Source organism: Astatotilapia calliptera, chromosome 13 (assembly GCF_964374335.1).
Source record: "Astatotilapia calliptera chromosome 13, fAstCal68.1, whole genome shotgun sequence".
In the NCBI taxonomy this organism is placed as follows: Eukaryota; Metazoa; Chordata; class Actinopteri; order Cichliformes; family Cichlidae; genus Astatotilapia; species Astatotilapia calliptera.
In genome coordinates this window covers 25,735,246-25,879,424 of record NC_137434.1, presented here as the reverse complement: position 1 = coordinate 25,879,424, position 144,179 = coordinate 25,735,246, and the positions used below count along the sequence as shown (strand labels likewise).

General features: G+C 39.9%; 6 protein-coding genes and 2 long non-coding RNA genes across 16 annotated transcripts in view; 4 read left to right on the top strand and 4 right to left on the bottom strand.

The window, feature by feature from the left end:
- peli1b (pellino E3 ubiquitin protein ligase 1b) overlaps window positions 1–2,367 on the bottom strand; it is a 47,476-nt gene extending 45,109 nt beyond the window's left edge. The window contains exon 1 of the mRNA XM_026191019.2: window positions 1,939–2,367. The gene's annotated coding sequence lies outside the window, so the exon portion shown is untranslated. The remainder of the gene's footprint in view (window positions 1–1,938) is intronic.
- A 21,892-nt stretch (window positions 2,368–24,259) lies between these two features.
- Window positions 24,260–55,231, bottom strand: abch1 (ATP-binding cassette, sub-family H, member 1). Of its 4 annotated transcripts, none has more exons than XM_026189527.2 (20): window positions 54,787–55,231; window positions 51,821–51,969; window positions 50,131–50,290; window positions 49,127–49,281; window positions 45,650–45,757; window positions 44,075–44,168; window positions 40,982–41,056; window positions 40,554–40,734; window positions 40,172–40,268; window positions 39,919–40,087; window positions 39,351–39,451; window positions 35,344–35,414; window positions 33,948–33,997; window positions 33,540–33,596; window positions 33,347–33,417; window positions 32,805–32,893; window positions 31,755–31,858; window positions 28,087–28,246; window positions 26,789–26,893; window positions 24,260–24,988 (listed from the first exon to the last, which is right to left on the bottom strand). In XM_026189527.2, exons 1-20 carry the CDS (start codon window positions 54,856–54,858, stop codon window positions 24,882–24,884), a joined length of 2,175 nt encoding a protein of 724 aa, XP_026045312.1. In that variant the 5' UTR covers window positions 54,859–55,231; the 3' UTR covers window positions 24,260–24,881. The 4 variants fall into 4 exon arrangements, with proteins under 4 accessions (XP_026045312.1, XP_026045311.2, XP_026045314.1 ...); XM_026189526.2 differs by having other exon boundaries at window positions 54,793–54,978; XM_026189529.2 differs by lacking the exon at window positions 54,787–55,231 and adding an exon at window positions 54,337–54,476.
- On the top strand, window positions 24,613–25,687 carry LOC145419743 (uncharacterized). Its single transcript, XR_013901083.1, has 3 exons — window positions 24,613–24,676; window positions 24,781–25,173; window positions 25,265–25,687. It is a non-coding gene; the product is annotated as an uncharacterized LOC145419743 (long non-coding RNA).
- Window positions 55,232–58,573: 3,342 nt separating the features above from the next.
- Window positions 58,574–64,422, top strand: lgalslb (lectin, galactoside-binding-like b). Of its 2 annotated transcripts, none has more exons than XM_026189530.2 (5): window positions 58,574–58,751; window positions 59,302–59,385; window positions 59,475–59,563; window positions 60,363–60,549; window positions 63,018–64,422. In XM_026189530.2, exons 1-5 carry the CDS (start codon window positions 58,719–58,721, stop codon window positions 63,159–63,161), a joined length of 537 nt encoding a protein of 178 aa, XP_026045315.2. In that variant the 5' UTR covers window positions 58,574–58,718; the 3' UTR covers window positions 63,162–64,422. The 2 variants fall into 2 exon arrangements, with proteins under 2 accessions (XP_026045315.2, XP_080144259.1); XM_080288133.1 differs by having other exon boundaries at window positions 58,574–58,754; window positions 59,296–59,385.
- Window positions 64,423–68,919: 4,497 nt separating this feature from the next.
- Window positions 68,920–71,044, bottom strand: LOC145419744 (uncharacterized). The gene is made up of 3 exons (XR_013901084.1): window positions 70,934–71,044; window positions 69,191–69,225; window positions 68,920–69,098 (listed from the first exon to the last, which is right to left on the bottom strand). It is a non-coding gene; the product is annotated as an uncharacterized LOC145419744 (long non-coding RNA).
- A 3,344-nt stretch (window positions 71,045–74,388) lies between these two features.
- Window positions 74,389–86,946, top strand: aftphb (aftiphilin b). 5 transcript variants are annotated; one of them, XM_026189425.2, is made up of 11 exons: window positions 74,391–74,719; window positions 75,978–76,241; window positions 76,398–77,461; window positions 77,654–77,820; window positions 78,329–78,455; window positions 78,581–78,637; window positions 78,852–78,974; window positions 79,083–79,143; window positions 84,661–84,747; window positions 85,285–85,408; window positions 85,507–86,946. In XM_026189425.2, the coding sequence occupies exons 2-11, from the start codon at window positions 76,013–76,015 to the stop codon at window positions 85,643–85,645; spliced, it is 2,178 nt and encodes a 725-aa protein (XP_026045210.1). In that variant the 5' UTR covers window positions 74,391–74,719; window positions 75,978–76,012; the 3' UTR covers window positions 85,646–86,946. The 5 variants fall into 5 exon arrangements, with proteins under 5 accessions (XP_026045208.1, XP_026045210.1, XP_026045206.1 ...); XM_026189421.2 differs by adding an exon at window positions 74,843–74,900 and having other exon boundaries at window positions 75,978–77,461; XM_026189424.2 differs by having other exon boundaries at window positions 74,392–74,719; window positions 75,978–76,283.
- A 5,745-nt stretch (window positions 86,947–92,691) lies between these two features.
- actr2b (actin related protein 2b) lies at window positions 92,692–106,229 on the top strand. Its single transcript, XM_026189427.2, has 9 exons — window positions 92,692–92,825; window positions 94,944–95,054; window positions 96,700–96,915; window positions 97,137–97,209; window positions 97,869–98,005; window positions 98,390–98,539; window positions 100,460–100,605; window positions 101,073–101,205; window positions 104,581–106,229. The coding sequence occupies exons 1-9, from the start codon at window positions 92,778–92,780 to the stop codon at window positions 104,749–104,751; spliced, it is 1,185 nt and encodes a 394-aa protein (XP_026045212.1). The 5' UTR covers window positions 92,692–92,777; the 3' UTR covers window positions 104,752–106,229.
- A 5,109-nt stretch (window positions 106,230–111,338) lies between these two features.
- Window positions 111,339–136,064, bottom strand: LOC113034860 (sprouty-related, EVH1 domain-containing protein 2). The gene is made up of 6 exons (XM_026189977.2): window positions 135,464–136,064; window positions 120,217–120,409; window positions 119,946–120,114; window positions 118,806–118,870; window positions 112,978–113,127; window positions 111,339–112,871 (listed from the first exon to the last, which is right to left on the bottom strand). Exons 1-6 carry the CDS (start codon window positions 135,487–135,489, stop codon window positions 112,086–112,088), a joined length of 1,389 nt encoding a protein of 462 aa, XP_026045762.2. The 5' UTR covers window positions 135,490–136,064; the 3' UTR covers window positions 111,339–112,085.
- Window positions 136,065–144,179: the final 8,115 nt, after the last annotated feature.

The window sequence follows — 144,179 nt, the reverse complement described above, 5'->3', positions numbered from 1 at the left end:
ACGTGTATATGCAATACTTGCACTCTCCCCTCTGTTACACAACAAATCCTGGCCCAGTAGAAGCTGAAGGTTCCACAATTTATAGCAGTGATGAATTGCAGGATTCTTATGCAGGTCTGCACTGTGACGCAGGATTAGGGATTAGTGAGATAAGAAATCAGATTTAACTCTGGATTTTCAGCGTTACAAAGCAGTTCGCTCCTTTTCCTCTGTTATGTTCAGGGGATCGATAAGTATAAAATCACCACCTACTGACCAATCAATGCTCTTGGAAACAGAATCCCCATTCGTTGGAGATCACTCTGGCTTTGGTGCATGGATAGTTAAAAAGTCTTTAGTTCTATAAGTCATCAACAAATGACAGCAATTCTCAGCTGAGAGAACTTTAATTCTTGTTTCTTTTAATTCCATATATAATGTAATAATAATATATTTATATAATAAAGTTTACTAAAGATTTACAAATGATATTCACCAATATGAACCTTTTTTTTTTTAGTTTGTTCTTGTCTTGTCCCCCTACTGTCAGGTCACAGTTGAAAAAGCAAACATTACGCTAACATAAATTCAGTGGAGGACAAAATTTTAATTGTAGTCAGACTTTATTTGGCAATGACATTGAAAGCATATAAACTTACACGACTAACAGTCGACACTGTTCTTTAACAGCTTAATGCCTGCAGTAACTGTTTTGCTTTCAAATTCCTAATACTTGTTGAATATTTGTCATTCATCAGTGTTTCTACACACTTTATTGTGAACATGTCGAAAAACCTGTGCTGCTCTGCTTGGTCGGTTATCAGCATTGCTACAATATGAAGACATATTCTGAGAACTGTTTAAATCTTCTTCATAATACAGGGTCTGATTCTAGACACCAGATCTAGACGTGTTTGGTCACTGATACAAACCCATATTTCCCAATAACACTGTGCACAACTTATATGTTTGCAGAAAACTGATTGCAACAGAGCACGTTATATACGCAACACTTTTCGCACCATGCATCTGTAGCTAGAACTCTTTGAAAGCCTACTTTCCTGCTTTCTTTTTAAGCTTAAATTAAATAAAAATGTGATAGAACTATACAGTTTATAATTATTTGAATTTCCTATTCTGAAACAAATTTTAAAAAGCTGTGGGGTTGGTTCAGTGACAAAATTAAATGCACTGGCTGCTACAACTTGCCAACATTTCCTCATTAGAGTTCACAATAAAAGGCAGACAATGGAAGTAAGATCAGGGGCAGATGGTGTTAATGCACGTCCCTCTTCTCTGTGACATTTCCAGAAAGGGGAAGGGAAGTGGTGAGATCTACACCAGCTACCCAAACCAGACAGAAAGGAAAAAGAAAAAGAGATGAGGAGAAGGGGGGGGGAGACAGAGAGGTGAAATGAGATGGGAGACAGAGAAGGAGAGGAGGGGGGAAGTCATTAACTCGCAATCAAGCTCTGGGAATGGCAAAAGAGTCCGTGCATTTGCTTAAGCAATGTACCCTTTCTCACTCACCCCTCCCTGTGACAGGTCAGCACCCAGGATGGATGGGATGTAAACTAATACCTGCATCTCTGAAGCCTGCATTGCACACAAAGATACAGTCAGCCAATGCCAAGCAGAGAGCTGTATCTTAGCGAAGCTGCCTCTGATTTCCACTTAGATAAACACACAGTCAAAACAGGTGCATATGTGTGTGCGTCTGAGAGACAAAGATCAGCGCTCTGCAGCTGCAGCACTCCCTGTCATGACTTTACTCGCAGAGTAAGTGAGTGAGTGAGTGGACATTACCAAATGAGGTAAAGTAGCGTTAATGAAGGAGCAGTTCATTCCCGGAGCCGTTTGCAGAACAAAGACAGTTATTAGCGGGCAGCAGGATGGCTATTGTCGCACTACACCCGCTGTTTTAATTATCAAGCAAAGTCAGGTGGCCTGCGAACTCACTGCGATATAAATGATGAGGTCCTCTTATTGTCCCGAGCCTGCGGTCGGTCTCAGTTGCTTAGCCTTCCAACCAACTTGCAGAGGCTAAGGAGCTAGCTATCGTCCCACCGGCTCAGAAGGAAAAAAACAAAAACATGGAAAAAACGGCAGAAGATTTCGTCCTAATTTCTCCGCGTCTTAGCTGCTTAAAAAAATAAAATAATAATAAAAAAAATAATAAAGCGTATCACGTAGGAAAAATAAATAAAATGGAAGCAGATTAGGGTTTTTTGGTATTTGCTCTCCCCTTCCAGGAGTCGTGAATTGCAGACGCTCACCGTAAGAGAAAATATCCACGGTGCTTTCTCTTTATTTTAAATGACAGCCTCTCCGCGGTGCGCTGTCCTTTGTTGTGAGCATCTCAACGTAAACACGGAGCCGACCCGTTCTGCCCGTTCTCCGCCTGCGAGCGTGCGCTGTAGGCGGGGACAGTGAGAGTGACGCCGCCGCACAGCATCCTGGGACTTGAAGTTTTACCTCCCCCAACTTGTACGAGACCTGTCAGGCTTTTCAGTTTACACAATTATTAGCGTAAGTTAAAGATATGTATATATATATATAGCAATATTTCAGGTTTACAGATATTGGGAATGCAGATAATTTATTTCTTGTTAATTTATCCTGGGTTAATTTATCCAGTTATATGAACTGGACGGGCAACAAGGGCGATAGGGCGGCCTTTAGCTCAAGTAGCATTGCTTTTCCATTTTCTTTTTTTTTAAAAAAGGAAAGAGTATTTACTTTGTTACTCACACAAAGCTGAGGTTATAAATTATGATAAGCAGCAAGACCCGTTAAATTTACACATAGGAGTAAGGTTCAGTCCTATGATTAATAAACCTATACACTAGGTCAAAGTTAAACAAAAAATAATTACAACTGAACATGGATAGCAGACTTAGAGAGAAATCTAGTCTCAGTTACTAAAGTGCAGAAACCTCTGTCTTTGATTGCAAAGCAGGAGACAAGCAGGAGAGACATTATCTCTAGTTCCTGGTGTGAAAATATGAACTCACCACACACACAGACACAACAGTTGACTGTTAGCGCACAATATCGTCACCGCATTTCCATTTGTTTTGAAATTTTTAAGTGAAACTACATCATACGGACAAGCATACTGGGCCACCAACACTTTACATGTACAGGAGCTGCTTGGTCATGTAAACTCATGCCATCAAGGTCCTGGTGCACAATTTTTGTGCTGATGTTAATGCCAGAGGAGTTTTTGAACTGTGTGAAATATGTGCCCCAGCAGCTGGCAACCCCGCTCTTTAACTTTACATTGTCTTCCACTTGGTGCCTGAATTTCACGTTGCCATAATAACACATAATCGATCATGGAATATCTAGGAGGGAAGAAATTTCACCAAATTACTTGTTACAGTACCACACACGAATTCAGTGAGCTTTTTAAAATGGCCCATTCTTTCACTAATGTTTGAAAAGTTAGAATGCATGGCCAGGTGCTTGATTTTATACTGATTGCTGCAGAAGAACTAAACTACTATTAACCAAATAATTAAGTTAATCTCAAGATACAGTAGCTTATCTGCCTTGTGGGTCTTTTCATTACCAAACTAACATAATTTACCATGACCTTTAACTTTACCTTTATGGACAGGTTGGACCCCCAAGACCTGTCCATAACATTAATGCTGATATAGATACTGGCGGCTTAGACTGACAGATGTTCTGACAGGCCAGTGTTTGCTAGGCTCCCCTAATTCAAGACAGTGAACTGGACAACACCACTGTGTTTGTTCTGCTGGTGACTTTAAAGTATTTTAATGGACTACTTTCTAATCCAGATCTGCTAACTTCTGGCTTTTTTTTTTTTTCACTTTGCTTTCTTTACTTTATGTGTAAAAGCCAAAATTTTGGTGGCTAAATTGCTAACTGGCTAAATCGCTAATGGCTTCAAGATTAGGAATATAAAACCAGTGGCTCAAGCAATAGTGGCTGCATACATCTGTCATATACAAGCTATGGTCTAAGACTATACTCATATAGTATACTAACTCATACTAACTCTTTGTTATTTTTTGCCCGCTCTTCAACCTCTTCAACCTGAGCCTGAGGTTGGGAAGAGTCCCACAGCTCTGGAAAACCTCCTGTGTTGTACCAGTGCCAAAGACTTCACGCCCCAAGGACCTCAACAGCTACAGGCCGGTGGCTCTGACATCCCACCTGATGAAGACCCTGGAGCGGTTGGTCCTGGCTCAGCTTCGGCGCCTAATAAGCTCATCACTGGACCCACTTCAGTTTGCCTACCAGCCTGGCATTGGAGCGGATGATGCCGTCATTCACCTCCTACATCGTTCCCTCGCTCACCTGGAGACCGCTGGAAGCACTGTGAGAATCATGTTCTTTGATTTCTCCAGTGCCTTCAACACCATTCTTCCCTCGGTTCTAAAGGACAAGCTGGTGAACTCTGGAGTGGACCATCACCTCACTACCTGGATCCTGGACTACCTCACCGACCGACCACAGTATGTGAGGACTCAGGGCTGTGTGTCGGACAGGGTCGTCTGCAGTACGGGGGCCCCACAGGGAACGGTTCTGGCTCCGTTCCTCTTCACCATCTACACTGCAGACGTCTCCCACAATTCCACCCAGTGCTTCCTGCAGAAGTTCTCTGATGACTCTGCAATAGTCGGCCTCATCACTGATGGGGACGACAAGGAGTACAGAGGTCTGACCCAAGACTTTGTGGACTGGTGCCAGCTGAACTACCTCCAGATCAACGCCAGTAAAACCAAGGAACTGGTGGTAGACTTCCGCAGGCACAAGCATTCTCCACTGCAACCACTGAACATCCAAGGTATGGACATTGAGGCTGTGGACAGCTACAGGTACCTTGGTGTTCATCTGAACAATAGACTGGACTGGACTCATAACTCAGACGCCCTCTACAGGAAAGGGCAGAGCAGGTTGTACCTGCTGCGGAGACTCAGGTCGTTTGGGGTGGAGGGCCCACTCCTGAAGACCTTCTATGACTCTGTTGTGGCTTCTGCTATCTTTTATGGCGTGGTCTGCTGGGGCGGCAGCATCTCTGCTGGGGACAGGAAGAGACTGAACAGGGTGATCCGAAGGGCCAGCTCTGTTCTAGGATGCCCTCTGGACCCAGTGGAGGTGGTGAGTGACAGGAGAACGGCTGCTAAGCTGTCATCCCTGATGGACAACATCTCCCACCCCATGCAGCAGACTGTGACAGCACTGAGCAGCTCCTTCAGTGGGAGACTGCGGCACCCACGGTGTGGGACGGAGAGATTTCGCAGGTCTTTCCTCCCCACTGCTGTCAGACTCCATAATAAAGACTTTAACTGATCAAGCACACACATCCATACATATGCAATAATACTAAGTGCAATAATCCTTTCTGTCATCGTTGTATTTTTACTCAGTTGTATATAGTATTTGTATTTGTATTCTATTTTTATCTTATTGTATATTTATTTTATTTTATTCTACTGTATATAGTATTTTATTTTATTCTATTCTGTACAGTTGTGTACTGTATTTATTCTTATTGTATTCTAATTTTTGCCTCATAACTTTTGCACTGTCCACTTCCTGCTGTGACAAAACAAATTTCCCACGTGTGGGACTAATAAAGGTTATCTTATCTTATCTTATCTTATGAAGGGGAAACGACCATACACAGTTTGTAGGAAATTCAGAATAAGTATAGAATAATATATCAGTTAAAGGTGTGTCTAAAACGATATGTTTTATGAAATAATATAAAAAAGGGGGGGAAAAGTGAAACAATTTACATCTATCTATTTTTTAGCCACTTATTTATCTCTGCTGCCACGAGGACTGATACAGGACATCTCAATAACTCTTTAACACCAAGCAGGTATGCACGTATGCCTAGCAGAGAATCATCTGTTTTCTCATGTTAATGAGATCATGTTAAATTGTCATGTTAACCGTTTATTTCAACTGTTAACCAAGGAACAGTTGGCAACAGCGGCACCACCATGCCGTTTGACAATTACATGTAACTACTAAAGTTACTTCCCAGCATTGCTGCTGATACATTGGTACAGCTGGCCGTTAACACACACAAGGGTAACGACGGCTCGTATCTTTCACATTATGTACTTTTGCAAAGCCTTCTTAATATCTCTGCTTTTAAGAGTTTGGTAATGCTCCAAAGTAGAGTTTCAAAATAAAACCTTTATATTTCAAACATATGTGCGTGCACAAGACTCACGTAGTTCATGCAAAGTAGGATTATAAGTATGAGTTGTATGCATGAGTCAGTCAAGTAGTAGTAGATCTGGAAAGACTAGTTGACTTTCACGACACTGTATTTTAATTATGCACTCACTACAGATGTGGTAATAGATAATGGTAATAGACTGTCTTAGTAGGCATTTGCACTGTCTCTACTAGAATAAATGCACTGAAACTGAAATTATTTTTATTAAAAAAGTAAAATCTTCTTTTAATCCACATTTGGATGAAATAAATGCTCATATCTAATAAAAATAAAGTAAAATGATTTGATAAAGACCAAAACATTATGAGGTTCTTTTGAACACCAGCTATTCTGCTTTGCTGCCTCTCCCCTTTCACGTCAGTCTGTGAGATTCATGTGATAATAACTCTGTAGACATGCTGTACATGACTTCACTTTCAGTGAAAACACCTTACATACCATTTTTTAAAAGCTTTATCCTGGGTGGAGCTAACTGGAATGAAAGTTGTGTTACTGTCTGTCTTGCTGCCGCCGTCATTTTTGTCTTTATCTCCACCACGCTGCATGCCATCTTTTTCCTTTTTCCTCCAGTTCGTGAGTGTGTGAGCATGAGCGAGTCTGCGGGTGTTTTCCAGAAATCATCTTTTTGTTTTAGAAACCAACTTAACAGTTTTTAATGTGGTGAATTATCGGCTTTGTATTTGTTTTTGTTTGAGTCAAAATATTTCAGTATCCAGGACATGGACTCAGTCAGTGGAACGAAACTTTTCGGAGCTGTTTGCATAACGAGTCTGAGCTTTTTCAATGACAAAGCTGTCATTGCACACCTGAAGCATTAATACAAAGCTTGTGTTCCTGTCTAGTTTATATTAGAGCCAAGCCAGTATGTCTTGATTGGGGATAAAATAGTGCATACACAGCACCAGGTATGCTTATATAATATGTGGATCCAGAAACTTTAGCAGACCCATTGGTTTTTGTACAATGACACAATGTTTGTATAACCCCAGCCTAAAAAAAAGCTGGGACACAGTTTAAAGTTTAAATAGAACCAGAAAGCAACGATCTGCAAATAATATAAATCTATTGTGTATTAACAATAGAAAACATAAAATATATCAAATCTTTAATGTTGAAACAAGGAAAAAATTATCTCATTTTGAATTTAACGGCAGCAACAAGTTTCAAAACTAAAAGGACAGGGCAACAAAAGCCTAGAAGTAAATGTTACTGATAAGCAGCGCCTGGTGGATAATTTTGCAAATAAATAGGTTAATTGGCAACAGGTTAGTAACTTGATTGGGTCTAAAAAGAACATCTTAGGGAGGCAGAGTTTCTCAAGGTGGGCAGAGGTTCACCATTCTGTACAAAGACTGGGCCCAGACATTGTGGCATCATTTCTGAATAATGTTCATCAATGTAAAATTGTGAAGAGTTTGTCATTGTTTGCAGTTCATAGCGTTAAAAAGAGGTTCAGAGAATCTGGATAAATATTTGCACAAGGAGACAAGGCAAAAAAACCCCATACTGAATGCCTGTGATGTTCAGGCCCTCGGGCAGCATTGCATTAAAAACACACATGATTCTGTCGTGTAAGTCACTACATGGGATGGGAGACATTTTCAGAAATCATTGTCTGTCCATTCACAAATGCAAGTTAAAGCCATATGTGAACATGATCCAGAAATGCTGTCATCTTCTCTGGGCCAAAGCTTATTCAGAATAGGCTGAAGTAAAGTGGAACGGTTTTCTGTGGTCTTTGAAATTTTCAGTGGAAAACATGGAAACCATGCTCTCGAGACCAAAGTGGAAAGGATTCATCCGGCTTGTTATGAGCGCTCAGTATAAAAGTCCACATCTCTCATGGCATTGGGAGTGTATTAATGCCTATGGGATTGGTAGTTAGCACATCTGCTCCCATCCAATGACCTGTTTTTTTAGGGAAGGCCCCGCATATTTCAGCAAGACAATGCAAAAACGCATAATGCAGCTATTAAAACAGCATGACCTCATACAAGAAGAGGTGGTGAGCTGGCCGGTCTTCATTCCAGAGTTTTAACCAAATAAAAACATTTGGATGACACCAAAAAATGACAAAGAAAATCATGAAAAACATTTTACATAGCATCCCAACTTTTTTGGAATTGGGGTTGCATGACTGCTATAAATATTAATGTATTCCTCTGCCAGTTAAATAAACGAGGAGCTTGTGACTGAGTGACAGAGAAGTGGAGAGTTTTTAAGTACTTGTTTTTTAAATTATTTTTATTATTATTTATCCCCATGTATGTGTTTCCATTTGCAGTTTTTGTCTTATTTGGTGTTAATGTCTGTTTTTTTAGTACAGTACTTGGAAGATTTTCTCCTATGGGAGAAAATACAGTAACCCTATCTTATCTTGTCTCCCATTTGTTATGGCCATGTGGCCCAGTTTGTAAGAGTCGTCCTCTGTGATCTTTCAGGCCTTTTGGTGTTGTTAAGTTGGACAGTAAATCAATTCTCTTCTAAGAATGATCTCTCATAAAGCTTTTGTTATATATCCGATAGGTTTATTTTGGTTTTCCTAACGATGGCTTCCTTCTCTTGCGTTGACATATCCTTGGACCTTGTTTGGAGACTTCCAGTAAACAGCTACCAAATGTTTGTTCTATACTTGGAATCTTTTAATGATAAACAGCAGAACTCAGCAGGTCATGGAGCCCTTTGTCAGTCAGTTATCTAAATAATTTGGAGGACTTTGTTATTGTCCTAACACTTTAAGACTTAACTGTATCTTATTGTAGAATTTAGCAACCCAGTAGTCAATGAAGGGATTGGAATTAGAGCTAGTTTTCTGAAGTGTGACTGATTGATGTTATCTCATATGAAGATAATATTAAATAATAAAAATAATAACAACATAGTCATCAGAAAGCATTGCAGCATAAGTGAAAATCTGCTACTTTTCAGCTGCTCCATCACTGACAAGGGGGCGCCACAGCGGGTAGCACTGCATATTTGATTTGGCAGATGTATACGCTGGATATTACATTTGTTTTTTCGCCAAATTATTTAAAATTACTGAGTCTGCATCAAATTATCAATAACCTTTGTCCAAAAATTCACTCCCTGTACGGAAATCCTTGAAAATTGCTTTCCTCCATACTGAAATGTATGCACATGTTCTTAAACCATTGATCCAAATTTTGTTGAAATCTGTTTGACAGTTATAATAGAGTGTGGAGGTGGAACTTAGAAGTAAAGTGTATAAATCATCTGACCCATATATAAGAAACAAGCATGGTCGTAATAGCCTTAGTTTAATTATAGCCATGACACACACAACAAACATGTGGTTCCTGTCTGTCTCTCACATAGTGACTGTCCAACGAAGGCAAAAAAAAAAAATGCAACCAGCAAACAAAAACACTTAAATCCCAACTTTATGCTTGAGAACTGCTGGTGAATACAGGATGTTATGTAACATTTCAGAGCTGTTGTTCATCACTAAACATCGCTAGATCACATCATTAATCCACAGGAAGGAAACTAGTTTGGTGGCTCAGACCAGTTTCAGCAGATATGTGAAAGGTACAATTATTCTAACACATAGTCAAAGAGGACCAGTTCATATTCCACTTAATTAAAAAAAAGAATAGTTAATAATGACGTACGTTAGAAAAAATATTTTCCCAAACCTTAAAAATTAACACGTAGGAACAAACTAAATCTCACTGAAATGACCTTTTCTCCTTCAAAGACTTGGGAAGTGAAACCACACCAGATGTGGTGCAAAAAAAATGACTGCAATACGGCCCCAGCTGTGTGTATATAACGCCCAAAAGATCAGTCTTACCAGAAGACCTTCATGTTTTTTGATGATGCTTGGATGTATATAGTTGGATAGAGTGGGAGACAACTCATTCAATGTGAGAATGAGTGGAAAAATCAGGGGAGGCCAAGAACACGTTAAACTGAACTCAGCTTTGCTCACACACACACACATCAGCACAGAGACAGACTTATTTTTATGCTGCTGAGACGCTGTAAAACACACACTTACGTTTCCTAATAAAATACACGCCTGCTGCTCCACTGGATGCCAGGAGTGAGTAGTGGGCGTTGTGAGCTGAAGTGGTTTTCAACGGGCTTCAGAGACTGAAAGAAGACTCTGACTTTAAGGCTTTGAGTTAAGAAGCATAAGAAACCATGTGTGCAGTATGCATGCACACACACACACACATAGACACACACTTCCATACACACACCTTGCATAATCTTTGCACACATTTTAATCAGTGTTTGAACCCTCCTGTTTACGTTGCTACGGTTACAACACCAACACTGCTCCTGGTCGTTTCCAGGGTTGAAAGCAGCAGACACACCTTCCTTTGATTCCTCGGGTGAAAGCGCTTCAGCCAGTTCATTTCACTCGGTATGGATGTTTTGACAAGTGCGCCTCTGTGCAGGAGCCAGTGGGCTGCACTTCTGTGTAAAACATCAGGAAATTATGAAAAATGTAGACACACACTTGTGGCGCATATGGTTGGATTTAAACCCTTGGGGTACAGGTGGATCCTGCCGTTACTTATGTGTGCACATGGTAAAAAGCCTTGCTTGAGTCCAAAATGTGATATTAGCTTAAAGTTATATACAGAATAATGCCACAGTTATACCCTGTATAAGTATTTAGTAACAATTTTACTACTCAAAACTGGAGGACGGACATTTTTGAGAATGTATTAATGCAGTAAACCACACAGCAAGCTGTATAACTTGAATTAATTGCATTAAAAATGTTCCAAAAGGCACTTACGTCCACAAAATGAAACAGCTTGCAGCGATGTGGCGGCCAAAGAGTGAAGAAAGCCAATCGCATTCACTGACTTTAAGTGAAATAATTGCAAAGTGAGTGGGTCCTTGACCCGAGTATGAAGGAGAACACAGAATAGCACTGACTGACATATGACACGGCAGTAAATGTATTAGAGGTTACCTAGGCAACCATCAGCCACAAAGTGATGCTTGACGATGGAACAGCTTCCTGTGTGGACAGGGTTTAATACCACAATTGTTGCTGAGACTCCCAGTTTTGTCCAGAACAGATTAACAGAGGTGAAGCCAAGCAGACATCCATCAACCACAGCTCCTAATAATGCTAAGTCTAAAAGAACTACCCGACTTTGGAGCTGGCCTCAAGTGGCCAGTAGAGGAACTGCAGTTTTTGGAGCTTCTGAGCTAGCTTTATTTTTCAGCCCCTGAGGTTGCTGCTTGGTAAAGAATTAAGAAATTTTAAATCCGGATTTGACCCGGATAAATATTTTTTTTAAAAAGGATTTAAAAATTAGGAAAATGCATGATAAAAAGACTGAACAAAAAAAAAAAAAACTTATAAAAAACTTATAGTAAAGAAAACTTATTTCTTCCAGCATCTTTGTAATCTGCACCATTGTACATATAAATATACTATACATGTTACTATTGTCTGTGTCATGTCGCTGTCTGAACCAGAGCCCAGTTCCTTGTATGTGTACACATACTTTACCAGTAAAGCTGCTTTTGATTCTAATTCAGTTTAAAGAGACCGTTTAAAGACAGTTTACATGAAGAAATGAGCAAAACCAAAAATCTGACTGATATAAATGCAGGCAGTAAGAAACTTCAATAAGCAATACAAAAAATGATGAGCAAGTGATTAAATAAAGATGATACCAAATAAAGACAGAGATGAACAAAACAATGGTAAATGGCCTGTATTTATATAGCGCTTTTACTAGTCCCTAAGGACCCCAAAGCGCTTTACATATCCAGTCATCCACCCATTCACACACACATTCACACACACTGGTGATGGCAAGCTGCATTGTAGCCACAGCCACCCTGGGGCGCACTGACAGAGGCGAGGCTGCCGGACACTGGCGCCACCGGGCCCTCTGACCACCACCAGTAGGCAACGGGTGAAGTGTCTTGCCCAAGGACACAACGACCGAGACTGTCCAAGCCGGGGCTCGAACCGGCAACCTTCCGATTACAAGGCGAACTCCCAACTCTTGAGCCACGATCGCCCCCAATGAAGCACTTTAAATAAGCTCTGATTTTTAACTGTAATGAGAGAAGAAATATGTAGTCTCCTGACCTCTGCTTCTTCTGCTGGTTGAATCAGAGACGATGGCTGCTTTTTTTTACTACAGAGGATTTTTTTTTTTTTTTAAAGTACATTTATTGGCATTTATACTTAAGCGTCTCACCACAACTAATCAAGTGCAAGTTTCACTAAACGAGCAGAATGTTGCTGTTTCTGTGTTCTGCTACTGAATGTTTTGACAGAGTTTGACCCCGGCTTCAGGTTCATGACACAATCTGGGTTTTCAGCCTCTATCTTGATGCTGTTTTGGAAACAAAAAGTGGATTAAAATAACTTTTTCATATGTTGGCCAAAAACTTATTTTGGCATCAATCTCCTCAGTTACAGCCACATAAACATATCTGTTTCCGTCCTTCCTTAATTAACTTGATACACAACCTCAGAATGATCTAAGCGCCCTAAATCTGAGCAAAAGCATCTGCTCTCATCCCATGTGATGCTGACCGTGGACAAAGTGTGTGGGATTGCACTAAGGCCAGTCTGTTCTCAGGGAGCATTTTATCCTTTGTTGTTGTTGTGCGATCAGACCAAAACATAGCAACAGCTGGGCTGTGTTCAGCTGCACAAGGCTGCATGGAGAAGTCTTCACTAGTGTGACAGGATTATGTGATAGAAACATGCTGTGCTCATGGGTAGCCAAATATTAAATAACACTACTGTCCTGTGTTTGAGGGGCCGGGCTAAGCACTGTTGTCATGCTGCCATGGTGACAGTAACCATGCACAGGGTAATGTTTACAGAATGTTTAGCATATCACAAAGCAACACATAGAGTGAATCAGTGTGTGTGCGCTTGTGTGTGTGAGTGTGCTGGTATTACGAGACTGAGGACTTTTGTAACTGGTAGGTTTCAGAATTGCTTTGAGAGTGTGTGTGTGTGTGTGTGTGTGTGTGTGTGTGTGTGTGTGCTTTACTTTGTGTATTTGATTAACAAAACTGAAGGCGATTGCTCATATTGTCAAAGGATGAAGTGTGGAATTGGCTCTGCCTAACAACGCTGCTTTGTCCCACTGAAGAACCAAATATTATAATTATACAGCAACATTTCTGAGAGTGATTGAGAAACTTTAATGTGCGCTATTACATACAGTATAAAGTAGCATGCACAGTAATTTACTCCAGATGTAAATGAACCAAACTGAAACTCCTCACTGAGAAGGGCTGAGAAGAGATGCCATCTTTCTTGATGGGATTTCAAAATGAAAGCCCCCTGTCTGCATGCATTTTAATATGGTAAAAATACAAGCCACAAAGAATATTTTATACAGCACTTCGAATGGTCGGTAAGACTAGAAAAGTGCATTATAAATGCAGTCCATTTAAAGTTTAGGTTATGTCTTGTAACCTTTAGTGTGTTGTACTTTTTAAACTCCTTGTGGTCTAGTTTAGAAATTAAAGTTACCAAAGCAAGAGGCAATGGGAAAACATCATTTTCTGTCTTAGCTGTCAGCGCGTCATTTGACTGAAATGCATTTGCATCTGAAACGGTGGATGTATGGTTGGACTTATTAAAATTTTGCTGTTAGATAACCAGATAATGTTTAACTCCATAAAAACTTCAGTGGTTGTATATTTACTGCAGAACATATTCACGAGATGATATTAACTTCTATGCACGCTTTATAGATGGCATTGTAGATCTTTGTATACACAACTGGAAATATACACTCACCAGTCGCTTTTTTAGGTACAGCTTGGCAATGCAGTCATCTAGTTAGCCAATCACATCGCAGCAACTGCATGTAGGCATGTAGACATAGTCAAGACAGCCTGCTGAAGTTCAAGCCAAGCGTCAGAATGCGGAAGAAATGGGATTTATGTGACTTTGACCATGGTATGGTTGTTTGTACCAGATAGGCTGGTCTGGGTATTTCACTGTTGATCTATTAGGATTTTCCCAGACACCCTTCTCTAGTGTTTTCTGATAATGGTCCAAAAAAGAGAAAATATCCAGTTAGAAGCAGTTCTCTGAGTGAAAGGGTGGTGTTGATGCTAGAGATCAGAGGAGAATGGGCAGAAGGTTTGGGGCAAGGAAGGCAGCAGCAGCAGCAACTCTAATAGCCTTTTGTTACAACCAAGGTATGGAGAAGAGGATCTATGAAGGCACAACATATTGAGTCTTCCTGTCAGCTGAGAAAAGCAAACTTGCATGTGCTCACCAAAATTGGACAACAGAAGATTAGAAAAAAATGTTACCTGGCATGATGATTCTTTATTTATGCTGCGATATTTACATGGTAGGGTCAGAATTTGGCACAAATAACATGATAGCATGGATCCACAGCTCAAGCTACTATTAGTGGTATTATGATGTGGAGGATATTTTCTTGACATATTTTGGGCCCCTTAACACCAAATGAGCCACAGCCTATCTGTGTGTTATTGCTGACCATGCCCATCCTTTTAGGACCACAGTGTACCCATCATCTGATGACTGTTTCCAGCAGGGTTATGTACCATGTCATAAAGTTAGACTCAAACAGACAATGGATTCACTGTATTCAAATAGCCTCCACAGTCACCAGATTTCAGACCAGCAGAGTCGCTTTGGAATGTGGTGAAAGAGGAGACTGACTTCATAAATGCCCAGCCGATAAATCTGTGTGATACTGTTATGTCAATATAGACCAAAATGTCCAGGGACGCTCCCGGCACCTTGTTGAATCTATGCAGTAAAAACTGAAACTGCCCTAAAGTCAAAAAGGGTCCAACCTGTACCTAATGAAGTGGCAGGCATGGGTGGATAGGGCTATTAAAGCCAAACTAGAAAGGTTCCAGGCCTTTTGTATCTCATGCTATGAATAGAACACAATGCTGCGTTGTCTATGAATCTGACCGTGTGGAAAACTTTTTTGTGAACTAGTGAAACTTCCTCACATTCACACACTATAAATCACAATGTACCTTCCTCTAGTTCTTAGATCATTTGAAACAATGATACAAACGTGCATACAGTCTCACTCTCTGAATGACTTGTGCAGCACTGAAACCGAAGCTACTGAAGAGTCCCTGATATGATAACAACATTTCAGATCTGGCTTCCCACTGGTCTCGCAGAGATCAAACATGATGACTTAGACCTTTTCAAAGTGATTTAGTAGCGATGTGAGTGATTTATTGGCTTATTACAGACCACAGATGAACAAAGCACTGAACAAAGTGCTGAAACTCGGGAATGAATGTCTCGATCTCCTTCTGTACCTAAATAAGTGAACTTAAATTTTTTTATTCTTTTTTTTCTTTTCTTTTTTTGTACAGATGTAATTTACCCGACATCTGTTTTAAATCAACAGGAAAATTGAATGGGTAGATCCACAGACGACGCCTTCAGTTCAGCTTTTTATAGCCTCTGTAAACCAATACATTAACTACTGTACAGTATGCACATTGATAAGTAATATCTATTTGACAAGACATAAGACATTTCCTCCAACAGACGATGCCATTTTCTGCTGTAACTATCTCTTCTGTGCACTCTTCCAGAGTTTGATGCAACTGATAGCGGTTAATGCAGCTTTTATTTGGTTTAATCTGTTCTGGGTTTGCTGATTGTGTCCCATTTGAGGGGATGAAATCATCCCCCACATGATTGCATCCCCTTAAATCATAACTTTTATTGCCACGTGCACCACTAGCATGCGGTGCGCTGTATTTCTCCTGGTTTATTGCCCCTTTGTTAAATGGGACAGCAGTTAATTTGATGCAAGGCTTCGTTTCAAACTAACTTCAACTACACCGTGATGTTTTCAGGAAGAGTAAAAAATGGAACGTTTTTTGAGAATAAACATATGACGAGTCTCAAAATGATTAGAAGTAATGTCATCCAGATGTGTACAGTTGTAACCTGAATTTTCCTTCATCAGTTTCTTCATCAGTTACATCAGTTTCCCAGAGAGCCTTTTTACCATGCTCGTCTCCTACTGTTGCAAATTTGTTTGTGCATTTGTTCACATTGCACCATATATATGTATATTTGTGAGTCAGTTGCATCGGCATGACAACACAAACGCTTAGAGTTGATTTAAGTGTCATTGAGTGTAATTGCAGAGTCACTGACAGTAATTAGGTAGCACACCAAGCTCACCAACGCCTGTAATAGAGTGTAGAGAGACAACCAGTCTCTTATTTCACACTGAACTGAAGGACTGTTTTAATAGCAGCCTGTCAGTAAGGCTGTTATCTGTTTTCCAGAGGTTGCATTATGAGGTGTACAGCCTGGTTGAAATGTTAGATTTAGAGCAGCATGAGTGCACAGAAGCAGTTAAGACATGGCAAAGAGAATTGCGTGGGGATTTTCACAACTGAAACTGCATGCACATAAGCACACAAGCACATGTGGTAAATTTTAAACAGTCAACATGAAGCATTTCTTGAAGGAAACATCATTTATTTTTATATGTAAACACAGATCATAAGTCATTAGAACTACTAGTACTACTAATAATAATAACGGGAAGAAGAAGACAACTGATTTTTTTTAAGATGAACAATTTTTTTCAGTATTAATATCTGAATTTTGGCTCCATTTATCTTTTGATTAGGGTTTTAGTTAATATTGGGTGTAATTAAATATGTTCAGGTTTACTCTGCAAATTTTTCAATACCTGTTGCCATTTAATTTCACCTTCCATGTGAAGAAGTCATCTGAGACCCTCAGTCACAGACTGCGCACACATACACTCACAGGTCTCTTTGTTAGATATCTAATCAGCCAACGACATGGCAGAAACTCATCATTTGCCTGCAGACATGATGAAAATGATCTACGGAAGTTCAAACAAAGCATCAGAAAGGAACAAAGCTAATTTAAGTGACTTTGAATGCGGCATGGTTGTTGGTGCCAGAAGGGCCAGTCTGAGTATTTCAGGAATTGCTGATCTACTGGGATTTTCCCACACTACCATCTCTCGTGTGTACAGTGAGCATGGCCAAAATAAGAGAAAATATCCAGCGAGCAGCAGTTCGTTGAGTGAAAATGACTTGTTGATGCCAGAGATCAGAGGAGAATGGTCAGGCGACGTCAAGCTGACAGGAAGGCAACTGTGACTCAAAAAACCACACTGGATACAACCCAGATATGCAGAAGAGCATTAAGTCAAACACAATACGCTGAACTTTGAAGCACAGGGTGCCGTTCTTGTCAGCTAAGAACAGGAAATTGAACCTACAATTCACTTTGACTCACCAAAATTGGACAATAGAAGATTGGAAAAACCTTGGCTGGTCTGATGAGTCTCACTTCTACTGAGACATTCAGAGAGTCGGGACAGAATTAGGCAAAAACTACACAAAAGCATCAAGAGTATGAACAGTTCAGACAGCTGCTGGTGGTGTAATGTTGAGGAGCTCTTAGTACCAACAGAGCATTATTAAAATATTACAGTCTACCTGAGTGTTATGAACGCAGTGTCTTCTGATAGTGCCTTCCAGCAGGATAAATCGACTGCCACAAAGCTCAGATCATTGCCTCCACGGCCATCAGATTTCAGTCCAATAGAGCACCTTTGGGATGTGTTGAGCATCATGGATTTGTAGCCAAAATTTCTGAGGAATGTTTCCAGGACTGTCTTGTATTTGTGACATGAAGAATTAAGGCACAGTCCAACCCTGTGCAGAAAGGTGTACCTAATAAAGAGTCCACTGGCTGTATATTAAGCATCAAGAACAACTCCACTCATAGAGTTCACTCTGTCTTGAATGGAATCCTCATTTTCCCAACAAACTGCACAACAATAGAAAAATGCAAAAGTCTGCTAAGGGCATCGGACCCTGTTGTTGTCCAAAAACATATCCGCACTGTTGCACAATGCAACGATTTTATTTTTATTCTTTGAACTCCTGAAAAACAACAGTGCTACTGATTTACACTGGAGAAAATATACTGTCTCACTGTTTTAGGAAGAGAGAACCTTTTTAAGATACATTTTATAGACTTCAAGTAAGTGAGTCTGGGTTGGGACTAAGTGTGACAGACAGGAGAGGTGAGATGAAAAGTGCTGAGAGATGAACTAATGCAATGTTGAGTTTGGCATCCCATGAGATTTGTTTTTCAGCCTGGCAGCGTGTGCTCACCTAAAGCAAATATATCAAACAATGACAGCTTTTTGTGTCAAAGCCCAGTTATGTAATATATGGTGCAGAGCCAAAAAAACATCCATTGCGAGCAGAAATAAGGAAATGTGCACACCGAAGAAAAACAGTGTTAATGCTGATGTTCGTGTTTGAAAAGAGGATGAATGCAGAAAACTGTCAAGGCTTAAAGTCAAGGCTTAAAGTCACGTCTTAAGTCGTGTCCTGGACAAATATTTTGAGTTGTATTACAAAATATGTATTTTGTGTTTGTTTGTTTGTTTTCTGCAGTTGTGTAAATACACTTTTTCCTTTGTGCACAAACGTGGCTTCAAGATAGTGCGCTGACAGCTCATACACAATAATTATGTTTGAATGTGTTTAATGAAAGAAACATTTGTGCCCAGGTCGTAAACCCACACAAGCATGCACAGACTCATTATCTCCCATAAACATGAACAATGGGCCATGAGGCATGCTTACCACACATAGTCATGTTCCATCACTTCAGAGGAGGAAATGCATTAAATTCCCAGCCTAACCCCAACCCTTGGGCTTTGATCATATATTTTTCTTATGTTTCTAGTCCCCAAAAGTTGAGTCCCCTCAATGCGACTGAATAAACAAACAAAAGCACTAATAACATTAATCTGACGCAAACAAAGGCACACAGAGTTCAAACAGTCAAGCAGTCAGATAAGAATACAAGACGCAGTGGGGTCCTCTCCATCACTAAGGTAACAAACACAATGACGCAACTATGAAGTCATCAAATAAATCCATCGTGCATGGCCTCCGGGTGTTTATCGTAACCACAGGAATTGCGGGGATTTTATAGGCATCGAGTGAAATCTGGCATGGCTCCAATATTCAGAAGGAGGAGACAAAGAGAGGATTTTTCAGACGAGTTTATTGTCTGAGAATACATGAATGCAGACACGCTTGTCCACTTTCACAGTGCATAAATGTCACAACACAGGAGTATAAATGCTTTACATGCCCTTTAGGGAGAGACAGCGGAGGTAGAGTTTGGAGCAGAGAGGATGTGATTCAACCTGGCAGCACAAACCTTCATAACATTGTTTATATGAACTGCAATACTCCAACTACAAAAAGACTAAACTCTGAATAAGACTTGGCTGCTTCTAATCATGCTATCAAGGTGAACTGAAGAAAACTTTCAGACTTATATTCACTGAAAAAAATTGTTTAAAATTTCTTAACAACATAAAATATTTTTGATAAGATCATCAGCGATTACATTTGCTTGGGTGTTCGACACTCATAGTTCAGCTAATCTGCTTTCTGAGGGCATTACGGGCGTTTGGTCAGATCTGGCTGATGGTGGCTTGGCAACACAGACAAACAACACAACAAATGTAGTGATTTGACTGCAAAAAACTCAATTGCAACACGTACGATTTGCGCAACCACTTCTTGTCGTTCCCTCAAAATGAAAAAAAAAGAGATAAACTGGCTTATTGAGATTAACTGAGAAAACACATTTTCAGAATAGGGAAATCGGACATTTCAAGGACACAAGCAGCCGTTACTCTCCGCAGGGTACACCACAAAGCTGCGCAGGCTGCAGTAAGGCATAGCAGTAGTTCAGCTAAATGCTGAAATTAATAACAAAGCAATGAAAAATGCAGATCTCTTGGTGGCGCAGAACTAAAGGTCAGTGAATGTTGTGCTGCATCCATCTTGTCTAAAATACTTAACCTTTTCATGCATGAATTATGACAACCTCAATCAGGATTATATCTTTTAGCATTTTTAGTAATCTTTAGGCATGAAAGGATGAATAAAAATACTTGAGAAAAAAATTCTGATTGAGGTTGTCATAATTCATGCATGACAGGGTTTAATAACAATAATTACAATGAAACACGTCATACATCTATAGTAACATTGAACAACCAGTGGGTGGCAGGGTATGGAGTGACACATCAGTGTCCAATGCAGAGGTTTATGTGCAAGTATACCACCAACATGACACAAATACAAGAAAACAGCCTTTGAATAGCTGTCCACTGTAGTGACCACTATGCGTGAAAGGGTTAATTTGATATGCTTGTTCTTGTGGTGTCGTTAGTATTATAGAACCAATACAGGAGAATCCCCATAGCTCATTTAAATCAGAATCTTTAGTTGGATCATTGCAGTTCATGTAAATCATAAGATGCAAAGACATGCAGGCTTTTGCTCAGATGTTTGCGTTTACATATTATTTAGCTGTAGGTACTGGAGTGTGGGAAAGTAAATGTAAGTAGTGAACACAAGATTATGACTCAGTAATCGATTCAAAGCACTTTTGAACAAAAATCAGAAATTTTACACAGATCAAACTGAGTTTTTGGCAACAATATATCAGCTTTCCAAGAACAAACAAAACAAAAGCATTTTCACAGAATCAGCAACAGTTTTACACGAGCTGTACCAATTTTACCACCACTTTAACATGATTTTATATAGAGACACATTATCGTGTGATGAAAGTCAACTGAGGCACAGAGGTAAGAATATGAACAGAGCTACAGTATATCCTCACAGTCCATTTAGAAATCCTCTGAACATAATAGAAAGCTGTTTAAATAAGATGAATACGTCAACGCTCCCCTATTTCTACCAATCAAGAACACAATGTCCCATAAAATGTGCGACAGGAACACTGATGAATGTACAGCAGAGCAGCAAGAGCAGATTTACAGTGCAAGAAAATCTCAGTACACAGCATGGTGTATGCACATCATCATTAAGCCATAATGTAAGCCAACACAAAGCAAGCAGAGGGACTTACAATCATTTAGATTCATTATTTATCTTGTTAAAGGACATATTAATGATATAACTGCCATTACCAGCACTGTTGCATCATGGGTAAAAAACCAACCAACATTATGCATCAGTATGTGTTTTTAGATCAACAGGATGGAAACAAAAACTGGGTAAAAAGTAAAATCTGATTTATTAAACATTAATGAATGTAAACATTTCGAAATCTTAGACTGGCACGACATGTAATGCTGGTTTGGTGCTTTTGCAGCACTGTGGGTCTCTCAAAGGTTTTTACATTTAAAGAAACACGTTGATATTTTGAGAAAATAGATAAAATGATTTTTACCAATGTCACTTCTTAAAAAGCTCTTGAACAGCAAAAAAATACTTGTGGTTGAATAGGTCCTTATTTTTATTTTAGTTCAGTCATTTAGTTATATTTTTTTGATGAACCAAAACATGTATTAACCTTTAAATATTTTTGTGTTTTTTTTAAATTGGGCAGGTTGTTTTACCCTTTCCTGTATTAGCGCTAAGCTAAGCCAACGGTTTACATCTTCCCCTATTATTAGGCCACCAGAAAGTCAAACTATTCCTCTGAAGACATGATGCTATGGGTAAAGGCAGACAGCTCACTGGTTTACACTTAAGTTATTCTTCTGGAGTGAATCTATGCAGACACTACGATGTAGCGTACACAAGTGGCCCACATGGTTTTCTAGCATTTACACCTGCCCTTGCATCAGTGTGACATATAATTACATTGCTGGGGAGGTGCACATCAGGTTATTGTGCATGGTTTCTGGTTATGATGCACCTATGATGTAGATTTAAGACAGAAAAATAAACAACCTGTGAGATATAGGCATGTCTTGTTTTAAAATTGTTTTTCTCATTGTTTATTCTAACCTCTAATTGGAAACATACCCTCCCAAACAAAGAGTGGTATCTGTTGTAGAGATGGCACGATACCACTTTTTTATGTCCGATACCGATACCGATATCATAAATTTGGATATCTGCCGATACCGATATGAATCCGATATAGTGTTTTTTAATCAACAAAACTGTTTTTTAAAATATCTTGCTGCATTTTGCAAGTCTGCAAGTTCATACTCAAGTTTAAAACAACAACTACACTAAAGCTATTCTGTTATACCTGTATACAAAAAAAATATTTCATAGTTCAGCAATACTGATCAATCTAATAAACTTAGACCTACACCATCCTCCCTATTCTGGTATTTTAAAGAGTACTTAGCGTAAATATTAAGCAACCTAACTAATAGGGTTCCAACTCCCAGCAACAAAAATAAAAAAATAAAAAATAGGGAACCACCCCTCACGCTCCACCTCATGATGCTTAATCGACGTAATCAACCTTAATTTGATAAAGTGTGAAAAAAATGCACAGAAATCAATTATTTTTCAAGAAATATTAAATAGATTCAACATCTTTCTTCAACAAAATTGTAGACTGCACAGATGGTACCTTCCCAAAGGAAAAAGTACTATAGCTTACTAGGGTATATATATTAGACTTAATAGTCACTATATACAGTAATTGACTTCTATTCATTTTACATAAAATTAAAACTTTGGGTGTCAGATAATTATTTATTAAAAGCTCGACATTTTAAATGAGAATAAGAAAGAAAAGTATGTCTTTGTGCCCCCTTTTCCCTGTTCATGCCCTATCGGCCCCCCTGGCTAAACTTTGCTAGATCCGCCCCTGCACAGTTACAGCCGTAAGCTACGTAGAAAAAGATCCTCGAGTAGAAAGTAATATTAAATACATTCTAACAACAGCTGATCAAGCTTAAACGTGCTGCTGTTGTTCAGCCGCTGGTTTCCTCTTTCTGGTGCAAAGTGGGCCAAAAGCAAACTAGAGACACGGACTCGCGACAGAAAAGCCGATCAGCTGATCGTTAAGCAGTTTCATGATTGAAGTAGCAGCAGGAGAGGCAGTCGCTCCATATATCGCTTGTTAAGCTTAAGGCAGGAATGCTTTACAAACATTCAGAGATGGACTTACACACTTGCTTTACTTCTCTCGGGGATAACTTTGTCGGAGATGAAATGCCGGGTTGCTAGCGAAGCTCCACATGCTATCCAGACCACCGACAGGTCCCGCATGCCACAGCCGCTCTATCACGTGATGCATACTGCTCCGACTGCTAACGTTCTGAGGTGAGTTACGGCGTGTTGCAAGTTTTGTGAGGTGCTTTCGTGATATTTAATGGATCGGATTACATTTTTTATTTTTCTCCGATATCCGATCCAGTAATTTAGGTCAGTATCGGACCGATACCGATACGTAATATCGGATCGGTCCATCTCTAATCTGTTGTAGGATATCAAAGCACCCCCAAAGTCAAAATTAAAATTTCTTCATTACAGTTTACTCCTACATAAAAAAGGAAGGAAAACCAAGCTTTCTGACTATAAACACCTTATTTCTGCATTTTCATTTGATTTTTCTTCCCTTTTTTTTTCTCCCTACTTTCCATAGCATGTTTAATTCAAAGCAGCATTACTCCTGTGTGCTTTTAATCTGTATTATTCTTAAAGAAAGATTAATAAAAAGTCTGTGTAAAAAATAGAGTTGTATGGATTAGGACAGCTATATACCAGCGAAAGGAAATCTGTCCAAGAACCTCCACTCTGTCCAGCAAAGTAGAGAGAAATAATAATTAAAAAACAGATACAGTACCAATACTTTCCCCATCACCAATCTCCTCCTAAAAGAGACGCAGGCACACAAAAAAAGAGGAAACCTTCAGGCTGAATAATGCACCTCTACGTGACGATTTTTCAGCACCTGGTAACACGGTGAGATGAAACCACTTCCTGTCAAGTCATAACCAGACAGGACAAAAAGCTGAACGCAAACATCAAAAGCGAGCAAATAGAGAAGATGGTGTTTCTGTGGGTGAGAACCTTCTGAGCAACACGATGCAATCAGCACTTTAAAACTAGTCCCACGACATTATGCAACAATCCTCCACTCAGGTTCTCTGCTTGAAAAACATTTTCACATTTTCTTGTGGACAAAAAGCTTCTGTTGTGCTAAGATTATTCTTTTTTATATAAACTTGAACAGATTTGTCTGTTTAATGCAAATATACACAGGATAGACAGTATATACTGCAAAGACAGTTACATTCACTTCCCCCCACCCCCCAAAAAATGGGCTGCTCCACTTGATGTAATATAAAGTGTATTACAGAAAAATCTTTAGTAGCATTAAAGACTAAGGCCAAACAAAAATAATAAAACGTGACCCTGAGCTGGTGCATGGCCGTTCAGATGGTGTTGAGTTAAAGAAGCTACGGATAGAATTGAAACAAACTAAAGGACCACACACGATACTTAAATAACATATTGTGCATGTAGATTTTCTACTTTGTGTATTTCTGTGTGCAGCATCCTAAATTCACACTTGCGTTTAAACAGGCCAAAGGCAACTGCTGCAGGTTCAGGCAGCTGGATAAGGGACCCCAGGAGTCTATGTTTGTAAGTGTGTGTGAGAGAGACATAATTTGGAGGAGAGCGACTGATGCATTCAACACACCACAGTGAACCCCTCTCCTCCCTTTTCCCTCTTGCTGTTGCCCCAGTCCATCCACATGCAGGAGGCCCTGGTGAGTCGTTGACTTCAGGACTTCCCCTGACAGCTCCACCCCCCCCATTCTGAGGGAGGCTCTGTGGGGTGAGGCTGTCACGTCCGCAGCTTCAGGATGACTGTCGCCAGGATGAGGAAGAAAGTGTTCCAGCCCAGGGTAACAGCGAAGCCTCGCCACACCATCATCCGAGACAAACCCCAGCCTGATGGGAAGATTTATATCTACAATTACTACATAGATTAAGAAAACAAAAGACAAAACAAGCAAAGAGTGGACACAGAAAAAGACAAGGTCGACGATTTCAGCACCAGATTTATGCAAACTGTGATCAAAAAGTTCTGAGACTGCACCTACAAGAAAGCAGAAACTCTACCCCCTCACTTCAAGGTTGTCTCTATATGCACTTATGTGTATTTCCCTGAGCTCGTGCCAATTTAAGATTTCTTTCTAACCACCCTTTTATTTGTGATTTGTGCAGAGAGCAAGCATCAGCTTCTGTACCCATTTGACTCTTCATGTTGAGGACCATCAATGGGAGCTGGGCTGCAACTCAGAGACGTGTCAGGCATGTCAGATCAATTGTGCAAAAAAGGAGCATGCTTTTACATTTTTTGTTAGATATATTTACAGTGTTGTGCACTGTGACACTGTCCAATGGGTCAGACTGCCAGTGGGAAGCTCTAATGTAACCTGTGTGTGACCTTTGATGAAATTCCCCCAAACTGTGGTATGCATCACCCACCCGGCTTAACAGATTGATCCCTGCAACTTCTTCCGACAAAATAAATACAAGTTGAAGGTTGTTGTTTTGCAAACGCACACCTGCAAGTGGTCAGAGTGGACACGGAGAGATCAAAGACAGGGCAAGGCTGCTGAAAGAGACCCCGGTGTTTCAATAAAAATCAGGGACAATTTTTGCTTTTTTTTTTAATAGCCGACAGTCTTTGAAGAATTTTATAGTTTTCCAAGACTTTAGTAAACTAACCCTTTATATCAATAAGAATAAGAAAGGGTTTACAAAAAGTGGACACAACGTGATGTGATTTAGAAATTTGTAACTTGTGTCTCTTTTTTTTCTGTCTATTAAAAAATTATCAATCAAAAAAAAAGAACTAAAGTGACTCACAGATGTAGCTTCAACTCATTTAAAGCTGACCTACTGTTAAATTGTCATGTCTGCTGGACTCTGTTAGAGTTGCTATGCATGTTTTAAAATAGACCTCAGAGCGCCCCTTAGTTTATCCTCGATTTGAAATAAGCTGTTGTAGCTCATTTTGCTTCATGCCAGTTTTCTTATAATGGGCTCCCCTTTGAAGGTGGGGGAAACCAAAAGTTTCGAGCAGACTCAAATTTTATCTCACAGGGATCTCTCATATATAAGCTGACCTCAGTATCTCAAAAAGGTTTTAGTACAAGCTTCGACCCCTGGAAAAAAAATAAAATAAAACAAAGCATAATAGATTGATCTTAAATCTGGGTCTGCATTTATAGACAGGGACATCTTGTATGAGATTAAACAGTCATCAAGTCCAGTTAGCAAATGTGGCAGGATGAAGCTGCATTTTCCATGGTAAAAGAAAAGAAAGGTGGCAGTTCATTTCCTAAATTGAACTCTGACATTGTGGACTTGTCCCTGTGAGATTTTTTCCACCACATCTATACGATAAGGCCTTCAAACAGGAAATGGCTCCTCCGACTTCCTCTGTATCAAATAACACAAGGGGAGCTCGTGCTGTCATCAAGTCTTATTGTTCAGAGGTCAACAGGAGGAGAAAAGATTGGAAGACAGATGAAACCACTACACCTCCTGAGAGATGAGTTACACTGGACCCAGAGCTGATTAATGATTTAGTCAACTGGCTCCGTTGTTCATAACGTAATCATCTGAGCCGTGCACACGCTGCTAACTCTTACACGCTACCAATATGCCATATGGTGCGCAGCAACAACACATGACGTTAAACTGTTGTTGTGTGTGATGTGTTCTGTGCATGAGCGTTACCTCTGTACATGATACAGCGAAGGGCTTCTGAGGCGTAGGTCTGAGGAAGGACCAGGCTAAGGTAGCGGAGAGGATACGGGATACATTCCACGGGCCAGATGATACCTACATGACAGGACAGAGAGGACAATGTGTCAGATGTGGGTAAGATATCATTTACACCTCCAGCAGGAATGCTTTGTGTCTAGATTCTGATAACAAGCAGGCTGTGAAGCATTAAAATAATCTGCCCTTTCTCTTGTTTTTTTTCTGTTTTTTTTCACATTCCAAATCAGGTTCAAAGTTCAGTCTGAGCAGCTGAAAAACTAATCTCACTTCACGGTGCATTTAGCAGCTCTTCTGCAGCAATCACTTCATCAGCACACAAATTTTGCTTTGAATTGCAGATGTTCAGAATTCCATCTTTTTCTAAGGAAGTCTGGACTCAGAGTTCAAAGATGGAAATATTGTGATATGGCTGGAAGATCCAGAGCAGAACAGCAACAGGATGAACACTGCAGTGGAGAGATTTTATTCACTGCTGTTTCCGTCCTTTTAGGCCACAGCATCAAAATAAGAAAAAGCCTTTAAAGAATTTCTTATTATTCTGTGTGGTCTGACATCACAAATGTATGCAGAGTAACTATTACATCCTCCAAAAATATCTTCAAAAATATCAGTTTCTTTACTCATGAATCATTAACTGGGACTTAATCAAAGGAATAACAAGCATGTCAAAATTATATCACAAATCTGATATGCCTCACACTGATATAAGAGCATTTTACACTTCATTGTATATTTCAGGCATGTTTTTCTTGTCTGCATGTTTTTTCACTGGATTTTGTTGTTGTTGTTTTACGTGGCCCTTGGGAAGACTAGCAACCAGTTTGTGCAACTGCAGGGCTGCTAACAAGAAGTCTGATATGATATGAAAACACTGGATGACTTAGTGTGCATAAGAAAAACCAAAATTAAAGAAAATCTGCTACAAATGATTAAACATCAGTGAGTTAGGCAGTGGGCTTTAGTCTTTGTAAGCTTATTTGCACATCAGTGTCAGCAAAGGATAAACACATTTCCCATAATGTATATATACAAAATATTACACATCCTCCTACAGCTTCTAAAGTTTTGAGCTTTTAATCCAAATAAAACCACCATTTATTTGCACTACCTACACAAATGCTTACACCCAGTTCACAACATCAAAGATGATTTAATCAGATTCTAATTCCCTGATTCAGTGATGCTCAGACTCACACCTACTGTGCTTTTTAAGGCTTTTTACACTCACAACAGTAAATCTCACTGCTTACCACTAAGGATGAGATTGGGGTAGAAGATACCCAGAGCGGCCTGGTTGGCGCTCTGCTCGTCGTCGATTGCAGATGAGATTACGAGGCCAAATGAGATGCCTGTGACACCCTGCAGGACTATCAGAATTATGACGAGCACCAAGGACCCTTCGTTAGGGTTCTGCAAAGACAGAGAGAGAGAGAAAGAGATGAAGAGCAGGGGTAAGAAAAAGATAACAAGCTTGATTAAGTTGTGGGCATTTTAAATGCAAAGCTGCAGCAGACCTAACAGTTAAGAAAAATAGAGGGGAAGCTAGAACAAAGCAGTACTTCCAGCATCATAAACATGGGTAAGGGCCTTCCATCGAATTATTACTAAGACAGTGATGGAATTACTAAAAATCATATGGTTGGAAAAGAAAAATCCTCAACGACTAAGTGAGATAATTTTCTGCACAGTGTGAAGAAAACCTCTTTGCTAGGGTGCATAAAGATTGAACTCTGGATCAATGGGAAAAGGGAATAATCTCATATTTACGCTGTTCCGGACTGACTGGTGTATCAGCGTAAAAACAGAGGTGGATAAAGTGATGCACCTATTACGTCTACTTCCTGTGAGCCTCTCGGGGGCTGTGCTATGATCTGGGGTTGCTTCATTTTGTCAGGTCTAATTCAGCAACATTATGTACCCCAAAAATGAGGTGAGCTGACTGTCTGCATCTCATCATCAGTTCTGCTCTGCTTGGAAATAAATGTTGTAACATTGCATAAGGTCATCAAAATGATGCCACAGCTAATGTGCTGTGATTAAAGCTAAAGATGGTCAAGTATTCAATATTGTTTTAGCGAGCACAGTATTTCTTATCACAAGTAGAAAAAGCTGAATAAAGACAGAGAAACTGCAGCATTACAACCAGATTTTTAAAACTTAGAAACAATGTAAGCTTTTCTTGTAAAATATATTACAATTGTCTGTCTGCTGGGAGTTTCTAAAACTATTTGAAGATGATAGTAGTTTTTTTTAAAAATGTTTGTGATGGTTTATGTTTGTGTCACAGAATTATTGATGAAGCTAAAGCCATGGAAAACCATGATATGATACATTTTAAAAAAGGAGCTGTGAAAGACGTTTGATGGACATGAAATTACACCAGCGCTTGCTGCATGCTCACTCCCGACATGATGTACAATCATCTTGTGTGGCTGTTAAAGGGGAATTCCACTATTTTATCATATCTGCATGCTCTGTGGGGAAAGAGAAGTCTGAAGATGAATAAATAAATAGAGGTGAGGAGTTAGAAAGAAATGAGATTGCAGGGCTGATACTAATCTCTGTCTTAATCAGTTGAAAACTCTTTCCTAATGTGTAATAATTACGTTTTTAAGTTATGGTTGTTTTTTCCATCCCTGGACATTCAAGGCCATTTTAAGGAGTTTTAACATTTAGTTTCACCACAGATAACAAGGACAAATAGTTCTTACCCTGACTATACACCAGTGAAATGGTCCTGTGATGTTAATATGGGAAGTTATCATGCATTAAAGAGTGGTGTACAAAATCAGACACTGCAGAGAGGAGTTTAAGTGTCCACCACATGTAACATATCAGAGTGCAATACTAAATCACCTGGGGCGACTTTGAATCAGTGGAATTTTTTTTAAATAACACAGGAAAAGACAAGAAGATGAGATGAAAAGAAAGCGGGGAAAAGATAAAAAAACAAAACAAAAAAAAACGTAGAAGCACTTTGATTTTCTGGACTTATCTTCAGCCAAAAATACCACAAGAAATGGAAAGAAATATCACTGATACTGAACTTTGGTCTGTGATGTAAATGAGATATGAAACTTTTCAAAGTCACATAAAAGCAGTAAAACAGAGACTGGAAATCTCGCCTCACAAGATTCCAGGTGATAAGCTCCCTCGCTAAACTGTGTGTGTGTGTGTGTCTGTGCCCTCCTTGGAGTGTTAAGACACTTCCCGTCTCCCCTGACAACGTGCAAAAATAAACCTGCACCAAGAGACCACATGACCACTCGGTTGCCACAGCAATCAAGGCCTGTTGTTGTGGTGATCCTGCAGTGATCCTTGGATACGGCCGGAGCGGGAAGTGATTTATGGAGCGGTGGGTTCTGTGGACTTGAGCACCTTAATTAAAACACACACACACACACACACACACACACACACACACACACACACACACACGCACACACACACACACACACACACACTAACATAGAGGAGCGTACGCATAAAAGCAGGTCCCTGCATGAACTAAACGCACACTCACATTTATACTCTGTTCTTTCTTCTCTCTATTGATTTCATATGGATGTCTATCAATAATCAGTAGTGAAGGAAATCCCGATGTTCCCACTGGTTTGGTCATTAAAGCCAAGGATATTAAAGTTAATCGAACTTGGGACATTTAAGTTAATGGTAATAAAAATTAAAAGTAGACTTTAAAAAAAGTACAACAAAAATAAATAAAATACCAAAAATGTCTTTAGCAGCAACAACATAACAACAGCATAAACTAATGAAAAACAGAAAACCATAAAACTCTGGGTTTAACAGTTCAGATACTTTTCTCACTGGATGTCAGAAGGATTAATATTCTTTAAATAAAGAAGAAGCTACTTTCCCTTATATATTCTTCCTGGCCCAATTCCAAAGGGATTTGTATCTCCTTTTAGGATTTTTTTTGCTTGTTAGTCAGTTAGTGTAAACCAAAACACAACTGAGCCACTGTTTAAAGTCTTTAAATGTGAAGACAAGTTTTCATGTCCTCATAGTCAAGTCATAAAACAGCAAATAGCCAATGAAAACTGGCAAGATTTGTCACATGTTTCATGACATCAGCGATTCTACATTAAATCTAGAGTCATAATATAGTGAAAAGCAGCACTGTTTGATAAGTCCATGTGTATATAGAGTAGCTGAACTTTGTCTTGCCACATAAGTGATGTTATGAAACTGTTTTGGACCAATAGAAGAAAGTGGAAAGTGGCCTTTATGTGATATATTTCCTCTTGAGTGCACTGTAACTAAATTTTTATGAGGGAAACAAGGTATATGCTTGAAAAAAAATAGAGGTTAATAAAATTATCATAAAATTATGACTTGAATCCACTGCAGGTAAAGTCTGATTTTGATGATGTAGGAAAAATGCAAATGAAGATGGTAAAAGGTCGGCGAGGGATTAACCTTCAGTATGTCAGAGCTGTTCCCTGCATGTTGAACGAAACCATATCAGAGGCCGTTTTAAAAAGCAAAGAAAATCTCCCTCACACAATGAGTTTGCAAAGAGCACAGGAAATACCACGTTTCAACCTAAAGTGTTTAACATTAAGTGACCGTGTTGTGGTCTCAGCAAAGGTTAAACAGGACTGACCATGTGGTCTGGCTTTGCAAACACTTATTGGCATTACACTGACTGAAAGCAAACACAGAAAATCAATTAAAGAAGCAAACAGTGAGGTGACATCTGTTATACTGTGAGGTAAAAATAACAGTCAGCCTTGTTTATATAACCAAACCGTTCTTAAGGCTTCTATTTTTATCATTCATTTCCCCTGCTGACACTTTCTTCTTTGTGGACTTCATTTTTTACTGCTGCAAAGGTTCATCTGACTACGTCTGTATTTTGAGTTTCTGTGTTATTTTTCGGTTTTATTACTTCTACCTTGAAGACGAGCAGCATCATAAGAAGCAGCAGGATGATCTGAACGCTGATGACGAACAGCTGAGAGAAGAGGTGAGCCAGCATCGTCTCCAGAGAGCTCACACCTGATAGAAACACAGAGAGACAAAATTCAATAAACTCACTAAAAGATCTTTACACATTTTACATTCACATCAATTATTTAATCAATTACGTAATGTTGCAGTCAATTTATGGGTTCCCAGTATCTATCAAATCATAATCATAACAGAGGATAAACATAAACTGCTTCATAAACATAAACTTTTTAACTGCTCAGCTATATTATACTTTTTTTTATTACAAACTAAGTCACATGTGATACCTGCAACTATAACACATTTTTGATATAATTACAAATACTCAATAAGAGATTACTATTAACTCATAATCCATTTCAATGCTAAAAACAGCAGTTTATAAGAAGATCAAAACAAAAGGTTCTCAGTGTGTCTGCTTGCTCAAGGACATCTGCTGAACCCTACTGTGATCTTCTTACTCCCTCTAGTGGTCAAGTCATGAATTACACTTGAAACAATCCATTGATTGGATTCTTATCACCACTATATGGTTAATACTGAACACAGACTCAGTTTATTTGATGGTTTTTCCCATTTATGTGATTCACACCAGTTCTGCAAACAATCCAAAATTGGACTTTTAGATCAGACTGTCAAATCTTGACAAGAGAAATTAAAAACATGCTTCTTATAGGTACAGCTAACATTCAGATTTAGTTGAAGCTGTTTGGCAATAAGCCACAGTTATATATATATATATATATATATATATATATATATATATATTTTTTTTATCAGGGTGAATAATTTCTTTTCCTTTTCCCACTTGAGTGTAGGAGTGTTTTAAAACTAGAAACCATACAGAAAGATTTGTCATTCTTCATCGTGGAAATGCACTTGCACACTCAAAACCTGCATAGCATTAATATGTACAGGTGCAACATGTGTACCACTACAGTGGTTTCTGTATTCGCGTGTGAGTGTGGGAGCAATGTTAGCTTTGACGGCTCACCTGCGACCCAGCATCTATCCAAAAGCCCCTCTTTCCTCTCCAGGACAAAGGAGAGTGCTGTCAGACCCACGGCCAGGTAGAAGGTGATACTGGAGGGATCAACGGAAGAAGAGAAGGTAGAAGTGAAATGATAAGGTGGTATGTTGTTATTATGAGCTGATGCCAAAAATTTCACAAAATTAACCAAAAGGAAATAAACACAGATGGTAAAAGGCCTGTATTTGTATTTACTAGTCCCTTCACGCACACATTCACACACTGGTGATGGCAAGCTACATTGTAGCCACAGCCACCCTGGGGCGCACTGACAGAGGCGAGGCTGCCGGACACTGGTGCCACCGGGCCCTCTGACCACCACCAGTAGGGAACGAGTGAAGTGTCTTGCCCAAGGACACAACGGCCGAGACTGTCCAAGCCGGGGCTCAAATCGGCAACCTTCCGATTACAAGGCGAACTCCCAACTCTTGAGCCACAATCACCCCGACACAGGTATAGTAAGGTGTCTACTACCCTATACTTTAACCAGCACACAGTGTACTGACCTGAGCACAGCTCCAGGGGTCACAAATGTAGTAAAGTCTGTGTTTTGGCTGCCGTAGATTGGCTCCTCAAACTAGCAGAAGAAATCAAGAGTGTTTATTTTACTTTATTATGCAGCATGTATAAATTCATATACATTTAAGTATTTACAGTATTTAATTACATTCAGTTGCTTTTTTCCATAAACTCTCTTACCTTTATTGGTAAGGCAACCATATATGCCATGCCACCCAGCTTATAATCCACAAATGCCTGCAGACAGAGGGCAAAACATAAGTGATGCATCTGTTTTTTTAAGAAAAAATCAGGGCTACTCTTTATCATCTTTAAGTATTTTCATTAAATATTCAAATCAGTTTAATGTTGTTTACATAATTCTAGTTCACAACGGCTCTCGTCCACAGACCGCTTAAAAAAGATGGGAGGTGTTTGAAAAGTTGGGTTATTTTCCAATGGCCAGCAGTAAACGCTGTCCTGATAACTTTATGGGCTCAATCAACAACCAGGCTTCTTAAGCTGTGGCTAAAAGCTCAGTGATGGCTCTTGTTCACTGAAACATGGATATTTTATGTATACAGCATAGACTTCACATCATATTTGTACCTGGAAGGCCTGGTGTAGTTTCTTCTGCACCATGAGGGCAATTTGCCGATCTAAGAATGAAAAAAAGGGAAAACATGAGCATCTTCGTCTTGTCAGAGTGATTTTTTAATGTTCACCATTCAAAATTTAAAGGGAGCATGTAAATCACACATCAGCTCTTGATGAATGAAATATTCAGGTTGAAAATCTTTGCTGACATAGAGTAGAAACCAAACTTATTGACCTTTTAAGGGCTGGATTTAAAATTATACCAGAAATCAGAAATTGAAATCACAGATTGAGGCCAGCTTGTGTTATCTGTCTTAGAAGTATACATGGCCCCCACATGACATCTGGGCATACTCCTGATTAGAAGGTCTACGGTGTCCTATGAGGATCTCCTCCCTGACCTGGAGTATCAGTGAGCTCCTGGACAGTCTATGGCTGCACTGGAATGCACCAATATGTGAGGTCGCATTTAGGAATTACTTGTACACTTTGGCCACATGTGTCACGGTTTGTGGAGACAGACCGTGCGGAGATGTGTGTGGTGGACCCAGGTGCGAACACAAGTGAGGATAAGGGAGTGAACTTAAACAAAAACGAGCCTTTTATTGTGGCTGATGATCACGAAAGAAACAAACGAGAATGAGGGCAGCAGAAGAGCAATAACTAAACAGAAACCTAAACTGGGAACAAACTATGAAAGCTAACTATGGCTGTGACTCTGGCTATGGCGAGAAAAACAGACGACCTGATGACAAACAAAGGAAGAGTGAGGACTTAAATACACACATGAGGTGATCAGGGGAAGTGGAGACACATGAGAACACAGCTGACTAGAATGAAACATAATGACAATACAGGGGAGAGTAACACTAACTACAATGAACAAAGAACACCAGACTCTTCCAAAACAAAACAGGAAACATGTGAAGAAGACATGACAATACAAACTTGATAACATAAGACATGCAGTCAAAACAGCCTCACAGACAAAGGGTGAGGGAAACGTAAATGAGCTTAGGTAATCTAATGAACTTGAAAATAAACCATAAACATCAAACATTACCTAAAACTTAAAACGCTGGGTCAAAGACCCAGGATCATGACAATATGAGGCTCAGCATTGTCCTCCACCAGGATGAACCTACTGCACCAGTTTATGGTCTGACAGTAAACTACCTAACAGCAGACATGGTACTAATATCTAATACAAAGAGGTCTACTTGTGCAGGCCGAATGATCTGCAGGTACCATTTCATACTACCACCAGTGACAAGCAGTAGTTTGATGTAATGCCGGAATTTGATGTATGTGAGAATCCTATATGTACAATATACATTAGTATAACATAAATAAAGCACACAGTATGTTTCATTCAACAACAATTATCCAAAAATGGTTTGTATCTTACTTGTCTGGTCCAGCCAGACGTGTATTGATCCTCCATCGATTATCTCCTGAGAGACCTGCCGCTGGAGCATCCTGTGCAATAAGGAACCAGAATTATGATCAGAAAAAAGTAGAACCTCAGTCTATCTAACAAAACACTAGAATGTAAATATCGCAATGACAAGCTGAAAAGTGAGTGATAATCTGCTGAATCTGCAGGTTTTCTAAATTTGTCTGGCAGGACAAGTTTAAATGATAGACAGCATACGAGAGAGACAGATAGAGACAGATAAAGCACTACTGAACTATGTGATAGTGAAATCTAATCTCAGTGACCCAGGTTGAAGAATTTGGCCATTAGGACACTACAAACCCGGTGAACCTGAGGAAGGTGCATAGGAACATAAATATTCATTTTTTTCCTAAGGAATCTGGTTATTGATATGGAACCTTATGAAAGGAGTGTATGACCTTATAAACTAAGCAGCCAAGTGAATTAATAAACAGAGTCATGTATGCATGTGACTGCAGGCTGGTAGCACTATTTAAAACTCAGAAGGTCAGCAGGCTAATTATTATTTCTCTGACACAATTAAAGCAATGCCTCAAGTCTAGCTGAGCCACTGAGAGCATTGAACCACGTGTAATTTACTATTACTAAATTGTAACTTTGTTCTTGAATACCAGTGAACTGAATAATGCGTGTCAGATATGTGTAGCCTGGAATTCCTTAAAGTATTTATTTCAGATGGTCTCACTTGGACAAACTTACTGTCTGCGTAAGTGCATAGATTAAAATTTTGATTAAGGGTGTTGCACTTTAACATAGTTCCATTACAAAGTATGAAACTGGTGTGCTGCACAGAGAGTTTGTAGCTACAGGAAATTTTCTGCCTTGTCCCTAGTTAGGCTTTTACAAAAATCTACTGGTAGTTGTTGTATTTAATCCTTTCAGGAGATGATGATGCCAATACATGGCTGAACATCTAAAAGCTTCAAATTGAGGGTATTTTATCATTTTAGATTTTTTATTATGTTATATGTTAGATATATGTATATGTAGTAATATATATGTTTTATTTTTACAACAGTGATCCCCAAAGCGGGCTATGAAGATACTGCACGGGTGCTAAGAAGAGATTTTGTTAAGAAAAAATTTTGTATTAAGGTTTAAATCCCAATAAAATGAAAATGACAGAATACAATTTATTTTATATTTTAAAAAAGCAAAGCAAACTATTAAAAAAAAGCATGGAAAGTATGCGTTCATTTTTTTGTTAAGACTTACTGACATGCATTTTTCTGACATAATGTTAACGTTCATGACAGCACAATCACAAAATGACTGAATAAGAATGGCTTGTTTGGAAAGGTTGCCAAGAGAGCCTCTTCCCTCTAAATGAACGTAAGAGCAGAGCTTAGGTTTGTAAAGTTGGATCTGAACAAACCAGGAGGTTGTGGAAGAATGTGAGTGCATGTGAGTCCATCTGTGCCACAAAGCTTGGTTAAAATGAAACACAACAATGATCCCGAGAACACCAGCAGGTGTTCCAGTGGTCCAGTCAAAGTCCAGATCAGACCTCAGCCTGTGCTGTTGAGGGTTCATAAAAGAGCTGTGCATAAATGAATGTGTGCGAACCTCGATGAGCTGAAGTGATAACTGGGCCAAAATCCCTTCACAACAACGTCAAAGACTGATAAAGTCTGATAAAGGTTATTGTGATTGTTGTAAAAATCTATTTATCAGTCTTTGTAATGTATCACAAGTTGTTCATCTGAGGTTATATCTAAATTATCGTAGATCCTGATAAAGGCCTGGTGAATTTTTTTTTATTATTTCCTGGCACGGTGATTAGCACTGTTGCCTCACAGCAAGAAGGTCCTGAGTTCAACTCCACCATCTGGCTGCGGCCTTTCACTGCGGACTTTACGTGTTTGCGTGGGTTCTCCGACTTCCTCCCACAGTCCAAAGACATGCAATTATTTGGGTTAGGGTAATTAATGATTCAAAATTGCCCATAGGTGTGAATGTGAGTGTGATTCTCTGTTAGTCCTGTGATAAACAGGCCACCTGTACCCTGCCTCTCGCCCCATGTCATGTCCAGCTCCTCACAACTGAAAGAGGATGTACTTTCAATTTCAAATGACTGTATCTTAGATTTTTCATCTATATATGTGCCACCACCAGGTAGGAGTTAAAATATAGCCACCAACTGCCATAAACAAAAGCTGTTTTTGAAGAATAAACCTCAGTAGGGAATTTATCACAGCTTTGAAATGAATCCAGAAAAAAGATGAAAAAAACGTCATAATGGTGGGTCAGATTGTGATAGGTGTGAATATCTTCATTCTCATAAGATATTAAAACGTGCATACCAAAAATACATTTGCATGAACTCCTTATCCATCCTGCCTTATCCATATGATTCCTAACAGGAAACAAAAATCTGCTTCATGCTTATGTGATAACATTAAGATCTGCTTGAGAATCAGCCAGAGTACCACTCTGCCAGAAGACATGGGAGAAGAAGCTTTTTGTTTTTCTTAGGCAGGTCTGTCACATAAGAAGCACATGATTTGGTAAGAATAAGCATCTTATTGGTCGGTGCTAAGATGCAACCTGCTCAGGTGTGTTACGGACAGGAAGGACCAGACTGTCCACCCTGCAGTCTCACGCTGTGACTGACGACTGAACAACAACCCTGCTGCAATGACTCACCTTCACATGATTTTGAGGTGTGAGTTGGTGTGGTGTGGCCTCTGTGAGCTTTTATGTGTATCAAAACAACAGAGAGTGCATGTGGAAAAAAATTTACTTTCAGATTAATTCACCATCAGAAGAACATATTAAACATTTTAATAAAAACAGTTTTAAAGCCACTTAGAAAAGCAAGATATTAAGCTGATTTATGTGGTCCTTTTAAGTAGAAGCAGATAAATAAATGATATATTATTTGCTGTAATGCTCATTAAAACAAATATAAAAACATTTATTGGGATATTTTTGGGAAGCTGTGTACTGGGACTGAAAACATTTTAATTCAGTATTTCAGATCCATAAGAATCTGGTACTTTCCTCCGGATGATTGCACAAATACCTTTATGCATAATACATCAGGGCTGATGTGTTTGATCACGTCAGTCATGCTGTTTGTTTTCACTGGCAACAAGAAAGCTGCACTGATTTACCTGAGGTCATAATTTCTCTTAATGCAAACCACACGCTGGATTTTCTGGATTTTATGCACTATCACCAGGGGAAATATTAGTTGGATATATTGTGAAGATTTTTATAATTATAATGGAGGCTGGTGCAAATCTTCCAGTCAAAGTTTCCAAAGAGTTTACAACCATCCTCCAATCCGAATTTCTAATTAAGTAAATCACCAACTTGTGAAATTATTGTTAAGGTATATAATAGGTGCATGGTGTTCCCTGAGGTGTGGACTGTTCGTGTCGGTGTTTAGCGTGTTTGTGATATGCAGCTGGAATGCTGCCATGCATTACAAAGACTCGTCTTCAAAATCTGTCTGCTTTGCCTGACTACTGAGAATCCCCACTGACAAACACAAACGTCTGTACACAGCCTGTTCTGCCCACGTGTAGGTGCATGACATCAGCATGTGCTGCTTGAAAGGGAACTATCAAAAGTAGGGCAATGAGGAAGAAAAAGGCAGCAAGTTGTTTGTTTGCAAAGGTACATGAAAACAAGCAACATCCTCAAGCTGACACTTGTCATAAACAGGTCAAATATAACATGTACATGAAATGTTGGCTAATCTAACCAAGAAAAATGTCAAACATTTAGGTCACACAATGCAGTTTTATTCAACTCATCTGCTCTGACGCCTCCAATGCCAGTGCGGCTATTTATCCCACGTCTTTGTATTTCAAAGGTATGTCAATCATTTTTTTCTAAAGTAACATGAGGGCAATGAACATTGAGTGCAGACATGTTTTGCAGTCATAACATCAGTTACAGATGCTGATCCAGCACATCAGCTCGGCCCATGACGCTCTGTCCCTTACCGTTTAGTCAGGTAGCTGGTGAAGTTCTTGCCAAAGCCGATTACACTCCAGTACTCTCCATTATAGATTCCCTCAAAAGCTTCTTTGTGGGACAAGTTCACCTGCAGATAAAAAAAAAGAAGCAGGTTCAATTCATTCTATGTCCTAAGTTTCATTTTCAAATGCAGATGGACCATATGCTACACCATGTTTCCTCAACCAGTCTGAACTTCACCATCTGCCGCACAAGGTCAGACTAAATCAATTAAAGTTTCTGCACATTATGTATGTTACAGTTTGTTGAACAGCTATGGTTCTGTTACAGAGAGAAACAATCTTTCCTCTTCAATGATTTCCCAGAAATGGGAAGTCCTGGTGTTTGTTCCTTTGTGAAACTCATTTGCTTAGAGTGAAAATAGATTTTAACAGCTGAGAAAGAAGTCTGCTACTTTGAAAATTGTACTTACTCACTTTCTCATGTGCAACCTACCAGCAGATTTACAGTAACAAAGGAAAAGTCAACAAATTCAGAATCCAAAGGTCATCACAGCTGATAAGGATTCATATCTCTTAGGGCCAAAACAAATACCTGCTGCACACTCGAGTTGTCCAGGAAGGAGAGGAATGATTGGCTGAAAGCAGAGGGGGAGGTCTCATTGTTCACTATAGCAACCTGGATGCCCTTTGGATCTCCTCCGACACACAGACAGATGAGGGAGACCTGGATGACGGGCAGCAGGAACTGGAAACACAAAGAGCTGCCAACACAGAGTAGAAAATAAAGTGTAATGAACTGGTTACTTATAGACAGTGACAAATAACCTCTGTTAACTGCATCATACCCCGGCATTCTCTTCATCCGCACCAATGTTTTGATCATCAGGGCTGCGATGTTCCTCCACTTTGGCAGCACATGTCTGGCTCGCACCTTCCAGTCCACTGAACACAAAAATGCAATATAAGTGACTGCAACTTATATTTTTTAAAACAGCAGCGGTTAAAATGTTTACCTTAATCTGTGCCTCCTCTTTAAAAAGCTTTAGTGAGTTTCAACTCATTGTTTATCAACCTGACCTGCAATTATATTATTATTATCATCCACTCCTCGTACCTTTACTTTTTGATGTCAGAAGCAGCTGATTTTAAAGAAGCGCTATAAAACTCCTGGCCCATTGTTAAATGATATGCACAGGTAGAAAAAGAAAAAATGCTAGATGTCGGTACCTGAACATTTGAGGTTTTCCTCTGCAGGTGGAGATCTGACTCCAAGAATTGGCTGACTCTCATCCTTCCCATTCTCAAATGACTGGCTTTTGTCTAACGTTCCATCTGGAGAACTGGAATCGCGTTTAGAGTCGACCTGGTCTGACGTCTCACACAGCTGCAGGAAGGCATGCTCCAGGGTCTGAAGGACGGATAATATGGGCTAAAATTCACAAGCCTTTTTTAGCCTCCTGTGTATTTGGAGGGTTTACTACGAAAGCGTGCCACAGCCATAGTTTTAATTGCAAGAGGAAAAAAAGTTCACTGTTAACTTTTATTCATATCAACATAAGATGTAAAGCAAAAAGCAAACTAAACAACCTCCATGCCTTGACTATCACCACCCCTGGGCACCCACACAGTCTGTACTGGGATTTGAGAGTACTCACTGTTGCACAGTGCTGCTTCATGACGGCATCTGGGGGACCTTCAGCCAGCAACCGGCCATGTCGCATGAGACCGACCTATACAACGGGAAAAAGAAAGAAGAGAGAGGTTCTCTTTTTAAAACGAGTGACTTAATTTTTTTTCTTGGCAATTATTTATTTAGTTATAAAGTAAAAGGGTACTAATAAATAATCATATATTTATAATTAGATGATTTATTTTGTTATAGACACACACACACACACACACACTGAATGTTGCTGAATGAATGTTAAATGTATGTTTTTTTATCTTCTGTAAAAGAAATGCTAATTCTTATCTTAATAGAAATCCAAAGTGTATCGCATATAGCTGTTGTCAGGGAGCCAAAACACACAGTTGTCTGAATAAGCTTCTAAAGTTGTATAAGAGCGGTAAATCAGGATAAGCCAAACAGTGGATTTGTTAGCCATCTACAAAATAGCAAACTACTTCTTATTCTGTTGTGTGTGAATGGTACTCTTATCCTATTAGTCTTTTTTAGTGGGTCAAACATGGATAAACAAAGGCTGCAGCTGCTATGTGATCAGAGTTTATTTATTATACCAGAAAGCAAAAGATTTGTGCATGCAAGAAGCATGTTGACATGGTAAAAGCTCATTCCTCAGCTGTGGAGTGATGCATTGCTCCACTGGGTGCTCCGTCAGTTGACATACGTCTGTCAAAGTATCACGAAGACAGGAACAAATAAGCCCATTTGTCTCAGTCCTTCACACAGATATCGTTTTAAGTGAAAATGGAGACATGCCTGATAGGACTGAGTGGGCAGACTGGTTTTAGTGGAGACGTTCTGGATCCAGGTTATAATGATTGTGACACAGATAAAGTGCTTGAACTTTGTGAGTCCTGTGTGAAGCCACCATCACCACTTCTGACTGTGGAATTTCTGTGGAATTCCTACCATCACAAAACTTTTACCTGACCTTTCAATGCCCTTGCCTCGGTGGTGAATTTGCAGTCATGTGAAAATGAAAGACAGTAAACTTTGGAAAAACAAAGGAATTAAGAGAGTAAGTAGCAGCCAAGTGCAGACATAAACTTGATTAACTGATTAGTAAATGTGACCACTTCTATGACAGGTGACACCTCAGCACTGCATTAACAAATGGCCACAATATAAGCGCCTTGAGGCGACTGTTGTTGTGATTTGGTGCTATACAAATAAAATTGAAGTGAAATTGAAATTGAATATTCTTGAGTGGGTATCCCAGCAATTCTGCCCAAAGGTAAGACAGTGATCAAAGAAACGCAAGAAGTACATCTCATACTCTACAAGCTCAGCGCGTTAAATGTTAGTCCATGACAGTCCAATTACAAAAAGACTTAACAAGTATGGCTTGTTTGGAAGGGTTGCCTGGAGAAATTCTCTCCAAGAATAACATGGCAGCACAACTTTTCAACGGTTTTCAATGTTGCATCTGAACAAACCACAAAACCTCTGGAACAATGACCTTTGCACAGATGAGACCAAAGTGGAGATGTTCAGCTATAATGCACAACACCACATTCAACACACGAGCACAAATACAGCATACATACTGTCAATGCAGTGGTGGAGGGGCAATGATTTAGGCTTGTTTTGTAGCCAAAAGTCCTGTGAACCCTGCAGTCACTGAGTATACCATGAACTCCTCTGCATAAGTATTCTAGAGTCAAACATGAGGCCGTTTGTCTGCTAGCTAAAATTCGCTGATACCATGGGACGGTGATCCCAAGAACACCAGCCAATCTATGACAGAATGGCTGAAAAAGAAAAGAAGAAAGATGTTGCAATGGCCCAGTCAAACTCCAGACCTCAACCCGACTGTGGCAGGACATAAAGAGAGCTATGCATAAATGAATTCCCGCAAAACCTCAAAAAACTGTAAATGATGCCATAAAGAAGACTGTGCCAATGTTGCGAGAGACTGATAGAGTTATTCTAAAATCTTATAAAAAGTAAGATTTCTACATGTTTACCTGATACTTAGAGAAGAGACCTTACATGTTACGTTCAACTAATAGAAAACCAATCAATAAATCAATCGGTTGTTTTGTACTGTTGTCTAGAGCTATTAGCAGTGCAATAGTGGTACAAGTGTAGGTTTAAGTATGAGCCATTGTCTAATGTTTGACTCTTCATTTGACACTTGTGGTTACACGAGCTACTGTGTAAATCTCTTCAGCTCTTCAGCAATTTATTGATTAGCTCATTATAAACTAAGGTAGAGACAGTGAAAACAGCACGTATTCTCAAAACTGCTCTTTGTGTTGCACATTTCCTTGCCAGCAGCTTCAGCTTTAGAAAACTGTCCCTATACAGTTTGTCCCCAATCTGCTTCCAGTCTTCAAGTTAAATTTAAACTAAATGGCATCAATATTTTTCATTGCACAAATTTATGCATTTGCAAACAAAATTTCATAGGCTATGCACAAGCAAATATGATGCTTCTGCCAAAATTGAGAGTATAAACATGCTGAGAAAATGTGGTTTTACAGACTATATATTCAAAGGAGATTACTGGTGAAACAATGAATGAACTCAGTGAATGAATGGATTTGTGCTGAGCCAAGCATTAGTTTCACCATGAGTGAAATATGTTGTAAATATGAGGAGCTAAAGTCTGGAAAGCTCTGCTGACCTTTAGAGCGACTCTATTCTATAAGGTTTACAAAGAGATGATGACTGTGTGTGCCTGCCTGGCTTTCAGTTCTCTGTGTTTTCTTTATAGCACCTGGATTTGTTTGTTGACAGGGTGGAGTTCAGAGTATGCAAAGTCTTAAGCACACATTTCATTCTTCTGTTGCAAAGGTTCAACTTCAAGGCCAACCAGCCATTTAATCTTAACTTTAAAATAAAATGTTTTTCCTACAGACAGGAGAACCTACAAGTGAACCTTTACTGAGCTTTGGATTCAAGAAAATCCAAAAAGTACAAACGATTTATAGAGTAAAAACAAAACAGGAATCAACACACACATTCATAGACACAACTGATTTTCTATTGAATAAGTCCCATTTCCCCTTAATTTATGTGTTTAACATATTCACATTTATTCAGCAACCTTTTAACTCACCACATTGGCTTGCCTGGCCTCTTCTATGTAGTGTGTGGTGATAATAACAGAGACTTTTCCCGTCTTCACAATCTCTACCAGGTGATGCCAGATCCTAGAAAGAAGACAGAAAAAAATCCTTGAAACACTTGACCCACTCAGTAATGGAGTTTGCTTCAAAATCGCAGCTGTGCCAGCAACAGCTTTGCTGCCAGCCGTCTGATCTTAAGAGGCTTTGTGATTACACAATGACACTGGAGTAACACATTTGGGGGGTACAGTATGCTTTCACCAGTGTTTGCTTATCGATGCATGAATATGGGTGTAGCCTTTATCACATTTTTATCAAAACTTTATTAAATATTAGCCATCTTGTTGAGTAAATAAGAGAGAGAATGATAAATCCATGCAGAGATCTTAGTGGAAATGTAATTTTACTGTAGTGTTAACTTTTGTCTATATAGAAAAATATAAAGATGCCAGTGGGCTCTCAAAAGAGAGGAAACTGGATAAAAAAGATATTTAATTATGCCGTAATATAGGAAAACACAACTGTCCATTTAAGTAATCTTCATCTGATGGGCTGCCCCTTGAAAACAAAAGTTAGGAACTTCTTCATCTTCTTGCGTTCTATTGGCTTCTCTTTCCCAGGGTGGGTGTGTGTCTGGTCAAGCGGCTTCCTTTTGGCCCTTTTGGCCCTGCATCTTTGCAACAGGTGCAAATGCAGCATTTGCACCTGTTGCAAATGAGCTCAGGCTTGTCCTCTCACTTGTTGCCTGACTGCTCTGTCTACTGGTATGTTAGTATTGCTCAGGCTTCCCGTTCTCTTGTTAGGTTCATGTTTTTCACTAGTCTTACCTTGGTTTGTCGCCCTGTGCAAAAGATTGCACATCACCTCAGCTTCTCGGATTCTCTGCCTGTCCACTCACCGCCACTCACAGACATGCCCCGTGCTCCCTGGACTTGCCCACCAGCTCACTTGCCAAGCCTCTAGCACCACTGCATCTGCGCCTTCCACCTCAGGATTCCCCATTTCCTTCCTTGCAATATTCTCTGACTTTTGTAGTGAAATCTGCAAACCTTTACTGAGTGGTGTCCTGCATTAGAGTCCTCAGCTTGGTTAAAGATAACATTTATAGTTTTATTTATTGTACAAATGTTAAAAAAAAAAAAATCACAAATACGTTTTTGTAAGGACTTTTGAAGGGATTGGAACTGGTGCACATGCCATAGACTTAAAAATGATTTTTAAAATGATACATTCTTATAAATCTCTTAATTTGATGTCTTTTTTTAGTTTATGATTTTTTGCTAGCTGTGCTTGACAGCAGGGTTTCTATTTTGCCCTTTAGGATCAACTACTTTTTCTTTTATTTCTCATTATGTGTGAATGAAAAGATCTATTATACATGAATTATGAAAATCTCTCATTAACAAAAGTGGCAAAAATAACTATATTACACTGGTAGTAATCTTCCTTCAGTTCTGGCGCCTCAAAAACATTTCTCTATGCAGGAAAATATTTGGTGACATCACCTGGAAAACAACGGTGCACGTGTGCTGCATGATACAGGAGAAGACAGACGGTATACATACTTGGATCTGAGCACAGGGTCTACTCCCACTGTTGGTTCATCCAGGATGAGCAGCTCTGGATTCTGGAGCAGAGCCGCCCCGAGAGACACCCTTCGCTGCTGACCTCCACTGTAACACAAAAGCAATCAAAGGGCAACAGAGTGAATCTTCTCCCACGATGGGGGAAGAACAAGCTGAGGCATCAGCCTGTTGCAAAATCTTTACCAACTTTACCATGAATATTAAATGAGCCTCTAATGAAAACTGGTGTTAGGGCCTCCTGGACAACAGAAGGCTCTTTGTATTGAACCAGGGTTGTGAATCCGGAGATGGTGATTACTCTTATAAAAGGGCCATAAAGTAATCTGCCACTTGCATTGATCTGCCGGAGCTTTAGCAATTATATCTCTTATAGTTAGAATAATTAGTAACATTTCTAAAAATAAATTAAATCAAAGAGTTCGCTCAATAATTTCCAGAGGTTTTACAGCTTATGCAGACTAAGCTTCTGAGCGTAAAAAGGAGGATACTATTCTTTTATTTTTTGGTTGAAAAAGCATAAAAAAACAAGAACAGGCCTCAAGGAGTTATTACCATAGATTGGAAAACAGGAACTCAGAAAGGCAAATGTCATCTCAAGAATGAGGCTTTTTGCTCTCACTTTTTTGATGTGCAAAGGATGACACTGTGATTAGATAACAACAAGCAAACAGAGCTGCAGCGGGCTTCATACTAGTCATAAAGACTCTGCAGATATGATCACTTGTTCACAAAAAAATATCATGCTGCATGTTTCAAAGTGAGCTGCCAATGTAGTGGTGCTCAAACTTTTGGTCTGGATGGTGACGCAAGTGGGAGTGATGTTGAATGCAGAGCGACAACTTCTGAATAATCAGAAATTCTTTCTTGCTTATGAGAAGCTCTTTACTTTGGGGCACATATTGTATATTAAGCACATAAGATTGAAAAAGACAAACTTTGATGTCTTTACAGTGAAAATAGGGACTTTGCTGCAGCCTATGAACAGCAGGGGAGACTGGAATATGCAGGCAATTTCACATAATATCCCTAGGACTCTAGGGACCTTTGCTTTGATGGCTACACAAAAGCATGCAAACCAGTGTTGCCAGATTGTCTACTTTTGGTTTGAATTTGTGGGTAAAAATAGTTTGGGAGGCTTGTGGAACTTTCCCTTGATGAAAAACACAGTAGAAAAATGCTAATGTTTATACAATAGCTGCAAAATGCTCCAAAGTACATTACTAAACTAAATTCTCATTGCTTTAACTGTGGTTCTGAATTTGAGTAATCTATCAAGTCTACTTCATTATATACTTAAACTAGAAAATTGTTGACAGATTTGATTTGACCTTTATTAAAAAGAACCATCTGGAAAGTCATCTGTGCATACTATTTTGAAGCATACGGCACATTTAAAAAACCTTGGCATGTGATTGAATGACCCATTTCTCTATCAGTGTCTATCTACTATCGGTTACGCAACCAATCCTATCAGCAAAACACTACAGAAAGCACAAATTAGGGAAAACAAGCAGCAGTCTGACAGACTTTAAAAACTAACAAGCAGTCAGTGTAGCTAGCTATATAGTTAGCATGTCAGTAGACAGTTCTTTATGTTGTTGTGAGAAAATCTCTGCATAAAAGACTTCCAAACCAGGGCCACCTTTCAAAACAGGAATTCGGAGCTGCTTGAAAAATATTAAAAAATAGCAGTCAGGATAGCTTGCTAGTATAGTTAGCACGTTGACAGATGATCCATTTATCTTCGATTACATTGAAGATTAAGCCATAGCTGTGGAGCAACCGGCCAACAGTTCCTCAAACAACACAAACTGAATGTTTTTAAGGCCTACTTCAAAAAATTATTGGATTTGGACAAATATATCTAACTATTGAGGTTTTGTAGACACTTTACAAGTAATCAGGCAACATTAACTTTTACACCATTTTGGATGTGTGGCAATCATGGTGTCAATGTAGGGTGAAGTGAATAAGGCCCTGGCCACGCATGAGACTGATCTGTGACCAGTTGGCAATGACATTTGTATGGGGGAAATATGAGTATTTCAACTGGTTGCTGAATGTTGATGATAGTTGCTTGGAAAATGATTGCTAAAGCCCAGTCACAAAGGCCGACAGACTGGTCAGTGACCCACTGACAACAATGAGTATTTCCTGACCAGTTGGCAAAAGATTCCATGTCATTGCTTATAACTGGTTGTATTTTAGATGAAAGTGATGAATTTATCTACAAACACTGTCCAGCAACTCTCACACTGTAGTGAAACTGAAAAGTGTGATACATTTTTTACTTTTTTCCTTCAAAGTAAAAGTTGCACCTTGAAACATGTTGGCAATGGCATGGAGGCGCTACTTTTACTTTGAAGACAAATCTTCTCCATTTCCTGTTTGCGTTGTACATTTGCAAGTTTTATTAATACTTGGCTAGATGATAGTGAGTATATCCAGACAAACTTAAAAATTACAGGCAACAAGGCAATCTGCTAGCAACCAAAGCAATTTTGTACAGCACCTTCTTTGCAACCGATTTCATCCAGTGACAGCCAGCAACCTCCAGGAACCACTGCCAACCAGTCAGGGATAAACATTTTTCCCTATCAACCAGTATGCCAAATTACTTTTGAGCAATGTGAGCATTATGTCATGGAGATACTGCAATATGCTAACTGCATCCAGTAAAATCAATAGCACAAGGAGGATAGAAAGTGCCTAAGAAGAAAAACAAGCTGCAATCTATGGCACTTAAAAACCTAGCAGTTCCTTAGTCTACCAAACCATCTAGTTGGTGTCAGTGGCTGATTATTGCTCCATCTGTCCAACTGTCTTCTGTCACAGCTAAACTGTGTCTATGGCTGCTACCTTACTGGCCAGGAGCTCCTTAAACAACTACAGTTACATTTGTGGATCTGGTATAAGAGTACAGCGTTAAACATGGCAAGATAAGATTATCGCATGACTGTGATCAAGAACCCAGCTGCCTTGCAAGGTAAGATTTGATTGGGTATCTTGGCATCAGTCAAACCTCACACCACTAATGGAAAGTGATAATCAAGGGAATATAATGTACTGTACAACTGCCCCTGAGTTTCACCTGGTGCTTTATCAGAAAAGTCATAATGTTTTACTGAGCCTGGGTTTACAGCCTGTGGTATAAATACAGATTTTAGATTAAGGGTTTAAAGTCTTCACACAGACATCTGCAAAAGCACAGTGCTACCCTTCATAAATTGGCTGTATCTAGGGAAATAATGCATGAGTTCACATCTCCGTGCATCAAATCTAACATCCATGAACCACATCACTGTTTGCAGAAAAAACACTTTCAATATTAGTATACGCTTTTATGATGATCACTCTTACAACTTTAACCTTACAGGGTAAGATCAGCTTTTACTCATTGGATTTTGAAATCGTTCTATCTGTAAGGTCAACTGCTGCATCATATGTGGTTTTTACCTAAGATTTCGGACCAGACTGGTCTTCTGAGGTAGATCCAGGAAGTCAATGAGAAAGTTCATGCGTGCCTGGGTTTCCTTAGATGTCAGGCCGTGAATTCGGCCAAAGAAGGTCAGGGTGTCGCTAATGGTGAACTCATTGTACAACGCCAATTCCTGTGCAGCACAAAAGCAGAAAATGAAACTCATATCTGATGCTCTGATTGAGTCACAAACACCAACATTTCCAGCACACCTCAGGACAAATACAACTGCACCAGTGGATGTAAATCTATTACATGTACAAAGTTAGCATCTGTTTTACTCTTACTGCTTTTACTTTATTTTCTTGCTTCCTGGGAAGGATTAAAGCTGGTACTTTTTGTTGAAGGATTAAAGTCTTACATAACAGCAGATATACATTTTTTATGCAACAGCAATTTCAAGAAAGCAGTATATATCGCTAGTTTAAAGATGCATCTGTCCGCATTGCTGTAACAGAAAACATTCAAGGTGTCACATTCCTCCCACTCTGGGTTGCAGATTACTTCCTGCATGAATGAATGCAATGGTCAGGGTTACACACAAGACGACAAATACTATGCTGTGTTATCTACTTCATCAGATACCTAATGACAGTAATGGGGCTCACTCAGGTACAGGTGGCTCATTGCAGCAAAGGCCAAATTACAGAAGCCCCAGAGCAAGGCTTCATACAATCTTTATGGCTTTAAAGCAGCTGATGTGGATGTTGGGGTGATAATTTTCTGGACAGAACACACTTGCTTAAACCTTCTGTGGACAAATGGCTGCAAGGACTTTGATTGTAAGTTCACAGGCTTTTTAAGAACAACCAAATAATAGAGAATACATAAAACCAGGTAGGGCTGCCTTTGTGTCACTTCAACAAATTTGCTGCTTTATTCAAATATGTTAAGGATCTTTGGGCACATGAGTATTTCAAAAAAATTAAAACAAGAGCAAAGGTACGCATTTTAATGGGAATATATACTATGTGGTGTTTACCTGTGGCATGTATCCGACTTTCTTCCCCGGAATATCGTGGCCAGGAAACGCAGGCGGCTTCCCTAGCACAGTGATGTGACCTCGTGAGATTTTCAAAGTTCCCACAATGCATTTGAGAAGTGTGGTCTTCCCACATCCACTGGGCCCCAAAAGGCCATAACTGAAAAACACAATCACAAAAATTTCAGATAGAACTTAAAGCGTGATCCTGCAGAGGGAAACACTGGGACAGTACAAAAGTATGTGACTAGGGAATGCTGCTCTTTCTGGTTATTGAGTTAACTGAAAGGAAACTAGTTCACCATTCTAGAAAAAAGGTGTTCCTGGAATCTAATCTGAGACAGATATTTCCTTTTAGACGTTTCAGTCTAATACCAGCCTCTGAAGACGCTGAGATGCTAATGCTGCTAAGTGTTAAAAAAATCAAATTGCAATGGCTTTGTGACTATTTTCATACATAATGTCAACTTACAACTAACGTCTGCTGAATGTAAAGTGGTTTTCATGTAGAGCCATTTTTGGATACATCAAAAATTGTATTTTTTCATATCTAGGCTACAAACGGTCTCAGATACATCACACAGAGTTTGCACTGCACTCTGTTATCACATGCACTTTTATCAGGTATGTCTAGAAATACTGATGGCTTAAATAGCTGGACGGGAGACAGGCCAATGACAGTTCAACACATTTTTAAGTTTAAGTTTGAAAAACTTGATAAAAGACTATATTATTTATATAATTTTGAAAGTTAAAGTGCCTATACTCATTCTACAATCAATGAGATAATTATCCTCAGGTTTAAAACAATGAACAATAACATAATGGAACAATATAAGTTATATTCCAAGAGCACAGTGGGGTTTTGTAACACTCGTTCTGTCTGCATGTTTTACTGGTTTTTCACATTCATGTTTTACATATTTCCAGCTAGCAAGAAACATGAGAAACCTTCAAGAATTTGCCAGGTTGTTCATTTGACTTTATTTTCTCTTACATACTTTGTGTGCACAGGAAAGCATGTAACAATGCTTTCCTGTGCACACAAAGTATAGGTCAACGTTTTTGGTGGCCCCATTCTTTGTTGTCATACTTGTCACTTCAAGAATGCAGATTCATATTAGAGAAAAATGAATGTAGATCATCTATAAGAAACTGACAACGGAACGAACTAAGAGACAGCGACACCAGAAGCAAAATGTGTGCACTTAGAGCTGAACTGTCACCGACACATCAGGTTGAAAATTTCTTTGCAGTGTCATGCTAAGCTCTCCTTCCCCTGTGGGATAGTGGAATTTTCCCATTAAGGCCTTATTGAGAAACAATGTAGATGTTTATAAAGATAACCCTGAATATCCTGCAGGAAATTAAGCTTTCAACAGCTAATCAGTCAATAGATGCTTGACAAAAGTGAAGGCAAGATGAGCAGCTTGAATTGGGTCCCGACACCTAACCCAGAAATGTCAGCATTGTTTGCAGGTTAAGCATTTATCTGCTCACCAAGAAGAAAAGAAAGAGTCAAATATTTGTTGCTGTTAGTGATACAGGAAGTAAAACACCTTCAGCTTTTCACTATTTCACTCAGTATTTACATTTTGATTTTTACACTTGACTTTTGTTATGAACATTTATAATCTTGTCCAGTTAAAACGCTCTAAATTAACAGGCTGTGTTGGTATTATCTACTCACATTTGTCCCTGTGGCACAGCCAGGTTCAGGTTGTTGAGGACCTTCAGTTTGCCATACGATCGGCACACATCTCGACACCGGATCGCAAAGTCTTCCTGTCCAGCCGGCAGAGGCGCCTCCAGATCAGCCTTCATTTTTTCCTCCTTCAGCTGGAAGAGAGAACATTTTGTTAAACACCAACATTCCTGATGCAAGTCTAAAAGCATGCTCAGTATTGGCAGACTTAACGTTACAACAATGATTTCTCGTGCTGTAGTCTATATAGATATTGTCACCTGCATAAACCTTCCAAATATCTTTAAATAATATTTTCTTTAGTGGAGAATATGTACCTCGCTGCTTTTGTATTCCTCCAATAAGGAAGGATTTATAGCAGGAAATATGACAGTGAAATAATGTCAAATATGCTGCAGATAATCTGTAGTTATAGTCAACCTTTCGCAACGTTTATGCAATGACACACAAAGTCTTGTATTGTGTTAAACACAGAGCATCCATGTACTGAACCTAAAGTAAATGTTTTAACTTTGTGCATTTCGTTTCTGCACATGAAGTGAAGGTTTTGTTGTGGTGAAGGCTTTTACTGAAATACAAAGAGGAAGTAGGATAACTGTCTAGTCTTCCTCTTTCTACAAATAATTGATTAGAAGATGCCGCAAAAAAAAGTTTCCTACAACAAATTTCTGTTGCCACATTTTAATTTCTAACATGTTTTCCTATTTGTTGATTAAGTGCTTGAAATGAAGTGCATCCATCATTAAATATTCCCACCAGGAAGAGCCGACCACTTAATTTGCCACAATTTTTACATGTGCTTCACTTAAACACGTTTGCCTGTCACAGCGGTTAGGCTCACTCACAAGTTTGAAAAATATTTAAGTGGCCACTTACAGAGACGAATCTTCCCACTGAACTGGCCAGTTATGTTTACAAATGCAAGGAATTTGAAAGTAGGAAGTTTCCATTCCTTATAGTTACAAAATACCTGTTAGTTTATATGGGGAAACCACCCTTGACATAAGTGTGTCTTTTTTATAACCATAACATGTTGATGTAATTCTCTCCAGAACCTCAGTTAACCAATGCTTACACATATTTAACACTTATAGACCCACAAATAAATTGAGTTTAGATGATGTTCCCATACTGTACCGTGCTATTTTCTGCTTTTCAAAAATGGAAATTTCAACTTGTTAAAAATAAAAGCATAATTTTGTGTAGCCTAGCCATCTCTACAAATAAAATATCCATCATTACTGTTAAAGTAACAACATTTGACTCCTGAATGAGTTTTAGTCCCCTGGAGAAGGTTGCAGCTCCTTCAGCAGGAGAAACAAGGCTGGATTTGAAAGACTTCAGTGCAAGAAGCTGAAAATACAAACTGTTATTTTTCATAAGCCAATCACCAAACAATTGAACAGGCAGAAAGAGAAAGTTGTTTGCCCTTTCATCCAAAAGCCAAATACAAATCTCACTTCTGACCAAACAACACACAGAAACAGCCAAGCATACTCTCATGTTCCTGTTAATTTCTCTGCATCACTACAAAGCTGCATCAGACCAAGTATGTGGGTCGTAAAACAATCCTGAGTCCAGTAATCTCTAATAACGGCGTTCTTTCACGGGTTTCCACCAAACTCCCTCCTTTAATCCAGAATCTCTCATTTTCCAGCAAGGAGATTAGGGAGACTGCAGTGAATAATCTGCTGCATTTGGTTAGCCTCACCTTTGGCACTTTAGCCTACATTTGCAGACATGTCACCCTGATTCTGTGTGGCAACTGTAACCACTTCAGATGACACATTGATTTAAAATGCAAACAAACGCTGACTATCCATCACTGAATATGAGAAAGGCCTGGAAAAAAGACAAGGCTAACCTCATCTAGAGGAGACCAAACCGATTGAAGGAGCACAAACTCACCATTGGACACGATGTAAAGAAAAAGGGAGATGTGGAAGGGATGAAGAGCACTTGAGAAGTGAGGCCAAAGACTGAAGTCAACAGGTAAAGAGCATTTGAACATTAGCTGACACAAACATCTCGTCCGCATGAATGCAAAGTGGAAGAACAGGTTGAGTTTGAGAGCCAGCAACTGAAGAAGGCATGAAGAACAGACGCCAATAGCACGCACGCACACGCACACACACACACACACACACACACACACACACACACACACACACACACACACACTTTAACTGGTGCTATAACCTCAGTAGCGCTCCATAATCATCAATATGTTTTCTGATGTCCCCAAAATAATACTTGGGAATAAAATTTTAAAAAACTAATGACATATTTTAAGAGCGTGATTTTTTTTCTCCTAACACATTTTTTTTGTTAGCAATCCCACCCTTCCACCCATCTGACCAGATGGACAGACCTATACTTGATGAAAACACCACATTGCCTCTTTTGCTTGTACACTGCGATAATGACCTCGATCAGCCCAGCAGAGGCTCGCTTTTCATTCATAACAGGCTCTGCTCTGTTGATCAGGAAGAATTTCCTACCTTGCCTGCCAAGTTGTTGCCAATTTGCGTCACTACCAAGTGGAAGAAAACAGGCTTGACGGCCGTATTTAAATCTCTCCGAATTCAGGAAGACACATTTGCCGAATAAAAATTGTGAAAGAGAAGTCAACGAAGGGCTATTTATAAGCCGAGCCCTCTGCAGCCGACCAGCTGCTGCGCTTTCACTTCTCCCTTTCACGCAGGACGTGAGCGCTGCAGCAGCGCTGCGATGCTCAGCGGTCGCTCTCTCTGAAAGATAACCCTCATCCACCCTCCCTGCTTTACGGGAAAAAATGGAGCTCTGGCCTGAAATGTGACACAAAATGAAAAAAATAAATCCCAACTCCATCTCTGCAGCGGCGCACAAAGGCCTGCTGTCGAGGGACCACCTCGATCCTGGAGGCTTCCCGCGAAAAGACAGCGACCCAAACTACCTGAAAAGCATCTTACCCGCACCTCCATCTCTGTGCTGTTTGCAGGTCCACGCGTGGCATCATTCCTACCGGCAGCCTCCGCGGCCATGGCAGCAGGGAGGACAGCCGGACCGGCTGGGTCTCTGTAGGAGAGAGAGAATGAGGGAGAGAGGGGGAGAAGGAGAGAGTTAGATAGATGATGAGCTCTGGGAATTTTTAGGTTTAAGTCAGGCGAGCTGTTTGATCTGCTTTCAGCGATTCCACAGATGCACAGAAATGCAGTTTGCAATTTTCTGATCTATTTGGCCAGAATTTGGTGCCAGCTTTAGCTGATGCGGAGCTGCACTAGCCTGTAAGCAGCTGCAGGGGCTCGATTAATAATATATTTTTTAAGAAATAAAAGAATTCACCAGGTTGCTAATATCATTTCATTTGGCATTTCTAACATTAACTGCTGCTGCAAAAGCAACGGAAGTGAAACTAACCGATGGATTCTTGTAATGATGTCGTTCCAAAAATAACCGCTAGGTGGAAGCACAAAAACAAGAGACTTTTAGATGAAACGAGGTCAAGCAGGCGTTTGATCACTGATTGATGAAACTGAATGTGACACAGACACATAAATGACTGTTACGGAATGAAAGAAGGGAAATTTCCCCTGGCTCCTATGTTTGTGTTTCTGGTAGTAGCACAAACTTTGTGTTTTATACAGTTTAGTTTATAATTCCAGTTTTTATTTTCATTATTTTTCACATGTATCTATGATATAGTGACAGACAACCTTAAACACTTTATAAGTTATGGGTGGACACACAGAAGCCCACAAACGGTGCTTTGAACATTAATATCATCAATCAGGATTTTGGACCAGAAGCGTTTATCCCGTATTCTACAGAGAACTGCACAAATTATCAAGGAGGAGGATAACCACTGCACATTCAGACTCATATGAAATGCTTGTGATCATGGTTATGATTTTTCTTCACTGCATCTTCATTAAAATACATGCAAAAATCGAATGTAAATAAAAACCCGTTTGAAACACAAAATTTTCTCACTGATTGCACATTAGAGAAGGAATCAATGACCATGCAATGTCATCGCCCACATAGCTGTTTCCACAAATAATGATTTTTTTTAAAACACTTCAGTTTTTTCCTACATTTCAAGGAACCATGAACAAAATGCTTCTCAGCGCTGACAGCACTGCAAGGCTGGATGTTGGCGCAGCGGGCCCCTTTGTGCAGAAAATTACATGTTCTTCTTTCACTATGTCTTTGACTGAGGCACTGGTTTATATTTGGAGTTGATCACTGGGTGCTACACAGTGGCTGCCTGCTACTCCTAATACATATGATGGGTTTAATGCAATGGAGACAACTTTATCCTTCTCTAAAGAAAGACCTCAGCATTGAAATCATTAAAAATGAGATTTAGATTCAGCTCCTCCTCCATGTTAGTGTCTAATATAAAGAAATGCTTAATGACAGCTAAGAAAAAATGTTGTGGCTTATTTAAAAAGAGTGTGTGTGTGTGTGTGGGGGGGGGGGGGGGGCAACTACGAGTTCAGGACATGAAACCAGACGGCTGATACTATGTACAGATTGTGAAGCGTGCTGTTCTACACTTCGACACCACTGGTTTAAATACACTGCTAAAAAAGGGAACACTTGATCATCGCAGTGTAACACAAAGTCAGTTAAACTTCTATGCTATCACCAGTGTTCTCTTCACACTGAGCCTCTGTGAGTCTGGACAGTTTACGGAGGCTGTGCCAAATGTTAAGATGCCTGTAACTTCATCTGTCATGAGAACAGGGCAAAAGTGGCAGACCTACCAGTTCTGTTTTTTCTCTGGCAAATGCCAGTCAAGCTGGAAGGCACTGGTCTTTGAGCACAGGTCCCACTAAAGGGCATTCAGCCCTCACATGGCCCTCCTGGATTCTGTTTGGCCAGACACGTGTACATTAATAGCCTGCTGGAGGTCATTTTGCAGGATTCTGGCAGTGCTCTTCTTGTTCTTCTTTGCTGGGTAGACACTGTCCATCTCTTCATGTAACAGCCCACCTCCTGGTTTATTCTCCACACTCTTGTACTGTGCTGGGAGACACAGCAAATCTTTTTTGTGATGGCAGGCCTGGATGTGTTTAATTTAGGAAAAACTGAATAAGCTGCTGACATTTGTCTTGTTTTTGCCTCTCCAGTGTATGCATTGTCATTTTCTTTTGCACCAAAGCAGGTGTAAAGGATTCAAAATGGTATGTGCTTCCTAACTGGACAGACTATGTAAACACATCCTGATTTAAATGTGAATAAATGGGATTCTTGAGTTATGTTTTTATGTAATGTAAAATTTTCAGCATAACTTGAAACCATGTTTTGTTTCATATGTCACCATGCAAGTGTCATCAATGTGTGACGTTTCATAAGGCAGGAAGGCCCTCTGGAAAACATGTTGCCCAACCCTGGACTAGAGGCACGAGTAATGCATTGAATAGAGATATATGTAGGATATTTGAGTGTTATTACTGCAGCAATAATAAGAACTAATAACTTGTTAAGGGGTGTTTCAATAGTGCAGGGGTTTATGTACTTGGCTAACAAACAAAAAGTCTCCAGTTTGATCCTGGGAGGAGACACAAATCCTTTGGAAGATATGATGGGACCTGATTATTCAAGACTTTGTATGTAAGGAGAAGGACTTTAAATTCAATGATAGATTCAACAGTGAACCACTAAAGATAAACTAATCTTCGTCTTTCGGATGCTTCCGCTAGGGGTCGTCAAAGCTCCATCTCTACCTAAGCCTAGCATCCTCTTCTGTCGCGCAAGACCTTCTGGAGGCCCTGCTTCCCTACATCCATGAATCTTCTCTGTGATCTTTTTCATTTCTTCGTGCCTTCTGGGTCCATCTTCAAAATCCCTTTTTCAAAATATCCACCATTGCTCCTGTACACATGTCCAAGCTATCTCAGCCTTGCCTATCTAACTTTGTCTCCAAAATGCTCAACCTGAACTGTTCCTCTGATATACTCATTTCTAATTTTGTCTCTCTGTCAAGAAATAAGAAAATCTAGTATAGAAGAAACATGATCTATCTTTCTTAACCCTGTCAGTACTCTCGCTGCAGCGTTTTGGATTAAGGGGAACATCAGTGCATCACTGAAGTCACAGTGCATTGATTTGCTTAGCGTGTAATGCCTTTAAATATCCACAAAGGGGCAGAGTGGACCAGTTTAACTAAACAACAGCCGGGCTAACGATCAGAGATGGGGGTTGAATAGATAGAGAGCATACAGAAAGGACGGAGAGGGTTGCAAAAGTCAATGAACAGACAGTGGGATTGTCCACTTCATTCGGTGAAAAGCAATTATGTCCCAGGCTCACAAGTGAGCAGAAACAGGTCCATTTGTAGCTATTTTTAACTCCCTGACGCCTCTGAGCCCTACAGTATTGTTTAATCATTCCAAAGTATTGAGTGTGCCCACTTTGGCCAATTAGGCCAAAACCCCCCAGTCTGTGTCACAGTCAAACTGGATAAACGACACGCGAGCGCAGTCTCATAAAGTAACCGCTTATTTAAACCAGCTAAAAGTCGTGTCCTGGATTGTTATCCCAACCTAGAAACCCCCCAAAGAATCCAAACAATGCGTTGTCTAATTGGGTGAAGGGTTGGGGGAAATCTGTCTGATTAGCCTTCTCCAACAGACGGGGATTAAGCTTTTGGTCTGTAATTATTATAAAGCATACGTCAGCAGACATCCACCCATTTCAGTGGAGCAGAGGGATCCTGCGAGGTGACTGTGCTCTCTCTCAGGCCAAGTCAGACGCGAGGACCCAAGAATAGGAGCAGTACTGGAGCAGGAACAGGAATATCCTCCTGAGTCAGTGCCACGACGCTGACAAACCACGCTCCCCGGCAGAGCTGCCTCTGCTCCGATAATCAGCATCCTATGCTATTCTGCTCAAGATGGCGGTGCAGGCAGCGGAGAAGGACGGAGTAGTGAGTATTTTGAAGGTTTTCGGGGAACCGATCCGGGGTTACGTGTGTTGGTATTTATTTTCTGTGCATGGGGGCCTGTTAGTTGCGATTTAAGCGCACCGTTAGGTCGATTATCCGGCGCTTATTGTAAATGCGGAGCGCCGGGCGCAGCGCATTCAGAGCGTAGGGCGACTCCTCTTTCATCTGTGGCCGGGGAGGAAATTGGGAAATCCAATACGCTGTGGTGAAATGCACCGGCGGTGTGTGCTCTTCTAGGCCACCCAGCCGGTGCGCATTTCCATCGTAGTGCAAGATGGTGCCAAATGTGGGGCTCATTTATAATAACTCATGGCTCCCGGCAGGAACGCTGATAACAACATGACAGGTCTGCTGCCACCTCGTCATTGTTGTTGCACGCCGCGTACGAGGCCACACTCTTGTGCATATATTGAATGATAGGCCTGTAGCCTCTTGTTGTGCCTTTAACCTCAGCCATGCAAGTTGTATATCCTACCTGACAGAGCGATAAATGATACTTTGCATCCTGTGTCTTTTGTCACTGGTGTTGAAGAATGTGGAAGAAGACCACCTGAATGACTCGCTGGGGAACCCCGGCCTCATCTCACCTGACAAGGAGGATTTATCACGCCTCCTGGTATGAAATATTTAAACGATTTCCCGAGTGTCCTTGTTTGATGCTCGCTCCTGGCTGTGCGTAATAAATTCAATGTGTGCAATGCGTAGACGGTGCCATTCAGCGGGCGCATCCGGGGGGGCATGCGGCCGGGGAAGAAGATAATAGTGATGGGCATCGTGGACCTGGAGCCAGACAGGTAACATAACACCTCACAAAGGCATGCATGCACACACTCTTTATCTGGAGCCATGTTTTTATCTCTGCATATTTAAAACATTCTGATTTACGTCTGCACAGTACACATTCTTTGCTAAAGGATGTTAGAGATGGGATGTTTTGTTTTTGTTTGTTTTTTTGTTCTTAGGCTAGTCAGACTTGCACGGCCACTCGAGGACACACTGAGTAATGTGTAGGCAGCCAGAAAGAACAGTGGCTCCTTAAGTATGCAGAGACAGGGCGTTCCCTCACCAGCAGGGAGAAAAAGGGGGGGATTTTCTTTTTTTTAAAAATTTTTTTAAAAAAGAGAGAGATCCAGTGAAGCAGATTTGTTTGGGTGTGTCCTTACCCTACATGGAAACTTGTGTCAAACTTGGAAGAAACCTCTCGATGACCTCATCTTGTTTAGTGCCTGCTGCTGGGAGGGTTTTCCATGCCAAAGTTCATGTGAATGTCCCAACAGACAGAACAGCTCCAAGGCCTAAACACACAGTCTTTCTTTGTTGCGTCTCATTACTTAGAAACTTGATGCCTGTAACTGTGACCATAAACTTACACCAAGACGCATAACTGTGCAGCAGCAGCAGGGGAGGGTGGATAAACAGAACTAGCAGCAGGGATTATGCATAATTAACTCACAATTGGTGAGAATTGTTCTTACGCAGCAGAATTATGCATCTCATTTATCCCAGATTATCTGATGTGTGCTTTACCACTGCATCCTGCCTGAATACCCGATACCCCGGTTTTGTTTTTTGTTTTTTTTTTCATACCCTCAGCTTTGATGTCAGCCTGACCTGCGGACGTGATTCAGAGAAAGGGGAGCCTCCATTTGATGTGGCCCTGAAACTCACGGCTCGTTTCACTGACCGTCAGTTCCTTCGCAGCGCTCGGGTTTCTGGGAAATGGACAGAGGAGGAGGCGTCCACTGTGTATTTTCCCTTCATCCCTGATCAGCCTTTTAGGGTAAAAAAATCCCTTTTCTCACATCAAATAATTCTGGGTAATCCCCAGCAGTCGACTGTAGCAGAGATATTTTCAGAATTAGTTATGTGAGATTATCTGCGCAGCATGATAATGGAACACAAACAGGAAATGTTGTCCATGCTTCATCATATTGTAATGTAAATAGAGCCTGTACCCCATATAGTGGCCTGTTTACTGTGTTAGGACCACATCAGCTGTTGTGGTGTGCTGAATGAGTTGGAGTTGGAGGGTGGAGGGGGTTGAGCAGCAGGGCATATGCATGATGAGTAATCTCATAACACCCGAGGACTTGTTAGCTCTTTAATGTCATATTCTGCTCCAATAAGTCTGCACATGAATAACACACATGGTGTACAGCTAAAAATATACAATAGTGGCAATGGAGCGAAGAACAAAGCATGAAGTTTCTCGAGATGTTTTCAGGACACTGAATGAAGTTGTTCTTTCTCCAGTGTAGCCGAAGGTCTGTTTAAAGTGCCAAGTTCACGACACCCACACGTCACCGTGAAATGCACCATAACATTTGCTGCAGTGTTGGCAGCTCTGTGAAATCCATATAGAGGTTATACTTGAGGAGCTGGAGGCTAAAAGACGGCAAATGCCCAAAGCAACTGGGTCGGTAATTTGTGTACTTGTAACCATCTCTATTGCGTAATGTCTCGAAATGTTCAGGACTCTAGTGCATGTGTACAAATTTAGTAAAAATTTATTTTGGCACTGATTGCTGGAGCTATTTTTATTTATCTTGCATAGTGATTGTGACGTGATCTGCTTGAGAAGGAGGTCCAAAGTCTCTTACAGGTGCGCACTGCAGCTGAGTTTGGTTCACTGTCAAAACCAGTGCATATGATTAATCTCCTTTGCAAACTTAAACAATTCAGTAACCCCTTGCTATCCTTTTGATGGGGTACATTATAGTCCTGGAAGAGACCACTCCACCATAAGTTTATGGATTTACAGTGATCCTTACTTCTAAGGAGACACACACAATGTGAGCAAAATTATTCCAACATCATAACAGAGCCACTGGATCCCCTAATTGCTGGGGTCAAAGTAAAGTAAAGTGTGCGTGTTAGTCCCCATAGGGAAATAGTTCCTCTGCATTTAACCCATTCACCCAGTGAAGCAGTGGGCAGCCGCCAGTGCAGCGCCCGGGGAGCAGTGTGTAGGGACGGTACCTTGCTCAGGGGTACCTCAGGGTAGCCGTTCAGTGGAGTCGAACCCCCGACCTTCCGATCATGGGGCTACCACTCTACCTACTGAGCTATCCCTGCCCCAGTCAAGGGTTTTTGCTTAGTGTGTTTTCCAGTCTGATATCTTTAAAACTCAGCTGTGGATGCATGAGAATTTTTACAAAGAGAAACTCTTTCTGTTTTTTAAGAATGCGAAATATGCATATGCAGACACAACAACTTAAGTTATTTTTAGAGGTGAACCCTGCATCTGGTTGTTGAATGTCAGCTCTCTGATAAAGTGTCATTGTTTGTGGTTGCAGCGTGACTGAGCAGGTCGGCACAGTCATGACTCTGTCAAAAGCTGGAGGCTGGAGATTAAGTCTGCCATGCAGAATGTTTAAAACAAACTCCCTCCTGAATCCAGGGGCATGTGGAGAGACACATGATGTGCTGTGGTCTCAGAGCAGGATGGTTTGTTTCTGCTGCTTCATCTAAAACATTCTGCCTTGAGTTGTTTGACGGTTTCTTTTTTTTTTTAAATTCCCCCCCACTGGCATAAACCACGCGGAGGTGTTTATGCAGTTACATTTTTGTTGTCGGTTTGTTAGGATTCAGTGTGTACACGTACAAACAAGAGAAGAAAATGAGAGCGAGGCTTAGCTCTAGCCTACTTATTCAATAACGTTTTGGGAGCTTTAAATGTTTTAACATCAACTAAAATAGCTGATAGTCATCCTCAGTGTAAGGGGTCATTTGGTCTTTCTCTTTACAAGCGGTTGTCTTTATCATGCACCCTAACCAAGGAAGAAAAAATGACAGATTAGCTTGGGTAAAAGACCGAAAGTTGAGGCACACAACGATGTGTGCCGCTGGTAAAGTTTCTGAGCTGCCTTTCCTCATAACAAGCATCCGTCAACGTTTTCTCCATTTAAAGCAATGCAATATCAGGGATTGTAACATCTAGTCCTTTACTGAATCTATTTTGTAATTGTTTACTCAAATTGAAACTGCACAAATAATATTTTTATATTAACGAGCAGAGAAAGAAATGGTTGTATAAAGTGAGATGCGTCCCTTCAGCTCATGAGGTGATTGTGTGTAACTCTGACACAGCTTTTTCCACCCACCCAATTTCTTCTGCTTATTGTGACTGTATGGAATGAGTGTGTTCCGTCTCTACTTGTCATGAAGTCAAAAGCGGTTAAAGTGCGGTATTTTCTTTCCACCTTTTGCCTAACTGTCTTTTTCTCCATGTCTTTCTTCCTTCTGCAGATTGAGATCCACTGCGAGCACCAGAGGTTCCGGATATTCGTGGATGGACACCAGCTCTTTGACTTTTATCACAAAGTAAAATCTTTGCCCTCTATCGACACAGTACGAATACAAGGAGACCTACAGATTACCAAGCTTGGTTAACTTGCCCTCTGACCAATTCCCGCTCCGCAAGTCGTGTGTGTGAAGCAAGGACTTGATCACACATGACCACACACACACACGTGCGCCTGTTACATCATCATCCATAGCCCATCGTACAGCACTGCATCAGCATAGTAACTGGATCAAAGTTTTTCTGCTTTGCTGTTTCTTCTTCTTCCTCTTCTTTATGTTGAACCAGGATCTGATGTGATGGTGCTTTGTGGGTGAATGTGTTTGATCCATTTTTCAGGTATTTTTCCCTTGTAGCCCCAGTTTTTAGATCAGCGAACTTGTAGCTTATTTATAGGACATTCCACTTTTATGTCGAATCCTTTAGGGAATTTGAGATGGAGGCAGGTGTGGAGGTTTGAAAAAACCAGTTAGATAAAAATATCTGACAATTAGCAGCTAAAGTGAAAGTTAAGTGTTGCTCATGGATAGAACAAAATCAAAAACTTAAACTCAATTCAACTCACTTTGTTTAAACATACAAGCGTCCTCTTAAATCTTTTGCTGACCAAGCAACGTGAACAAATGTGCAGTAAAACTCAGACAGGCCAGAGCAGTGTTCCCAAATCAGGCGGATACATCATGTTATGCGAGATGCAACTGGTTTCAATTCAAATATACCTGGACATATATGTATATTTGATATGCTTTAGTTAGATTGAGCTCAGCACAGCTGGATGTGTAACTATTTCAAAAACTCATCTGAGCACAACACAAGACAGCATAGCGGCCTGTTTTCTCTCTGCTGATGTATATCCAACTCTGCTGGCACTCCTCTGCATCCCTTGGGTTTATTCCAGTTGTCATGGTAACACGTCGCAGCCTCATTGACCTAAATACTCAAAAATGAGGATTATATCATGACAAGATGTAGCATCCCATGCTTAACACAGCGTGTCTGGGTAGTTTGCACTTTTCTTTTTTTTTTTTCTTCTTTTTTTTAACTACAGCCACTCTCCTGTCAGTAGATTGCGCTATAGAGGCAGTAGAGCTGCAGAGAAATGTTATTTAAAATTTGACTTCTGCTCCTTTTTTCTTTTGCAAGCCTCATCAGAGTTGAACACTAAAATAAGATAGAAGTTTTACTCCTTATATGAAGAAGAAACCGTGCTGTCATCGAGGTCACAGGTTCAGCCGGGTGCAGGTTCAGTCACACATTTTGGAGTCAGGGGTCAGATCCTGGGGGTACTTTGAATGTATAGGGTTGATGTTTTTTTGTTTATCTTTTTTTTTTTTTTTTTTTCTTTTTTTTTTCTCTTTAATAGTAGCATAGAAGATATAGTGATGCACAGATTAATTTCTCAATGTCACAGTTTTTGGTGGTATGGCTGGTGCTGTTTTAGTCCATTATAGGTCTTGTGTGTCTCATGGCTTTTTAAAAAAAGAAAAAGGTTTTCCTGAATCATTCCTCATCGGCATCTTGCCCACACTGATGCAGTCTCATCCTTTCCTAGCGCTGCAGGCTGTGTTTTAGAAGTGTAACTAACACAAATGTCTGGTCTCTTATGCGTTGTTTTCTTTATGACAGTTTCCTTCACTGGGGCAGGGAGCAAGTTCTAAAAAATATAGAGAAGAGATCTTCAAGTTAAACCCACAAGTATTGTGTGTATGAAATCTTAAGGTGCTCTGTTTACACTCTTCCAGTATCAACGTTGATTATGCGTTATCAGGTTTTTGGGGTTTTTTTCCATACTCTAGAAAGATGTAAAAACTCACTGCAGACATTAAAAGGTACTTTTTTTTTCTGTTTATGCATTTGTGTTTTTTGGCACAACTTCACCTACTTCTAATATGCAGGTAGGAGAAGGAAAAGTGAGGAAGACAAAGCTCTTGCAAAAAGCTGGCCAGATTTGTTCTAGACAAATGGCTTAGGGCAGCAATAAAGTTTCTTTGTTGCTGAAGCCTTGACCTCTTTAAAGGGTTTTATAAGAAAAATGATTTAAGTTTAAGTTATGTTCATGGGTCAGTTATTAGCCTGAATATATTTGCCAAGTTGTGAAAAATCCCTTTTGTGTGTAATTAAAATTGTATTTATTAAAAGTTGGTAAACGGTTATTACCAGTCCCACTTTTAGAAATGTTAATAAATCATTAAAGTTTCCTGGGTTTCTAAAGATGCATTAAAGCTGAAATTATAAACGTTGATAAGCTGTTCATGAATAATAGATACACTCTGGTGCAGATGCCCTGCAGCTGTTTCCCAGACACTTAAAAGAACAAGGCACGTGTCATTTCACATGAAGGGTTAGCCAAGGGGGTTTTTCACAACTGAAACGTTTCCTGAAACTGCTCATAAATGTGATTTGTTACACATTTATAACACGTTAGGGGGTGTAACAGAAACCAAAGTCATGATACAAATAGTACATTTTGAAGGTCATTCAGGTACAGAAGTATCATGCATCACAATAATGGAAAAATGGAATGGCGTACGCTGTTTTTCTAGAATTATTACATTGTTAGAAATCATTAAACTATTCAATAGAAATTCACAGAATAAATGATCGCAACTTGTAAATGTTGGAAAGCGGCGCTGCTGGTTCTGTTTATGACAGTAAAACCTAAACCAGGTTTCATGAGCCTGTTTGATCCCTTTTGAGGACTTTTTTTTTAGCAGTTTGACACTGAAGAAGTGAACAGCAGTTGCCTGCACAAAACTGCTCAGACATTTTGACATTTTCACCCTCACATATTCTGTGTTTATCATAAGCCAATGATGGTTTTTGGATCGAATTTTTGCTGCTGTAAAATTGGAGTAAGCCATGAATGAGGCTTCCTTTGTGGGCAAACTCTAAGGAAACTTCTTCATTACCTGTGGGCAGCGTTTGTCAAAATGCAGAAAGGCTGCTTTCTATACATGCATGAGTATTTGCTAGTTCCTTTGATATAGCAATAACATCGCTGCTCCTAGAGCTGACTCTAAGCTTCTTTTTGCCTGGTTGGTCAGACAGCGTCTTCCTGAGTTCCTCGTTTTACCCAAATTTATTCTGGACACAAACGAGCGTGGTACTGAGAATTGCAGTGTAACGGATAGGTGTGTGTGAATCATTCTTACTTTAGTATTACAAGGGCAAATGTGTCCAAATAACATGTAATTATGCTGATTGGGCATGTTGTTGGATGCTATTGGTATTCTGGTGACCATATTTAGTAACAGTTTACTGTAATAATGTTGATATAGTCCATGGAAGTATGTTTGAGTGATGTAAAAACAAGATGTGTGTTGAAGGGTGATGCAGGTTCATGTTTTGGGTCTTCAGTTTACTGTGTTGACAGCAGCAGGAGGTACGGGGGAGGGAGAGGAACAATTCAAGGCTTCCTGTGCTCATTCCAGGGAGCTCTTTATATGTGTGCAGAGCTGAGCTGGGAGTCTGTTTGGCTCAGCATAGTGTACACTTGAACTCTGCCATTAGCAAATTGTTTCTGGAACTGCTGTGTTTTTTTCCAGCTGAGCGCAGTTTGTTTTCCTCTAGGTTTTTAGATGTGGTGCAGGTACAGGATAAGCTTGTGGGGTACTTACCTATTTTGTACTGTTGCACTTTAAAAAAATTGCAAAACTCACAGCGAGAAGAAAACAGTTAAAGCATTTTTACTGTTAAATATGCAGGCCTCTTTTTCTGATCTCCTAATGATCCCACATCTTTTGAAGAACAACCTTGGGAAATCATAATTTATTGCTCTTTGTAACTCTTATTTTATTTTCTCTGCAACACTTTAAAAATGTAACTGAAAAGCTGAATGTCATTTTCTGGCTGATTGTAATCTAATGGTAACCCAGGTGAAATTACTGTCCACAATCACCCCAGTTATTTAGGACCTGCCCTTTTATACCCATTCAGTGAAGTAAATCTTTACACTCTTCCTACCCTTAAAATCCAGCAAGTCTGATGTAAGAGAAGGAGTGTTTGTTTTTGTTTTTTACCCATGTCTGTCTGTTTGTTACCCTCCTTTCGGACTTTGGATGTACGTGGACTCAGGGTTTTTATTTTTGAAGAAAACACATGAAAGCATTTGTTGTGCATGTAAGCTAGTACCTGGCAATTTGGAAAGACGACAGATTGACGTACCAACTATGTATTGCCAGTTTCTGTTTCAGTCAAGCATGCGGTTTTATTTCTTTTTGCCATCTATCCACTGTCTGTTCTTTTGGGCTGTATTTTTTTATGGCCTAATGTGGACTCGAGTATTGAATTAAAATCATTTCCCCATGAGTTTCACCAGGTTAAAGAGCGGTTTTCTAAAAGGTGCTAAAATGACTTCATGGTGTTCATTGAGTAGAAGTAGGCTGATGTGTTGCTGATGTGTTTGTGCGGTTGATCATGTTATCATTTGTATTTATTACACCATAACCAGCAGCTTTGTGTGTGGTAAAGATATCCTGACTGTATAGCTAACGTTTTGCTGTTTATATGAAGGCGCGTTGAAAAGCTGAGTCTTTTATAATAATGAAAGTGTTTTCTTTGGCTCTGGGTTCTGATGTGTACAAATATTACAAATGATATGGAAAAAGAGTATTGTCTTAAACTGCAACCTTTCCCATTTCCAGATGCTTTTCTTTTAACTGCACAACAGTTTCCTGTCATTGTTTTCAAGGATGTACTGAGTCGGAGGATCACTCGTGTGCCGGCTGCAGTAACTTTGATCTCCCTGATACTCTTTCATCTCACGCATCATGTTGGCTGTTTGATCTGCTAAAAACAGGAGCACTTGTAATTACCACATGATGTCACATTCCCGAAATAAATAGAGTTGACTGTAAACTTTGTGAGAATGTGCACACGGCCAGTGTTTAGATGAACACAATACATGCTCCAAATGTTTTCCCCCCTCTATGCTTTTGTAAAAACAGCTCCTTTGCAAACCAATAAACTTCTTACGTTGAGTTTTTTCTTCTGATCACTTTTTGTGTTAAATAATTTTGAAGGTTATAGATGCATATCGATGAGGAGATTGATGATATATATTAGTCTCCTGTGTTTGTGTTTAGACCTGTCTTTCTCTTTCCCCTCACTCCAAAACCTGTTATGGCAGATAGATGTCTTCCTCTGGTTTTGCTTGAGGTATCTTTCTGTTAAAAGGGAATTCTTCCTCCCTGCTCCTCCTCTAAAACATTCTGAGTTTGGTGATTTCAAGGAGAACGGTACTTGTCTGACTGCATTGTGCCTAGTGTAAAGTTTGGTGGAGGGGGGATTATGGTGTGGGGTTGTTTCTCAGGCGATGGGCCCCTTCGATCCAGTGAAAGGAACTCTTAATGCTTCAGCATACCAAATCATTTTGGACAATTTCATGATCCCAACTTTGTGGGAACAGTTGGGTGAAGACCCCTTCCTGTTTCAATATGACTGCGTACCAGTCATGGATGAGCAAGTTTGGTGTGGAAAAATCTGACCGGCCGGCACGCAGTCCTGACCTCAATCTGACCGAATGCTTTTGGGATGAATCAGAGTGGAGACTGTGAGCCAGGCCTTATCATCCAACATCAGTGTCTGACCTCACAAATTCTGATACACTTGTAAACTTTGTGGAAAGCCTTCCCATAAGAGTTGAAGCTGTTATAGCTACAGTTCATATATGTGTGAAGTGAATACGTGGTCATCTTGGCCACGTCTACATGTCAAGATGCATCCACTGCAGTTTCACTTCATATTTCTCACATCGTATATTATAAATTTCCACTAGGATATGTATGTTCATAATGGAATTCTCCCAATGAGTCAGAAATGCAAGGACAAAAACAGACAATCAACAGATAATTTGGTATATTTCTATTCCTGATCCCTGATAAAAAAATAAAAAAAAAGAGGTTCTTTCATGTTTAAGAGAAGCACCTGAATTCTCAGAAGAAATTATTCTTCCTCTTTCATCTTTCAGCTCACAGCCAGAGAAGAGTCCCAACTCAGAGGCTCAGCAGAGGCAAGATCAATTATTTCTGCACATGAAAGAGGGAGAAGAGGAGCTCACATTAATGCTGGGTCCTTTCCCTCCAGCACAAAATCTTTATACTGAAACAGAAGGACTTACCATCTGTCAGGCCCCTTCATCAGACTGCTCTGCTTCTGCACATGTAAATAAAGAATAAGAAGATGAAGGCATGCCATGGAGCCTCCAGTCAGGTCGCTGCTGTCTCTGAAGAGTACTTGGCAGCATGTGCAACATCCATGAAAAATATCTAATCATTTACAATCTCACACTGAGATAAACTTCTGCTGTGTTTGCTGTGCTTGTTTTAAAGAGGATGTTGACCTCATAATACATGCAAACATGACAAATCATTCAGGCAGACATAACAAGTGTTTGATCCGAGTGTGCCCCTGTGTGTTCATCAAAGAATCCATACAGGAGAGAAACTGCACTGTTGCCTCACTTGATGCAGAACAGCAGCAATTCAAGATATTACCTGAGATATTGTAGAGATAAAAAAGTAAACAGCTCATTTACGGTCCACTGTGCAAAGGTCAAAGAGAGATCATGTCTTCAGCTCGGTGTGCCAGGGAGCCAAGAGTGCCTGCTTCTTCTGACAACCGACCTTATTGTGCTCAGTTTTTTAATTAATGCTAATGGAGAATATTTCTTCCTAGCTACTGCATGTTTTTCAGTTATGATAAAACAGCTCAACAGTTCAGATTATTTCCTTTGCGACTATCTACAGTGACCAGCAGAGGTTTAGCAGTCTTTCAGTCACTAAGTCCCCAGGGCTGAGGGCACAAATTAAAAAAGGTCTGGACCACCACCATGGTTCAGCGCCTCAGTAATGTATGGAGGGGAAAAGAGCTCCACCTAGAAAGAACCATTTGTGGTTGTTCACTCAGAATCTATTCCTGAAGCCTGCAGAGCTCAGCATTTTTCTGAATCCTGTTTTCTGCCTCACACATCCATCGCCTCCCTCCTTTTCTGCACCTTGCACATTTTTTTAGCAGTTTTGCTCAGAGCTGAGGGTGAAGTTGCACTGTGATGATAACTGCCCCAAATTAGAGGAAGAGACAACAGTGTTTCTAGATTGCAGCACCCTTAGCTAGCAGACTTTGTGATATTCATATCACTGATGCACAACTGGTGCATTTTTTCCATTAATGATTAAAAACTTTTCACCCACTTTTCAGTGAAGCACTTTTGATGTAGTTGGATATTTTTAGGCTGCTTTGCAGAAGATGCAGCATTTTTAATATCCACCTGCAGAGTTTTCAAGTCAGGTCACTCCAAAATATCCTGCTTGTGTTCCTTAAAGTAGATCATGGTGCTTTTTTTTTTAAATTTGCAAAATCATACACAACGTACTCAATTGAAAACTGATACAGTTTTGTGTTTCGTTTAAATCACAGATGCTACATTAGACATGGTTATTTTGTCTCTTAACCATTTAAAAAATTATGGGACATATTTTTCCAACAGAATTGAGAAGATGGCATTGTGAATTTTGATTCCTTTGCATGTAGCAGCTGTCTTTGGAGAAACTGTTAATTCACTTCACTGGATTGTGTTGATATGGTTTTAAGGAAATGCTTGAGACTTGAGATAAAAATGGATGCATATATTTAAGAGATGCTGTTCATGTTTTTAAGACCTAAAGTGCACTGGTTAAACTATTTTTTCATGTTACTTCATGACACAACTATGTCAAAAGGACATCTACTCATCCATCTATCCATATCTTGCTACTTATCTGGGTTTGGGTTGCAGGGACAGAAGGTCCAAGCAGAAACATAAAGACCTTACTCGCATCTCCTTCTTCCAGCTGTGTGTAAATGAAGTGGAAAATATAATTACCCAGAGGAGATGGAGAGATTCACCCACAGGTTACAGAGAAGCAGGTGGATCAAAACATCAGTCCATACATGGGAGCCTGTACTTTAAACAGTGTTGAAAGGAAAAATCTCAAATTACATCACTGACAACACGGCTGATGTATTGAAGTGATGCTTCTTTTTCTTCATTATAACACTGAAGCCTTTGTGAAGCTGAAACAGTAACCGGAGTGAGAAAAGTCTCGTTTGTGTAAAAATTTAAAAATGAACTCTTTACAAAAGCTCAAACAAGTTATTTCATTACATGTGCCTTAGCATGTCTGACACTCAGCACTGCATAACTGAACTGTATTGAAAGTGAACATTCCCACAAGATTTAACATGTTTTGCATAAAATACAAGCTGCATCAGAAAAACAATGCAATTTTAAATGTATCCAGTTTAAATTTCAATAATTTTCCGCTTCATTGCCAGGACATAAAATATCCCAAATGACCTCACCTAATGACATTACTCACCCACTCCATCCTCCCCTCTTTTTTCTCTCAATTACCTCCTATAAGGTCTGTGTGTAAGGAAAATAAGTAATACTGTCGCAGTGAAGTTGTAATATGCACTCATGCCAGTAGCAGTTTATGAAGAAATAAAATTAATACTGATTAGAACTGAGTTCAGCTTAGTAGTTTGAGCCTCCACACCAGTCTCAGTTTTTCATGTGACCCACTGGGAAAATGAATAGTCCACCCTGGTATGGTTTGCAGACAGTGAATATTTGTTATTAATGTCGTACACCGTATAAATGCCTCACATTTTAATCAGGCTTCTTGTAGAAACAAGATGCTGCTGCGTCTCTGCTCACATTGAGAGGCAGAGGTTGAGGTTGTGTGTGAGAAATATATTACTGTGAATTACTAGGCTAACAATTACACCAAACTGCATTGCCTCTGTGCTGACCGATGGTGCTCAGTGGCTTTTGCTCCTTGCTTTTAAATCAGATGTCACTCTCAAGATAAACACAAGCTACAGCAGCAAGCAGTCTTAGCTGAGGAAACAAAGATACATTTCCTCATTTAATATAAAATATTGTGGTGATGTTATGTTATATTAGGCAGGCAGCTGCCCAAATTACACTGTGACAATCAAAAGTATATCTATTTTGAACGCCTCAGCTGGAAAAAATTCAAAATGGTTTATAAAGTTGGCCACAGGTCTGTATGTAAATGGGAGTTAAAACATTACTTCATATTTGGATATGTATGATGTTAGTGTTTCTAAAATACTTAAAAATGTCTTTATTAATAAAGTAAACTAAAAATAGACATTATTAAATTTTATACTTTTAACTACTGACTTGAACATAATATGAAATAATGTGTTTCCACTGTGGGAATGATGGATCAAATGACAAATAACTTCCAGATTAGTAAAGTTATATTTTTATTTTTTCTAGTTTTCCATTTCTATTTAGATGATTTATATTCATATTTAAAATGAACAGGATCATAAAAAAAACCACTGCAAGTGTAACAAAAATATGTTGAAATCAAATGGTATGTTATGTGAAATCAATATGAAACAATGACACATGCATTTTATCCAATTTTTTTATTTTATTTAATTTTTCCCAATTGTCCAAATTAGTCTTTGATTGACTTATCAGCGGTTGGTTTTAAAAAAGAAAAAGCCCCAAAAATCCCCTATGAGCAAGCACTTGGCGACGGTGGGGAGGAAAAACTCCCTTTTAACGGGGAGAAACCTCCGACAGAACCAGGCTCAGGAAGGGGTGGCCATCTGTCGCTGCCGAGTGGGCTTAAAATGTTCACTGTCCATCTTCCTTCTGACAGGAACTTCCTACAGACCAGGTATGAATGATGCCTGAGTGGACATACAAAACTCACAAGTTCCTGGCTCTCACGGCTCCTATGCAGAGGGTTAGTCGAAGAAGGAGGGGCATCGCGAGGGGCGTCGGGGGACGGGGGACTGTGCCTCACTGCCCTCCCCCTCTCCAAGAAACCCGTCTTCAACCGAGTCGAGAGAGCCGGGAACTTGTGAGGTGTGCATGTCCTGGTGAGCCTCCACCTGTTGTAGGTGGGTGCAGCCTCGACTGTACAGAGACAGACCAGACCAGCTGCACCACACAGACACTTCAAACCTCATCTGAGGACAAAAAACACACACATACATACATACATCTTACTTTTAAAAAAATTAATAAAGTTAGGGTTCCTTTAACTTTTTTGAACCTTTTAAACATCTACCTTTCAAAGAGTTTTTTTGCATGTCCACTTGCCTCAGAATTTGAAATTGTTATTAAATTTGTAAGGTGTCCTTGAGTGTTTTCAAAGGTGCCTATAAAAATCTGTATTAGTGATGAATGTTTGCATTTTTTCAAAATACACATCTTTTATGAATGATGTGTACAGATACACCCTTAGTTAGGGGGAAAATGATGTGAAAATCATCAGTGGAACCGCTGTGTAATAATATTCAGATCATACACAGATCAGATGTAACATTACTGCAGTTACATGTGTTAGCACATGCTGCACCCAACAATGGGAGGCAGAGGCAAGTTAAATAAACAAGAGCTAAGCCTTTAATGCAAAAGCCTTTAATCCAAAAAGAACTAATGTTACACTAAGTCCAGTAGGCAAAACAAATAGAAACTCCCACTCAAAAACAAGCGAGAAGGAACTCAGGGAAGAAGAGGTGGGGAAACAGATGAGCTTACTTGGGGAGAAGCAAGACACTTCCACACATGACAGATTGAAGAGAGTTGGAATCAAATAGAGGTAATACTCACGATGGCAGACTAACTGCAAAGAGGAAAAGAAATACTGAAACATGAAGGCAAAGGGAGGGGGAAATGGAGAAACGAGATAAACAGGAAGGCACAACAAAACAAACAGGAAGAAAAGACCGTAACAACATCCAACTAAAAATCTCAAACCAATCACTTAAAGAAAATCCTGAAACTATGTGGCCTGTAAAGCCTGACACTTTCTTTTATTCTGCCATACAAACAGCTATGCTGAAGCAGAAAAAGTCAGCCCAGTCTTCACACAGTTCGACCCAGTTTTATTTTTTATTTTCTGATATTTTATGTGTTTGCTTTGAATGTTTGCACAGTAAAAAAGAATAATTATAGACAGTGATAAAGCACACATTTCCATAAATGATCTAAGCCTTTGTACTGTAGGATATGAGATAAGGGCAACTCCTATGGACAGATAACCTGATACAGGTGAAAAAACATGATAAACACCAGGAAGAATATATTTCCCACAGTTGCAAACCTGAGGATGCTAACTTAGATCCATGAAACATAGTTTGTTCATTCGTTTGTTTACAGTGACAGTAACAAAGTGGAGGTTAAAAAAAGGCAATTTAGGAATAAATTTCCTCCAGTAGGAGGCGATATTCTTCAACGAAGATCGTCTATTTGAAGAGGCATCCCTTTCCCCATCTGTGACGCTGACCTTGAGTTACTCCCTTCACTGTGGATGGAGCAGAGTGTGACATCTTAGTACTTTTAGCATCCCAGGTGACGCCTACGGAGACCGCGAGAGGATGGAGAAGGGCTGCACCGTTGACAGACAGGCGAAGTGAACGAGAGGTGATAAATAAAGAGCTGGGATTGCTCGTTAAACGGCCTGTCACTGTCTGGCTGATTCTGACGGACAGCTAGCATCAGACAGCGGCTACATGAGCTAGCCGCTGGCCATGTCAGCTAATCAGCTTCTGTGTCGGTAACAGGACAGCGGAATGCCGTTTGGGAACTACCTTATTTTAACCCCATTATTTATTGGTGAGTAAGCTCTCTTTGCATCAGTGCTACCTAATTAGCGAGTTTCGTGAACAGTTTGCGTTTACATGACTCTACATTCAGCTGTTCACGTCATGCCACGATGACACCTGTCTGTCTGTCCAGGATGAAGAGGCTGGAGAAAATGGCAGGACGGCGGTGCTTGTTTTCGCCCACAAAAGGCGTGCGTTAACTTGTTCAATACAGAAACACGCACAGAGTTCACATGATCACATTTGTTAAATAGAATGAACCAGAATAGACTCCAGTTCATTTGTTTTTTGCGTTAAGAGCTTATCTGTGACCCTGTAGGGCTAAGACTTCGGGTTTGTGCTGTTCATCTAAGTAGCACAAAGCTGCGGATATTGTTTCCCGTATCGGCTTACTGTCCGGGGCAGCGCTGGCCTCTCTTGCGTCTTAGGATCAGAACCAGGTGGAGAGTCATGCAGGTGGTTTTATAGATCAAATGAAAGAAGGTGATATTTGAAATGAGGAAATCAGATTGCTCATTGTGTACATTATGTGCAAGTTCCTCATTATTTAACTCTGCAGAATGCCAGCAGTCCCATGTACACAAGTGTGGAAATCAACGATCACAGGGCTGTGCCAAATTTATTTCAGTTGGTCTTTTGTTCCACCTGCCTGCTATTTTGATCTCAGGTGAGCCAGGCTAATAAAATAAAAATAAAACTTTTTTTTAAAAGGTAAAAAAAATATTCATATTTAAAGGGGACGTGGCCTGCTTATTTCCAGCACATTTTTATTATTGGAATATTTAATCAGTGAGAGACACTACAGTATTACAAAGAAAAGCCCAACAATCGGAAAACCCCCTATGAGCAAGTACTTGGTGACTGTGGGAATGAAAAAGTCCCTCTTAACAGGAAAAAACCTCTGGTAGAAAAAGGCACAGGGAGGAAGAGCGATCTGCCGTGACCAGCAAAGGAAGAGAGCAGAGATGGGAGAAAAGAGAGTACGGTAGAAGGAGCCACAGTTTAATAACTACTAGTGATTGAATGCAGTAAAGAGTGAAAAGAAATGATTAAGGAAGAAATGCTCAGTGCATCATGGAAAGGCCCCCCCCCTCCCCCCAACAAGGGTTCAGGGTCATTTGATCCAGACGAAAATATAAGCTTTATCCAAAAAGAACCTTTAAGTATAAATTATTAAGCAAATAACTTTAACACTGAAATTATTCCCAGAAGCTGTTGTTTTGTTTTTTTATCCTTCTTTTCTGATTGTGTGCACTTTCTTCTACCAGGTGCATGAGTCCTTTGGGTCCTGCAAGGAGAACCCATGGAACCCAACATCATACCCTTGCACTCCTCTTCCTTGCCTCTGATGGATGATGATGGTGATGGGGAGGTGGCATCAGAGGAGGATGAGTTTAAGGACTTTTCTGTCGGGATGTCCTGCTCCTCTCTTAATTTTGCTGATGCAACTGAGTCACCTTCTAGTTTCAGACCTCCTTCTCCAACCTCAGAACCAGCCACCCATCAACCCAGTTGCAGCTCTAATTGCGCAGGTGAACAATCCCAGCCTACATCCGAAGTGAAGCTGGAGTCTGGTAAGGCTCAGATGGATGTAGGACAGGAGGATTATAATGCTGAACCTTCTTTGCACCTCACAAATGGATTTGCTGAAAGTGAACATAACTCTGGGGCCCATACTTTTTCTGTAGGTGGTCGGTCTCCTGTGGAGGAAACGGAGTTTGCTGATTTCACTGTGTTTACAAAGCAGACGGGACACCCCTGGTGTTGTGGCTTCTCTCCACTGGCTAACACAGAGCAGGAGGATGCGAGAGTAAAAGGGACAAACAGCACCTTTAGTGAACAAATACATGAATCAGGAGAGGATTTTATTATGGAATCTGAGCCCAGATATCACTGTGCACACAAAGAAAAACAAAACATCTGCACTGAGATCAGGGAGAAAAGAGATGCAGCACTTGTGCAACCATCTCAGGTCCATCATCAGCCTCAGGAAGCTACAGGAAATTGGAGTTTTCCTTCTGAAGAGGAGGAGCTAGATAAGCCTTGGGATAGTCAGAGGGAAAGGAGGAATAGCTTTAATTCTCTTCAAACCTCTGAGGTACAGGACGATGGAGATGCAGAAGAAATCTTTCAAACATGTAGTATGCATGAGCCTATGTCAGAGGACTTGGCATCCTTCAGTGATGATTTGTCATTTGAGGTTGCTTCTGCAGATTTGGAACCAAATGTTTCATCCCTTGCTTCTCAAGATGATCAAACTGACTGGGACCAGTTTGATGAAGATGAAGACCTGGGAAACTGCAGACATTCTGACTCTTTTGGAAACAGTAATGTGACAAACCTCAACCAGACTGAGTCAGACAGGGACATTCATCACTACGAATATCCGACTCAGGAAAATTCTGCTACCTCCAAACAGTCACAATCTGGAACAAATTTGCAAGACAGATTTGCTGACTTTACTGACAGCAGTTTTGAGCATCACAGACCTCAAGAAGATCTTCAAACAGCTGATGCAGGGGTGCAGATTCTGGGAAATCTCCCACTGAGTGACAGCTTTGCAGATTTCTGCTCGGCGCCCACGCAGGAGGATGAAGAGGGGTCGTGGGTGGAATTCAATGACCAGAGTGCAGAGGATGGAAGAAGTTGGAGACAGTTCAGAGCACCAGTCAGCAGCCTGCAGACTGATGTAGACGATGAGGAAAAGAATAAGCAGGACAGAGTGGAAGGAACAAGAAGAAACAGCTCTCAGGTAGAAGTTAATTTTATTTAAAAACCTAAACTTCTGCTTACATTATCGGTTGTCTGTTTTTATTATTAAATGTTACCAATTTTTAAAAAGAATTTAAGCTATTTAAAGGCATATTAATGTTTTAAAAAGATAAATAGATATTTCTGAAATTCTAGTTTAAAAATGAACCATCTTATATTCCTATCTGACCAGGATTCACTGCCCTGTCGTGTCCAGGAAATCCTTCAAGCCAGTTTCCCAAAGGTAGTGGTTCCAGCTGTGGAAGATGAGAAGGAGCTGGTTGGCCTCAGTGCTTTGCTTCAAGCTGAGCATCTCTCTGAGAGTGGGGAGGAGGTACCAGTCCCCAGCAGTGCTCAGCGGTGAGGAGAAACTCCTGAATTATGGCTTAACCAATCTGGAAAGCCATCAGCTAGTCTGTCAACTTCCCCTCAGGCTTAGGATTGGTTAATTTTCTGTGATTTCTTGGTGTTTTTTTTTATGTGCACATAAACCACTACATTGGACACTGATGTGTCACTCCATACCCTGCCACCCACTCCAAAGGTGATGTTTGTGGACATGTCAAAAACTATTTGAAAAATAGTTTAAAAATAAAGTTCAAAAATCTTTTTTGCCTAAAGATGAATAAAAATATTTAAGAAAAAAATCCTGATTGAGGTTGTCATAATTCATGCATGAATGGGTTAATAGAAATCTGGTCTGAAGATGTACCCTATACGATTAGTTTGCACTAATCACATTAGTGCATAAATTTTTCAATTTGTAGTGGTATCCTTAACATTTTAGAATTTCATTCCTTGATATAGCAGATAAAGTAATAACTTCTCAAAATCTTAGCTGCTTTTAAATTTTCTTCTGACCTTCCAGGATTCAGCAGGAGATATTGAGGCCACATCAGGATGTCCACAATGCAGTTGGGCTCCAGTTTCAATGGGGGGGCTCCCATACTAACAGGACTCTGCTCAGTTGTCTTGGCGTGGACACAAGAAACGTTGTGAGTTAGGCATCAGTAGCATTTTCCATTACATGGCTTAAACTGCTGCTAAAATGGACCAAAAATTCTCTTGGTATCTTCCAATGCTATAGTGTTCCTAACACTTGCTCATTCCCAATTCCAAGGTGTTCACTGGGAGAAATAAGCAGTCTGTGACTGTGCCTGCTTTTGCATCCAGTCTGGTGAGTCTTGCTGCAGTAAATGTGAATAAACTTCACTGGTGTGTGTGGTAGGAGATCAGACAAACTGTGTCTTGTCTGATTGTCTGTGAATTGAGGACAGATTCAGTAGTACTAAAGCATACTGGGCTTTGTCGCTTCCCTGTGGGACCGGTTGCTCTTTATGTATCTTTATTCAGTGTTTCCCAGCTGGAATATCAGTTTCTGTCACTTTCAGGGAATGCTTGAGCCAACCAAAGATGCCGTGCCAGCTGCCTGCTCTTCAGGAAGCACAGCTGTTACAGCACAAGCACCTCCAGGGCCCCGGGATATACCGGGCCCCTCAACACATTCAGCGCAGGTAAACTTGTCTGTTTGATTTGACTCATTAAACAAAATCACAAAGCATTACACTTGAATGGAATAACTTAAAATGCCACTAAAGAAGGTCAATTTTGTGTCGTGGCAGGAGGAGCTCCCTTCCAGCCAGCTGGACTGGAGCGGTCGTGGCCTTAGCAGCTCTCAGGACGGTACGTCCCCTCGCCGAGCCCCACATTTCTGGGGTCGGAAGTAGACTACCAGTCATGGCTTCTATTATCAAACCAAACCTTTTGTTAAGATTTAACTCTGGGCTTCTCACTATCTTCACAGCATGTGCTTTTTCTCTTTGAATTTACTGTGTTTCCCCTTAAGGCACTTTGCAGTAATACGGGATCACAACATGTCATCAAAATATAATATTTTCCTTTAATAATAATTTCCTCTCAAGAATAACAATCATCCAGTATTTTGAAATCATGACCAAAAACAGGGGAAACACTGTGCTGATCTCCCTTTTTGCTCTTTTTCTTCACCTGTTGTATTTACCTGTTGTCCTGTTGAGGAAAAAAATGATCTCAGTCTAATTTATTTATGGAAAATTTCTAATGAACTCACACCTGATGTGTAAGAAGCCTATTGAAGACATGATGTGCATACTAACCTGTTTCATTTCTGTTTTGTGGTTTACTCACTGAGCATGAAAATAACGTGCACTCTGAATAATCAACAGATTTGTTCTTCTAAAGGATCTTTTTTTTTTTTTTTGGTCTCTTTTAATTTTTGGCTATTGTGGGGGTCAAACTCCCAGGTCCTTAGTACTAATATCGTCAACCTGTTGCCAGAATTACTGTAAGTCAGCCATTAGACATTTCTAGTAAAGACAAATTAAAAAAGAATAATCTATACCAGTATACTTATTTATTTATTTTTTTGCTCAGGAATGTTTTATCAAGTCAATGAGAATCATAACTTATTGTACTGTTCAGTTTTATGTTTTTGCAGTTTTCAAATGAACGTTTGTATTCATCCTAAATTCCAAAAATCGTGAGTTATAAATTAAAAATTATTAAATATTCTCTTTGATCAAAAAGTATGATTTTAAAAAAAAAAGGTTCCAAGAGTCCACAGAAAAACGCAAATTAGATTAAAATATGGCCAATCTCCCCTTCAGTGTAATCTCCCTGTGCACATCTGGATCACTTCAAGCATGACTGCCTAATTTCATAATGAACATCAAACTTTTTGAAAGCAAAGATTAAGGAGATGATCTTGAAGGGGACTTCAGCCAAGTATTGCTGGGGTGCAGTTTTTTGGGGTTTTTTTGTTGTTGTATTTTTTTGTTTGTTTGTTTTTAGTTCTTTGTTTTTTTGTTAATTTGAATTTGTCAATTGAATTGCAGAACTTTTTGATGAGACCACAAACAAAAAAACAAAAGGGCAGGTAGGAAAATCCCATCTGGTTCTTTCATAACTTAATGCGACATGGATTCAAACCAACACACTAAAAAAGATATAGCTCTGTCATTGCTGTAAAACAGCAGTATACACAAACTTTGCCACGCAAATCATTTTGCTGCTGCAAATGTTTAAGAGGGTAAAGGTAAAATAAAATGTGCTAAATAATTCTAACAAAGAGTTTGTTTTCGATGTATGACATGCAGCGTGGCTGAAAGCATAGCTTACTAACCTAAAAATGTGAATTGTGACTACTAACTAAAATATAAAATCCATTTCTAATTTGTAGCATGAAACATAGCATCTTTTTTGATGGTGTTTATTGATATATACATGTATATAACTAAGGATGGCACTGAGCAGCTACTACATCCATTTCCTGGACTTGAGCAGTAATGTTCTTGCTCAAATCTGGATGATTTCAGTCTGCAGGTCCTCAGGCAACTGTACGAAAAGAGATTTTACGTCTCCCGATCATCTGAGTTCAGTTTTGTTTGTTTTCATTTATTTGTAATTTTTTATTTTATTTTATTTTTAGATCGGCAACACATAGAAGACTAAACATAGGGCAGAACAAAGATTAAAGTTGTAATAATGAAGCTTGCACAGCAGAGGGCAGTGTGCAGGGTGTAAGTGGTGCTGAGTGCAGAAAGAAAGTCAAAACACATTACTAGTTTGCAAGAACAAATCTATTAATACAAGAAGATGCAGGATGCAATCTTATTATTGTACATCATTTTATGTAACTGTGTGTCGTCTGTTCTGTAATTTATTATTTATTTATTTCTGTTAGATATGAAGCCAATTTTGGGATAAATTTAATTTGTGGGATTACTGTCCTAATAGAAAGCAGGCTTTCATAATTAAAATTGCAAAGGAGGAGTCACAGTTAAAGCTTGCAGGTGTGATTTTTATGTCGTCAGTTAATACTTAATTCTTTGTTTTTCTTTTAGTTTTTTTGCACTTGATTCTAGATCTGATCGTTCTGTGTGGCAGTGTTTGATTCCAATTTGCTTTATTTTGAGAAAACGGGTTTTGAGTGCTTTTCAGTGTTTCATTATCAATCAAACATGTTTCTGCACTATTCCTGTAAACACACACTTTTTTTTTCTTTTCTTTTTTTAAAATAATGAGTTGTGCCTTTTGCTAAGCATTTTCTAATGAGTGCTTTTTTTTTCTCCCAAATAGTGAAATAATGTTTGGACCTACAGTGACAAAAAACTTTTTTTCCTCTTAATTTATTCAGATTTACTGCTCAAATTGAGAATTAATGCACTGCTATCAGAGTAGAGGGAAATAGTTGTAAATACTGAAATAAATCGGTTGATCCTTTCTGCTTGGTTTGTCTTCTCTTCTCTTCATGTTTTCACTCTTTTATCACTTTGTGACAAAACCACTCTTCTCAGTGGTTGACTAGAGTTACATTACTCAAAGCTTAACCATTTGCATGGCTTTTCTATTTATTTATTGATTTTTTTTTTTTTTTTTTTTGCAAGACAAATGTAAAAGTCCAAAAAGCAGAGACTTTTTTTAACCTCCATCTAATTTACATTTTGTCATTTTTGTGTTCCAAACTGTCAGATATTCAAACAAGATTTTACATAAAAACATTCAGTTAGCACTAAATGATTGTGTTGAGCCTTTTGAGGAATGATTCTGTAATTCTGTAATGTGATTCAGAGACGCGATTACTTTATAAGTAATAAGAAATCGCGTCTCTGAATTTAATAGCCAATTGTGCCACCTTTAGAACACGTACAACCAAATGCTTTGTGCTTTGGTGCAGCCACATTTAGGGGGCTGGTTTTGAGGCCTAATGGTTCTTTTCAGATCTTCCCACAGCATCTCAGTGGGGTTCAAGTCCAACCTCAAACTAGCTCACACTAAAATGGAATTTTATTCAATTCATGAGCCATTTAGAAGTGAACTTCTTGGAAGTGTTTTGTTTACTGTTATGTTTAGATCATTGTCTCACCAGGGTTGCCCTTGCACTCGAAACTGAGTTCTGGGATTTTTGGCAAGAGCCCCCAGACATGCTAGCGTAATCATCGATCTGGTTTCAAGCCCAGATAAATGGGAGGGGTGCGTTAGGAGAATCCAAGCTGTTACACCCCGGCCTAGGCAACCGGGGTGCAACGTAGAAAAACAGAAATAAGGAAAATAAAACCACGAAGGCTCTCCACCAAAATCCCAAAATGAAAATATCCCATAACAAAAGCATTGACAAACCCATTGACAACTATTTATAACAAACTATTTATTTACAACACGGGGGGGGGGGAGATCGCGACCATGACATCCTGAAACACAAGGCTTAAATACATAGAAGGAGCAATCAGGGAATGGACCACAGGAGGGAAACACAGCTGGGGCAAATTAGACCTGACGAGACAAGGAAAAGTAAAATGAACACACTAAGATAACACAGACTTTCAAAGTAAAACAGGAAATACATGACAGTCACGCAAAAAACAAAACACTGACAACACCGAAACGTAACAAAGCAGATCCACCTGTTGTGGTGACCCTTCAGGAGCAGCCGCAACTACTTTTTGCTCTACAAGATTTTTGGTCAATATCAAGTTTCTCTCTGCCAACTGGCACCAACAGCATTCACAACACTAACACTTCCACGCTTGACTCTTTGTAAAGCATCCAATTTGTTGAATTCTGAGTCTGGTTTATACCAGGTGTGACACTTTTTCTCTTACAAAAAGTTCATCCTAATCATTCTTTAAAACATTGACCCAAAATGTCTGAGTCCAGTAGAGTATGTCTTAGCAGAGTCTGTATAAGCCTTAGTATTCTTCAAAAGATGCTATAACGTCTACACTCTTCCATGGGTCTCATTTTTGCCCACTGTGCACAGTTTCTTACATCTTTCTCTTTAGATGTGTTTCTGCTGACTTCTATTTTTTTTTTTTTTTATGACTTCCCGGATGAGCCGTCCTGGAAAGTCTTTATTTATTGATAATGTGTCGTTGTGGATCTGGAGGCCATGTGTCTGCAAGGGTTTACATGAACTGGCCTCAAAAATAGCTTTGTAACCCATCCCAGACTGATGTATTTATCACTTTCTTCTTAAGTTCTTCAGAATTTCTTTGGATTTAGGATTATTGTGTTGCTGAAAGGTCATTTAACTGACTCTGCGCTTCTGAAAATCTCTAAGTTATTTTTAGTTAGGACTGGTAGTAATCAGGTGTGGTTGTCTAGTCAGACTGTGTGTGTGTGTTTGTGTGTGTTTACACAAGGTTAGTTGGTATTAATTGACCTTTAAGACTACTTCAGTTGCACACAAAAATGGAAAAAAATCAGAACTTGGGGTCATTTTTTAACTACAAATGACAAGGTTTTATTTCATGACCTTATAAGGACAAATCCACCAGAGTCTTCAGGAGGAGGCAATCCTCATCAATTAGTACAAAAGACTACTAATTTGATTCGATTATTCTATTTCATCTTTAAGCTAGAACCTTTTAGCATTACCATTCACTAGTATTACACACAATAATCACATATAAAACTTAAAAGGGAAACGGACTAAAATAAACCCAACTTTAGCGGTGTGTTTCTGCTGACCTCTACTGTTTAACCTTCTTCATTGCAGTGAAGTGGCAGCCTCCTGGTTGTGACTGGTTTTGTCAGTACAGTTTTACTTTAACATTAACAGGCATTACAAATGACAACATGACTGAACAATAATGCCTCAATTTGAGTCTAAAGTCAAATTTTCACTGCTGGTTATATTTATTCTTCATCTGGTAACATGGCTCTAACATATAACTTAGTGTGCCCAAAAAAACCTCTGCTCTTTATTTACACAAAAAATATCATGGACACATTAAGTATAAAGTATAAAGTTAGAGGATTTCTTGTGGCACATGATTTGATGTGACTTATGGTAACTAAGCCCTTGTTACATTCCTGTTGTGACAAGTCACAGTATGTCTTCTGTGAAAAAGGTTTCACTACAGTACACAACACCACTGGGTGTTCTCAGTGAAACACACTTAAAGACTTCCACCACAGCAGGCTCCAAAACACTGATTTAAACTTAAACTAACATACCAATATACATATACTTGCCTTCCAAGTGTACACTCCAAGTCATGGAGAGTACATGTAGATAACTTCTAACAAACAAAACTGCTGACACCACATGCCATTGAGGTTCTTTTATTTACCTTAATGATTGTACCCATTTCCTTTGACTGTCCTGATAAAAAGACAAAGCTTCAGACCTCTTCTTCTTTCTCCCTTATGCTAGCACAGACTGTTCTGCTCTCAGTCTGGATTACTTTGGTCCTGAGGATGAGAGCAGGTCCAGCAGTAGCACCCAAAGCCAGAGTCCCCCTCCAGGTAAATAACTACACCTTTCAATTGTGATACTTAGAGCAATACAGAAATGAGCCTAGATCAGGGGTGGACAAATACTTTTCTCAAGAGGCCACATTAGAAACTGGGACTGTTGTGGAAGGCCAGACCATTAAGCTGAACTCAATTCTGCTCAATATTAATCTTATGTATTTAATTCAATGTTATTTATATAATGCCAAATCACAACAACAGTCTTCTCAATGTTATAAGGTAAAGATCCTACAATAATACAGAGAAACCCCAACAATTAGACACCCTATCAGCAAGCACTTTACTGACAGTGGGAAGGAAAAACTTAATTTTAACAGGAAGAAACCTTCAGCAGAACCAGACACAAAGAGGGGCAGCCATCTGCCACGACTGGTTGGGAGTGGGCTCATCTCTTTATAAGCTTTTTAATGCATCCACCCACAACAATCCCAATTTCATTTGGGAACTTGGGAAAATTATTTGCCCACCCCTGCCTTCAATGCTGCTTGTGGTGTATGTCTTGTTATAACGAAACACTTTTGTGTAAAGGAATTGATCCAGAGCTGTATGAGTTGACCATCAGCAAGCTGGAAATCAACACTAACAGCAGCCACCTAGAGGACACTTTGAATCGCCTGATGTCCTCCGCAGAGAAGACGAGCATTTCAGTGAGGTCAGTGAATCTGATATATGATCTGTTTTTTGTTTTAAATTGAAATAATTCAAAGCCAGTTTAACTGTTACTGTTTGGTTGCGTGTGCTCTCTGACAGAAAATTCCTGCCGAGTGAAGAGCTGAGTGAAGAGGCTTCCAGGGTGATCGCTGTGCTTCCTAACTTGTCTTTCATGCAGGCCAAGGTCCTCATGTTCCCAAGCGTGCTCCTACCCAAAGCATGCACTTCTCCAAAATGACAACACATTATTTATATTTACAACAAACTGGATTGTGAAAATTTGAGATATTTTTGTTAAACACACACAGATAGAAGAGTTCAGAACATTTGATAACACAACTGATCATTTTAAACACATTGTGATATGGTTGCTTGTGTGCAGAGTTCTCTTTCCACTGTTTATTCCAGCTGTCTGCAAAACTCTTTTATACACTGCAAGTGAAACACTTCAGTGCATAAAAGAGGACAAAGGACATACCTGTGCATCCTCGATTGTAGCTTCTTGTAGCAAGACCTGCAGATGCATTTTAGGAACTGAGACAGGAGGAAGAACAGGGGACATGAGAAGGCATAAATTAGAGAAATGAGAAAACCCTTTAATCTTTCACTTGGCCTTGGCCTGCTTTCCCATGTATGTAGCTGATTCAACACGGGCTGTTTGAAGAGGTATAGAATAGGTATACTACTACATGTGAGGTCACATGAAATCATAGAGACTTATTGGGAACGAGAGGTTGATTTTCCTGCTTTAGTAAAAATACTCCACCTGCTGGCTATCCTCTGCTTTTAGGGTGAAAGTTGTGAGTAAAAAAATATCCTCACATATGAGGATATTCAAATTTCAAAGCATACTAAACTGCAAACTGCAAACTGCACTGCGGAAGATCAGCAGCAACAGTACAGTGTGTGAAAGTATTATTCTCCTCAATGTGCAGTGTTGTGATTTAGTTTGGTTTAACGTCCCTTTTACCCAGATTTATTTAGTCTGTTACAGGAAACATGTCAGTCGAAATGGATATTTTTATATGTATGTTGTTATTTTTACCTAAAAACGACTCACGGTTATTTTAATGTAAGGCTATAACAGACAAATCATATAAAAGACAGAAAGAATGTGATTATGTAATGTGGCCTTTTTAAAGAAATATACATTTCAAACAATTTTTTTGTTTCCTTAATTTCAGCTTTAGCAAGGTCACTTTTGTCTTCACTTTTTCATTTTTCTTCCTCTATTACAAAGTTTTGCTTCATGCCAGTTACAGTATTCTGTTATGTCTGTTTTAGTATTAGGATGCCATACATGTGTTTCCATATTCAAGTCACGAAAGTATTTGAGATTTCTTTGATGATAATATTTTTTTTCCTGTTTCCTGCTCCTGGCTGATTTTTTGTTTTTATGTTTTATGATGTCCACAAACTAATAGGCTACATGTTCCTGACTATTTTAGAAAATATTTAGCATTATTGTTGTTCATTTGTTTGTTTCCAGTGATTTTATGTTACTGAGGTGCTTTGGAGTATAAAAACATTGTCCTGAAATACTGCCGTGACAAGCTTGTTGTCCACTTGCGCACATTCCTGTGAAACAAACAGCTGCTTCCTATAGTCATTTTACAATAAAACGAAGGGTTTATGTACAGTCATGACAGTCAAAGTAAGAACACCTTCTTTGAATCTGAAATGGGCCTGCCTGATCTCACAAGCAGCCTTCTGTCAAACAGGAAGTCACTAATCCCAGTGTAGGTAGGAGCAGGTGCATTCAGCCTGGAGAGACGTAGAGCTGGGATCATAGCTGGACTGGCCATCGGGCATACCGGGCATTTGCCCGGTGGGCCGCTGGCGATTTTTTGTTTTTATGGGCCGATGGATTTTTTTTTTTTTAGGAAGGGTATATATAATGAAAGGTGTTGGATTGGCCAATTGGTCATGATCGACTCTGGGCTGGACCAATTACAGCCGAGGAGGCTGGATGCACCCTCCCCCTTGTTTAGCAATCACGTGATTTTCGCGCATTGCATGCCGGGAACTCGTGGCAAAACAATCCAAGTACCGCATCAAATGCAAGCGTTTGCAGCACCGCAAAACGTTCATTCTCCGGTTCCAATACCTTCTTGTTTTTTCTTTGCCGCACAAAAAAGGAATGTACAAAACAAAAGGAGAACAATGCCGGTCCATACAAAGACAGACTCGACGAAAAGACAAAGAAAAATACGAGGAAAAAATCAAAGGAGTGAAAGGGTCAGACCCTTAGGAGCACCCAGAGTGGACAAAAGACGTCAGCGTGCTGCTCAACTTTCACCACGCTATATACTTGTGCAATTTCTTTGTTGTATGCTATAAGGCGTACAGGTGACTGCAATGTATGAAATTGTATTTATTTGTGCATTTTAATTCTGCATGCAAAAGATAATCCTATTAGTATGTAGGGATTTTTTCAGTAATTCTATAATAGAGTTTAACTGAACTAAAAAGAAAACAACAGATTTACTAACTGTAAGTCTGCTGCTGTTTTGTTTTTCCAGCCTGTTCAGATGACAAATCAACTAGTTTGTTTTATGGAGGAGGAAAAAAAATGGAAAAATGTTTTTTTTAATCTTTTGACAGCACTAATTAAAATAAATAATACATTTGATTAAATGGGTTCCTCCAGGAATATTGAAATGGGGTGCAAAAAGGCAGTATGTGAACCAGTCGGGAAATCTGAAAAATGGTTAAAAAAAAATTATAAGTGAACAAAATGACAATGTGTATAAGTATACGGTATTGTATTATACATATATGACAATTGTGGATGTTTGGGGAATTACAAGCTGTGAAACTAGCCGTTGTGAGGCGAGAGGGTGAGGAGGAGACGATATTTTTAATGCATTGTTTGGCACTTAAAATTATCAGACATGCTTTCTGTGCAAATTACACAATACTACATCACTATATTAACAATAACACACTGAGGACGACAAATGGCAGTGTGTGGGTTCATGATTTTCAGAAAACTGACACATACTATAAATTATGTAAGTATGTTGTTCACTTTTTACCAATCTTTTGTGTTTCTCCTGCAGCTGCTGTCGCACAGTATGCTCGTCAGCCTTGCCTGTTACTTGGGGGATGAATTCACACCGGTGGCTCACGCCGCCATGGACAAGTACCTGTCAGCGTTTGCTGCTGTTCTTGCTGAGAAATACAGATGAGACTCAAGCACTGGGTTTCCAGAAAGCATACGAGGCATTTATGATGCTATGTAAAATCTTTTTGTTTTTCTCTGTATGTGTCTCTGTCATTACTTTGTTACATTTTTAATGGTAAAAAATGTGCAATTCGTGTGTTAGTTTTTGTGCTGTTATATTATCAAATAAAAACAAATCGAATCTGTGGTGTTTCACGCATTATCATATCACGTTCAAAATGCATTGTGTTGATCATTTTCAAGGAATTCATCATTTGACTGAGTTAAGTTTTTTTAGTTGCTCACCGTCATGTCAGCTGATAATTTACATTATTTTACTTAAGCAAGCTTTCCTACTGTAAAATATTTTCATAATAAATAATACATTTACAACTACAAAGGCACATTTAATATTAAATCTAATCTGTTTTTTGTTTTATTGTTTTATTTTTCTAGTATTACAGAAACAAAGGATTCAGGTTTTAACACGTGTTTAGCAATCACGTGATTTTCGCGCATTGCATGCCGGGAACTCGTGGCAAAACAATCCAAGTACCGCATCAAATGCAAGCGTTTGCAGCACCGCAAAACGTTCATTCTCCGGTTCCAATACCTTCTTGTTTTTTCTTTGCCGCACAAAAAAGGAATGTACAAAACAAAAGGAGAACAATGCCGGTCCATACAAAGACAGACTCGACGAAAAGACAAAGAAAAATACGAGGAAAAAATCAAAGGAGTGAAAGAGTCAGACCCTTAGGAGCACCCAGAGTGGACAAAAGACGTCAGCGTGCTGCTCAACTTTCACCACGCTCAAATTTATAATTATACGGTTCTTGGAGTGAGTGCATACACTCGTGAAGTTTAGTAACTTCAGATCACTGCAACAAGCCCAGGTACAGTTTACCGACAGATGGGTGCAGGACCTTGAAATGCACCGTGTAGAACGAAAGACCATCGTACGTATCATAAGTTTACCAGTCTCACAAATCGTCCTCATAAATACACATTCGTTAACCGTTTATTAATATAACCTTTGAGCTCAACGGTAATTAATTAGTAGTGGAAATAATTTCTGGTAGCATCACAGAAATGTAGCAGTGACAATAATATTGTATGCTGTAATCGCACTGGACAATTAGTGATACAAAAAAACTGTTTTATCCTGTGAATAAAAGTATATGTTTTTCTCAATGTACCATAATAACAGAAGCGAAACGCAATATTGTGTCAGGATAATTTACTATTTATGCACAATAAATAAAAGAGCATAGCGCGACAATTTCTGTTCAGCGCCAGACTTGCTTGTAACCTATATCACCAATTAAATGGTAAATGGCCTGCATTTGTATAGCGCTTTTCTAGTCCATAGGACCCCAAAGCGCTTTACACTACATTCAGTCATTCACCCATTCACACACACATTCACACACTGGCAATGGCAAGCTACATTGTAGCCACAGCCACAGCCACAGCTGCCCTGGGGCGCACTGACAGAGGCGAGGCTGCCGGACACAGGCGCCACCAGGCCCTCTGACCACCACCAGTAGGCAAACATGGGGTTAGTATCTTGCCCAAGGATATTTGACATGCAGCCAGGATGCAGCCTGGGATCGAACCACCGACCTTCTGATTAGTGGCTGACCTGCTCTGCCACCCCAATTATGTTAAGAAAAATGACGCATTAACTACAACAAAACTCTGACCTTTGTGGGAATGCTTGGAGCAGACTAACATGTGAGCTGGAGTGTTCTGAGACGTTATATTTGGTATATCCAGACCATCCGTCGGCTCTTACTTCGGAAACATGGCTTAAAAAATTTCTCTTCAGCGACGTAATCCGATAAAAAAAAAAAAACGATCTCTTTACCCGTCGGCTTCCCGTGGCTGTCATGCGACCAGCTATTGCAGTTAATAATACAACAGCTTCTTGGCATTTTTTGGGTTTCTTTTTATCGCTAGTACCTCTTGCCACAAGTTCCCAGAATCCTTTGCGGTTTTACCCCTGAATGACGTCACATTTTCAATCTTTATCCTGGTGGGCCGGTCTCTAGTCAAAATGCCCGGGCCGATTTTTTGTCCCAGTCCAGCCCTGGCTGGGATGATGGTGTTGAAAGCATAACTTTAGTGCAAGGGATCCAGGAGGGGGTCAATGATGGGTTTGAAATGTGACAACACAACATCCTCAAACATTTTCATTACTAATGAGGTCAAAGCAACAGGACTGTAGTCATCAAGGCGAATTTTAATTGTTTTTGGGAAACAGAAAAATGGTGGAGGCCTTAAAGCAGGCTGGCACATTTCTCCAGCGAGGTATTGAAGATATCAGCTGACGTACTCAGTACTTCGGAAGTCTGCACAAGCTGTTTTGCAAAGGTTCTGTCTAATGAAGAGTCTATTTACATCTCTTTCAGAAGCAGTTTATGAAAAATTAAGTACACCCCATAAATTAATAGTTTATGGAGCCTCCTTTAGCAACAACAACTTAAAGTAATCGTTTTCTGTATGACTTGTCTCTTGCAGAGGAATTTTACCCTACTCTCTGTTACAGTGTTGCTTCAGCCCATTGAGGTTCAGGTTATATTAAGGTCCTGTCCTGTTGTATGAACCAGTTTTGACCAAGCTTTATCTATGAGACAGATGGCCTTACATTTGATTCTTGAATAATTTGGTATGCAGAGGAGTTCATGGTCGAGTCAGTAACCGCAAGAAGCCCAGGGCCCGTGGCTGCAAAGCAAATCCAAATCTTAACACCTACACACACTGCACATTGTAATATGTGTCATTTAGCAAAATGTGTCATATCTGTCATTTAGTTGATTGTCAGAGGTTTAATTTTCCTAATTTTGAGGCCTGCTAAGGATCAGATTATTTTTATTATGTCCTGATTTGTAAAACCTGTGAATTGAAAGATGGTGTACTTTCTTTTTGCCATGATTATAATGTGAAAAGAGGGATTGTAAGTGTTATCAGAAACTAATCAAATAAGCTAAAAGGAATTTGTTCTCTCCTTTTTCCTATACTAAATAAAAATATGTCTGGAAGCGTGGGAGGGTAATTCTAAATTAATACATTTGTATACGATACATGGATTGTGTGCAGCCATTTATAAATATAGTTGTGGTCAGAAGTGGAACGCTCATCATGGGCCTGAATTTCTTAGTAATTTTGAACTGTTCATTTCCCAGGATGGAACGATTGTACAGCATACATCTTTCTTTGTTCAAAAAACACTAATCTGAATTTATTTTGGATTTTCTCTAATCCACACAAGATCACAAGTGCACATGCAGGCTCAAATATATATATACACTCAAATATTTTAAAAGTTAAGGTTCTGCAGTTTCATTTCATTACTAACTTCGCATTGGTGATTATGATTGACTATAACTGTAGTTTGTCTTTGGCAGCATAAAAAGAATTTGTTTGACAGCACTCACTGGCCAACACTCAGAACAATGAGAAATTCCAAGGAACTGGAAACTGCTGGAAGACCAGTGTCAGAAACTGAGCTACTTGGTCACAATAACAGAGGGTATGTGTGGAGGGGCAAAGATGATGCTTTCAAATCTAAGAACACTGTACCAGCTCTTAAGCATGGTGATGCTAGCATCATTCTCTGGCGCTATTTTGCTGTCAGTAATTGTGGTACATTGCAGAAAGTGGATGGAATAATAAAGGAGTAGGACCACCTCCACATTCTTGCAAAGATAGTAGTAGTTAGACAGAAGCTAGATAGTTAAAGCCAGAACACAGCTGGGTACTCCAGGTTAGGTTCATGACAATGACCTAAAACACACATCAAAACTGGACCGAATAAATAACTGCATCTAATTATTGTTTTTTTTTTAAAGTCATTAAAGAAGTATGCTATGCAGTACGTAAACTTCTAACCACAACTTCATGCGTGCACAATATGTAGATGGTTTGTGACACAGTAATTATTTGTGTGATTGTGTTTTTCCTTCCTTCTTTAACTGTATGTAGGTTGATGATATGAAATTAAAAAAAATAAAATAAAAGTTGAAATAAATAAATAAAACGGGTTTTATGGGACGAATTCAAAGATGAAGAAGAGAATGTATGTCATTTGAACACACCGGATGAGCACCCTTCCCTTCCTCCTTTCGGCCGGGTTGGTGTGTCTTCCTTCCGGCTTTGCCGAAGAAAGTTGAGGGAGGTTCAGCAGCAACTGGGCTTTTACATAATGGACAGCCAGGGAAGGAAAGTGGTGGTCTGCGACAATGGGACCGGGGTAAGCTTACCGTTTTAGCTCGGCGTGTTACCAGCTCGAGTCTTGCTCTAAAAGGAGCCGTTATGTCGACTGATTTGCTGAAACAGGAAGTGGGTCTGTCACCGTCCAAGCTAGCTAGCGTTAACTGGGTGTGTAGCTAGCCAGTTAGCCTGCTAATTTTCATTCATCCAGTCCTGATGCGGAAACGGCCCGCGGATTGGATGGAAATGCACGGATAAAATTTAATTAAAATCTCTAGTTGTATTGCTCCCTCCTGCATAACTCCCTTAATTAATAGTTAACGTCCTAGGTGCAACCACCGGTTAGTAAGCTAACCGAGCTAGCCTTTCTAGTTAGCTTTTAACAGCTGGCTGTCTGGTTTCTGCTGTCTGGCAGCTACGTCAGTCATTTCAGCGATTTGTTCGGCAAACCACACGGAATTTGCAGATTCATTCTTTCCATGCTGTAGTCGGGGTTTGCTTTCCAAGGACCGGAGCTACATGTTTTTTCACTCAGTGTCGGCTAGGTGTAATGCTAGCTAGGCCGTGTCAGGTGAATTGAGGAACCACCTTTACGTTTTCTCATTCCGCAGCTTACACTAACTTCGCTCATTAAAAATTTAACCCAAGCATCCATTAGTAAGGAGTCCGGAAAGACCTCAGCAGGTGTATTTCTGCACGTATCTTTGGATCTGCACGTCGGCTGTGTGTTTACATGTACTTATTGATTAAAATTGGGGGCTAAACACTCGGAAGTTATGGGTGTGTAAAATGAAACATTGCGAAAGAGCCCCCACCACAAAGGAAAGTAACCACCATCCAAAAAGCTGCTCATATTTGCACTACATCAGATACATTTTTGTGGTCTTTTCGTCCCCAATAGTAATTATCAACATGAATGATATACTGCTGTATTTCCTTATAGCTGTACTCGCTCTTAATAAAATACTCAGCTTGTGCGCCATCAAGCATTTAATATAAACTTTACTGAGCTTTGTTTATGCTTCTAAATTGCTTCTTGCACACACACAGGTAGCACTGTTTCTTTTGGGGTGTGCAGGCTTCCTTGTCTAAACGTCAGCAGTCAAAGAGGATGTTGGCTCAGCATGTTACTGACTAATAAGGCTCTTTTGAGTTGTGAGTCTTTCAAGAGCTTTCTGTGAAACAGAGGGAAAAAACAGCCCTGTGTCAGAGTTGAACTGAGAAGTCAAGAGGAAGTGAGACGAGTCTGAACCACAGCCGTATATGTCACGAGCAGATTTGTTAAGAGCGTTGTTGCATGCTTTTTCACAGTCCAATGCAAATGCGTTTTCTTTTCTTTTTCCCATGCAGAAAAAAGTTTAGACTGTTTATTGTTTAGTTTACTCTTGATAGTCTTTCAATGAATTTTACCATAACGGTTTCCAAATTGCATGTTTGCAGTCTGCATCCCTTGTTACTTGGTTACATTTTGTGCTGTGTATTGATGCAAAAAATGTTTTTATACTTGGTTCAAAGCAAATTAAACTGGTGCAAAAAAAGGTGTGTAGAATCAGAAAACAGCCAAATATTTTAATTAGAGCTAAAACAACTTCCTGTAACGGTATTTGCGGCTGATATTTTAGAGGTAATCGTACACCAGTGCACCCCTGATGCTATCTTTTCCTGGTCTTTGGTTATCTGAGCTCGTGCAACTATTCTAGCTGAGCGCAAAGAACAGCAAATTGTCTATATCTCCATTTGGTGTAAATGATAGTCTTTGTAGCTCTCACAAAATTGATTTTTACAAATGGTTCTAATAATATTTTATTTGTTGGTAATAACACAGAGGGGTTTTCATTGTATAAATGTGAAAATCACAGATGCAGAATATTAATGTTAAATATCTTTGTTTGTTTTTTGCATTAAAAAGGAAATTAGTTTTAGTTAAATTAGTTTTTTTTTTAGTTAATTAATGCAGGAACTGACCACATTTAGACATGCAGTACATGAAACGTGCATCGTCATCAAACATGCTCATTCTGAATGGTAATTGGGGTCTTTGTTATCAATAGGATGATAGTAATGTTTTCAAGCTCTGTTCTAGAATTGATCTTATCAGTATTTTCTAATCACTTCCTCTGTGCTCTGGTTTTCTTTCCTTTTTGTCTCTCTATTGTAGTTTGTCAAGTGCGGCTATGCAGGCTCCAACTTCCCAGAGCACATCTTCCCTGCACTTGTTGGGAGACCCATCATTCGCTCTACAGCCAAAGTGGGAAACATTGAGATCAAGGTACAGACTGTTCCTGCTTATGCATTTTTTCCCCCTCAAGGAAATGGGTCATCGGACAAAAATATAAGTTGAAAACAGGAGAGAAAAAAAATCAAGATGTGAAATATACATTACAGAATAAAGTCAGTCTCTTATATAAGCACAGTGTCAAAGTAATAGACAGTCAAGATAGACTGTTGTAAGAGTTGGCACCCTAATGAATCTCTGAAAAATGCTTTGAACACCAGCCCACATCAAAACTAGCAGGTCCTTTTATTTTAGCAGGCAAGACAGCAGCGGTGTAAATGTCTTGACAGCTTCACATTATTTTGGCATGGTGCCTATCTCTACCTTTCTCCTTGTCCTTTCCACTTTTGTTTGTTCATTTTTTTTATATATATATCTGCCTCCTCTTCCTCCATGTTTTGTTCCTCTCCTGGTGAAGTAGAATGTCCAGAAAATGGTAAGTTTAGGTTGGTGTGTGCTTCTGATTCTTGCTTGCTATAGAGAGCTGAGTCATATAATGAAATTAAAAATTAAGCCTCTTGTTTGATTGAGTTTTTCTTTTGTTTTGTCCAGTGTGTTTCATGAATTTATTTTTTCATCACTCATTCTGATCCCATTTTTGTACATCCTCATTACCTTTTGATTTTGGGTCCTAAGCTGGGTATTGCTGGCTGGTAAGGCCAATCCACAGCAGTTTTTTTTTTCTCCAGGCTGAGAGTGTTAGCAGAAATAGCTGCAGTGAATCATAGGCCAGCTGTTATCGATGGAGTGCTAAAAGAGATTTTGGACCGGTTCCACTGTCAAAGTCTCTGATCTCCTGCTGCATCCTGACAGCTACCCTCCCACCAATCCTGAAGCACTTTTCAGTTGAAAACAACTTAAAATGTCACCCAGAGCAATGTGTGCCAAAGATCAGATTTTTCTGTATCTGTATGTATCATATGTATCTATTTTCCCAGCCATTTTGAAGCAGTCAGCATATTTTAATTGATTAATGTCCAATATGAAAAATAATTATTCTTTATTCTAAGTATAGAGGAAGTGCCCATACTTGAGGATGCATGGCAGACAGCTGTGGTGGAGATGGAAACACATCTGTTTTTCTTTCCTTTTTCCCCCCCTTCTTTCTTTCTTTTTTCTTTAATGACACCACATGGAGGCGATGCCTGTGACTGGTACTCATTAATGCCAAAGAGCACAGGATGAACCCATAAAATGGCTGCCTTCAGTAGGCTTTTGATGTCTCCAAGTGGAACGTGAGATGCTTGACTGTGTGGCTAACACTGAGCTCTAACCCAACAGTTGTTTACATTTTGCCGGGGTGCCTTGCATGCAGATAGTTGAATGTGGCTTAAACGAGTGGTGTACTGTAGCTAAAGGAAAGTGTTTCCAGGTGTATATGCATGGAAAATGATGCCTTGTTGTGCATGGTGGGTAATTGCGTTTTAACTCAAAGTGCTACATGAATGCTTTTGTTGTCACATGACAGAAGTTTTCAGGTGGCAAGTAGGCAAATGAGATGACTGAGTTTAATTTCCAGACCGAGGCTATATACTCATCCTTTTGCTCAGTGACTCTGATTGTTCCACAGTGGGCTCCACAATCCTGAGGGCTCTGCTGCACTATTTTTAAATATTTATCTCTGTTAAATTTCCTGCAGGACCTGATGGTGGGGGATGAGGCTAGTGAGCTGCGCTCCATGCTCGAGGTCAATTATCCAATGGAGAACGGCATTGTCAGGAACTGGGATGACATGAAGCACTTGTGGGACTACACCTTTGGCCCAGAGAAGCTCAACATCGACTCCCGCAACTGCAAGATTCTGCTGACCGAGCCCCCCATGAACCCCACTAAGAACCGTGAGAAAATCATCGAGGTAACATTAAAATTGTCATTATCAGAGGCAGCATCTTGCAGTCTTTCGGGGGGAAATTGATTTTTAAAGCATAGCAGAAGTTGCAGTTTGGTTAATCCTCCGTGAAATGACTTCATTGTGTGCTACTTCTGCATTACGCTACAGAAATAATTTTGCACCCACGTTGCCTGCTGTAGTGTGTCAAGTTTCTCAACAGTTGTACTTCCTGTCCTCTACCACAGGTGATGTTTGAGACCTACCAGTTTGCAGGAGTCTACATTGCTATTCAGGCTGTGCTGACACTGTATGCCCAAGGTAGAGGACTTTACATACATGTTTAGTCAAAACGGACACTAACCTTTTTCTGTTGCATAACACAGCTTTCATGTCACAGACATTTTAGACTTGTTCTTCTGCTTCCTTAAACTGCCTCATCTAGAAATTAATTTTAGCCCTAAAGTGCAATTATAGGCCCTTCAAGCGGACAGTTATAAAACGTATTGTACTATTTTCTTGATTACTATTTACGTCATTAAACTTAGAAACAAGACCGCTGTTAAAGTTAGTTGTGGAAGTTTTTGTGTAGCAGTATTTAGCTACCACACAAACACTTCTTGGTCAAAATGTTTGTTCTTACAGACTAACACAATCATATTTGTGCCAAAACATTTATCAGTACTTCTGACATCAGCTGATATGTTGTGCAAACACAGCTTTGCGTGAGGTCTGTCTAGTATTCTACTATTTTTATCAGATTTTTTTTTTTTTAATAAGCAATTACCTACTTATAACTGCTCAGTAGCAGTTATAAGTAGGTAACTGTTACATTAGCTGTGTTATTGCAGCAGTTTTTGTGTGTGTGTGTGTGTTTACCCAGCCAGCAGTAATCAGCAGCTGCAAGCACACTCTGGATAAAATTCTCCTTGCTTGATAGAATTGCAGGTTATTAACTGTAGAGTGTGTTTGTGTTTCAGGCCTTCTCACTGGTGTGGTGGTGGACTCAGGTGATGGTGTCACGCACATTTGTCCTGTGTATGAGGGCTTCAGTCTGCCCCACCTGACAAGACGTCTGGACATCGCAGGCAGGGACATCACCCGCTACCTCATCAAGGTATCCAGTTTGAATAATGTCATCAAAGTGTTTCTACGTGAGGTGGAGATTTGGCAAAATATTCTTAGATTAATCTTTAAATAGCAGGTTCTGTGAGAACTCCATTCTAACATCCGACTTCCAAAATGTGCTGCTGAATGCACAAGTTTGAATATGTTTTGCAGCGTATAAAAATATGTCACAGTTTAGTCTTTTTTGTGTGTGAAGTCTTGCATATGTCATCAGATTCTTTGTTTGCAACTTAATGGGAAGATCTTAATTTAGAAAAGCTCCTCCAGTGCAACTTGATATATTAGGAGATTACATTAAGTGAGCCAAAGAGTCTCATTTTATTCTGCTTTTCCTTCCCTATTCCCTGACCTCTTTCTCATTCTCCATGTGCAGTTGTTACTGTTGAGGGGTTATGCCTTCAACCACTCTGCAGACTTTGAGACGGTGCGCATGATGAAGGAGAAGCTGTGCTATGTAGGCTACAACATCGAACAGGAGCAGAAGTTGGCGCTCGAGACCACCGTGCTGGTGGAATCATACACGGTAGACACTCGCATGTTTATTCTTAACAGTAATAAGTCACTGACAAATGCAGTTACATTTGGTGTGACATTGTGAGAGAACTGATCCACATGTTTGATGTTAATCCCAAGCTGGTCGGTACAGTTGCCTTATGAACGCCAATAAAAGATTTTAGGGTGTGCCGTTTTGGAAAGTGTTATCAAAACACTGCAGCTTGCATAAAAAGGGCGTTAAAAATGATTGGTGCCCTCACATGGGCATTGTGTGCATTAGTCACTCAAGAAGCCGAGCTTTATATAACAAAAATGCAGTAAAATAACAATAACAAAAATCTACATACATTAATAGTCATTAACTCAAGTATACGAGTCAGCAGCTCTGTGCATTGAATCTTTTTAAATTTTTATTCCAATTTTGGCTCTCAGTGAGTCATATCACTTTCATTTATCCAGCAAATTTAAACAACAAGACTTCGACTCCACTCCCAAAAACACACAACCCGTGAAAACAAACACTAAAATTACAAATTGCAATGATGATAATAAACAAATGAATAAAATCTGGTTCTGTTTTGTAGTGGTTAACACATTTGTCTAACGCACAAAAGGTCTCCAGTTCAAGACTCAGAAGAGGCAAAAATTGCTGGGAGGGTGTCCGGGGTAAAAGTCTGTGCCAAATCAAATATGCAGATATATCCTGTCATGACACCTTGTGAATAAGGGAGCAGTCAAAAGAAGCTTTAAATAAAAACTAAATATTAAAAAAAATTGTAATTTTTTTTTTTCATCAAAAAACAAGTTTAAATCCATAATTTTTCCAAACCTTGAGTATTATATTTATTAAATAATTGTCACGGTAACCAAGCAGCCCTACCCATCACAGGTACCAATGTGCAAAAACCGATTGAAATTCTGAAATGTATATTTTTGGCATGTTAAACATCTATTTTATTTAGGTTGAATGTTTTTACAAGTCAGCAAATTTCCAGCCCTGAGGGGTTGCACGTTTTTTTTGTTTTTTTTGTTTTGTTTACTTTTTTCCTTTAAAATTAGTTCTTTTTACGCACTCCACATGTGCACAAGTTTCATATTTCTGCCTAAAATAGCACCGGTGCAGACAGAATCCCTCCCAAAGGATTTGTTATTCAAAAGTGGCAGTATTTTGAAATAATCAAAACTAATGGGGTAACTAAATCTGTTTCAGCACTGAGCTAAGTAGACTACCACATGCCCACTGTTGGTGCAGTTGGCAGCTTTGGTACAGGACCATGCTACTGACTAACAGTTTTCTCTGAGACTCAGACATATGGGGGTGCAGTGCTCCTCCGTCAGGCTTGCTTTTCTTTCCGAGGTCCATTTCCCTGCAGAGAGAACCACAGAATCCAAACGTTAGTCCTGGTGTCTGTGTTACTGCACGCCTTTCCGAGCACATGTTGTGTCTCAGTGCGCTCTGACCATGTGTGTTTGGGTTAGTGTAGGCGACTGTGTGCGTGTAGGTGAATAGGTGCGTGAACATGTATGTGTAAGTATGGTTTTGTGTGCCGAAACAAGGAGGGCAATGTACCTGTGGCCGAAAGGTCCTGAATTGCGCGTTACATCATTTCCTGTGCAGCCACTTTGCGGCAGTGGCTAGGCTCTGTTTCCTCCCACTGCCCTTGGCTGAATGAAGCCTTTTTATAGTCACATGCATTCACTATAGTCAGTTTGAGGCCAGCACTCTCCGTGCTCTAACTTGCTGTACAGTGTCACCAGTCTGGTAGGATTTTCTTTTCTTTTGAGAAGTTAAACCTTCCTTTCAGTTTAAATCATGATTCTCACTGTAGAGTTTCACACCCTTGGGCACTCTTGTACATTAAATCTTACCTCTTCATTAGTGTCATGTTTTTTTTTTTTCTCCCCCCCTTTGCTTTTTTTTTTTTCTCATCCTCCCACACAACTCCAGCTGCCAGATGGCCGTGTGATCAAGGTGGGAGGAGAGCGGTTTGAGGCCCCTGAGGCTCTGTTCCAGCCCCACCTCATCAACGTGGAGGGCGTTGGAGTGGCCGAGCTACTCTTCAACACCATCCAAGCAGCTGACATAGACACCAGGTGAGGCCAACAAAAGGGCACATGTATACTCCACTATCAATAAAAAGCTTTCCTGAGGGTGACTCAGTGTTTCCACAGCATTAGGAAGTTTCAGCAGAGGCAGACGTTTTGGCAAGCAATAGATAGATGGATGTCAAATGGCAATGTCAGCTGATCACAGCTTTCCCTTAAGCAATGGAGGCTTTTAGACTTAAAACTAAATATTTTGTGAAGTCTAGAGTTCAGTATGGAAAGTTTGAAAATTGATCATGAGTCTTTAAAAGAATGGAACAAGGGGAAAAAATGTAAACACTTGCAAGTCAACTAAGTATGACTGATCCTTTGCTGCTTAAGTTCAATAATTTATTTTTACTCTCTTGAAGTCACTGAAGATCTGTTTGGAAAGTACATTTTCCAGCATTTGCTGACTTAAAATGAGAAAATGTGCCTTTTCCTGCTTTCACCCTTTTCTGCCTTCCTGTCATCAGGCCTGAGTTCTACAAACACATCGTTCTCTCAGGCGGATCTACCATGTACCCCGGCCTGCCATCTCGGCTGGAGAGGGAGCTCAAGCAGCTGTACCTGGAGCGTGTGCTCAAGGGAGATGTGGACAAGCTTTCGGTGAGAAACCAGCCCTCTCCTATAAAGTGACATGTAGTACTGACTGTGAGCAAAAACTGCTCAAATATGATTCACAGTATGATTGTCACTTTGAAAAACTGGGACATTGATTTTAGCTCATTAGATCTATCCAGTGTGATTTTTAAAGAGTGCTCTAGTTATAGAAAGGAACATAGAAGTCTGCATCTGGCCTCTGGTTTGAAGTAAAACATTTCCCCTGATTCTCACATTTTGTTAAAGATCTTCAGTACGGCTTTTCCCACATGTTAGAGAGCATTGAAGTGCCAGAATGAAGCACAGGGAACATGTTTCTCAAGGATGTAAATGACATCTCGCTGTGTTTTCACACACCTTGAACTTAAACCGCATGCAGCTATCATGTCTGAACCTTGCCCGTTTCAAGCACAAGACTGGCTTTATGAATTTTTTAGTGCAGTGTAGACAAACTACCACAAGGTAGTGCCAGAGGCCAGACACTCCTTTAATTTAAACAAGCGTGCAGTTAACTTCATAGTGACAAATATTTGTTTTGGTAAAATATTTCTACCTTTTCATGTCGGTATCCCAAAGACACAGATGATTTTAAACAGAAGTATTTTATAAACAAAGCTCAGCAGATGACTCATAGGTTTAAAGAACACATCATTATGTGCTTTACTTTTCTGCCTGCAACTGCAATCGACCCCAATTTTCCCAGATTGTCTCATTTTTTTTTTTTTTTTTTTTTTTTTTTTTGGAATTGAAGTCTGCAAAGTTAGTGTGGGAATCCAATGATAGGTTTTTTTTCCCTTTATGAAAACTCTTCAGAACTAAAAAGATGCTGATGAGTTTTTGCTAGAAAGAAACTGCTTTGTTGAATGTCAGTTTTAACTCTAGCGTTAACTAAACCACAGTCAGTCTTGCTAGCACTTGTTTTCCTGCTAGAATATGGCAAATACACCACCTCCTTGTGTAGCTTGCACCTTTACAAGTTTGTTAGTACGTTTAGACAGCCAGTCACGTGAGCAACAAACAGAAGCAGCATCCTTTGCCCTATTTGGTGAAAATATGAGTGTTTAAACATGCCACACAGAAGTAGATTGTGCTGAAGGAGATGTTTGTGTTATCATTTTTCTGTGCTGAAAACACAAATTGGACTGCCTGTGAATCTGACCACAGCTGTCATGAGGTCGCTTTAAAGCAGCATTGGTCTGTGTTTTTGATTATCAATTGATCAGATGACTCTGTAATTTGCAAGGTCTCAGTTGTCGTGATAAAACCACAGAGTTATCAGCTCACGCTGTGATTCCTGCTGGGTCTTAAAGCAGCATTTTACTGCCTGTCACCTGATTGTTTTGGTCTTATGATAGAAAGTTTATTGTTTTCGCGTCTGTCTCTGAGCTCTCAGTCGCATCGATTCCATGCAGGCAGCTTTCTTCCTATATTTCCCTCAGGAGCTGGAAAACTCCTGAGACAAATGCAGATAACAGGATCCATTTTATTAGACTAAAAGCTTAGCATTTGTTGGTCGGACCAGTCAGCTTCTTGTGGCAGCTGTGTGTTTTAGCTGCAGTAAAAGTCTACGTGTTGTAGTGGTGTACAGTCTCCAGGTTATTCTTTGTTTGTGCTCTCTCTGTAGCCATGTAGCCTTGTTTTGAATTCTTTAATCCATATACCAAATAAGAAATGTAAAAACACGAACAAGGTAGTAAAATGTTTCTATAATTAATAATGGTGTTGTTTAATGTCTTTCTACAGTTTCACACTAACATTTCCATGACAACAGTGACCTCCTTCAGTCATAGATGTTGCCGTTTCAGTTATTCACTACTTCTTTATTTTTGTTAAAACAAGGTTGATATGTTGTAGATTTGTGGTTGGTGCAGGAGTAGAAACCATCATTTCACAGTGTAGCTCATAGTAAATCTACTTTAGATGATTATAACATTATGGCTCATAATCAAATCCCTATGGAGAATATAAATGGGATTTTCAGTTCCTGAACCTCACTGTCGTGTTCTGTTAATACCCACATTAGCCTGTGATAGACAGAGGCCTCATGCAGTCACCTGTCAAGAGCCTTTAAATGAAGAGCCTCCCAGTTACAGGCACTGTAAATTTGACTGGTCACATACTGGCTCCAAATGTTTCCTAATGTCTCATAGGTCATAACAGTTTTTGCTCATTTAAAAAAAAAAAATCGACCTCAGTTATTAATCACATGTATGTATGTGATGGACTACAGAGGTGCCCTGCAAGCTAGCGCTTCAAATTCACGTTACTGTTATTTGTTAACAGTAAACTTGCGAGTGAACACGGGTTGATTTTCCAATTTTCAATTTATTCTTGTGGTTTTTTGCAAGCGGAAGCTCCTCGGAAGGTTTAAACACACTTAAATGTGTTTTATATTTTAAATGTCACAAAAAAAACATGTTAGTTACACCTGGCTAAACCAAGCTGTCCAATCCTACTATGGCGCAGTTCTCAAGTTTGCTGTTGGTTTAGACTGTAAAAAATTGAATTCAGCATGTTTTCGATAGAAGCTCCTTCAAACATTTGGTGTTTGTTTTATTTTTTATTTTTTATTTTTTATTTATTTGAAAAAATCCCGCTAGGTCTTGAGGAAAGTCTTGGCCTGTTTAACACTTTTCTGGCCGAGGTGCATGTGAGAGTGCAGTTATCCACCACCATGCTGGTCATGTATTAGCTGGTCCTTATCCTGCCAGTTGTCCAGTACAGAGGCCCTGTCAGATATCAGATCACGCCAGTGTGCAAAAAGCTCAACTAATATTTAAGTGCATTTAATGCTAGCAAGAGGACATCGTGTGTCCTGCCTCCTGTAGTCTCTAACTTAAGCAGCTCCTGTTGTCTGAACCACATGAAATATTTTCAGTAGCTCAACTCCAGTTGTTCTTTCTCAATGTTAAAAAGTGGACAACTGTGGAAATCAGCAAAAAATGCTTGTATTTCTTTTCTTTTCGTTCTTTCTTTCTTTTTTTTTCTTTTTTTTGCTTGCTTGCCTTGCCGGCTGTCTGGAGGCGGTGTATGTGTATAAACTTAACATGAGGCTGCTTCGACAGCGGACTGTGGTTAAACTATTTTTATTAAGAGAGCTCACGCCATCTGAAGCCAAGGAGCTCATTGTGTCAAGAGTTGGGTAGCCATGAATTCATAGGAAGAACTGATAGTTAAGTAAAAAGTATTATCATAATTATACCTAATTATCTTAATTATCTTCTGATCTTAAGCTTGTATCAAGTTAGTTTCTATCTGATTTAGACCACTCGAATTTTGATATAAATCTCCTTGACATTGATTAGAAAAACATGTAGACTTTTGGGAACTTTGAGCAGTATTGGCAACTCATCATTCTCCTCTGTGTTTCTTTTCCTGTAGAAATTTAAGATCCGGATTGAGGATCCTCCCAGGCGAAAGCACATGGTGTTCCTGGGTGGAGCCGTGCTGGCCGACATCATGAAGGACAAGGACAACTTCTGGCTGACCCGGGAGGAGTACCAGGAGAAAGGAGTCCGTGTGCTGGAAAAACTTGGAGTGACCGTCAGATAAAGCACTGGACGGACAGAACACCCACACGACACACACACACACACACACACATGAATATACACACAAACACACACATACACGACATGCACACACATTTCCACCCCTTGCCCACATCGCAGAGTATATATCTATTTATCCCTGTTCCTCTCTGTTTCGGCCGTTGATTCCCTTCAAACACCGCAGGGAATCCAGCCATCACCTTCCCGCTCTCTCCTCTCTCTCTCCACTCTGCCTCTCTGCCTCTCTCTCTTCTCTCCTGGTTTGGGATTGGTTCACACTTTTCCTCGCAAGCCCCAAGAAACCAATTCCATCTTTGCAGATTTCCACTGATTCTTGCTGAGTGCTGGTGGGAGAAGGTTAAGAGCTGTCAATGCAGCATATTTACCTGCAGATTAGGCTTGTTGTGAATTAACACTTGTCGGGTAAACCGACCAGCCTCAGCAGAAAGCTTAGTTTCCTCCCTTGTTAAACCTGTAGAGGAGATAAAATGATGCAAAGTTTCTAAGCAACTCGTAAGCGTCTGTAACGTCACAATCAGGGTCCACCACAAACAGCCACGGGCCGCTTTGAGCATCTTTTCCGGGTGAGCAAGAACTGATCACATTTTTATGTCGGTTTTTATAAATGATATCATGACTTTTCTTTTCTGGGAGAGGGATTACTTTGTTTTTGCTTTTTTTCCTTTTTTGTTGGATGTATGAGTTTGATTTCCATCTTTAAATTTGACTCTTTTCTTTTTCATTGACTTTTGTTGCTGTGCACTGCTACCATTGTAAATGGAGTGTATTGTAGTAACAGAAGGTCCTCCATGTGTTTTGTTTTCTTATTTTATGAAGAATTAATGGTTGATTTATAAAGGGACAAATACACAAACTAAAAGCCCCTGAGCTTGACATCGAGTGTGTGACGGTACTTTAGGGGTTCGTTGGTGGTGACACAGTGATGGGGTGTGGGGAGGGTTAGTATTTTTTTTTTCCTCGTCAGACAGCTTGGCCTCTGCCTCCTCTCTGGTTATAAATCAGAAGTTGAACGAATGGGTGTGAGCAGTTATAGCAATATTTCAAACTGTATCGACGCTATAGTACCTCACTCATCGTGTTCCTCCAGATCCACCAAAGCACGGAGGCAGTGGCAGGTTTTAGGATGAGATCTGTTTAAATTTGGACACCTGGAGCATCGCAAAGCTGGGAAATTAAAACAGTATATTATACGGCTTATTTAAGTTCTCCAGACTTTCATTCCCAACGGTCGACTTAATGATTACTGGAGGCACTTCTATTTTGATTACGATAAATGTGTATATTTTTTTTCTCCTCTTTCCATGAACGTCTATCCAGTGCCAAGTGCAGTTAATGTTAACTGGATCTCATGTTTTAATGTCTTTCTTTTTGTCACAGTTTTTTGTTTTTACTTTCCTGTGTTGTTCATAGCATAACTGCCTAACGCTGATTTAAATAAAGAAAAGTGATTTATAAGGATGTTTGTGTGACAGGTTCCTTCTTTTTTTCTTTTTTTGGCACATGAAGCTTCTGTTTCACAAATTTATGGCTCGGAATAAGAAATCCTGACCATTGATTTGTAAATATTTATCTTTTGAAGTCTATATTTGCGAGTAGGGGGCAGATTAAATGGGTTGATTAAGTACAATGACAGGAGAAGGGTGTAGGTGGCCGAGGCTCATCCACAGAAGAGGACGAGACCTCTGCTCACAGACCCGAAGGAGGAAGAGGAAATGGAACAGCGGCAGAGGACTGGCGCCACCAGAGGAAGAGGCTCTCTTTCCATGCCTGAAATAAAGATCGCACCCAGACTCTTCCGGCCTTGTTCCATTTTAATCCCTCGACTCTTGCCACTTCCCTCTTAACCCTGAACTATTACCTCAGGAGCACCGTTTGAAATTTCCTCCCCATCAGAGCACAAAGGGCATCACGTAAGGATGTTTGCAAAAGTAGTGGAGCATTTCATTGTGGGTTTTTTTTTTTTTTTTTTTAAATTTATTTTCTGTCACTTCAGAATATGTATTCGCTATGAAATGAGTTAAAAATCCGCCACATGAAAACATGAACTTTACACATTTTAAATGGTGCACTCAAGGTCCCCCAAACAGCTTCTGAATAAACGTTGTTTAGCAATTTAAGACTAATAAAAAAATTCTTCTTTAATACTTGTTTTCCTATAGTTTTGCTGCCCAAACATTCTCTCTAAACTCTCTCTTCAAAGCATTATCCACAGGGTGGGAGTAGAGAGACATTTCCTCTCAGCAGCCTTTATCTCATGTTCAGGCAATCAAAAAAGTATGCTGAAGCAACTATCTCTTCGAACTTTACATCTGTAACGTCTCTGTTCAGTTTGAGTGAATCAAGCAGTTTTCGACCTGATGCAAAAACAGAACAGGTTAAAATGCTACAAAGGTAATACTCCCCGAGTTAACGGTTGAACGAAATCTTTGTGGTAAGGAAGGAAAAACGTTAAATCCTGCCTATTTTTGGGCATGGGACCACGGCCACCCATTCCTGTAAACTGCACTGGGAAGTGAGCGCCGGTGCTCATGCACCCAGAGAGGGGCCATGCTGACCCCATTACACGAGCAGATATCTTAAATGCTTGCACATGTGGACGGCGATGCTGTTTGCAGCCGTTGAGCTGCTTAGCAGGCCCCCAAAAGCCCTCAGGGACCTTCTTTCTCTTCTCTTTTCTCTTTCCCTCCCCCTCCCCTCACTTGCTCCATCATTATCGCCCACATGCTTTTCCAGAGACATCCTGAGTGAAACAGCTCGACGTCCTCGATGGCTATCACATGTTCCTCCTGTGGAGGGAGGCAGCTCCCCTGGAAGACATGTTGAGGAGAATAAGACAGGCTGTACTAGCCTCAGTTTTTCTTTGTGCTTTCTTTCATCAAATATGTTGCAAAACTTTTTAGAAGTTTCAAAGTCATAGGGAAAAACTTGTGGCTTTGACATTTTTTTGAATCCTCTGGGTCTCCTCGTGAAATCACCCTTTCTCTTTTCATGAAAAGTGATTTATAACGATGTTTGTGTGTTAGGTTCCTTACATCAAACTTCTTCTGTTAGCTATTACCTCACTAAGTTCTACCACGATTTAAAACTGTTTAGGGACTTCATATAACCCTATATTGAATTTTTCAGTATATTTGATCTACATTTAAGCAACTTCTTTCAGATGCTGGAAGATGGACCTAATAATATAAATCATTGTTCTCTAAATCTTTCTCTATCTTCTTGGACTTGCACTGCAGCAGGAATTGAGGCCAGTTTTTTTACACAAACCCCACCCACCTCAAAAAAGAAACAGAAATACAGGTCTTATTTTTGAAGGGTTCACCAGAGGATAAATCCTACTGACTTTGGAGATTTCTTGTATTATTATTGGAATTGGTGGCTGTGGTCCCATGCCCAAAGATAGGCAGGATTTAACTTTTTTCTCCTTACCACAAATATTTTGTTCAACAGTTACCTTTGCAGCATGTTAACACGTCCTGTTTCTGCATCAGGTCTAAAACTGAACAGAGATGTTACGGATTTAAAAGTTGAAGATACAGTTGCTTCAGCATACTTTTTTGATTGCCTGAAGTTGAGATAAAACTGCTAAGGGGACACGTCTCTCTACTTAGGGTCATTGTAGTGTCACTGTTGTTTTGGAGCACACTGGGGAGACCACGGCCATTGGGGAGGGCTGTTGCAATGAGGGGCTGTGCTTCATGTGCAATGATTCCTAGGTGGGTGGTACATGTCAAAGTAAAAACCACATGGATAAACTTTTAAGCATACCACTGAATTCTAAACCTCCAGGTGATTTTAACACTGCTGATTTCTGTATGAACAAATGAAAAAAATATATAACTTAATTTTATTTCAGCTTTACAAACTTATCAGTAATGGCATAACTGATGTGTGCTTACAGTTACAATAACGTATCTCCTACTTTTACTGATGGGTTGAGTATAACAGTTTGTATAGTCAGTATATTGTAATTAGCTAACTGTTTCAGTTGTTCATAGCTAATCGTTTCATGAGTAAAAACAGGACGTCAACCACCTTGCCACTAGGAAAAAATCAATGGCTGCCCAGTGACTGAATTATTTTGCTGTCTGAGACTGTTTTAGAAGTAGTTTCCATGAAGATCTGGTTGCTCAGAGGTTGACTGTGCAACATCCTTATCCTTTGGGGGACCACTTCTGATTGCGAGTGCAGTTGCTTGCTTGCCTGTCTCGAAACAACTGGAGTCTGTCCCAGAGTTAGCACTCTCAGACAGATCGGTCAATGATCGATCTTTTTTTTATAAATGTAGACAGACTGCCAGCATATTGCAATCGGTGAGTTAGTCTGCACTGCAATAGGACACTTGACTCAACTGGTTATGAGCTGGTTACATTCCAATATCAACAGAAGATTGTTGTGGGATCGTCAAGGAAAGACTAAAATAAAGCTGTAGACTTCTTTTTTAAAAATCGTTTTCTCTCATTTTATTGGAGGCGGAAGGTAAGACACACATTTCACTTTTCTCACAAACCTGGCCACCCTTCAGTATCTACAAAGTACTTCCTGTTCCTTCTTGAAAAGCAAGAACTACATCCATTGTACATGTTAGAAACAGTTATTTAAAAAAAATAGAAATAAAAATGTACAACATACACTTGATATATATAATATAATTTTTTGCTCTTTTTTACAGAGGTAAAAATACTAAGCATAAAAAATGGGTCTAATTCAATACAGGGAGTTGTTTCTTAAATTTTTCAATTTAAATACACAAGGAGATAATGAGGATGCGTTCAGGCACTTGTAAATGGCTCTGCATGTGAGAACACCAAACAAGATGGAGGTAAAAGATGACACACATACGCACACTCTTTCCAATCTGATTGGCCCCTGCCCCTGATCGATCAATTACAGCATCTGAATCTACTCAGAAGGTGTCCATATGTCATAGCATATTCAGCTGATCCCAGTAGCTTTGGATCAAGGAGCAGAAAAGGATGAGCAGATCTGGAATATACGCCAACACGCAAACACACACACCAACAACATACAAACTGGTACACAGGACAGGATGTATGACAAAGATACCACTGGGGAAGGAAAAAGGACATCCTCAGGCATTCTGTAGTTCGACTACAGTAAGTGACATTTCCTTGGCAAAACAATCAGGGATGGATGTTTGTTTCCAGAATTTCACGTTTTTCAGACTCCTGATCTTTTCCGATGGGATCCTGCTGATGTCCTGCGTCTCTTTATTTTTAAAAATCTCATTGTGTTTGCGTTCTGATCCTCAATGCTGCCATCACCCAGGCTTAGATGAATCATCTAGCACCGGAGTGGTTGTACTTTTAGTGTTGCACTCTTATTGTGAGGGCGTGATGGGCCAGCTGCAGCATCACAAACCACGACAACTGAACTGACTATAACGTTTTTTGTTCTTTTTGAAATGTAGTCATGCCATATTCAAGCATGACTTTACTCTCTTTGTGCTTAGGATGATACAACAGATCTGGGATTGAAGGGAACGAGTGCTGCTGTAGGACTGAGAAGAACAGCACATACATGTGTCACATGTGGTTTCAGCAAGTTAATCTCTGGATTAAAACACCACATTCTGCGCTTAAGGGAATAGTTTGACATTATGGATTCAACTTAGACCCTCTGATGGATGGTTTCTGGTGCCTTCTAAGACAGCCAGACAGGCCATTTCTACTGCTTCCAGTGTTTACGCAAAGCTAAGCTAACCACATCCCGCATCTAGGTTACATTTTTATTTATCACACAGACGCTATTGCACGTCTTATCTGTGTGTGCTTCCTAAAATGTCAAACTTTTCTTTACAATTTTATAAATCAGACTCGTCACATTGCTGAAATGACATACAAAGTGGAAAAAACACAAACCCAAAACCCCACAAGTCCCATGTTTTAAAAAGTCAGCATTAATGTTTTACCTTTATTCATTTTTTTTTGGGAGTGATTTTGGATGTTTTCAATAGAGTTGTACGAGTTTTGGCATTTGCTTTTGCACATAAATGACAGGCGGGGGAGAGGTGATTGTACTTCGCTGGCAAACTAAAATCCATAGTTTACATGCTCTTTTTTTAAAAGAGTTTCTTTTTTATTACAAAAATAGATTAAATGGAGTTTCAAAGAACATGTGGTGAGACTTGATTGAGCCATAACCAAGCTCACACTTTTCGCTATAGCAGACATCTTAAAAGAGACGAGTGAGACTCCACATTTTAAGGCATATGGGCACCAATTTAAACGGTATTGGATTGATTTTTCAGTCCTTGATGTAACACAGACCGCTGGCTAAGGTTCTGCAAAGAACAAGAAAGAAAAAAAAAAAAAATCACACTACTCCAAGTGCACTGTAAGTAAAAATGAGCCAAAATCTGACTGGAATAAGACTCAGTGGGTTCCCGGTTCAGGCGATTTTAGGCACTGTTTGAAATAATGTTTGAAAGGAGCAGGGGCGGATGCTAGCGTGACTTGAGGCACCGTCTCATTCAGTGAATGAATCATAGCCCAGCACCCTTTTGATGGTGGATCAATTTAAGAGAGAAAAATAAATAGGATGAAAGCTTGAATCTTTGGGATATTAGACGAAGATTAAGATGAGTACCACGTTTGCCTCGGTGAACAAAGAAGACGTTGATGGTGGAGAGCTATGTAGACTATATACATGAGCTTTACTATAAGCTGCAGTACAGACAACAAAAGGCCTAGGCGCACAAGCATGCACATATACCATCAACGCACACACACGCGCACACTAACACACATGCGCAAAGAGATGTAGTGTTTGATGTCTCGTGTTGCTGGAGTTGAGCTGAGCGGGCCTGATATTGGAATAGAGTATAAACAAAATGGCCACGCGTACATCAAAGGAGAGAATGAAAAACAGGACAAAGAAACAATTCAAGTTCTTTGACGCCGAGTCAGTGTACAAATATAACAATATAAAGTACCTGCATATGTGATACATGACATATAGGTCAGCTATAAAAAAAAAAAAAAGGCCCCCTGAAAAAGAGTGCTCTCTCACTAGAAACAGAGCAAATGGCCACGTGGAGAGCTGAGAGAACTGTCTGCCGTAAGGGGGAGCTTATCTTCCCAGGCCGTTCAGAAAATGCACCAGCAGTTTTTTTCTTTTTTGGCTTATTTCAGTGTCTGGAATTTGTAGAGAAACCCAGAGAAAACAAGGCAAGAGAGTAAGCAGCCATGACCACTTGTCCCTTCTGTTCGTTTCCCCATCCTTCCCTTTCCCTGTCCTTGCATTGGGTTTAGGTTTGAGTCGTGTCCCTCTGAGGTTTCAAAGCACGGCCGCTCAGCTCAGGGCCTTGTGTCGACCTCCGCAGCAGCCGCATGCAAGCCCTACCTGGTGGCAAGCGTGGAGAGGTGGGTAGAGGCAGAGGCAGGGCGCCACCAAAGACAAACCAAACAGGGCTAACCAGCGCGTGCCCAGACAGCCTCCCCCGCTACCCTCGCCCCCGTCACAGGAGCAGGCGTCTGAGTAGTCCCCCTCTGGGTCAGACATGCAGTGGTAGAGCATGGTGTCTGCCAGCCACATGCAGCTGACCCGTCGGATGCACATGCGCACCGGGTCTGGAGCATCCTGGCACCTACCTCTCCGGTTGCTGGAGAGGTAAAAAGCCTCACCGCAGTGCTCACACTGAGCACGCTCCATTCTGTCATCCTTCTGCCCCTTCCCACCATTGGTGGATGAAGAGGAGCTCGGGAGTAGGGAGCGAGGCTGACTGGACACCACAGACGGGAACTGCTGGCGATACGAGACGTTTTGGCCCTTACTGTTTAAGGGTCCAAGGGAGGGATCAGAGTCTGAGGGCGACAGGGCCGGTGCCAGCGGGTACGTGTAGTCGTGCTTCTGCGCCTCTGTCTTGTCAAAGTGGACATTGGGCTCAGGGTCGTCCATGTTGATGAATTTGTCACGCACTGTTGTGTGGCGGTAGTCCTCGTAGCCGGTGAGCCAGGAGCGATCTGAGTGGCGTCCACGATGACGCTCGGCGGGCCGCTCCCAGCTGCGCTCCCGAGGGTTGATGCGGACGATTTCCTCGTCCTCGAAGGTGACATGGCGGGGAATCCGAGACAATGGCTAAACAACAGAGAGAGTATATAACATAAACAACACTGGCAGTAATTCACTCATAAAATATATGTATAAAATATGTATGGATACAGCTTAGCCGTGTTTGTCTCACCTGGTCCAAGTAGTAGTGGTCTGAGAGCCGATAGGGATCGTGGTGAAATCCCAGCGGGCACTTGTGTCTCTGGGGAAGGGGCGAGGACTCGAGCGGCTGCAGAGAGGTCTCCAGTTTCTGGGAGGAGTTGGATGAGCTGTCTGTGGTATTCTGAGGTGACAAACAAACACAGGATGCAGGCTGAAAAGCTGATTTCTGATTGCACACGTCAAACAAATAGTGAGAGAGGACACCCTGATTGGACAAACAAAAACAGGAAGCCTCCATGCAGCACTGATTGGAAAAACAGGAAGTGTGAGCTCTGTTTTCCAATCCACTTTTGGACTGCTATATGCGAGTTAAGCTTTTACTAACAACACCTGCCACAAAGAATCACTTACGAAAACATTGCAGGAACCATCACACCTAAAATCACAATTAAATTAACCACTTTGATTTAATTTATTTTTTTAACATATTTTCACAGCAAAAACTCTTATCTGACTCAGTATGAATATATTGTCTTGTATATTCATATGAACTGGGTATTTGACAATAAAAGTAAAAGGGAATCAATTAAATTAACATTTTTTTTAAAATGACTGAAAACAAGAAACCTAAGCATTCATGAAGATCAAGTGACTGATACAAAATATTCCTAAATCCAAAAAAGTGGAAACAGAAGCATCCTTTAAAATGTTTTTTTAAAGTCTGCAGAAAAACTGTACACACACCATATCCACAGGCTCACCTTTTAAGCCTCTACACATCATCTCCTTCTCCCCAGTCAACCTGTCCTCCTTTCCTCAATCGCACTTTCTCCACATTCCACCTTTCCTTCTCCCTTTTCCACCTCTCCACGCATGTGTGTGCACATGTGAACAGTATCCCGTCTCCTTTCCGCTAAAGTCTATCAGGGCTCCAGTCCAACTCAAACACTGGCCAGACACAAGACAGTCAGACCGCTGCCGATTTCAGACATGCACAATGGGGGTCAGCCTCTGTTAGCCACCAGCTGATAGGCAAGGACTCCTTTTGTCTAATCATATCAGCATTGTAATATGAGTGCATGTATTGTAGATGTGTTTAGCCGTGGGGCAAAGGGTGCAGGTGTTTCTGTTTGAGAAGCTGTGCTTGAAATGTATCCTCTGCATTTTGTCTTGCTTTGGGGAAGACTGGTCACAAGAAGTCAATGGCAAGAACGATTTTTTGCATGTCTTACTTTTTCTTGACCATCTTCTCTTAGCTATCTGCAACAGCTGTGAGATTTCCAACATGTTTTCCCAGAAATGTTATTTCACAAATTAGATTCGATTTTTTTTTTTTAATTCAAACTATCCAACTTCTCTTCAACTATTACTGGACAGATATACAAAAAGCTAGATCTGCCTTAGAGAGGGGTGGCTGTAGATGCAAGGAATTTTCTATTAATGGCAACTACTTTTGTCATTTTGGAGATATAATAAAGTGTCCTTGAGCAAAGCAATGAACCCAGAATTGCTACCGTTGGAGGCGACATTATGTGTATAGGCAATGGTCATGCCTTTGAGCTTACATGCTTACACTAACATGCCAACATGCTAATGATAATATTTCTAACATGTAAAACTCTATGCTTACCACTCCAGCTGTTAGCATGCTGTCCTTACATAATACAGCTAATTGTGCAATTCAATATATTAAAATTTCTGAATTGCTTACAAACAAATCACAGAAAACAAACACAAAAAGAAACCACACGAACAAACGCCAATCAAGGCATGATTGGTGAATGAACTTCTAGAAGGCAAGATAAAGAGAAGTTCACACCTCATTCAATAACAGAAGTTATGCATTTAATCATCATTAACACTGAATATCAGAGAAATCTCTGAATGAAAGAAACAAGGTCAAGACCAAAAATAATCGGCTGTGATCTTTGAGTCTAAAGTGGAAATCACTTCACAGGCTCAGGAACACTTCAGGTAACATCAGGGAGGTGATTTAAAACCGTCCTGTGCAAAGACATTTTGCACATACTGGGATTTTGGAGGATGCAGAGTAGGAGTAGCTCATTTGGACACCATATCCTCCGGGCTAAGAGGGGGCAGCCTGTTCAGCTTGTTATCAGATCTCAGGACCTGTGATATTGTGACATTATAAAACTGAGCAACTGAAATTCTGTGGTGACCAAGAATGTGAAAACATTATGCTTTCAAAACTACAGCAAGTAATCCGGGAAAGATGTCTCATCCTGTACTTTGGGAAATATCTTAATGGATTTCTGTACCAACACCTGATAGTTTGTTTTTAAATGAAATGCGAAGTTTTAAGGATTTGCAAATTCCACTTTTATTTGGAAGCTACTGACATCATTTAGAATTTCTAAAACTATTCCTAAACTATTCTCCCCCCCCCCCACCACCAAAAAAATATAAATATTTGGCACTCCAATAAGCCTAAATCCAATGCTGCAAACTATTCTGCAGAACTATATGACCCAGATCTGATATTTGTGTGTGTGTGTGTCTGTCTTGCTGAAGCTATCCCCATTATATCCTACTCCCCACATGGATACTGCCATGCTGAGAATTTCCCCTTAGCTTTCTTACAAAGCCCTCAGAGCAGCCTGCCAAAAATAACATAACATGCTGCCTCAGCTTTGGGCTCCGCCCCCTGGCGAAGCCATTATTGGGGGAGGAGTTGGTATGGTTGAAACCAGTCTGACTCTGGCCTCCATGGCTGCATCTAATTCAAAACACAGACCAGACTTTCAGCTGCAAGCTCAGACTGCACAAGAGGACAGGGAGACAAAGGGAGGAGTTGAGGGGGAGAGTTTGTATTTCTGGACATCCTCTCTCTCTATATATTCTGGTCCAAGGCTGGACAGAGGGCATTTCAAGTTATTTTCTGACACAAAACATGCCCCGACTCAAAGCTCGGGAGGATTCATCCTTCAACAGGCCTGTCTCGCTCTCCTGGGATGAGCCCAGAATTGCATCTATAGCTTTCACTCCCCCTGTTGTGAATGAGCCAAAATAGAGACAGAGAGGGGAGATGTGCTGAAGGGAGGGACAGAGGAAGGGTTAGGTTAAGTTTAGGTTTGGCGAACGAGGAATCATTTAGGGAAGTATGTCCATCCTATCCCCCAAGCCCATCCAACCATCCTCCCCCATCCCTCCAAAGGCTGTAAATTTGCTCCAGCATTTCCCTCTGTCTACGACCGCCTGCCTCACTAACTGCCACCGCCGCCGCTGCTAACTTTAGGAAAGGTCATTAGCACAGAAGAACACAAGCAGCACTAAACCCCTCATGTTCCACCTGTGATTTTACAGTCATGACACTTTGCAACATTTCATTAGAAGAGGAGTAACTTTTTGACATGTTCTATAAGGCTGTTGTTGTTATATTCATGTTTAGGGGTTTTATATTCCAATATGCTATGCAGCAGTCGTCAGGTAGAAAAATACAGAGATGTTGAGAGAGAAACCCTAAAAATGGGCAGGGAAGACACAAATCGAGGCAGTAATTGTTTCCCCCTGGTTTCATTCATGAGTCCAGTTGGATCCTGACAATACTCGAGTGTCTTTCTGAATGTCTGTGGGGAAATATTCCCCGTAACTTTTATTTTTTTAATATCTGGCACAAGCATAAGATTCAGAATCAGACCCAACATGTAGCCTATTTTTGTTTTTAATTCCACTATGTTTTTTAGATCACAAATACAGACTGTGTCCTAGTATTTCCTCTTATGCAGTCGCATGCTATGTGTAGGTCTGCTGGCTGTTTGCTGTAATCTTGTGGCATTTTTCAGCACAAGTTTTAAAAGCAGACGTGAGGCAATGCATAATATTTCCTCAGGCAGGCTTTGTTGGTTGCTAGCACGACTCATGCACCAAACAGGGTGAGCCTTGTGCTAAAAAATAGTTTATATTAGGCCACAAGGGAAATGGAAAAATCGAGGCTATCACACTGTTTTGTTTTATAAGTCAGTGGGGATTTAACTGAAATGGATGTGGGCTTTCTGGGTCTTCATTTGTGGAGAAAAAAAGGTCAATTTTATGGAACAATACCCATGAATTGCCGTGGATTTGTTGCACTTTTAGCCTCTCTGTTAGCGAAAACCTGCTGCTCCATTTCAGGGGATTGCTCCGCCCTCCGACAGTGCTGTAGTCCCCCCACTCCTCAAGTGTTTGTATGCATCTCTGTGGTGGCTGTGTGCTCCCAGCACAGCACCTATTAGTCTTGGCCCGTACAGACAGCTCGAGTCAAAGATGAACCACGAGGCACTTCCTCTCGTAAATCACCGGCCCTGCGCTAAGCTGGGAAACAGCTGCTAACTGCTAGTTTGGTAGTGTTTCTCTGTTTCAAATGGGAGAGGGATGGCGGGGGTGGGGGAGGGGGGTGGGGTCACCAGGAGAGTGGGAGCTTTTGGGACACAGGAAGTGACCTTGTGACCCTGCCTGCTGGCCCTTGTGTCAGATTACGGGAGGGTGTGTGTGTGTGTGTATGTGTGCATACATTTCCTGTACTGTGGCAGGTATAAATGACCGGCAGCGAATACTCTGTGAACTCCTGAGCAGACCTAATTTTTGAACGATGGATGAAATAAATTTGATCAGTGTGTGCTCCAGACCAGATCCTAATTTTGCTGCCTCCTTCTCCAGTTATGAAGAGTGGAACTTCTAAGATAGGACTAGTGCAGTCAAGGTAACACACATGGAGGTCTACACCTAAAAAGCCATTCAGACTAACATCCGACCTGCATTAAAACAAGGCTTGTAGCGGTGCTGGAAAAGGCGTGTTGTTTAAAGTACTGGATAGACATGAAATGTGATCCAGGAAGTCCAGTTTCAGCGTTTTAACCCCTAATGAACGGCACAGCACTGTGCAACAGCTTATAATGTTCACAACAGCGTTTTATAACTCTATAAAGTTATCACAGCAGCAATTATTTTCTGTTTTGTTGCACTGATAGTTAGGTAAACACAGTGTGTACAAAGTAATCCAGGAATGTGTTCCTTTCCAGATGACATTGTGAGAAATGATGCTGTGTTGACAAAAACCTGGCTCAGCTTTTGCCTTTGAGTAATACCACACAGACCACTGAGGCACACTACTTCTGTTTACCTCATGATGGTAGTGAGAGATTAATTTTCAGAGCAGTGAAGTTCTCACACACAACATTAAAAAGGTTTTGCAGTGGTTTGATGTCTGAAAAGCTCCAACTCTGTCTAATCTGTAGTACAGAGCAGCTGGCTGAGTCTACGGCCAGTTGTTTTTATTTAGAGCCTTTTACTGCATGATTTCTATCACTGCCAGGGTGTTGGTTTAGTTTGTTTGTGTTAGCAGGATGACTCAAACGGATACGAGATTTGCATGAACATTTTACCAGAGATCGGGCCTTAAGCATTTGATTTGGATCTTTCCATTCAGAGTTGATGTGTACTTTGCCAGCAGAGAGCCTACAGAGCACATGGATGACGCCGTGAACTGGGATGAATAATTTTGATGATCTTTTGGATCTAGCAGTTCAATTGTAGTGGTGACTAGAGCCACTAGGTGTTGGCTTCTTCTTTTCTGTGGTGGAGACTAAAGCTGAGAGTTGTATACAGACATCACAGAGACTTTTATTATGTATGACCAGCGATTATGGTGCTGTGAAGACCTGACATTGTATAGATGATATTATCCGTGTGATCCTGAAGCCCATTTTAGGTAAGCTAGCCGTATTTTGTTGCAAAATCTTTACGCACACAACCACACATTCAATCTACTGTGTCCACAACAAACTGAAACTTAGTAATGCCGCCTGCTGTGAGTCAAAAGTTGTGACCATCATAGTTATTAATGCAAAATAAAGTGCTTACAGTAAAGACGTCATCGTCACCCAGCTCCCCCTCATTCTGGAGTGCCGTAGAGGAGGTCGTGGAGCCTACAGACAGGAGAAGGGAATAAACTTTATTTCAGGTTGTTTAATTTTTACATACAACAAAGAATCTTTTGACGTCCTTTGATAACGTCATGGCAATCAAATAGCTCCTGACTTCCTCATCCTGTCCCTTACCAAAATTTTTTAACTTGACAAAAAACAAACTTTACTTTCTGGTACACGTTCCTCCACATACTTAACCTTCATTCGTGTCCTTGCCAAGACTAACTGGTTATACCGGTGGATTGTGTTATGCTTTAAAACTTCAAACCTTGAACCAGCTAGTGAGTGTCTTATTCATTAAGTAGTGTGGTTTCCTTTTCTTTATGTAGTCGGAAAGACGCAAACAATGGTTTAGTCATAACTAGAACGTGGAATTCCTGGAGAAATAGTAGCAAGCTGCTGCAGCTTTTAAAGTTCAGGAGGAGCATGGGATTGAAACAAGAAGTCTGCCTTTAGTGGACTATGGTGGGCACACATACAGCTGTGGTCAGAAGGCTACATACACCAATTATGTACATAAATGTGACGGTAATTTTCGGCTTTGATGATTTCTTTGAACTGTCCTTTTTCCAATGATTAGCATACATCTTTAATGACTTTAAAGCAGATATGATAAGTGTATCTAAACTTCTGACCACAGCTGTAGACTGTATATAAAAGATGGACTTAGCCACCCATCACCCATGACCTAGTAAGGTTTGTTGTAAAGACTTGAGACGAGCATTTGCTGTCTTACGTTTCTGAAACCAGACCTCGAGAAAACAAAGCAGTGAAGTCTACAAAGACCGTATGCCCACTAAGCATATCTTGCTTTATCTTTCCCAGATAAGTACCATCATCTATAAAACAAATGTCCTGTTTTATACAGTAAGACTTGAAACTAACAAATGAGCCCATTAACCCAACAGGAGACTGTTTACTGACGTCGATTGACAATAAAGCTTTTCAGCTTCGGTTTGGGTGTGTTTAATTAGAGACTGGGCATATTTTAGCTCTGGAAGCTTTATAGGTGCTAGGACAGGTCTCTCTCTGTCTTGTCAAAACATTTGAATAGTTATATTGCAGCACAGTTTACCTTCAGCCAGGTCATCAATTGCCTTTCGAACTCCCCTGTCGAAAGCTCTGGCATCAGCTGGACTCTGGAAGGATAGGCCGCACCTTCTGTCTTCCACCTTCCAATGGTGAAACGTGGGCGTCGCTATGGTGTACACTAGATCCTTCCTCAGCGGGCAATCCAGGATCACCTGTTGATACGACACGCACCAACCATTTACAACATGGATCCATTTCTGATCTTTAACAGACACGTTGTTGCTCACATTCATGTATGCGTGTGTGTATTTTACCTGGTTGTCCCGCATTCGTTCACCACGGATGAAGAACTGGGAGCTGGTGGAGCCCAACACAGGTGCCAACTCTGTCGGCAGCAGGCGGCACACCCCTACCCTGCTCAGAGCTCCCCCGTCCTGATTCAGCCACCCACCGCTCGAGTCGTCCCGCGTCATCACCACCGCTTTTACACGTACGATGTAGCTGTCACTGCACAGAAAGGAAGAGAGAAGATATTAGCACAAAGATGACTGCAACGTAAATGTGTTTATATTATACCAGACAGTAGAGTGGTGATTCCAATAGATGATAAGCTTAGGATCTAATCATTTTTAACCCTTGTATTATGCTCATTAAACTTAAAACATGCTTTAAAATAAAAGCATCATCCATTATGTGAGTAGTGTGATTTTGGAGAATGTTGAGGCAGAAAAAAAATTCTCCGCAGCTATAAAGTTACACAACTTAATGCTTTAGGTTACTGGGAAACCCCCTCAAAACCTTCACTGCTGTTTATAGACTTTTTGTAGCTGCAGTCATAGAGGAACCTTAATCACATCAAAGCCGAAGCCGGCAAACTATTCTGTATTTAACAATACAAGCCTAAAATTAGTTTGTCCACAGTCAAACTGAGCTAAGCAAATTAGTGTGTACGCTAATATACTGTGAAGCGTAACTGTTTCTAAAATAGCATCAGTAAAATTTATAGCCGTATCTATCTAATCTCTTCATCAGGTTCTGGTTTTGCTGCAGTGCAGTCCAGTTTGCTTGAAATGTGGCAACATGTCGAATGACAATCATTTCCTTCCACAGGAAAACCAAAGAAATGTATGAATACAAGATAACGCAAGGTCAAAGCAAAATTCACATGATTGCAAACCGAAAAATAACAGTAATATTTTCCACGCGACACAATAACTCTTTGGATAAGAAAATAACATCTTATCCCATCTTGTGAAAATTGACAATGCTTTTCTTAATGTGCATTAAGAGTTTATTCTAGAGCAGGAATCACACCCTGGCAGACTGTTTGAGGGCGTTGCAAGTCACGACTTTGCCTGGTCCTCGCTGTGCTCAAGTAGGAGGTGTTGTACCAGGACAAGTCAGTTGAATGCACACACACAAACAACCCCAAAGTTTAATGTAAATTTAATATGGTGCTATGTTGTTTTAAAACTTGTTTAAAAGTTAAACTGCTGCCATTTTAACATAAAACAGTCCACGTATTTAATAAAATGCTGTTTCAGCCCATCATCTCCTCACTAACCTCATCATATAGCTCATCACTTCTGCTCCATATTTTCCTGGAGTAACCCTCTGATTATTAGTGAAAACATCCCTTATCTTGTCGCTTTAGTGGTTGTAAACAATAAGAACTTCCCTATTTTCATATTACATGTCATATCACTTTATTTCTCTACCATCACTATAAATTAAAATAAAATTGCCTACAACAGTGGGGAGATTTGAGTGGATGTGAAGTTTTTGCAAGTCATCAAACAACAGAAAATTTAGGTTCATTATTTGATGTTCATTCACAAATTGCCTTTCCTCTTCCGTGAAGGTTAGATCCACTCATAAAATGTACATATTCCTCTTTTGTTTTTGAGAAATACTTCTGGACACATGTGAATACAAAGAAAATGATGCAAAGTGCTGTGAAAAGCATGCTAAAGCAACAGGTGGTAATAGAACCCTAACCCTGTAGAAATGTTGTGTATTTAGAAGCCTACAAACAGTAATGCAGCCCACAGTCTGACCTGAAAAAAGGGAATGAACGTGCACATTTCTGACGTTGGAGACATCTGGAAAGTCTTAACTCTGGAAGGAATTTTTCAAACGTTCAGTTTTCAGTGACTTAAAATGCATAGAAGTAAGACTAAAATACTTAGAAAAAAACAGTATGTTTTCTAAAATACCCATGTACATGTGGCAGGGCGTTAGTATGACTGTAAACTGAATTCCTTTTTTAACAAAGGGAAATTTTAGAAATAGTGTATACTTAAAAATTGCTCTCAACTGCCTGACTGATAAATCCACTAGGCACATATATTGTGTGCTCACTTAAAATACAGGACTTTTTTTTAAAATCGTACTGTTGGCGAGTTTTTGCAGACACGTCAGCATCTTGCATGCAAACTGCAGCAATTAGTGGTAATAAAATAAGTCTTGAAATCGCATTTTCTGCAATTTTTTTAAAAAATTCTTGTTAATAAACGGGAATAAAAAAAAAAAACAATTTACTAATTACTCGTACAAAATGGCTGCAGCCTAGTTAGAAGTCCCACGTTATCCATGTTATGTCTTTTTGTTCTTTGTGCCTAAATCGGAAATGGAGTCGTCTGCACCATTTAGATGAGACAACATTGGATTGGAGCCACAAGTTATACAAGCTGACAGATAATACAGTTTATTCTATAAGAAGTACAAAGCAGATGACAAAAACTGAAACCGGAGACAATACACCGGAGGCTGATAGTAAAATACATGGTATTCTTATGTGTAAGCATGACAGTCACCACTATACGTGTACACAATGGACATGGTTGCAATCCACATGCATGTACCCATGTATGAACTATTGATGCTGTGCTGCGTGTGCGTTCATGTGTGTTTGTGTACGCGTGTGGGGGAGAAGCATGAAGAGATAACGACAAACATAAAAAGAGAGTGATGAAGTGAGGGAGGGAGGATGAGTGGGAGTGAATGAGAAAAGCGTTGTTATATAATTAGCTAACAGTACTAAGGACTCAATGCACACACACACACCTACACACACAGGTGGCAAAACTGGTTCGCCAGCTCCCACCCACACACATTCATAAAATTGAGTGAATGACAGACTGACTAGGTGACAGCAGTCAAACTGCACAAACAGAAAGGCAACCAGAGATTCACCCACAACTCCTGAGCTTTTGTTTCCATTCAGAAATTTAAAGTTACTTGAATTAGAAACTCAAAGACACTACCCAAAATCTACTTGGCAAGAAATATTACTCAGTGTGAAGCATTAAAGATTTAGTGTTGTTATTGGCCGTGTGATGGACTGGCGATCTGTCCAGTATGTATGGCCTCTTTCTGTCAGCTGGGATATGATCCAGCCCCACTGCAATACTAATTAGGTATGTGGTTAGAAAGTAGACAGATGCACATGTGTTGTTTCTGGCTATAGCAATACACTCTGTAGGCAGATATTATTCATCTGCTATGTCAAGCCACAACAGGCGTAGGTAAAAATTATTATATGAGCTCTACTTTACCGTGTGGAAAAATTAAGTAGCAACAAAGGAAATAAAAATGAAATCTAAAAATAGAAATGGTGGTGTACTAATTTAAGAAAAGAAGCTTACTATTAATCATGGACAAAAAACAAGACAAGATTAATTTCAAAAGGTCAGACAGGCGGTAATATAGTTTTACATCTATATGGTTGACGATACAATACAGTTAACAAGCAGATTATGGTATGTTTGTAGTGTCAAATGTGTCTGCAAAAGGGAAACAACTAAGGATACAGAGCAGAACCACCTGACAACCACTGCTCATAAGACAAAAATATATATGTATGTATTTTCTTCCAATTAAATTGCTTTTCAATTGCTTATCTGTTTTAAACATTTATCTATAATTATCTTAGTACAAAGTATCTACTGCTTACCCATTATTTTTAGTTAATATTTCTAACCTATTCAGGTGCACTCAATCTTATAATTACATCATAATATCTGTTTTTTTCACCACCGGCACTTGAGGTCATTTTTACCCATTTAACCACTGGCTACTACAGAAGTAACCCTGGAGCATTTGCACCCCTGTTTAGGAACGACTAAGCTATTTCGGTTCATTGACATAATTTCTGCTCTTAAACTGAAAAATGTTTTTAAAAAAAATCCACGCTCTGCTTTTATATGAAAGTACCACAGTGGTTCAACATGACTCAAACACATGTATGACATATTTCCATACAGAACCACACATCCAGGCCACCCACATACAGAAATAACACTAAATTCTGTGCTATATAAGCACATGTGCTTTAAGACACACGATACCAGCTATCAGCTCTCTGAGATGAACTTGTCACATTTTGGGCTGTCTTGTGACCCATGTTTAGAGCCCCGTCTGCCGACAGGCCCTATAATCTGTGGCGGGGACACACAGACAACCACAACCAGCAGCTACACACTAATTTAATACACTTGGAATGGTCACACATTCTTACAGACACATACATTTGGGAACTGTGAATCTAATTCTGTCCACACGAATGTTGCAAGAGGTACTGATGCTGAAAAAGGACTGCAACGCCCATTTTGAGAAAAGGTACAGTACCGTGCAAAAGTCTTGTGCCATCCTTCATTTCTTTAGGAGCCTGAGGTCCATGTATTTTTTTAAAGTGGTCTTAAGCAATAGTTCCCCAGGCTTCCTGAAAGTCAAAGGCTTTCTTTGGACATTCACTACTTTTTCTCTTATTTTCACTGCAGTACTCATACCTGACCATTTTCAAAGGAATATTCTTTTGTTAATCATTCAAGCACCTAACTCTAGGAATGAATGTTGAATAATTTAGTTTCTACACATATAGAAAGCTTAGCAAGGCACCAAGTTTTAAAATGTACATTTAAGCTTTTTGTTACTAGCAGCCTGCACAAAAATACATTATTTGCTCCTGTTTTTTTTGTTAGCTGAATCTATGAAAATTGCCCAGTATAACACAGTTTGACAGGCATAAAGTAATACTTTTGCACCAACAATGTGCTGCAGAAAAACCTTTTGGATGACATATCTGGACATGGTGCGTCGTGTGTCCCTAAAAAACAAATTTGAACTTTTTTTGTTCAAATTACCAGGAGAGTGGAATAACAGCGAGTGTCTACAGACATCTGTAAAATACGGCTGAGGCTGTGACTCTTGAGAACTTTGTACAGTACTATAGTTTGTAGACTATTTATAATCACCAATTAAAGAGGAATTCACATACGGTACACAGCATCTCTAACTGTACATGGACCATTCTAAAATATGATTGTCTAATATTTGGTGGGTTTGTGATCTCAAGCTTTAAGTTGAGACTGCAAACACTTTTCAAAGTCTCTTTGGGCGGGATAAGGGTACAGTTTGTTGCATCAGAAAATGACTTGGTTAAGAAGAAAGGCTTGCTGAGCTTACCTACCTGCTGATAAGGAAATCATGCATCACATCCATTTCTAATTTAATATGAGACTTCAGGTCAAAGGTTCAAGGTGTGTCTGGCTTCCATTTCTTAAGAAAAACAGTACTGCAGTTGCCAGCCAATTGCTTTTGTTTGCTTTGCAGTACAGCCTGACAATACCTCACAGCACCAGATTCAGCAGCTTGGCATGCAATCATACCAACAAGTTCATTGAGCTCATGGTAGCCATTACCTTAATAGAAATAAAAAAAAATCTAGGCTGGAGCACAGTTCTGTTTCAAAAAAGCTGGGATGTTGTGTAAAATATAAATAAAACATTTAATGTAATATAATCAAATTGTTAAAAGTGAAGATTTTTAGATAGTTTTTAGTAAAATGTGAGAGATTTATATAATCTGAAGAGAAACAAGATTGTGTTTCCCAATTCTTTACCAAAATGTTACATCACCTCTTCATTTACGAACACTTAACTAACATTCTCGCCTGTTAAAAGCTCAAGAGTTTTGGGTCTTTGTCATTTTTTAAGTGTATAATAAAATCCACTAAATGTTTTAAATGGCTTATAAATTTGGAGTCCAGACAGGCCAGTACTTTGCACTCTATCTATGGAGCCATGCTGTTGTTAGATGTGCAGAATGTAGTTTGGCATTAATGGACTTCCTGGGCAAAGTCGACTTTCAGCATGAATGGTGCTCTCACGTGTGCTCATTACCAACGCAGTGCACCCTAATGCAAGCTCCACACCAATATCTTGGAATTTGTAATCTGTGCTGATAACATGCAGCATGGTCTCTCACCTCTTTACCCTGGAGGTAAAGATTTTACGCCTAATATTTTCATAAAGAAATTAACACTTAACATTTTGACTGTACCAGACCACAGGACAGTTTTGGCCTCACCCAAGCTGCTATCAGAAGGCACAACTACTTGCATATTTTTCTGCTTCAAAAGGGACTCCCTACTGGTGTTAGTAGAATTTATTATTGTACATTATTAACTGTAAATTCTGTACTTGTTAAATTTACATCAGCTCATCTTTTTCCACTTGAAGGCAAGTGAAGCAAGCTGTAAACACAAAACTGACTCGTTCAGATTCACTTTCAGTTTAGCTACGTTTTTGGTCTCCACCTTCTGTGATGACAACTAAAACAAGTGTCAAGTTGCTACTGGAAACCAAAGCAATCAGCTGGCATAAGGCTCCGTAACAGTTAGTAGTGTAAATATAAAGATATGAAAATGCAAATGTCTCCCTATCCAATGGCACTGTGTACACGTGGTTCAGATATTACTGCCAAATCTTTAGAAACGATGTAAACAAACAAACAAACAGAAAACCAGAATCCTTACAGAAACATCTTTTCATTTAAATTAACACGCATTTGTTGCATTAGCTAGAACTCCATGTCCACTCTAAAAGTCTAAACAATTCAGTGTAACATGAACTTGTAAGAACAGTCTCTCCGGTTCAAGTGGTTCATTGCAGTAATCATTCTGTTCTTTTTATTTTTATGCCTGCTCCACACCTTATAAGAGAGTCATCCTAATAAGGAAATGTGATGTGGGTGGAGTACACACCTGTTGAGTGAAAACTATTTATTGCACTGTCATTGTTATTTGCCTTTATGTCTCAACTGTTTTAAATTCCCCATTTTGCTTACACTTGCTGTTGAACCACAAAAACACTGAATACACTCTTTTAGATTATACACTGTTAAAAGTGCTCCACAGATAGCCAAACCCCGACAATACTTGATGTCGTCTGTGTGTAACAATATTGCAATAAAACAGTGAAAGGGGGTCGGAAGTGCACTGGTTATCAGGCCTGGAATCCAACTCATCTTTGACAGATAAAAAAAAGGCCAGTGAGGGCAGCCCAACCATGTGTGATAACAGTGGCTATACTTCCTCTGATAAGGAATAGCTGGCCGCGCCTCTGCCTGATCAACAGAACACATACACACACCCACGTCTCTATGTACATCTGAACACAACACACATGCTCCCTGTGTCAGGAAGTGACAAAAAGGTCCATCAGAATAAGGGTTGTTTTATTGTACTGAATGCTTACAGTGTTTCACACTTCCGCCTCAGTAACTGCTGTGAGTAAGGCCACATGTAGAGCAGAGCTGATTAAATATTTCTTAAATGTTTCGACTTGATGTTTTTTGTTTCACATCACTGTAACTTTGAAATTTGTGAGTTCCTTCACTCATGTTCAGACCAAACATGTGTGAATATGTGTTAGTTTACTTCAGAGTGACCAGAAATGAAGTTGTAAGAGTGGTTAGAGATCAGCTTTAGAGATCAGTAAAATGTTATTAAGTCATATAGTTGTTCCTATATGTGCAAAAATGACTGAACTGAACAAAGGTGAACATTGTGTCATTTAGATGCATTATTTAAGCTAACCGTTCTGGTTCACAAGAACGTAGAGCTTAGGGCACAAGGGTTGTGGTGGCAACCCTGAACTCCCCTATCTTCAACTCACAAGCCTCACGTCCACTGTGCACTCTTTCACCAACAAAAATTCACGCAATGAAACAAAAAGACAAAAGTAGACCCTCTAAGTTCTAAGCAAAAAAAAAATTAAAAATCTAACCAGAAAACAGCAATGCCCCTCTGTCTGCTTTCTCTCATTTTGTGATAAGGTTGCAGGCTATCAGTGTAGCTAGTCTTCATGTGCATGATAATTTCTGTGCAAAGGTGCAAGCATGGACGTCATGTGTGTGGCAATTAGACCTGGAAATGCTGACATGAAGCTATAGCAAAAAAAAGTAATATGTGGAGCATGAGGTGGACTGTTAGATTGGCAGGGCGTCAGTGGTAATGTGAGCTTTGTACCAGACTGTTGTAGTGAGGACAGAGCACAGCCACAGTCTTGAGATTTGAGTAATGACTGAAAGAGAAGGTTGGAAATACAAGTAGTCAACATGCTGGGCCTTACAGACGGGGTAAGGAGCTCAGAGCTAACCAGGATGTGTGACAAACAGCTTCTGTGGAGTGGTGTGTATTTCTGATCAAATGTGTGGGCAAAAATGTGTGCTGCTATCAAAGTCTTGGTAAGACAACTCCTCGTGTCTTACAAGGCAGCTTGCTACAATTGGTGAGTAGCGTGTACATTAATTAGAGGCACGCTATAAAGCACACTGCGTAAAAACAATATGAAAATAGATTTATGAATCTCAGTAGTATGGGGAATTATCTTACAATGTTGTTCTTTCCTGTTCTGGCTTTCATTCAGAGGGCAATAGAGTGGGGGTTGGGGGTTGGGTGAAGAGAGTTCATTCACAATTATTGACACCGGAGGCTCCTCGGGGGAAGTTTGATCAGCTTTCTGTCAATCAGCTGTTGTTATATGGAACGGTCACATGTTTGGGCAGCACAAGCTGCCAGTGTGAATGAGTGCGAATGGGTCAACTGACATCAGAGAGGTCAACAATATTCAGAGAAGTGTTAAAGGAAAACATCCCATTTCCAAATGACCAGTTAGAACATGAGCGCTGAGCTATTCAGTGTTTCCGGCATTGTGTTTGTACACCAAGAGAAAGCCATCGGTGCGAAGGTGACTCTGCAGCAGCACCTCCATCTAAACATGAACTTTACTGAAATAAAGCTGATTCTAAACCTCTTAAAGGCGACTAAACCAACTTAAGACTCTTTACCAGATATCCGCTTAGGTTCCGTTAAAACCTGACACTTTGGCCACCCGTTAAGTGATCGGTGAAAGGAGGGGGGGAAACTATTTTAATCGTCTTTACATCTGTAATCTACATCTGTGCCAACTTTGGTCTTTTAATCAGGTAGATGCTCACATCTAAACTGTCAGATGTCAATGGTTTATCTTGTGATTGGTCTACCCGTGTTGCTACTCCAGGGTATTAAAGAAACGGAAAGTTATTTGCATAATAAACAGCAGGACATCTGTTCTATTTAGGCTTCGTTTAAATATACTTATTTTTACCGCTACACATGAGCGGCTGAAATCTTTCAAGATGCTGTTTGGGATTAACCAACCTCAGCTTTTCTCTTTTCATGGGTGTGGGAATACTTTTCATTTTATCCTGAAACATCTGGTTTGAAACTATGTGAAATGAAAGTGAATCTCACAAAGTGTGGTGGAACTTATTTCACAATTAAAAACCAGTTTGCTCAGCTAAGGTTAGCAAAGGTGAATAAACAAGAGATTGTTTTGTACATGACGTGAATAATAGGATCTATTGTTCTGATTTTGAATTAAATGTTTTATTTGATTGTAACTCTACTACCAGAGTAACACTTCAATACAATCCTTATTCAGTCAGAAAACTCATGTTTGAAATGGTTTATTGCAGCAGAATAACAAAGTCCGAACTTGGGCTCCAGGCTTCTCATTCCCTGCACACACACGGAAATTAGTGAGCGATGAGTAAACATCGCCCTGGATCCCACAGGTGGATGCTGGGGTGGTGGAGGGGTTGAAAAAGCAGGCAGAAATGCACCGACATGTCTGCAGGAGAAGTGGGAAATACTTCAACTCAAATAGACCACCACATTGGGGTAGTTGTGTTTGGTGCATGATGTAAGGAGAGAGAGGTGGGTTGCACTGCCTCATGCACACTCGAACTGCGTGCATGAGGCAGTACAGCTCAAGTTTCCTGTCTGAACTAGCTCCCAGGCTTCGCTTCATTTATCGTATACCGGGCTTTGGCACAGCCCCTCAGTCCATCTATTGAAACTACCTGTTTTAGCCAACTTTATTTTAACTGGGTGCTGCTCGCAAACAAAAGATTTCAAGAGTGAGTGGGTGGCGCTCGTGCTCACAGCCTCATATGACTAACTTGACATAATACGTAGCCAAGGGCAGAAAAAACTGTCTGAAACCTAGAGTTTCACAATTACTTGTACATACGATGATCTCATTATTTGAAAAACTGAGTATGTTTAATCTGCATGGGCAACATTAAGGAAAAGTAGAGTAGGTTCCCTTTAAACTTGCAAAATAAAGTCTTAGGTCGTGTTATCAGCAAGTGTAAAAAAGTAATCAAAGTACACTCTCATTTTATCTAACACACTTGTATTATTTTAGCCATCATACAAGAAGAAAATATGGCACTGGTAGACGAAAAGCTAAATTATAAATGCCAACAGGTTTGAGATTAATAATCAGCCAGGATAACAGAAAACCCACAGTACAGTTTTATTTATCTACAAAATAACCGACTGCATGCATGCAAACTGCACTGTTTGTGTTGATTTAAGTAAATTATTAGGGTAATGAAATACCAAACCAAACTAAGCACGAACGTAAAGTGGTTATTGACGAAATGGGAGTTCACAGGGTTCACACACTGAGAAGAAGTGTTTTCAGTAACCAGCCCAATGGATTGTTCTACATGTGGTGTGACAAGCGAAAAACACAGAGTGGAGTGAATGAAAACTTGAGCTATTATAATCTTGGTCATCTAGTCAGCTGATGAGCAGAGATTAGTAAAAAAACAGACAAACAATCCGGCTCCATTGTTTAGTCTCTCGATATAAACAGCTCGGGCCATTATATAAAGGCTCCGGATAGCAACCAGTGATGAGCTGCCCTGTAAAACACAGGAAACACTGTGAAAAGGGATCTGTTCCACATGATGTGTGCATATGTGTGTGCGTGCAGAGGGAGTACAGACTGAAAGAAGAAATGCAAAAGGTCTGTAAAGGAAGTTATTATGTTAATTATGTGTATCCACATATGTGGACTTGATATTTACCCAGATATGAACCTAAATAAACTGCCGCTGTACTAACAATGATACTCAAAGTACTGCATCTGTCTTGCAGGTTGGTTAATACAAAGAGTATTTCTTATTTTAGGATATTATCGTGTTTCTGCTGTTCTAACATAGCATTAAAGAGAAGCTGCTAATCAAGCCCATCTGAGTTTCTTTCCCACCACTGAGTTGGTCGGTCTATGCATGCTTCCCAGACTGTTTTGTTATATTTATGTACTCTTGTTACAGTATATGAAAACACTGTATACATGAAAGACCAGTTAGCCATCTACAATGCAAGTTTGACAGTAGAATGCGTCCAAGCATGCTAAAATACCAACAGAAAAATTTCCAAATGAAACAAACAAACAAACAAAGCCTTGCTAGGCAATGCAAAGTGACTCCCAACACATGGAGGCAAAGTCTCCTGTTTGAGTTTTGCCCTCGCTGCAATAAATCCTGCAACACATTCGGAGAACTTTTTGATGTTTAGTGATCTTACTGGTAAATGACGGATACAGTGTGAAACAACCCTTGCAAGCATTCCTAAAGCGACATACATGAGCTTTTCCACTTAAAAGAGCAGAAAAAGTTCATATTAGGTGGCAGGTAGGGTGAATGGCACAAACACATTAAAGTTAAGTCTGAACTAGGAGCATTTTATGGTTGAAATTACAAAAAGATCCTACTTTGTGTAAAATATACCCTTTCACTGTGTTCATCATGTTAGAATTCATTGGCAACCTCTGAGGGTAAAAATATGAAAGTCTGTTTCCAACACTAAAAAAAGAAAAGAAATAAAAAGTCTAAATTTTCAGTTATGTGTCTCAAAATTTCAACTTATTTTTTTACTTTTTTTTAGTGGCAGAAACAACTTTCCATGAATAATAACAATCATATAGCATCCTTAGAGAAACCCAAGGTCAATTTACACACAAAAGACAAAGGCCTCAATAAATACATTACATTTCAACTTCCATAAAAAACAAACAAACAGCCCAAATAAACATGCCAAAACAGCCCTGTAGTTCCCTGAAAGGCCACAGGGCAAACTAACTAAAAATGCGAGTCAATCGAGGTGTTAAAATGTTGAACTTTACAGCAGGACTTTAAAGCTAGAGCTTTCTTAAAAAGCTTGCACTAACTACCTATCTGAGAGTGTTCTCGTTTATTGAATTACAAAACAAGAGACAAGGCCAGCTGAGGTAACATGTACAGCCAACAAAATAGGTTTCATAACAGTGTAAGCAGTATTTCTTTAACATAACGTGCACTTGTTACAAAAGTGCAGCTCCAACATGACTAATTACGGTTCATGCACTAATGAAACGTGCTAGTGGGGACACCTCTTATGGTTTATCTTAACCTTAGCTCTACTCTGTTTTTGGCGATGAGCTTTGCCCTAAAACTCCTGTCAGGTTAATTATACTCTGTTATGTCGAATGCTGCTAATGGAGAAAAGCATTATGTGCGAGGAACAGAACAATCCTGCTGGGGGAACGTGCAGGCCTGCTAACGCCTGGGTTGGTCAATTGATGAGTGCTTTTATTCAGGGATTATATTTCGATGCTACGTTGACCTTCTCTGAATGTCACTGGACATCTCCTGTCTAATACTGACTGTGCACATGCTGACCCTGCAGCAGCTCACATTAGATCAATACGTCCTCGGCTCGTGTTGTGACTCTCGGTGCAGGGGAGAGCTTCTACTTCTATAAAAGGTAATAAATGTCCCCAGAAGGACGGTGCAAAAGAGGGACATCCTCCAAAGAGGATAGTGACATTATAGTTTAAGGTATGCAGTCAACAAAAGATCCTCTCAAAAACTATGTGTGTGCGCTACTAAACACAATGCCTGCTGATAGTAGGCTGACACATGGGCATGTGACCATGTCCATAGCATGGATCAACAAAGACAAGCTAAAGACGCACAATAAAACTGAAGCTGTAAAAGAAGCAGTGACAATGCTGCACAACATGACATAAAAAGGTGTGTCTTACTTCCTGACACACCTGTAATCCCACAAAAAGTGTAATTTCTGATAAGAAAGCCACAACACGCAAAGTTGCAGATAACAACAGCCGATCACTTCCTTCCAGTAACTGGACAATAAAAACCTTTATGAGGCCACATAGCCGAGTGGTTCACATTAAAAAAAACAATACAAAAAAGGAGATTTTGTACCGTGCAGAATAAAGTTATTACTGCAACAAAAAGCCAATTAGAGAAAGATGTGGATTAAAAAACCTTGGCCTGTTACTGGTGATTTTATTTGACTATATTCCTATTTAGATACAAACATATGGACTGCGATGGCAAATCTGCAGCTGTCAGACGTTTTGAGACAGTCTAATTCAGTCCAAAAGAAAAAATAAAATAAAACCAAAAGATAAATTAAAATCTGGCAGCCAAAGGTTCATACATTAAAACCACCTGATGTTTATTGTGAAATACTGTGGCTCTTTGAGTGTTCCCCTAACCGATCCTGAGCAGTTTTTTTGCCATGCGGTGGCGTCTATTTTCACTTTTGTAAAGTCTTTGCCACTAAAAAAAATCTACTGTTATTGCATTTAGAAGCTTATATAGGCCGGTTTTAATGACTGCAAGAACTTTAACTGATCTTTTTGCCCATTTTAGTGTAAAATAATGAATCATAAAAACATAAAAAGGCCTCTTTTGCCAATTGATGGTCAATCAGCCACGGTTCTTTTGAGTGCTTTTTCCCATCACACCATGAGAACGCTGTTTATCAGAAACACATGACTCAGAACAAGGCCATAAAGATACAGTTAGCACAGATGTTAATACAGGAAATGCAGAGTTTCAGAAGACAGGCAAGACAGCAAAGCGTGGTTTGATTTCTTGGTTGCATCTAACACCCCACCACCACCCCAAATGTGTGTCTGGCAACATATGACAAGCAGAGACAAAGGCTTGGTCGCAGTCCCTGCTTCTTTCAAACCCTGGGACCGGGAACAGACACACATACGCTGGCTTCGTAGAGCAGAGTACGGCCGGCAGGCATGAATGGGGACGCGCTGAAGGTTAGAAGGCTTTTATGAATGAGCCGGCGTCACGCCACCGCAGCGCAAACATCCCCTCCGGTGCCCTTCGCCCTTCCACCCCCCTCAACAGATTTGCAAGGCAGGCATTCCCATCGAGCACAGCCCCGTGTAGACTGACAGAGACAGACGCTGACGATACAGCTAGGCTAACAGAGCTGTAAAAATGCAAACAGGAGCCAGTAAATTAAATAGTTTGGCAGGCCTGCTCGTATGTCTGTACATATGTTTTTTTTCCTGACAAGGCTGCAGGATTGAAAAAGGAACAGGCTATATAATCTATATTTGTTTTGGCGCTCTGCAGCCTACACAGTGTAAAGGTAGCACAATGCATATTAATCTGCTGTTAAGCAAATTCTAAGCGTTAACCGCTTGAGTACAGGCCCATCGGTTCGCACACGAACGTATCTGTGGGCCTAGGCAGTGAACAGCTTTGTAGAAGCTATAGTTCGCAGAAGAAAAAGCACGATCCCCGCGTGTGCATGTCAAACACAACTTCGCCAGTTTCCAGTTTAGGAAAAACGGACCAGTCTCTCTTCTTTCTTTTTCTTTTTTTAAGGCTGAGTCGACGTTTACGATCGCTATTTTTTATGAATGGAGCGTGGTAGGCTATGCAAATGAGGGCGATTGAGAAAGAGATGGCGGATGAGGCATATCGGATATCTCACATCCTGTGAGACTTCCCCTTCGGTTAGAGACAAACACACAGATGTGACTAAAACAAAGCGAAAATGTCCTTGCAATCGCCGCTCAGTGTTTTTTTTTTTTTTTGCTTGTTTGTTTCTTCTGAGCTACGCACAAACAAAAGATTCGCGAGCTGGCCGCCGAGCGTGTATTTATAAAAGGTGTAACTTCTGGGCGTGCTGGAGTTTCTAAGTTACGCTGCAACAGGGGCCTGCTCTCTCGCTTCAGATCCTTTCAGAAAATGTTTCCGACCCACCCACGCTTATTCCCCTCCTCCTCCTCCCACTCCCCTCTCCTTTCTCTCTTGCCTTCCCAAGCCTGGAGTCTACACCGAGGTGGGGGCCCTAAAAACCCTCTTCGACAGCACTGTCAATGCATTACTTCACAGCACCATCAAACAGCAAATCCAACCAATTGAGCGTAATAATAATAATAATAAAAAGAATATTAATAAAAAGCATACACCATGAACTGATCTGCACAGAATGCACATTCCATCAAGTTGCTCCAATCACCTCTAACTTGTAGTCACGGAGGGAAGCAAGGGGGAAAAGACAGAAAAGAGAGAGCAGTAAACATATAGAGAAATCTTCTGAGTCCCAGTACTTACTCGTTTGGGTGTGTTTCTTCTATCATTTTCTCGTTTCACCTCAGGTAATGTACCACGGCGGTTGCATACTTTTCGCTTGTCATTCTTTCACCGTGGCTCCTCCGATTCTGTCTCCAATTCCGCATAAATCCCCCTGCGCCTTTGTGCGAGTGTCGGCTCTTTGCTTGCCTTCGACTGGCTGCGCCTCCGTCTTCTTTACCCCTAAAATTTTCCTCTTTTACCCCCGGAGCCACCCTCTTTCTTCTGGATCGCGAATGCCCGCTTTACTATAACTTTAACACACCATCACCTAGCATGAACGGACAATTTTGTAGCTTAATCCAGCTCCGGTCTTCTATTACACCCCCCTCCCTGCCCAAACACACTCACTCACTCACTCACACTCGCACGCACTCTCTCTCTCACACACACACGGGCGCACAGGGCACACACTCCGTTTTTAAGTCCTAAGGCGCATGTTTTCACCGACGACTCCGGTTCCAGTTGTGCGTAAAAAGCGCGTCGTCGCTGCTGTTGCCGAGGGGTGGCCCCGCTAGAGCCCCATCTCTCTCTACTCCATGTTGGATTGCAGGCGGCCGAGAAGCTCCAACGACGCCGGGGCAGGGAGGCGGGAGAGGAGAGGGGGAGGGATAGCAGGAGGAGGGGGCGGAAGCGGTGACGTAGTTTACATTTTAACGGAGGGCCCACGACGGCTGCAAGCCAAAGGGTCTCTTGACAAACGCACTCTCTCGTCTTTATTTCTCGAAAATCCTTCATTTTAAACCTCAATTGTCACCTTTGTGCGCATATGAAATCCTTCACTGGGCACAGTGCAGATAGTTCACAGAAAGGAAACCCCCCCAACTACATTCCAGTGTTAACACCCTTCAACGCAATAAATCAGCCTTTATTATCATCATGATATTACTTATTTAATATTTATTCATAAGATCTAAAAGTATAGATCTCGTTATTAAGCAATATAATAGCACCGAGTTGCTCACAAAAACCCCCAATTTTCGGGGGGGGAAAAGAGGCAAAGTTCAGACTTCAGAAACTAACATAATGCCTGATGAATCAAAAAAGATTAAAAGCGATTGCTGGCTAATCGTGTTAACTTTTTAGCACCATATCAGCGAGAGACTATCTGCTAATCTCTTATTGCCTTTGTGCCGTGAACTACTCTGGGGATTGAGGTCTTTAATACCTATTGATTTGCTAAGGTGTGTGTAAGTTAGATGATTAGCCTGTTTTGTTTGCTCTGAGTGCTGCCAGATTTGTGTTCCTGCCCCCAAACAGTTGCCAGTATTGTTTTCAGGTTCATGCCTAGACAAAAAAAACACAAGAAAAAAACAAGAAAAAAACAGAGAGACAGAAAAGAAAAAAAAGTCTTGTTTATTACTGTGGTCGAGTAGCGCCCTCAACTGGTATTTCCTACAGCTTACACATTTGGACTTACTGGTTTTGACCAGTAATAATAATAATGTCATTCTGAGAGTTCACAGGGGACAATGTCAGACCTTGAAGTAAAGCCAAGACATTCCCTCTAAGTTTTCACAGTCTGTGTTCATGCAGTTAATGAAAATATATGTTTCCAAGGATACATTAAGACAAATTTTTCATAATATTTATTTATTAATTTATTTGTTTATGTTTACAGAGGGTAACTCAGTGAGCATTTGCCCTCATATCAGTAATCACGACATACTTTTACAGTAGGTTGCACATGTACTTAGTGTTGTCTTTAGAAACATACTTCTTGATGATGTATTCACGAGGGGTTGTGGGGATATGTGGACTTTTCTCTTAAAAAAAATAAAAGAAGCACAGAAATACTATAATAGCTATACCAGTATTCTCCAACACAGTGACGTCTCTGCCAGGGCCAATTTAGCAGAAGCAAGTTTTATTGTATGTAGTAAAACTATGACATGTGCAGCAAGCGTACTGACATTTGTGCAAAACAAAGAATGTATGAATGGTTGCATGCGCCAAATATAAACAGTCCATGTGTTCAACACTGACACGGTGTGGTTTGAACGTGTAACTTCAGAATGTAGTCATCCTCCACAGCCCACTGGATGGCTTTGGAAAATGTGAAGGATATACATTTTCAACATTTAACTGTATTTTCACAACTTTTACAACATTTTCTGTTGACAAAGACCTCCCCATTGGCATTCACGCAACACCAAAGTAATTAAATGGTAGATTTCTGTCATTTCAAACATTTACTTCTTGCAATTTAAGCCCATAGAGTCACGCTGACAGATATTTTTAATTTATTACAGCAGCATTTTATTATCATGTAGAAAAACTGAGACATACTTTTGAAATTGGGCTTCTTTTTCTGATATTAGATGTTTAATTGATTATAAGTGTAGTTACATTTCTGTACACTGTGGCCTGCAATATAAAATAAGTTTGACATCCCTAGCTATACAGCTAATAACATTTAACGGGACCCAAAAAGATTAATATGCATATTTGTCAAATTGTCAGTTGCTGTAATGAAATATTATTTACTGTATTAAAAAAAGTCAAGATTTTCCTATAATAGAATGTAAAATGTTATTGAATTATCCAAGACCATGTCCCCATGTTGCAGTTGTAATTAAGAATTGTCTTTGATCCCCTTAAAAGTACAGCCAGTGGGTATAGTGTTTTATACTATGTCTGGTTTCTGTCAGAAGTTATGTTGTTTTTGTGTGCTTGTGCTGTCCTAATATTTGCTTTATATTCCGTATGTACTTCATGCAACAGAAATTTCCCCTTAGGGTGTTAAGGGGTCATTCATCAACAGCTCTCCAGTGTATATAAACAGTAAATGAGTTCTCTCACTCACACACACACACACACACACACACACACACACACACACACACACACACACACACACACACACACACACACACACACACACACACACACACACACAGCATACCATTTATTTCAGTGGAGTAAACACTATGATTTTAGTCTCAGCTTTCCATTTCTCAGCTCTGGGAAATGTATTATAGTATCATTTTACAATAATTAACATACTTTTGAATGGCTGCATTCAACAGTTACTCCATTTAATAAAACTAGTCACATTTAATGAATCAGGTTGTATAGTCTTGTAGTTTGTAAGGTGCTATTTGATCAACTGGGACCTCCTAATGTGTAATTTCACTCATTGTATTAATCCCAGTAGTGATACAATGTAGCCACACATTTTTATTTTTTAATTTTTTTTGTGCACTAAAAGTCTGTTTTTTCACAGATGATCTGTGCCTGAGTTTGGCACTTGTCCATCTGATCACGATTTGTGTGACATGTGATTGAGTCATGAGTTATTTGGAAACCACTTGTGGTCTCAAATCAAACTTACACAAGTATGTTGTGAAAACTTGAAAACTTTCCAGTTCAATAAAATACTTTTCACACATAATTTTACTTCTTACTTCAGTTTAATTAACTATTATGACTTTACCGCAAAGTATCCAGGTATACAGTAAAAGATGTAAAAGCAAGGATTAGAAAAAAATATACAGTATCAGCATCAGAAAACTTGTACTTGTAGTACTCATTATTCATATTAGTGGTTAATGTAAATGAGAAAGGGTGATTTTGATTGAGTCACAAGATGTCTGGAAACCATTTGTGGTTCCATTTCCAACTTTCACAAGTATTGTGTAAAAACTCCAAAAAAAAGGTCCATATACACAAAAACAGTCACTTTAGAAAAGGAGGAGACATGCTGTGTATTACACTTAAATCAGTTTCTTTCATTTGAACAGTATTATACTGTGACACCTACAGTAAGAGAATGTAATAAGTCTATACAGTCTATTACTCTTAATCGCAGATGAAGATGGAAAAAACATTAGGTAATTATGATAATTCTTCACCACTGTTCACAACAGACAACCTACTGAGGAAAAACTGACCAACTTAATGGACTTTACAATCGTGGAGGTGTCTTATATCCTTTTGGGGTGGTTGACATTTTAAAATTTAAACAAAATGAACTGGTGAGCGTAAATGCAGGAGTTACATTGGTTTTATTTATAAATATCTAAAGTCCAGTCCAGTTTACTGTGCCTGTGTGGTGAATGGTAAATGGACTGCGTCTTATATAGCACTTTTGTACTCTAGCTGAGCATTGAAATGTGCTTAGATAGAGCACTACTGTGATAGAGATCTACTGCATGCTGCTGTTTGATGCTCCAGGTGTGTAATAAATTCACAAGACAACCTTGTAGGAAGAGCAGGAAGCGGCAAACCAATAGCAGCTGTGTGAAACTATAGTGAGAGGTGTAAAATTTGTCATACATGAGAGGAATGCAGATCTCTATCGAAGTTGGCATCAGTCCAGCTGATGGGGTTTCTGTATTGTAAAACAAAAAATTGTCTATAATTGATATTAATAATCGTTTAATTTGAGTTATGGTTATTGACCAATTTTTCTAATTTTAATTCTTTATTGTTGCGTGTTATCCTGTGAAGTACTTTGCAACTGTGATGGCATGCCACACATGGTAAGCTCCACACCTCACCACCCGTTGATTCATCCATCCATCCATCCATTCGCTTCCGCTTATCCCTTTCAGGGTCGCGGGACCCGTTGATTCACTTTAGTTTAATTTACAGTCACTACTTTAATATATTCTACTTATTGTTCAATATTGTTTCTTTATTAAATGTATGTATTTTTCGATCACGCCTTCCAATGTTTATATGGCGTGCACACATATTAACCTTGCAAGGTCAAAGTTCTGTTTTATGTTATATTAATGCATCTTTCTTTGTTTGACTTACCTGGGGTTTGGCTTCTCCTCCTGTCTGGCAAAAGGTGTTTATCACTGACAGCCTAATTGGATAGAACCACATGCTTCATTGCCTGGGGGGTGGAGGGGGGGTGGGGTTTCATGTTTGTTTAATTGTTTTGTATTAGTTGGTTATATGGCAGCCAGTTTGTTTTCCCCCGTGTGTGTCATTTGGTTTAGCTAAACCAGCAGGTTAGTTTATCTTATGTTTGTTTGAGGTTTTGTTAATTATTATCTTGAGTTTAGTCTATTGAGTTGACCTCTTTTATTGCTCTGCCTGTTTAAGTTTTGGCTTTGTTAAATATATCTTCATGTTTTTGGGTCAATAAAACCCCCTTTTTGAATTAAAACACCTGTGTCCTTTATGCTTTACTGCTTGGTCCCTGACAGTAACATTGTTTTGAAAGGTGCTATATATATATATAAAATTATTATAGTACTTAAACTCTAATATAAATGGGAACACATACCGAAATATATTAGTTTAGTAGGAACAAGGGGAACATGCAAACTCTATAAACTGTTATAAAAATGTTACTTTGCCACAAAAAAAAAAAAAAAAAAAACACCAAGCAAAACCACTTGTGATCATAATTACATGCAACTGTTTTGGTTCTTCCTTGGGTTCATATGGATGGGTCCTCTTGTGTCTGTGGTGCAGAAAGGATGGCAAAGGGATACTGAACTCATAATGTTGTTTCCTCTTTATTTTGGTACAAAAATCATCATCATCTACAGTGTTTAATGCAACTGCAACATTCAGGACTCCAGCTTAGGATTAGTTAATGAAAGACTAATGTAACATAGGTTCTTACATCACAATGTTTTCAAACTCTTCCTTTATAAATTCTACTTCAAACCAATTGTGTGATCATATAGTGGCAGTAATATTTCATACAATACCTGACAAATAAGAGATGCTGCTTTTACTTTCTTTGACTAGCAACAACAAACCAATGTCTTTAATTTTGCTCGTATACAACACATGTATTGCCATTCTTTGTTATATGTAATGCAAATATTATTGCTGTTCTACAAAAACCTCATATCAGCATTTCGAGAACTAAGACCATTATTTTCACTTTATACTTGTGACCATACACTTCAAAATGGTTATCAGGCTGTAAATAGCGGTCCATAAGAACCAACATAGCCTTCTTTCCATGCAAATCCTTTTGTAAGAGCTAGAGCAAGTTTTTGTACAACATCAAATACAGCTTTTATTTAACAATGCCCACTTACTATACAAATCACATTACACAGCTGTCATCAGTAACGTGTTACGCAACGGCAACTTTCAGGTCTGTAAACAAGCATACAAGAAACCTTTAGTTTCTCCAGCTCCAGAATCCAAAATTAACCCTGTCAGGGCAATGGCTGCCCTCCATGGGGTTTTTTGTTTCCACAATTCATTGTATAAATGAAAACATATGGAAAGATAGCTGTAAATAACTCCATCCATTTTCTGCAACTCATCATGATTCGGGTTGTGTTTGCAGCAGTCTGAGCTGAGAAGCCCAGCCACCTCCTCCAGCTCATCCAGGGACACCAAGATGTGGGGAGATCTGGGTCTACCCCTGGGGTTCCGCTGAATAGGACTGCAATACCTGACTTAGCTGACTCAGCAGCATACTGTAAATAACAAATATGTGAAATCTTTACATCCAGTACAATACTGTGTATTGAGACTTTTTAAATTTACTTTTTTATTTTTTTATTTGTTTACAGCGCAGAAAATTATCAGAACATTTGTGGCAAAAATTCTTGGTTAATAAAATCAGCACTGATAGGCAGAAGGAGAACATGCAAATGCCATAAATTTATATAAAGATGTTGTTGTTCAACAAAAAGCAAGAAAAACTATGTGTGATTTAAGCAGCTATTGCAGAATTATATGCAACTGTTACAGTCCTTCTGAGGGTTTATGGTACATTATGGTGCCGAAAGGATGGTACAGTGACACTGGACTTTCTCTTACTTCCTTTTTATTCTTCTTCCTTCTTTATTATTCTAGCTATTTCTTCCTTTGTAGAAAGCAGAAATGAAATCCACACATGCAAAAAATGTTGTTGTTTTATAAAACGCAAGCAAAAGCAATTGTGATCATAGTCATAAGTATCTGTTTTTATTAGTATTTAGTATTTTAGTATTTATTTATTTATTGTCATTGTCAAGAACAATGAAATTGCGTTTGGGGCTTCCATACAACCCCAAAAAAAGAAGAAAATAATAAATACCCCTTAAAACCCAAGTGTACATATTTAACCCAGTGTGACTCCAATGCAATAAGACAATCCTTAGCAATAATGTTCGTAGAAATTCAGACAAAGACCTGAGAAACATGACAAAATACAACAATGCAACCCATTCAATATTATTGTACTGTGAGATATGATATCAGATATGATAGTTATCTATTTAAGAAAGAGGGGGGGGGGGGGCAGGAGGGGGAAGAGAATAAAGATATGATGCACCAATGCAGACCAGTGTATTACAGCGTATAATGGAAAAAATGTATCCCCTTGTTTTTAAATGTTCTTGGGGACTAGGGATCACAGTGTTGAAGCCTTGGTTACGGCCCTGCTGAAGTAGGCTACTTAGTTGGAAGTGGCTACAAGAAACGCGTTTACGTTTCTCCCCTTATTGTTGCCATGGAATCAAAGATAGAGTTCTCTGACATCAGAGCTTTTGGTTGTCATATGATCTGATTCAGTTCCACTTTCTGCTTTGATGTCTCACCAGCAGGGTTAGTTGTCTCACAGCCTCATACAAATTTACGCAAAACACAACAAAACAAAAAACTTTTAGTAGCCTAACTAGAAAGAAACGTTTTAGAACCTAACATTAACATTAAGAGAGAATATAATAATAGGAGACACAGCGTTGGAAAACACAGAGAAGTTTAACAACCTGAAAAAGCTCAAGGACTCAAGCATTATGGAACTGCCACAGTCATCGGCAGCTAACACGTCTAAATCCTGCTGTGAAGCCGTAGCCTGGGCAGACGGGAACCAGCACCCACAGGAAAATAAATTGTCGGGAGCTACCTCGTTGGAAGATGCAGCAGAGTTGATCATCACGGAGAGGCACAAGGACTCTGCTGTTATGGAGCCACTGCAGGCACTTGATGCTGATGAGCCAAAGCCCAACTGTGAAGCTGCAGCCGGGGCAGGCGGGGACCAGCAGCTGTCAGAGACCATAACACGTCCCGAAGGTTTGTTACAAGAAAAAGTAGGTCCGAAAAACAGAGCAGAGTCTGAAGTTCATGAATCGGTTACAGACGCACCTGCTGTGGAACTGACATCATCATCAGCTGCGGCTGATAAATGTGCCTCCACCACATCAGACCAGAGCAAGCAGCACCTGGCGTTTGTCTGCGATGTGACCTTCATGGTGCTCAAAGACTGTGGAGCTATAGGTCCCCACACCGATACCAAGCAGGAGTGGGAAGCTCCCGTTGGATGCCTGGCGGCCCAGACGATGAACGGACTCCGCATCTCGTCGAAATTCTGTCCTGACAAGAAACTCGTTAAAAAAGTCTCCAAAGCGGTTTTAAAAGACCTAAAGAAGACATTCAGTCGTGAACAGCTTGAGTCTGTGCTAGTAATGCAGGATCCAGCCATGGAAATCGCAATCGTCAAGTCAATAAAATCCCACATGATAGAGATAGCTCCTCGCCATCAGAAAAGGAAAAAGTACCTGGGGATGCTTAAAAGCACACTGAAAGTCTTCATCTTCTTGTCATCCTTCTCGGTGGCTCTTGTCGTAATCGCGATCATTTTTTTCTGATGTCCATCTGCAGGAGAAGAAGGCCAACAGCAAGAGTCTATAAAAGGTCCGCATACTTATGGGCTACCTTTAAGGGTCTGGTTTGGAGTGTCACCCTCCTCATGGCAATCATTAAATATAAAAACTATTCCAGATGA

Coding starts and splice junctions, on each gene's coding strand:
- abch1 (XM_026189527.2), bottom strand. CDS start 54,858: ATGGCCGCGGAGGCTGCCGGTAGGAATGATGCCACGCGTGGACCTGCA. Junction 40,269..40,553: donor GGAAAACCTCAAATGTTCAG/GTACCGACATCT, acceptor TTTTGTGTTCAG/TGGACTGGAAGGTGCGAGCC. Junction 28,247..31,754: donor TGATGCTGCTCGTCTTCAAG/GTAGAAGTAATA, acceptor CTGTCTTTGCAG/AACCCTAACGAAGGGTCCTT.
- lgalslb (XM_080288133.1), top strand. CDS start 58,719: ATGGCGGTGCAGGCAGCGGAGAAGGACGGAGTAGTG. Junction 58,755..59,295: donor CGGAGAAGGACGGAGTAGTG/AGTATTTTGAAG, acceptor TTGTCACTGGTG/TTGAAGAATGTGGAAGAAGA. Junction 59,564..60,362: donor GTGGACCTGGAGCCAGACAG/GTAACATAACAC, acceptor TCATACCCTCAG/CTTTGATGTCAGCCTGACCT.
- aftphb (XM_026189420.2), top strand. CDS start 76,013: ATGGAACCCAACATCATACCCTTGCACTCCTCTTCCTTGCCTCTGATG. Junction 78,638..78,851: donor CTGCTTTTGCATCCAGTCTG/GTGAGTCTTGCT, acceptor TGTCACTTTCAG/GGAATGCTTGAGCCAACCAA. Junction 78,975..79,082: donor CCTCAACACATTCAGCGCAG/GTAAACTTGTCT, acceptor GTGTCGTGGCAG/GAGGAGCTCCCTTCCAGCCA.
- actr2b (XM_026189427.2), top strand. CDS start 92,778: ATGGACAGCCAGGGAAGGAAAGTGGTGGTCTGCGACAATGGGACCGGG. Junction 92,826..94,943: donor TCTGCGACAATGGGACCGGG/GTAAGCTTACCG, acceptor TCTCTATTGTAG/TTTGTCAAGTGCGGCTATGC. Junction 98,540..100,459: donor TGCTGGTGGAATCATACACG/GTAGACACTCGC, acceptor ACACAACTCCAG/CTGCCAGATGGCCGTGTGAT.
- LOC113034860 (XM_026189977.2), bottom strand. CDS start 135,489: ATGATAGAAGAAACACACCCAAACGA. Junction 118,871..119,945: donor AATTGATGACCTGGCTGAAG/GTAAACTGTGCT, acceptor TCCTGTCTGTAG/GCTCCACGACCTCCTCTACG. Junction 113,128..118,805: donor GTGACGATGACGTCTTTACT/GTAAGCACTTTA, acceptor TTGTCACCTCAG/AATACCACAGACAGCTCATC.